At 33.0% G+C, this 144,179-nt stretch overlaps 7 protein-coding genes and 1 long non-coding RNA gene across 15 annotated transcripts; 5 read left to right on the forward strand and 3 right to left on the reverse strand.

The window, feature by feature from the left end:
* Positions 1-6,142: 6,142 nt before the first annotated feature.
* Positions 6,143-13,493, reverse strand: LOC107957236 (uncharacterized). Of its 5 annotated transcripts, none has more exons than XM_016892703.2 (8): positions 13,315-13,493; positions 13,133-13,206; positions 13,015-13,049; positions 12,813-12,907; positions 12,388-12,496; positions 9,294-9,307; positions 6,530-6,631; positions 6,143-6,460 (listed from the first exon to the last, which is right to left on the reverse strand). In XM_016892703.2, exons 1-8 carry the CDS (start codon positions 13,372-13,374, stop codon positions 6,329-6,331), a joined length of 621 nt encoding a protein of 206 aa, XP_016748192.1. In that variant the 5' UTR covers positions 13,375-13,493; the 3' UTR covers positions 6,143-6,328. The 5 variants fall into 5 exon arrangements, with proteins under 5 accessions (XP_016748192.1, XP_016748191.1, XP_016748190.1 ...); XM_016892702.2 differs by having other exon boundaries at positions 13,015-13,058; XM_016892701.2 differs by having other exon boundaries at positions 13,133-13,242.
* A 36,514-nt stretch (positions 13,494-50,007) lies between these two features.
* LOC107957235 (kinesin-like protein KIN-12B) lies at positions 50,008-56,388 on the forward strand. Its single transcript, XM_016892699.2, has 16 exons — positions 50,008-50,404; positions 50,490-50,627; positions 50,716-50,799; positions 50,903-51,028; positions 51,138-51,197; positions 51,304-51,357; positions 51,451-51,543; positions 51,788-51,883; positions 52,169-52,314; positions 52,529-52,678; positions 52,767-52,896; positions 52,990-53,970; positions 54,047-54,145; positions 54,236-54,388; positions 54,463-55,263; positions 55,861-56,388. The coding sequence occupies exons 1-16, from the start codon at positions 50,024-50,026 to the stop codon at positions 56,155-56,157; spliced, it is 3,789 nt and encodes a 1,262-aa protein (XP_016748188.2). The 5' UTR covers positions 50,008-50,023; the 3' UTR covers positions 56,158-56,388.
* Positions 56,389-61,219: 4,831 nt separating this feature from the next.
* Positions 61,220-62,066, forward strand: LOC107961178 (uncharacterized). The gene is made up of 2 exons (XR_001701208.2): positions 61,220-61,376; positions 61,701-62,066. It is a non-coding gene; the product is annotated as an uncharacterized lncRNA (long non-coding RNA).
* Positions 62,067-66,322: 4,256 nt separating this feature from the next.
* Positions 66,323-68,053, forward strand: LOC107957234 (transmembrane protein 266). The gene has a single exon (XM_016892698.2). The coding sequence runs from the start codon at positions 67,191-67,193 to the stop codon at positions 67,935-67,937; it is 747 nt and encodes a 248-aa protein (XP_016748187.2). The 5' UTR covers positions 66,323-67,190; the 3' UTR covers positions 67,938-68,053.
* Positions 68,054-73,473: 5,420 nt separating this feature from the next.
* LOC107960531 (uncharacterized) lies at positions 73,474-74,998 on the reverse strand. Its single transcript, XM_016896867.1, has 5 exons — positions 74,903-74,998; positions 74,725-74,820; positions 74,496-74,580; positions 73,911-74,092; positions 73,474-73,809 (listed from the first exon to the last, which is right to left on the reverse strand). Exons 1-5 carry the CDS (start codon positions 74,996-74,998, stop codon positions 73,474-73,476), a joined length of 795 nt encoding a protein of 264 aa, XP_016752356.1.
* A 1,048-nt stretch (positions 74,999-76,046) lies between these two features.
* Positions 76,047-77,625, reverse strand: LOC107960530 (uncharacterized). Its single transcript, XM_016896866.1, has 5 exons — positions 77,560-77,625; positions 77,221-77,478; positions 76,865-77,069; positions 76,600-76,675; positions 76,047-76,455 (listed from the first exon to the last, which is right to left on the reverse strand). Exons 1-5 carry the CDS (start codon positions 77,623-77,625, stop codon positions 76,047-76,049), a joined length of 1,014 nt encoding a protein of 337 aa, XP_016752355.1.
* A 12,343-nt stretch (positions 77,626-89,968) lies between these two features.
* On the forward strand, positions 89,969-100,372 carry LOC107957233 (ATPase family AAA domain-containing protein At1g05910). 4 transcript variants are annotated; one of them, XM_016892694.2, is made up of 11 exons: positions 89,969-90,171; positions 91,788-92,070; positions 93,176-93,277; positions 93,394-95,235; positions 95,320-95,508; positions 95,679-95,821; positions 96,069-96,314; positions 97,112-97,298; positions 98,614-98,679; positions 98,774-99,020; positions 99,893-100,372. In XM_016892694.2, the coding sequence occupies exons 2-11, from the start codon at positions 91,846-91,848 to the stop codon at positions 100,273-100,275; spliced, it is 3,630 nt and encodes a 1,209-aa protein (XP_016748183.2). In that variant the 5' UTR covers positions 89,969-90,171; positions 91,788-91,845; the 3' UTR covers positions 100,276-100,372. The 4 variants fall into 4 exon arrangements, with proteins under 4 accessions (XP_016748183.2, XP_016748186.2, XP_016748184.2 ...); XM_016892695.2 differs by having other exon boundaries at positions 89,972-90,171; positions 91,794-92,070; XM_016892696.2 differs by having other exon boundaries at positions 89,972-90,171; positions 91,856-92,070.
* Positions 100,373-102,875: 2,503 nt separating this feature from the next.
* On the forward strand, positions 102,876-105,465 carry LOC107961177 (calcium-dependent protein kinase 24). Its single transcript, XM_016897391.2, has 8 exons — positions 102,876-103,604; positions 103,683-103,806; positions 103,945-104,088; positions 104,162-104,314; positions 104,391-104,506; positions 104,586-104,753; positions 104,826-105,050; positions 105,125-105,465. The coding sequence occupies exons 1-8, from the start codon at positions 103,071-103,073 to the stop codon at positions 105,263-105,265; spliced, it is 1,605 nt and encodes a 534-aa protein (XP_016752880.1). The 5' UTR covers positions 102,876-103,070; the 3' UTR covers positions 105,266-105,465.
* The last annotated feature ends 38,714 nt before the right edge of the window (positions 105,466-144,179 follow it).

The following is a 144,179-nucleotide window of genomic DNA, read 5'->3' on the forward strand; positions in this document are numbered from 1 at the left end:
TGGATTTTGTCAATTTAATTAATAACAGTGATCAAATTAAAAAAAAATTAGAGTGACGAAAAATAGAAACAACTTAATTTTATATTGATTAATTGGCTAGTTTACCCTTTTTAAAATAATCATTCAAACAAATGTAAATGTTTTTAAAGCATACTTGCTTGTTTGAATGGTCATTTTCTATATATCTAAAGGTGGTTGCTATGGCAATGTTTGCACCATTCCATAACTTAGACCTGATAATCGGGTCGTGTAAAGGGTATTATATAACACTAAACAACATAAAATAAAATAAACTAGTAAATTTCATATGAACTAACCTGACCAAACCATCAAACAAATTGAATTTTCAAGGACTAATCGATAATTTTTATTTTTCTCTGATTATCTCCGATTTGATACAATTCTTGATTATACAATTATTTCATTCAATTCATCAATACCAAACATTTATACTCTATGTCATGACATGAATGAACCTACATAATTTCATTTTTCATTACCCCTACAGTTTTACATTTTATTTAATTGTGTCCCTAAAATCAAAATAGTCATAACTTTCAATTTTGAGCCTCTGTTTGAAAACTGATATCAATTACATTCATTATAGACCTTCTACTAACTATTATTACCAGAACTTCATATTAATTTCACATTTTATTCATTTTAGTCCTTCTGTCAAAAAAATTAAATATTACAATCTAGTAATTTTTCATATCTAAGCTTAAAATCTATCAATTTAACATCAATTTATTCAAGAAATCAACAATGACGACTTTCAAAAACTTTAACAACTTTACAAATTGGTACACGGGCTAGCTAAATCAAGCTCACTTGACCTCAAAAACATAAAAATATAAGAAAAGGATTTAATTGCACTAACCAAATCATTGTTGAAAGCTTGAAACCTAGGAAGCTTTTCTTTTTTCCTTCACTGGTGGTCGGTTTGATAGTGGAAGAAGAGAAATTATTCTCTTTCATTCCATCGAAACATGGTTTTTATACTATGATTAAATTTTAATTAATTCTAATTAAACATACTAATTATCTTACTAATCAAAATTTAATGCTTAAGCCACCAATATCCACCAACATATAATATAAAATGGTTTAATTGTCATTTTGGACTTTTGGCTAATTACAATTTAAGTTCCTAAGTTTTTGGCCAATTAAAAATCTATAGCGATAAAGACTTTTACATTTTACTCTTTAGACCTAAATTAAACAATTAATAGATAAAACTAAAGGACCAAACTTTAATATTCATTTATATCAACTCCGTAAATATTTATTTTTAATATTTACGGACCCGGTTTATGGAAATGGAATTCCGAAACCATCTTTTTTGGCACCATTAAAAATCGAGCTGTTATAAAGAAAACCAAGTGTTTGAGTAAATGCTTTCAAAGTATATTTAATAACTCTGAATGAAATGATTACAAATGAGGGGAAGGTTTTATTTATAGTTGAGCTTCCCCAGATCCAATGATATAGTTTGAGTTATATCGACAGTCAAGATTAAAGCCTATTTACAATATGAGAGTCATAAAAGATTTAAATTCTATACAATCTTATCCCTTAGGATTTACAATATTCATGAGGGTAACTTTAGTTTTATTAGAGTGTTTCAATAGGCTACCAAGGCTTCAAGTAAATAGATTTCTCTACGTGTTCCACGAATCAGGTCAACCAAACCTAATTTAATCGACTTCCATGAAAAATTCTGTGTGCATTTGTCACGAATTTTGATCCGCGGCCATGACATATGCACATGCTTCTTGAAAATTGAAGTTGAAAATGCTTTTGTGAACATATCAATTATATTATCACATAAGTGAATTTTGCAAATATCAACGTGGCCTTCAAAAGTTAATGTGTAGAATATGTTTAGTCCTATCCCATTTATATAGCCTTCTTTAATTTGTGAAATGCATGTGCCCTTATCTTCATGCAATATTATTGGCTTATGATTTTCAACAAACAATCCTAATGCTTTCCTGATATGTTGAATCATAGTCTGTAAGCACACACATTCATGACTTGTTTCGTAAAGAACTTAGGCCACGTTTGGTTGGAGGGAATGGAATAGTCATTCCCTCCTTATTCTTGGATGAGCATGGCTATTCCTCTCCTATTCATTTGATTTACAGAATCATCATTCGGTAAAGGGGGCAAAGAATAGCCTATTCAACAATGGACCTAATAGCAAAATTTCCCCCACACAATTTTACCTTGTATTTGTTCACCCATAGTCATCGTTGTTGTAAAAGTGGAGCCTCCGTCGATTTTGTCATTGAAAACCATTGATTCATCTCCTACTCGTTCCCCGCCTTCGCAAAGCTGTGTCCTTTCCCTTGTGAGAACCTCTGTAAGTTCCCATTTTTTCTTCATCTTTTTATTTTATAATTTCAACTATGTTTGTATTATTGGTTTTGTTTTTCCTCTTTTCTCTCGAATTTTTTTTCAATTATCATTGTTATAAGAATGACCCAGAAGAATATTGAGAAATCTAGTTCAAATTAAGTAATGATTTTCCATAATTTTCTTGAATTTTGAAGAAAAATGGAATTTTTTTAGTTGCAAAGATTGCAATTTGGGGATAGATTTAGAAATTGTAGATTTTGGTATTGGTACTTTTTTCATTAACCAACTGGTTAAATTCAGATGATAGAACTGGTATTTTTGTGATGGATATGATGTGTATGATCTGGTATTTTTGTTTCTTGTGTGTGAATATACTTCTGCCATCTCTTTTTCATTAATGTTCTTTTTCCCCTCTGGATAAATTTGTTACTTCTATATATTATTGACATCTTTATCCTTCTTGTTACTAATTTTCACGACGTTTTTAATCTGCATGTAGTTTAAATTGGATATAATAAGTTGCATTATGTGTTATTTAGGGAATGAGATTGCATACTCTTCTTATCCTAAAATTTTAGGTAAAAGTTTATAATAATTAATTTTATTATTTCAAAAAATATTGGTTGATAGAGTTGTTCATGCTGCTGTTGGCCGGTTTTTGCCTTCTGATTCTGGTTATGAAGAACACATGAACCCCATGCTAGTTGGGGATGATTTGTCTCATGCTATGCATGAGTTCCTTCTAGTTGCCATGGGTGACATAACTAAATCAGCTCTTGATGTTGGTCGCTCTGGTTAGGACAATGTTTGTGGTCTCAATGACATTCAGGCTTCTAAATTTCTTATGATTATTTTTAATCAATATTTGGATTAGCTTCTAATGTAATCCAAAATGTGAACTTATTTGTATCTATTGTCCCTAGCGTGCTTATCTTTTTTATTCATGTGAAGAGAATATGATAAATAAACATGTACCTTTTCTACTGTTAATATTTTATTCCAAAGGCATTGTATTACTTTCTTTTGATTGATTTAGTCTGGTTTGTAAAAAGATGTATGACAAGGTTCCCAGGTAGAATCTTGGTACGAGCTGATTTGAATGTTGTTATACTTTCTCAATATTGTTCCAGGTTCGAGATATTTTCTCTAAAACAGCTGCTGCTGCACCTTGCCTCCTCTTTTTTGATGAATTTGATTCCATTGCCCTAAAAGAGGACATGACAACACTGGAGTAACTAATCGAGTTGTCATACAAGTTAGTATCTTTTTGCTTGCTGCATTTTATTATTTTGCCTTAACTTTTGATGTCTTTCTCATTGTTATTTTGCTTTCAAATAGTTCCTAACTGAATTAGATGGTGTTGAAGTTTTGACTGGTGTATTTGTGTTTGCTGCAACAAGGTTAGTTCTCATGGAATCCAATTGTATTATTTTGCCAGTATCTATTCTTAATCTTCGGTTAATCCCCACAATGTTGAGTTTGGTTCATTATTATCTTCATGTGATCGATTTTGACATGAGATGCATACCCAAATAAGATAGCTTTTCAAGTAGCACAAAATTTTAACCACATTTATCAGCTTTGTTATTAAGATTAAGTGGTCAATGTTGGATTTTGAAGTACATCTGTCACTAATTTACTCAAAAATTTAAAAAAAATCGTATATTTGGAGAAATAACTTGTATATTCGTGTCCAAATATGTGTAGAACATAAATGAACAATCCAAGCAGCATAGTATAGCGTAATGTGATTTGCTATATATATCTAACTAGAAACTACAATGATCGAATGTTTTAGTGTTACTTTCCTTTGTAATACTTTGTTTTTGCACATATAATGTAGTTGCCATTGATCAGTGATGTTTATTTAGACGCCATAGCATATATGATAGAAGGATTTAGCGGAGCTAATCTCCAAGCTATTCTCTCAGATGCACAGCTCGCTTACGATTCATGAACATTTGAGTAGTGCGAATAGCAATAAGCCTGGAAAAATGCCGATCATAACTGATAGTGTTCTGAAGTCTATTGCTTCCAAGGCAAGACCATCAGTTTCAGAAGCGGAAAAATAGATATTGTATGGAATCTATAGTTAGTTTTTAGATTCAAAGTGATCTGCAGCCGCACAGGTCTTTGTCTCTTACATACTAAATTCCCTTATATTTGCAGCTTCTCACGTTAGTCACTCGTTGAACTGAATAAAATTGAAAATTTCCGTGTAATTAAGCGACGCAAAAGGCAAGAAGGCAACTCAGGTTCGAGATATTTTCTCTAAAGCAGCTGCTGCTGCACCTTACCTCCTCTTTTTTAATGAATTTGATTCCATGGAACTTAGGAAACAAGATGGGAAATCCAGTTTATATTCATAAATATACATATATTACATGGTAGAGATTAAGTAGCGTGAAAATCTAATCAGCTAACTAACAAACTAAATCATGAATTATTGCAGACTTCTACTTGGTGGGAAGAAGACGTTGAATTGGAGGTATCTTCCGCATGGCGTAGTTGAGTAGTCGAATGATAGCTAAACACAATGATACATCTCGCACATAAATGGCGAAATTCGATGATGCACAAAATAAATTTTCCTTATAGATTTCTTTTAAACCTTTTCGTTTACATTTCTCTGTAACCAAGACCCTTCTTTACACGAATCAAAGTAAGTAATATAGAATTTGTTTTTTGTTTTTGTTTTCTTGTTATCTCCTTGATTCAGATACTAATGAGGAAGAAAAGTAAAATTGAAGTTGTTCATATCGCTTGTTGATAAACGCTTGTTGATAAACGCTTGTAGATAAACTGCAATATATGTAATGTTAAATTTGAATTTTCTTTTCTAATGAAACAACATTTTATGTCATAAACTTGACCTCCTATTCTAGTAGGTGTAGTGCAAGTAATTGTGATTTGAAGGTTTAAATATTATAATAAACCATGCAAATGCACTACTCTAACCATGTGTTTGTTGTGTGCCAACTACAATGGAGATAACTTAAGAAGCCCTTCATTCAAATAATAGTGTATTATTTTAAAATGTAGTGAATAAAATATTTTAAATATTTTAATATAATTTAATATAAAAATGATTATATTAAGAATGTCATTAAATTATATATTATTTTTATTAAATTATATTTAATATTGATCTTATTAAAATTTAAAAAGAATAAGTATCTATCTAAAAAAAATGCTACTGAGGGTATCTTGGTCATTTTAATTTTTTTTTCTTATGCTATTAGAAGTCTATTACATTCAACCAAACACAAGATACTATTAGAGTTATATTCCATTATATTCAACCAAACAATTGAATTACTGATTACAACTCTATTCTATTACAGCTTTATTCCGTTACAGTTCTATTCTGTTCCAGTGAACCAAACATACGGTTATATTTTTGAATGATTTGATGAAATAACAGTGATTGTTTGTTTTACTATCATGAGATAGTAATATCACCATATGTGAAAATATAAATTGATTGTGGCTGAGCTTTATGAGGATCAGAAAGATACCATGCATCAGTATACCTCATCAATTTTGACATACCTATTAAATCTTAATAAATATACTTGAACATTAAAGATACATGATTTCAGTCGATGTACTAATGTTGGTGGTACTTTGGTTAATTTATGTGGTCATGAAGGCTACAAATTCTAACAGATTTGCCTTACATATTCAAGCTGTGAAGCAATTGAAGCATGTTTAGAATGACAGTTTTCTTTTGGTTGTCTAAGCTAACCTCGATTCCGAAATGGATTCATGACTGCTCAAATTAATGTGAATTATAATCTAAATAAATTTCTGGTACAAACTCCTTGTACCTAAAGAAAAATGTCTCCACCGGAACAAATGTAACCAGTAAGTACTTACATGGACATGATGATATTTGAAGCAGGGTTGAATTCCCTTTCCCCTAATAATAATAATAATAATAATAATAATGAGATGAGTTTTTAAGCTATGAATTTTCAGATTCTTCTAACTCCAGCACTGCATTAAACCAAAAATCCTTTCCAGGAGTAAATGAAACTTTGAGCTCTTCTGCTGATTGGCTTGTGCTAACTTTCTTGTCTTTGATATTCAAATTTTCCTGGTTTAGAAGAGGGGCTTTGAGATTTACAGAAACGTTGAAAAGTAGAATTTGGTGGAAATAACTTACCTCTTTTACATAATCAGCTACAGTGGAGGTAACTATTTCTTGTACGACAAACTTGGTAACACGCTCTTCACCAAGAATTTGTAATAGGAATTCCCTTGGAACCTGCTAAATTTATGTTGTTATAATAAACGTCGATAATGGTAATAGAACGATCGCAAATTAAAAATAAAAATAAAAACACACAACAGAAAAGAATTACAAGTAGAAAAGAAAAATTCACTAATATGGATTCTACTTGTGCGGCATAAAAATTCACTAATATGGATTCTACTTGTGCGGCATAGTTCGTACCAGATCAATTCTAACATATACAATAACTCTTGTTTACAATACAAAACCAAACTAAACCAGCCAAATTTCTATTCCATACTTAGTTCAATCACTTTACGAGATCTTATAAAAAAAATTTATTTTAGCCTTCCATTTAATTTTTCGTCTATTTTAGTCCTTAAACTTATATTGTTTGTCAAATCACCCCCAAAATGAATAGAGAAAATAATATTTGTTGATACACGTCGATTGTCACATGCATGTCACATTATTTTTTTAAGAATTAAAAATATTTAAATTTTTTTTAAGTTTCTATACTTTTTTACTAATTTTATTTTTTTAAAATAACTTTTTTTAATTAAAAATAATTAATTAATTGTTTACATGGCATTTAGGACAACTCATGAGTCAAACCACGCATCCAAGCCTGAAAGTCCGTTCGAAAATTGGGAGTGTTTAAATAAAAATACGATACCTGAAAATGAATTTGGGTAAAATTTAAGGCCCCTTTTTTATACAAGTTTGACCTTGGGCAAAAAATTTTCTCTTAGCCTAACCCAACCCGAATATATTATGTTATAAAAAAATATTTCTATTAATTATATATATTTATATTTATATTAAATCACTAACCGAATAATAATTAAACCCATTATGTAAAACCTAAAAAAAAACTCGCCCACATAAACAACCCAGCCCAAAATATAAAAATATTAAAATAATTTTTATATATAATAAAATATTTATTATATTTATTTGTGTTTTTTAATATAAGAAAACATTTATTATATTTAAAGTAGTATTTTTTAATATAAATATTTTTTAAAGTATTTTTAATGTGTTAGAAAACCTTTATTTTAACTTAGAAAACTTTTATTTTAACTTTTTTTAGTGCATTTAGTGTACCATATTTTTAAAAAATTATTTATAAATAAAAATTAATCTAAATGATCTCAAATGTAAGCAGACTCGATCAAGCTCTAATTTACCTTTCTTAAATTAGGCTAAGTTTGAATAAAAAATAAACCCATTTTTTAAATCAGACTAAGCTCGATATTGAAAAATTGGTTTAAATCTAACTTAACATCCACGTGATAATTCACATGTACACTACATTATCAAAATTAACCAATAATAATTTTTTTATCTATTTTAAAATGATTTGATAAATAATATAAATTTAAGAACTAAAAAATTAAAAACTAAAAAAAAACCACGATTTTATAAAATTCGACAACAAAATATATCATTATGCATTATTTTTAAGAGGTAGTATTGCATTGGATGGGACTTGAATCTCGATATTTGGATACATTCCCTTATCCATGTTGCGAATTGTAGCCAAAAATAAAAATCTATTAATAGGTTCACAAAGGTCTTGCATAATTTCACTGTTACCAAAATTCACCGTAATTTTCTTTTCTTATTTACTTCTTTTAGTGAAAACCAAATTTAATTAAAATAAAAAAAATTAAAATATATATTGATTTTCTTCTTTTATATAAGTGTAGCATAATGATTCTTAATTTTTTGTTTTTTGATACAATACCTAAACTATTCATAACTCTTCGTCAACCTTTAAATAAAAGAAACATATGCTTCAACACACTCAAACTTACGTCTTCTTACATTAACAATAATACTGATGCCAATTAAACTAACTCAATCAACTTATATATATATAACATGTATAAATCTATGGTTTAAAAAGACTCACTCTGATACATGGGCTGAAAGTATTTTAACTCTCATAGTTCTTATTACAAAAGTACTTATTATCGCACACCATTTAAAATAATGAAAATAAAAATGAGAAACAACTAATAATAAAATATTAGGTAATCAGATAAAATCATCTATTATTTGAATATGAATCAAAATCTAGAATCATTACTTTAAGTCTCTAAAAAAACCATTATTTTAATACTCTCTTGATTTTTTTCATAATATTTCAAAAACACCATGATAAAAGACATTCGCAATTGTGTAAGTATTACTAAAATAAATAATAATAAAAGTATCAAATATCAAATAAAAAATCTATTTTTAACATGATTTAATTATTATCATATTTATAGATAAAAATATAAATTTATTATTTTTAATTGATCCAATTATATTCAATGATTTTATAATTTAAAATTTTTATTAATTAATAATATATATTTTATTTTTTTAAGTAAAACTTTTAAAAGATTAACCAAACTAATTAACTTTACATCAATATACTATTACCTCAATTAATATTATTTATGTTATTATCATATAATAATTATTAATATAGTAATAAATTATTTTTAATAGTAACTTAATAATATAATTCAGTTCAAAAAATATTCTTTATATATTTTTGAAAGAATTTATATATATATATGGTAGATTATAGATTATTCAACCAAAAATGAGAATAAAGTAACTTACAAAATAAACATGATGACAGAAAGCAAGGCCAAATTAAAAATCTGAAAAAGTGTAATGGTAGAAAGCCTCGCACCTTTGTTGTTTTACCTGCATTAGCAGCAAATAAAATATAAAAGCCAGAATTAGAGGTTGGCTTTTTAAATTGCAAGATCACAAAATAAATGAACAAATTATGATAGAAAATTGACATCCTACAAATATACATGAATCTGTTGCAACAGCTAATCAACACTTAGCCATGACCAAAAAAAATAAGCAAAACAATAATTGAAAAAATACAAAACTAGAATATGAATAAATAAAAATTGTAATTATGATAATTAGGGATAATGTCATATTTGGTACTTGCACTTCCATAAATTGACTAATTTGATACCTGAACTATCATTATGTGTTTTGTTATGGTACATGTACTCTCATAAAATGTCCAATTTCAGTTTGTATTTTATTATGATACATAATGTTAACACCGTTAATAAATTGCTAAACCAGCTAATGAAGATTCAACACAGAACTTCTTTTCTTTCAAATCATCCAGTCAACATGAATAATATAACATTATATGAAAAACTAAATAAAACAAACAAATTAAATTAAAAAACAAATAACTAAACATATAGTTAATAAAAAAATAAATACTAAACTTACATGGATAATAAAACTATTATTTAAAATTCAGTTATAAATAAATTACGTATCGAATCTTCATTAACTAGTTTAGCAATTCATTAACGGTGTTAACATTAGATATCATTATAAAACATGTATTGATAATTCAAGTATCACATTAAACATTCTTAAAATACAAGTATCATATTAAACATTTTATAAAAGTATATGTACCAAATATATCATTATCTCTAATAATTATAAACTCTAAAACTATAAAAGCGGCCTAATGACTAAAAAAAAGAAAAAGACCTAAACGGGCTTACAATTGAAATGATAAAATTGGGCTCTGGACTTGGATCCGCTAGGTTTAATAGAATTAGGCTTTGGACAAATTTGATGCCTACTTGAACCCGTGTAAGTGTCATGGGTTGCGCATAGGAGCCCGCAACCATGACAAACTTGTACGATCTATCATATTCAAAAGAGGTCATTTGGCCCAATCGGACTGGTCCGTTGCTTGGATAAATTGAAAGCCCATCTCCAAAGCTTGACAAATATGGAATGTGATCTTTAAAGATATGTGATCCTAGACATTAAATATAATCTTTAGAAGATGCAATTTTGTAATCTTAGAGATTGGATATCTAGATAGCTTTAAATCTTAGCCATTGATGTACTTTCATCTGTACCGTTAATTTTGAGAGGCTCAGCTATAAATAAAGGTCTCTCCCTCTTAATGTAATTCATTCAGTTATTAATAGAATTTTGAGAGCATTCACTCAAACTTTTCTCTCAAATGTTCTTCCTTTTCTGTGGCTTTTGCTCATCTTTCAAGTTCGTTCTTACTTTGTTCTTCTACTGTTCTTCATTGGTGCCTTAGAGGAACTCTGTTGAATCCTCAATTATTGCGAGTTAGGCTGAATTAGGCGTTTTTTAGCAAGGAAACTGCCTAAGGCCGCACGGATCGCATAGGAAAAATTTAAGTCCGTGACAATTGGTATCCGAGCCAGCATTCGAAGGCATTGTTGAAAGATGTCGAAAGAAGTTGTTGAGAATGTTGAGGGAATGGAGACCCGTGGGAGGGCTAGGAAAGCTAGTCGTTCGAGGGACATACTGTCGACTTTGGAAGATCGAGTCGTCACTCTCGAGGAATCTGTGGGGGATGTCAAGGAGAGGATTTATGATATCAATGATAGGGTCCATGATGAGTTTCTATCCATGAAGGAGCAACTTAGAGATTATGCGTTGGACTCTATTTAAAAGCTGACTGGTAGGGATGATGCCATTGAAGTTATGATGGCAGCCTTGAAAGAGGAGATTGCGGAGCTCAGGGGTGAGCTCACAATCTATAAGACTGCTTTGGGCAATGGACGGTTAGTCGCTGTCACACCCAAACTTAGTGTGGATGTTCCCAAGCCCAAGGAGTTCAAGGGAACAAGGTCCGCAAGAGATGTGGACAATTTTCTATGGAGAATCAAGCAATACTTTCGTGCCAAAGGCATCAAGGACGATGCCACTAAGGTAATTACTGCTGCTATGTATCTTACTGACATTACTTTGTTATGGTGGCGTCGTAGGTCCACCAATGTGAGACGTGGTGGGACTGAAATTGAGACTTGGGAGGAGTTCCAAAGTGAGTTTAAAGCACAATTTTATCCAGAGTATGTTGAGGATGAAGCTCGAGCAAAGTTGCAAAGTTGCGCCGGCTAGCGCAACATAGCATTGTGAGGGAGTATGTGCAGGAGTTTAGCGAAAATATTTATTTTAATGGATGATAAAATTAAATAAAACAAACAGATTAAATTAAAAAACAAATAACTAAACATATAGTTAATAAAAAAGTAAATACTAAACTTACATGGATAATAAAATTATTATTTAAAATTCAGTTATAAATAAATTACGTATCGAATCTTCATTAACTAATTTAGCAATTCATTAACGTTGTTAACATCAAATATCTTTATAAAACATGTATTGATAATCTAAGTATCACATTGAACATTCTTAAAATACAAGTATCATATTAAATATTTTATAAAAATATAGGTACCAAATATATTATTATCTCTAATATTTATCAACTCTAAAACTATACAAGCGGCGGCTAGCCTACCCCTAATGACTAAAAAAAATGAAAAAGACCTAAACGGGCTTACAATTGAAATGATAAAATTCGGCTATGGACTTGGATCCGCTAGGTTTAATAGAATTAGGCTTTGGACAAATTTGGTGCCTACTTGAACCCGAGTAAGTAAAGGAAAGCATCAATGTCTATTCTGAATTTCAAAATGCCGATTGAATCTTAACTCAATTAGTATCGGTGTTGTAAGTGCAGAAACACGTGGAATTGAATGCGCTGAAACGCATTATTCTCTTATTAAAGATTGGGAAGGGGTTATGGCAACACCTAAGCCTATGAAACATTACTACTGGCAGTGGTCAGTAAAGTAACTAAGTTCCAAATCCATTTCTATTTCTTGCAAACACATTAAGCACAATAACTTAATCTAATCAATACTTGGAGTGAAAGCGTAATTGCGTCAATGCATTACCTCCTTTCTCTCTTCGAAAACCAGGAATTGGTGGCGCTTGACGAGCCAAATCCGTCAAAACCTTGTTAAATACCTTTTGTGTCTCAATTCCAGTAACATCCACTCGAAGCTGGCAGTACAATACCATGAGAGTTACTCCTCAAAAAAAAAAAAAGTTACATATACACAGAATGACCACCAAAATCAACTAATTCACATCATGGTATATATATTGTTCAAATATATTGACGAAAATTGAAGATACATCAGACTATAAGTTTTTCAAGTCTCATATAAAAGTAATAGAAAGTTCAGGAAGGATAAATAGACTCCAATTCTACACCAAATATTTGTTTATACTTGTGAAAAGAATATTATTCTAAAATTACTAATTATGCAATGTTGTATAAAAAAGATGAAAAAAATTTTAATGTTTAGGGCATCACCTGGATCTTGTTTTCGTCTTTAGATTCAACAACGATCTTAGCATCTTTCAAGGCTATCAATTTGTCATCTGCATCTGAAATAGATGCCTCCAAACCTAAAATATTAAAATTGAACACCAACACCACCGAATTATTTAAATTATTCAATTAATTACCCTAGAAAAAGAATGCTAGGGAAATTTATACAAAAGTTGAAATTCACCCGAGGCAAGTGCAGATATTGGCTTCCTCCTGTACCTAACAACTCTAAATTCAAAAAATCAGCCCCAAAAAAACCCAGTTAAAATTATTAGCAAAATAAAAGTAAAAATGGGACTCACTTGCGACTAAGAATTTGTTGATTTTTATGTAACTTGATTTTTCTGTTGAACCAGCAACAGCTACTGAAAGAGACCTGCTTCCATTTTATTAAAAAAAAGAGGAAAAAGAACTGAAAAATTAATGAAGTTAGTTAATATCGAATTGAATTAGAGAGAAAATATGGGCTTTTTTTTTCACTTACCCTATGATTTCGAAAATGCTGGAAATTTAAAGAAATTGACGCCATGCTCGTACACGCCATTTCTTCTGTTAAAGGAATTATTCAAAAAAAAATTAAAAGAGAAGAAGAAAAGAATTTAGTTTGAAGAGAACAGGGACGGACAGAAGAAGATAATATGGATAACGCTTTGAGAAGAGACGATGTCGTTTACCAGAGTCTATCTGGCGGGAAGATAAAGTGTAGCGTTTAGGGTGTGATTTTTGGGTTAATAGGAAGTTAACTCTTTAAATTTAACCAAAAATACTTAATAGATAACTTCTTTTTTATTTAGGATAACTTCTTTTTTATTTAGCTTAGGCTTAAATTTATATTCCGTCATATTTATTGTCTCAATTTGTTACCATAGTTAAATTTTTAAGGGTTAATATGTAGTTTGCCCTTGATACCTACTTTTTAAAATTAATTTTATTTTTTAAAAGATTTTAAATTTTTTTTAGTTTACGTCCATCATGTGTCATACTGAGAAGTTACTGTGTGTCACTACAAAATTGGTCATTAATGCCACATCAACATAAACTAACATGTTAGTGTAAAGGTATCAACCTAGGTGATGAAATACAAGTTGAAGTACCAATTAAGTACAAAAAAATTCAAGTACCAACTAGGTACTTTTGGATAAGTTCAGGGGGTAAGCTACATATTAACCTTTAATGTTTTGAGTAAAGTACAAAAATGGTCACTAAAGTATTACCCGTGTCCTATTTTGGTCACTAAACTTCTATTTTTTTCTATTTTTGATTATTAAACTATTCAAAATCTTTTTTTTGTCACCACAAAAGTATTTGCTAACTTGTCAGAATGCACATAAGCATAAGGTATACATGGCACACTACATGAAATTGTTTGGTTGCTCTTTTAGCCAAATCATCAGTTAACAATAGACATGTATCAAAATTTTAACAAAATGACCACAGTTCTCTTTAACTTAATTACAAGGATTAATTTTTCCATTTTTTTAGTAGAGAAGGAAAATGCAATTTGTCTCATAGTACAGGGGTCTCCATGTTACTTTTACATAATCCAACTCATCCTATAATTCCACATCAGTAGAATGGATAGAATTTTTAACAAAAGGTAAATTTGTATTTTTCTTTCTAATGCACATGAGCTAATTTGCACATGTTTTTAGTTATTAGGGCAAAATGCAATCTGAATCCTAGTAGAGAGGCCTCCATGATATGTTTATCATTTATTTTTATTTTTATTTTTTGAAATTGATTGATTTCCTAAATCTATTTATTCGATTATTTCGGTTGATTACTTAAATGAATTTGATTTCATCAATCAATCAATCATTTTATTTTTATTTTTAAATTCATTTATATAATATAACAAATATTGTTATATAATATTTTTAAATTATTTACAATATATAATGTAGGTTAAATTTTGTTACTAGTAATCTACACTAAGTGTAAGTTGTAAATTTAATCCATATACTCTAATTTGACTAATTTTACTTTTTATATTTTTTGAATTTTGAAATTTCAATTCCAACATAAATAATAGCAGGCAAGTTTATTAGATTAAATTCTGCAATTAGTCTCATACTTTTGCATAAGTTGTGAATTTAATCATTATTCTTTAATTTGATTTTTTTAATCTTCATATTTATTAAAATTTAAAATTAAATCTTGATTAAATGGTAGCCATTGATTCCATTAACTAAAATTACGTGTTTTTGTAACACCCCTATACTCGACCTGACTATCGAGTCAAATATAGTAATGTCACATTTGGTTCCAGAGTATTCCTGGCTAAGTCCGGACACTAATCCTATTTCTAACCATATTTTGGTCTTATTCGTATTTTTTTCTCATATTATAGTTGTACCGAACAAAATCGGGGAAAACTTTCGGTAAAAATTCATTTTGAAATCACAATTAATACAAAACAAGGCCCAGGTATCAGTACTTTCATTAAGGTACCAATATTTTTGCTTAAGTATCAATACCCCTGATAGCAAGATAAATTTGTGTTTTTAATGTATTTATTTTTGGCTAATTATCAAATAAGATGCTACTAAACTTGAGTTTTTCTTATTAGGAATGAAATTGGTGTGTGGAAATTCAAAATCATACAAAAAGGGCTAAATTGGAACAAAAAGCAAAAAGGAGGGCTAAATTGAAGGATTGAAGATTTAGTGGTTGGCTGGATAAAGATTAGATTATTTTTGATACTGTCAAAATCCTATAATTAGTTTGAATTTGATTTTTTAATTCAATTTTTAAAATTCGATTTTTAGTTGATTTTTTTTAGGATAAACATGCTAAATTTAGAATTCTGGATGTGTATAAATACCTAGTGTTTGTGACACTTGAATACAGAGGGTTTTTGGAATAAAATAGTTCCTTTCTTTTTCTTCATTTTTGCCTCACTAAGTTTTAGCATTCTACCATCCATTTTTTTTCCTCCATTTCAGCAAATTGGCTCATTTGCTTCCCAAGTCCCTTTCCCTTTTAATTGACCACCACTTCCACTAAAAGCCATTTCTATACATCAACCAGCATGATATATTACATGCTCAACTAAGTCCCTTTAGCCTTAGTTTGATTTTTGCTCCGACAAAATAATCGTGAGAGATGAACACACACTAAAGACTTTTCAATACGGTATTTGCTATTTTTTCGATATATGGGATAGTACAAATTTGTCCCTAAAAGTTGATTTGATTTCAATTCAAAAAGTGCGTATTGGGTTAGAATTGTTTGGCGTACAGTTGGGAAGCCGAATCGGTCGTGCTGTATTCGAATTTGTAACGCCTAAAAATATGAATATTTGGTTTTTTTTTATTATGTCATTAATAAGCATCTAGTTCAGTGGTTAAATGATTTGTGCATGTGTTTGAGGTCTTAGGTTCAAGTATTACTTTTGAAAATTTTGTTATTTTTGTTCCTAATCTTATCCTTAATTGTTTAGATTATATTATATTTTCGGTCAACTCATGTCAGAATGAGCTTGCTGGTTCATATGGTAAGGTGTTAGCTTGCCCTAAGGTGTTGTAATCGAATCCTCGTGTGAGTGAATGGCAATAATTTTTTCTTCTATATGTGCATGCCGGTTGTGTAGTAGAGGTTTGGTGGAATTGAAATTCTATGGTGGTTGGGATGAGGATTAGTGTGTTGAATTTTGTTGGATTTAGTTGTTAGTAAGGGTAGTGAGGAGTTTGGATCATTTTTTTAATTTTTATTTTTTCCCCAAAAGTCCCTTCTTTTCCCATCTTTTTTCGTTTGCAATTCCCTTCTGACGTCTTTCTTCTGATTCCTCCCTTTTTTTTTGCTTCTTTCTTTTATTTTCTCCACAAAATTGTTCGTTTGAATCGTTGCAATTTGGATTTCCCTTATTTTTTTGTTCGGCTTGGTAAGTAGGGCTTTGCTCTTCTTTAATTTTGTTGATTTTATAAGTTCGTTTGGTTTAGGGGTTTTTGGAGTGGCAAAGTTGTGGTGTGGTTTGGGAATTTGACTTCTGTAGATGTGTTGTTTAGGAGAAGATCGAGAATCATTAGGTTTCCCTCCAGCGGCTTAACTCATGTGTGTGGTTGCTGTTCATTTTGCGATAAGGAGTTATTACATTTCTGAATTTATTTAAGTGGTTCATTTGATTTTGTTCTAAGAAGTAATTGAGGGTGTGTATTTTTTATTCACTCATGTATGTCGTTAATTTGGATTTTAATGGATGTGTATAGGTTTGGAAAGTCTTGTGGCTGTTCGCCCGTATGACAGACCGTGCACTGGACCATGTGTGACACACAGTCTGGTCTATTTTGGGCCGTATAGACCACACAGGCATGTGTAGGCCGTGTGCCAGGCCATGTAGGCTACACAAGCTGGTGTATTTGGGTAGTGTGGGCCACACGGACGTGTAGGCCCAAAATTTAAAATTCTCCCATAGGGCTGTGCATGTCTTCCCAAACGACCGTGGGCCTTTCGTGGGGTCGATATGAGATTAAATCTACCATAAGACGTGAAATCTGGACTTCTGCTGATATAAATTCTGCTATCCATAAGAATAATGGAAATATCAAATGAGTAATAAATCTGAATACATATGATAAGTATGCAGTTCGTATCTGTTATGTTGTGCATGAAAAGCTATGTTACGTTTAATTTCTGCTCTAAATATGTATGATATTTTCTGTACTCTGTATCTGCATCTGGATTGGGTTGTCATAACATGTGAAAGAAGTGATTCTGTAAAAGGTAATAAATCACCTATTGATCCGGCAGCTCAACTGCTACTATTCTGTAAAGTGTCCTGTGGACACTAAGTGGTGTGTAAGGATGGATGGGTGTTTTATACCCATATAGTGTGTTGGGATGGATGGAGTAGGTGTGTAACAGCTAAAGGTAGGATTATGTGTTGTATCTGCTTTGCTCTGCTCTGCTCTACTATAAAACTGTTTCTAATAAATCTATCTAATATGTATTTTACTGTATTAAGTTTATCATTATACATTGAGTTTCAAAACTCACTCTTAGTTTAACTGATATTTTCAGGTAATCCTTAGACTTAGGTGGATCGGTGCAACGGGAGCTCGGTTATATTAGTATTTCGTTTCTTTAACTATTTTAAATTGGGTTAAGTGTTTTGTAAAATTTGGACTGTTTGGACATTTTAAAACTATTTTGGTTTGGATTTTATTTTCAATTTTTGCATGACATTAATAAAGCGAGTTATCGAAAATGACTATTTTCCTACAAACCATCAATTTCAATAAGCAAACTTGGTTTTCCAAAATATAATGATCTATGTAATGACCCAAAATCCATGGGCACCGAAAAAGTACATTATCGGGCCTCTGTCTTAGTGAAACGGGTTTGTAAATAATTATTAGGAATAATTATGAGTCTAGTTATATGTCTAATTAGGTTTTATTTAGGTGAAACTAGTTTAATTTAGAGTAATTAGTAAAATGGACTAGATTGAGTAAAGGTTAAAAGTTTAATTCTAAAACAATAGAAAGAAAAAGGGATTAAAATGGCAATTAAGCCATTTGTAATAATTGAGGCGGCAAAATGGAAGATTTTATTAATTATTATTGTTAATATTATTATTATTATTTGATTTAAAATTTTGTTATTAGATTATAAATAAATTAAAATTGTGCCAAATCTATGATGATAAAAGTGTACATGTGGTAATATATATATATTTGTATATTTTCTTAAACAATAAGTAAAAGATATTTATATATATTAATAATTATTAAATTGATATTATATTATGAAATAAGACAAGTGCATAATTATTATTGGTACATGTGTAATATATATAATTTCTTATATAATAAGTAAATGATAATAATTAAATTATAAGATTTTTTTTATAAACAAATTGAATAATGACAATTGTAATAAAAATATTGGTACATTTGTTATAAAATAATTTGTTTACTTAATATTAAAGTAATATAAAATAACTAAAAGAAATAAGTAAATAGAATAAAAAGAAAGTAAAAGAAAAAAGAACAGAAAAGAAGCAGAGAACAAAACGAAAACAGGGGAAGAAAAAGGAAAAGAAAAAAAAAGGGAAAATTGGTATTTTAAAGCTTCAAGTTTAATTGATAAGCTAAATTTAGCCATTTTCTCTTAATTTTGATATTTTAGAAGCTTTAAAACAAAGTTTTGTTGAAATTAAATTAAGGTTTTGGAAGTTCTTAGGTTTTTAAGCGTGGGTTATGTTGAACAAAAAGAAGAATTAGGGATTTAATTGAATGAATTTTAAGTTAGAATTGAAAAGGGATTAAATTGTAAAAGAAGCTATAAGTTTTGTGTTTTAGGAAATTAAATTGAAAGAAATTTTAAATTAGGGTTTTATAATGAACATTAGATTGTTGGGGTGAATATGGAAGGAAATTGAGTAGAAATGAAGTATAAATTAAGTTAAACAAATAAAAGAGTTAATTAGGATTAAATTGGAATTAGGGAATAAATTGAATAAAAATTTAATTAATTATTAAATTAATGTTGTAATTAATAATTTAAATTATTATTATTATTTTCATAGCTAACAAGGAAAACGAGAGGCATCGGTATCCAAAGGAAAAGAAAAGATCGTTGAGGAGTAAACGCGTATTTCGGGTTTGTATTACTATAACTCAAACTATTTATTAAATGTTATATTGAATTTGTAGTCATGGGACATCTAAGATAAGGTTCTAAGATAAGGTAAGTAATAATATTTGAAATTAAGTAAGAATATGTGTGAATATTGAATTATATGTGAATTGAGATAATAGATGTTTTGAATTGATTGAATATTTGAAATTGTTGTGGAAATGAATTCAGAATTAGAAAAGTAAAATAATACCCTATTAACTTGTCGGACTAGATTGGATACAAATAGCATGCCATAGGATTGTGATGTGATGAGGAGATTTGTAGCTCGATCAAGAAGATGATTATGTTATTATATGCTTCGGTTTAACCGAAGAGGCATTTAATGCCTTATTGGTGTGTTTGGGAGGATATGATATACCAGTGTGTTTGGGAGGCTGTATTATACTGGAGTGTTATGGAGGATTTATATTATTCCGGGTGTGTTTGGGTTGGATATTCTGGTGTGTTTGGGTGGAATCCGCGTATCTATCAGAGTCCGAGCCTTATTAATAGGAAAAATAATTGAAATGAAAATTTGAAAATGAGATTGATTGATTTGGCACTACTGAAAAGTACGAGAAAGAATGTATGAATTAAATTATGAATTGAATTAGTATGTGAAAAAAAATGAAATATGAATTTAAGATTTATGAAGTGATATATAATTATGTATAATTAGTTTAAATGATTTATTAAGCTTATAGTTGATGTTGTAATTTATTAATGTTAAATAGTTTGGTTTATAGTTGTGACAGCCCAAAATTGACCCTAGTCGGGAAGTGGTTTCGGGACCGCTAAACTGAGTCACCGAAATGTTTGAATGTGATATTTATTGTCTAGAATATGTAATATGAATGTGTGAAAATTTCAAGCTTCGATTTAGTCGATTGCATGTGAATTTAGTCAATAGGACTTATGTGCAACATTTTTGAAATGTGATAGGTCGAAGCATAAGGACCTATTAGAGCATGAAATAAAAAGGGGGGACTTGCATGTCAAATTCCCCCCCTAACTAGTAGTGGCCGGCCATGACAAGCATGGTAGACCAAGTGTGATGGGCAAGACATGTCATAGACATGTTGTGTTGGTGCATCATGGGTGGAAAAAAATAAAATAAGGAGCATGGGCATAAAATAATGAAAGGGAATATGATGAAAACAAAAAAAAAGTGTGTAGTTGTTTCCCCCCCCCCATTGCCGTGAGTTAAAGAAAAGAAAGAGAAAATTTTGTTCATCCTTTTTCATCTTCATTTGGCCGAAAATTCAAAGGAAGGAGGAAGGAGTTCTTGCTTCATGTTTGGTTTGGAAGAGGATTACGAGGAGGTTTGGCCATACTTGTATCTAGATCAAGGTATGTTTGAGGTTGTGCCTTGAGATTCATGCATGTTTTTAGTTGCTAGCTTGAGTTCTAATTAGCCCATGGTTCAAATCTTTGCTATGTCATGGGGATGATATTCGGCCTAGGTAGATTTTGTGTTAATGCCATTGCATGCTAAATATGAAGCTTGTTAATGATGCATGTGATGGTGGATTGATGATTCTTGAATCTTCTTTTTAGCATTTTTGAGTGAGCACATATGTGCATTGGTTGCTAGATGGAGAAGAATCGGCTAGCAAGTTGTGTGCTAAGGCCGAATATAATTTTTGTATATTAATGAGTAATGCATGTGTTAAATTGATGGAAAGGGAGAGGATGCTTTACTAGTGTATATATGTGTGTATTAGCCAAGTTTTGAACTTGAAACAAAAGGGTGTTTAGTCAATACAAGTGACCATACTTGTAGAATGTATTAAGTGTTGAAATCGGCCCCAACATAGACATGCATATTCGGCCATAGGAAGGAGATTGGTGTTGCATGAATTCGGTTAGAGGCAAGCATATTGATGCTTTTGTCTTGGCTTAGAAAATTCGGCCAAGGGGGAAAAATTAGCTAAAATGTTGAGTTTGATTCATGATTCCGTACATATGTGACTTTAATGTCTAATGTATAAAAATGGGCTAAGTGCCTTGTGTTCCTCTTTTCGATGCTCAAATGATTAAATCAATTTATTTGTTTAATTAAGCTCAAGAGCAAAGGGGAACTAAATCCGATAAAGGGAAGGAAAAAAGTGGTCGAATAGCTATCGGAATCGTTCGACAACACCCGAGGTAAGTTCTTGAGTAAAAGAGCTTAAATTATGATTTGATTAGATCATGTTTTAAGCAAACCAAAATCATGCTCTTTGTGTGGCTATTGAGCCGAAATTGCAAGAATGATAAATGTCTTGTGTTTGAGTTTTACTAACGAAAACGAAATACGAATGTGCCATGATTTATTGTTAAATGTGCATGGTTATTTGAATGATGTCCGGGCTAAGTCCCGAAGGCTTTGTGCTAAGTGACCATATTCGGACTAAGATCCGAAGGCATTTGTGCGAGATACTAATTCCGGGCTAAGCCCGAAGGCATTTGTGCGAGTTACTAAATCCGGGTTAAGTCCCGAAGGCAATTGTGCGAGTTACTATAACCGGGCTATGTCCCGAAGGCATTTGAACGAGTAGCTATATCCGGTTAAATTCCGAAGGTACGTGATTTGGGAATGAATGATCTTGCTGTAAAAATTTCAGTAAATACTCTAGAAACATCCCAACATTGAGGTATGTTTCGTATGTGCTTGAATTTAGTTGAGCCCTTACAAATAACTATTCGCTCAGTTGATAAACGAGCTACCGGCCTTTGGCTAAGTTGATCTTTTGTGTATGTACATAAGGGTTGGTAATGTGAAGCAAGTATGATATCGAAAATTTGTGCATATGAAATTATTCGTTTAGCTATATGAATGCTATACTTTTGCTGTGCTGGAATTCCTTGCTCAAAACTTACTAAGCATAAATTGCTTACTCCGTTTCTTTGATCCTCTATTTTATAGATTTTGGTTCTCCAGCTATCGGACTCGGGATTTTGAAGTCGAAGTCGCCCACACTATCAAAGCCCCCCTTTTGGTACAATTTTGGTTGAACTTCGAAATGGCATGTATAGGACTACCCGTTTGTTGTGGGTCATGGACCCTTTGGACTTGTATAATTTTGGATAGCCATGCGAAAATGGCTTATATATGTTTGAGTGTAATGTTATAATCATTTGGTATGGATATGGTTATTGAGAGGTGTGGATAGGCTTGACAAGGATTGGCCATGGGAATGGTTAATCACTATCATAAATTGTGCTACTTATGCAAAAAGGGCTAGTTGAATCATGGAAACTATGAAATAGGTAAAGTCTACCTTAAAGGCAGATGCTGACAGCAGCAGTGATGTAGATTTGGAAATTCACTAAAAATAGTAGGAATGGAATTAAATAGTGAATAAATTATGTAAACGAACCTTGATGAATCTATTTTCATAGGAAAGTAACGAAACAATCATATGGACAGTATGTTAGGAGATATTCAGGTTCTTGTGAGACAGGGCCAGAACGGTTTCTGGATTTCCTGTTCCGACTTTGGAAATTCATTATAAATTAACCAGAGACAATTAGGAGTCAAGCCATATATGTATAGATTCCTCACTGAGTCTATTTTCTATAGAAACAAACAACATCAGTATTGAAGCCCTGTACAGGGAGATATCCAAGTCGTAATGCGCAAAGGTCAGGGTAGTCGATCCCTGTAACATGGGAGACTTTGACTAATAAACTGTACTAAATGGCCTGACCAAAAATTCTAGAAAAAAATATGTATATGGACATATAAGTCTAGTTTCAGGGAAAATTTACGGAACTGGATTCCGAGTTTCTGAACTCAAGATATGATTTTTAAAGCGACTATTACGCAGATTGGCAGTGTCTGGAAAATTTTTAAAGTTTGTTAACACCTCGTGTTCGACTCCGGTGACGGTCTCGGGTTCGGGGTGTTACAATAGTAATATCACTGAGTATGAAATACTTAGCATACAGTTGTTTCTGTGCGTAGGTCATTAGAGTTCAAGATCCAGTTCAGCATCCAGAAAGATCCCGACTCCAACAAGAAAATTTTGGTGATATATTTCTTCTTTTTGTTTAAGTGGCATGTACTAGGTGGTACATAAGTCATGTATATATATATATAAATATATATAGGTTAATTGATCTTGTTGTAATTAGATAGTCATGAAATTTTGGATGATAAGTAAGTTTAAAGTTATAAATTAGTAAATTTGTTATTAAATTTTGAAATGAAATGAAAGATATGAATTAGTTCCTTATATGTTAACACTTTAAAATTTAAGTAATAAATCAATAGATTAAGCATGATCTAGTAGTGTTTAAGATGTAAAATTCTTTGGTTGAAACATTGGTATTGGTTTGTTTTTTGTTTGAATTTGCAGGGGGTTTTAGATAAAAATAAGCAGAAATACTTTCAAAATTTTGTAAAAAAAAATTACAAAAAAAATTTCAGAATACTCGAAAAAGTCTCGTTCTACTTTTAATACATGTTCTGGGCTTCGAGAGTCTAATATAGGGACTTAATTATTAAAGTATACTATGAATGTTATATTAATTGTGAATTATTCGTAAGTTGTCTGATATGTCCAGTAATGCCTCGTAACCCTGTTCCGGTGACGATTTGGGGTTAGGCGATGTTACAATCTAAGTTTTCTGCTGCAAAATATTCGTCTTATTCAATAAATGTAAATAAGCAACGTTTTCAATTAAATAGTTATGTCAAATATGTTTTCTAATGAAACAGGTTTTTAGGTAACAAAAGTTTTCGATGTTTTTAAAATATACTGGAACCGGATTTACAATTATTTTACATAGCATCTCCAGATCTAGCCATAATGTCCAAATCAGATTTGGGGTGTTACAGAATTCCCACGAACAAATTGGCATGTTCAATTGGGAAAAACTAGTTGGATTCTGTCAAGGGAGATAGTGATCAGATTTAAACGACTCACGTGATTGAGGCTATTAATTCGAGTTAGGCTTTCTAGATCGCAAAGTTGTCAAAATCTTAAATTACCGGTACATATCACGTGGTTAGAAGTTTAGCAAGGGTCGATTTGCAGGTCATACCAGAATCAACTACAAGAGGGAAAGTTGGCGGTTGAGGCGTCTTTAGTCACTACAACCAACTTATCGATTGGAAAGGAAGAACCATTTTTCAAGGATTGGTTCAAGTTTAAAGCATATCGAGGCTGAAGCTAAGTTTTAATATATTTAGTTCCCTGATTTAATTTAATCTACTTAATTTTATTTTGCAATCTCTAATATTTTTTTAATTTATTATATTATATTATTGTTTATTTTATTTTCTCTATCAACTAAATTCCCCCTTTTATTTATTTTATAGTTTTTCATGCACAGGTTAAAGGCACGACAGCTGTCTAGACTCAGAAATTTGGGTATGGAAACAAGAAAATTAGTAATCCAGTCCTTGTGGGATTGACTCTATTACTCTATACTACTATTTAATTAAGTTAGAGAGTAGGAATTTATATTTGGCGGTTTTGACTCCCATCAACCCCGGTGCTGTATTATATTATTTTTGTAATGCCCCAAAATTTGTGTTTTTGATTCTGTGGTATTTTAACACAAATATCTGTCTGCTTCAGTGGTTAAGTGTTCTAGGTGTATGTGGGAGGTTCCAAGTTCAAGCCATGCCTTTGGCAAATTTTGAAAATTTTTTAAGTTAAGCCTCACTCTTGTTTAGTAAGCTTTTATTTAATTGTTTGCAAAACCATATTAGAATGGGCCAGCTGGTCTAGTGGCTAAGTGGAGTGTTGGTGTGTTGGAGGGCTTGTGTTCAATTCTCTGCGATGGCATGGAGTAGTATTTTTGCTTAAAGTTCGGCCAGAGTTGTGCTGAATTGGGATTCTAAATGATGGATGTGTAGTGGGAGTTGAAAGAGGAAATTAAGGGATTGAGATAAGGTAGGTGGTAGGATTTGAGTAAAACAGTTTCCCCAAAATTCTCTTTGTAGAAAAAAAACTGATCTTCTTCTCCACTTCTTCTTTTTCATTTTTTCCTCTTCTTTCTTTCTCTTCTTCTCTGTTTTCTGCAGAATTCTTTCCCCATTCTTACTGTTGTTTTCTTTTTTGTTTTGTTTTCCCTACTCATCTCGTTCTTCGACACTTTTTCGTGCGTTTTCGGCAAGTGTGGTAAGTACTATTTTTCATTTGGGTTATGGATAATGGTTAATGGGATTCATTTTATGTTTGGAAAAGGTTAAAGGGCTGAAGTTATTCGATCGGTACCGTGGTGGTGAAGAGACTTTGTTGTTCGATCTAAGGTAATGGTTTTTCATTCGATAGATGAATACCCCGTTTCAAGTTTAGTTTAATTTGATTGTTTAAGTGATTAATAGAGTGAAATATTGATCAATTTTAGGTTAGGGATTGCTTGGAGTTGCTTTTAGGTTGAAAATGATATAGGTGTGTACTCAATTACGCAAAAAATGAGGTTTCAGCGAAAGTTAAAAACCCCACTGTCGACGTCACATGGGCGGTTGGTTGCCCGTGTGGTATGTCGTGTGCCCCAACATAGGTGTGTGTTCGACGAGGCCAGGCTGTGCACGAATGACACGGCCATGTGATGGACAGGCAGGCCGTGTGTAACACACGAGCTGGACTGATTTGGGTCGTGTGGGCTACATGGGCGTGTGGGTCCATACGAGTAAACCACACGAGTGTGTGGGATTTTAGGCCAGGCCGTGTAGATCAAGGTAAATTTGGGCCGTGTGGGCCACACAAGCTTGTGGCCACACACAGGTAGGCCGCATGGGCGTGTGAGCCCATTTTCACTGAATTGATTGCCAAGGTTGCACAGGTCACCCAAGTCGACTATGAACCTACTGTAGGGTCGGTAAGCATCACTTAGACCCCTAATCGTGTGAACTGACTGTTTGATTTATATATATTGAGAATGACGATAGTATGCATGTATACTGAACTGGTTATATGTACTGATATCATGAGATAGCATGTCATGATTTGTATGTTGCATTGCATGGGATTGGGTTGATTATATTTGGAGGAAGTGTACCGAAAGGCTCTTAAGACTAATATACTAGCAGCTCAGCTGCAAATTACTTTTTTGTGCCGCATTCGGTACTACCTGGAATGTAGGGATGGGTGGGTTAATTTTATCCCCACATGGAGTGTAAGGTTAGATGGAGATGGTGTGTAGAGGCTGGTTGGGTAGGACTTTGTTACTGAATACTACATGACTGTTACTGATACTGTGATGGACTAAGGCCCTACTGCATATTTGATACTATACTGAGATAAGCTAAGGCCCAAACCGTTACTGATACTGAAAGGGGCTTAGGCCCAAAACTATATTTGACTACGCACTGTGTCTACTATTGTTGTTTTCTGTGGAATTACACGCTGAGTTTACGTAAACTCACCCCTCTCTGTTTAATGTACACAGATAATCCTCAGACCTAGACGGATCGGTGAGGCGGAGGACTCGACGGTCACCATAATTTTTGGACCTTACATTTTTTTAATTAATGTTTTATGGTTTTATTATTATTGGGATGTAATTTGAGAACTCTTGAGAATTTTGCTTAAATTTGGTTTTTATTTATTTTTTTGAAATTATAATTGCTAGTCGTAGGAAGTTCGGTTTTTAAAAAGCTAACGTATTTTCTAAACTCACGATTACTTAACCTACTTTGTTTTAAAAGTTTCCGTAATGAGAAACGCTTTAAAGCAAATGTTTTAAATAAGTAAAATGATTTCCTTTAGAACTAATAAGAGATAAAGAAAAGTATCAAATAGAAAAGGGCTTTATCACATAAACATAATTTTCAAACACTCTATCATGTGACATTGTCAGATTCGACCATAACGTCAAGGCCTGGTTTGAGATGTTACAGTTTTGAGCTTTGATGTTGAAAATTTAGGAAAAAAACCTTAAGTACTGATACTTTACTCAAAGTATCTACACTTTGCTAAAAGCATCTATACTTTTTTCAAAGTATCAATACTTTACCCTTGGTCTCAATACCAAAATACCATTCTATTTTTTATTTTAAGCGAGGGTTAATTTTCTCAAATGACCTTTCATATTTTACCTATTTTACCCCCTGTACAATTTACATTTTGAATTAATCCAATTCACCTTCAATCTATGTATTTTCAAAACCCATTCCTTATTATCTTACACATAATATATATACATGTAATGTATTTCATATAATTTCAGTCAAGAGTCACAATTTATGATTTAGCCCCTTAAACACTTCAACCTTAAAACATACCTAGGTACATGCCACTTATGAAATAGAATAGAGAAAATACTTTACTCTTTTCTTGGGCTTGTTGATGTGATGTGATGAGATGCTATTGATCTTCAGAATCCTCTTCTCTTCTTTACTCTACCTACTAGTGTCATGGGTTGCACATAGGAGCCTGCAACCATGACAGATCTGTGCGATCCATCAAGAGGAAATGAGGTCATTTGGCCCAATCGGACTGGTCTATTGCTTGAAGAGATTGAAGGTCCATCTACAAGCTTGACAGATATGGAAACATGTTCTTCGAAGATATGCAATCTTAGATATGATATGTAATCTTAGAGGATATAATTTTGTAATCTTAAAGATTTGATTTGTAGATACCCTTTAATCGTAGCCGTTGATGTACTTGATCTGTACCATTGGATTTGGGGAGGCTCAACTATAAATAGAGGCCTCTCCCCTCATTGTAAATCACTTGAGTTTTTTAGCAATAAAAATTCTTGAGAGCATTCACTCAAAGTTCTCTCTCTCTCTTATGTTCTTATTTTTATGTGTCTTGTTCTTATTTCATTCTTCGTTCATCTTGTTTGGCTTCGAGTTGCTTTCATTTGAGTCACATTTTTGAGGAGGAATTCTATTGAATCCTTATATTGTGAGAGTTAGGATGACTTAGGCATTTTTGAAGCAAGAAACTACCTAAGGCTGCATGAATTGTAAGGCAAAAATCCTGAGTTCATGACAGTTGGTATCTGAGCCAGATTTTTGAAAGCACTGTTAAAAGATGTTGAAAGAAGTTGTTAATTAGAATGAGCTAACAGAGACCTGTGGGAGGCCTAAAAAGGCTAGTCGATTGAAGGATATGTTGTCGAGCTTGGAAAATTGAGTAGCCAATCTCGAGGAGTCCGTTGGTGACATGAAGAAGACACTCAAAGTGGTCTTGATCCGCATGGAGGAACTGAGGGAAGATAGCAAGGAATTTGTGTTGGACACTCTCAGATCCACTTCAGATATATTGACAGGGAGGGACGAAGCTCTTAAGGCCCTAGTGACTGCCATGAAAGAGGAGATTGTTGAGCTTAAGGGGGAGCTCATAATCTGTAGGGCTACTCAGGGAAGTGGGATGTTGGCTTCAGGACCGAATAAATGCCATGTGGATGTTCTAAAACTGGAAAAGTTCAAAAGGGCTAGGTCCACGAGAGAAGTGGACAACTTTCTGTGGGAATTGAAGTAATATTTTTGAGCAATGGTATTGAAGAAGACGCCATCAGGGTAAACACTGCTTCAATTTACTTTTTTGATGTTGTTCTCTTATGGTGGCGACATAAGTCCACAGATGAGAAACATGGAGGAATGACTATTAGGCCCTAGGAGGAGTTTCAAATAGAGTTGAAGAAGTAGTTTTATCCGTAACATGCTGAAAAAGAGGCTCGTGCTAAGTTGAGTTGGGTTACAAAACAAGGCACCGTTCGAGATTATGTTCGGAAATTTAGTGAGTTGATGCTTCAGATCTCAAACTTGAACGAGAAGGAAGCATTCTATTGGTTCAAGGATGGGCTAAAAATATGGGCTAAGCAAGAGTTGCGTCGCCTAGGTACCACTGAATTGACCGTAGCCATGGTTGAGCCAAAAAATATCTATGATGTTGGGGGAAAAAAGTTTGATAATAGTGAGTCTTCCAAGCCCAAGTTGAGACCCAAAGGCAATGGTGGCGGAGACAATGATCAAGGGGAAAAGAATGGCGAAGGCCCAGTGGCTAGTCGAGGTAAGCCTTAGGATAAGAAGGGACCATTGAAATGTTATCTTTGTCAAAACCCACATAGGATGAGTGTGTGTTTGAAGAAAGCCACTTTCCATGCCATTGAGGCGCACGAGGAAGCCAAAGACGACACCAAAAGCCTTAATTCAATATTGGGTGGTGTTGAAGAGAACACAAGTAATGGGTTGATGTTTGTGGACATTATCGTAGCTGGCAGAGGATTAAATGCACTTGTTGATAATGGTGCATCTGACTTATTCATGTCCGAAGAAATAACGAAGGAACTTAGCCTCAAAATTGAGGAAGATTCGAGACGAACCAAAATGGCGAACTCGGAATGCATTTCCATAACGGGTGTGGCAAAATGGGTGGAACTCAAACTTGGCGAGTGGACTGGCAAAGTAACTATTAAGGTAATCCCACTTAATGACTACAATTTTGTAGTTGGATTAAGCTTGCTTGACCGAGTTAATACGGATATTCATACTTCTGAGAATTACATAACAATCTCCGATACAAATCTTCGATATATGGTGCAAATAAAAAGAAAGGGAAGCATGGAGGGAAAAACATTGTCGGCGATCCAATTTGTCAAAGGAGTATGTAAAAATAAAGTCTTCTATCTAGCTACCTTGAGGGTCAATGCGGAGGAGAAATCCGAGGGACAAATTCCAAAGGAAGTGAAACACTTGTTGAAGTCATTTTAAGATGTAATGCCCATGGAGTTGCCAAAAAAGTTGCCACCTAAGAAGGAGATAGACCACAAGATTGAGTTGTTGCCTAATACTGAACCACCAGCAGGCACCATATTGGATGGCTCTACCCAAGTTGGAGGAATTGTCGAAGCAATTGATGGAGCTGTTAGATGTTAGTTCATTAGACCATCTAAAACCCCATTCGGTGCACCTGTGCTATTCCAAAAGAAGCATGATGGGTCCTTGAGATTGCACATCGACTATAGAGCCTTAAACAAGATCACTGTGAGAAATAGGTATCCCATTCCTCTTATTGCAGATTTGCTCAATCAACTTGTTAGCGCGAGATGGTTTACAAAGTTGGATTTGCGATCGGGGTACCATCAAGTGAGAGTAACTGAAGGGGATGAGCACAAGACAGCTTGTGTGACTCGATATGGGTCTTTTGAGTTTCTTATGATACTATTCGGGTTGACAAATGCTCCGGCCATGTTTTGCACCCTAATGAATAAGGTATTACAACCATTTTTAGATCGTTTTGTAGTTGTTTATCTTGACAATATTGTGGTGTATAGTAAGACATTTAAGGAGCATGTGAGACATTTCAGGGAGGTGCTTCAAACCCTACGAGAAAATGAGCTATATGTCAAAGAGGAGACATGCTCATTTGCTCAACGGGATGTGCCATTTCTAGGTTATATTGTGGGAGGTGGCACGATTCGAATGGATGCAAGTAAAGTTCGAGCAATTGCCTATTGGGAGCCACCAACCAAGATGACGGAGTTGTGGTCTTTCCTTAGATTAGCAAATTATTACTGTCGCTTTATTGAAGGCTATTCCAAGATCGCTGCAACCTTGATGGACTTGTTGAAAAAGGGTAAGGTGTGGGATTGGGACCTTCGGTGCGAGAAAGCCTTCAACCAAGTGAAGCAAGCAATGATGAGTGAGCTTGTACTTGTGTTGCCAGACTTTTCAAAGGCGTATGAGGTATGCATGGATGCTTCGAATTATGCGATTGAGGGAGTGCTGATGCAAGATGGGCATCCAATTGCTTTCGAGAGTCGAAAGCTTAATAAGACGGAACGAAGATACACGGTCCAAGAAAAAGAGATGATTGCAATGGTGCATTGTTTGCACACATGGAGACACTATTTGCTGGGTTCCAGGTTCGTGGTATTCACTGATAATGTTGCAAATAGTTATTTCTTAACCCAGAAAAAGTTGTCCCCTAAGTAGGCTCGTTGGCAGGTTTTCCTAGCGGAGTTTGATTTTATCATGGAATACAAGCTGGAGAGTGCCAACATTGTGGCTGATGCGCTTAGCCAAAAAATAGAGTTTGCAATGATAAGGCAACCCGACAGTCCCCTATTGGCGCACATTCAAGAAGGATTGTCCCATGATCCCATAGCCAAGAATCTGATTGAGCTTGCCAAAGATGGAAAAACAAAGAGGTTTTGGCTTGAGGGAGAATTATTATACACTTAGGGGTAACGTCTATATATACCTCAATATGGGAATTTGCGAAAGGAAGTAATGTAGGAATGTCATGATTCCAAATGGGCTGGCCATCCAGGTATACACTGTACTTTGGCTCTCTTGGAAGATCGATTTTATTGGCCTCACATGAGTGATAATGTGGAGACCTATGTGAAAACTTGTTTGGTGTGCCAACAAGATAAGGTTGAGTTGAAGGCTCCTGCTGGTTTGTTACAACCCTTGGCCATTCTGAAGCACCCATGGGAAATTTTATCCATGGACTTTATTTTGGGTTTGCCTAAGTCTGATGGATTTGTAAGTATTTTTGTTGTGATGGATAGGTTTTTGAAGTATGCAACTTTTATCCCCACAACCAAGGAGTGTCCCGCTGAGGAGGCAGCTCGTTTGTTCCTTAGATATGTGGTGAAGTATTGAGGAGTACCACAGTCTATCGTTAGTGATCGAGATGAGCAATTCACGAACCGGTTTTGGACAGAGTTGTTCAAGTTAATGGGCTCAGACTTAAACTTTTCCTCTAGCATGCATCCCTAAACCGATGGGCAAACCGAACGAGTGAATGCATTGTTGGAGATGTATCTTTGGTACTATGTAAGTGCGACACAAAAGGATTGGCCGAAGTTGTTGAATGTGGCACAATTTTCGTACAACTTACAATGAAGTGAGGCGACGAACCAGAGTCCGTTCGAGATAGAGATGGGGTAGCAGCCGCTTACACCCAATGCTGTTGCAACTCATTATGTGGGACCGAATCCAGTAGCTTATCGATTTGCGAGAGATTGGTAATAGCAAAATGATCTAGCTAAAGCTTGTCTACATAAGGCAAGTAAGTGCAACAAGAAGTGGGTGGATCAGAATCGAAGGGATGTGCAATTTCAGGTTGGTGACCCAGTCCTTACTAAACTACACCTAATTTTGGGACATGATGGTTTGCACAAGGGACTTGTGAGACAATTTGAGGGCCATTTTGAGTTGTGAAGCAGGTAGGCAAGGTGGCCTACAAGCTTGAGTTGCCTAAAAAGCTCAAAGTCCATCCAGTATTCCATGTAAGTATGCTTAAGCCATTCCATAAAGATGGAGAAGACCCAAAATGAAACAAGTCTAAACGAGCACCGATGGGGGTAAAAGTCGCCTATGATTGAGAGGTCAAAAACATCGAGGCGAATCGTGTGGTCAGACAGAAGAACTATTGACCGCGGCATGAATGCCTAGTCTGATGAAAAGGATTTCCCGATAATGAGACAAGTTGGGAACCCGCTGAAGCCTTGTGGCAATTCCAAGACAAGATAGATTAGTACCATGCGGAGAACGCGACGAGGGCATCGCTAGATTCAGTGGGGGAGAATGTCATGGGTTGCGCATGGGAACCCGCAACTATGACACATTTGTGCGATCCATCAAGAAGGAAAGAGGTCATTTGGCCCAATCGGACTGGCCCGTTGCTTGAAGAGATTGAAGGTCCATCTACAATCTTGATAGATATGGAAACATGATCTTCGAAGACATGCAATCTTAGATATGATATGTAATCTTAAAAGATATGATTTTGTAATCTTGGAGATTTGATTTGTAGATACCCTTTAATTGTAGCCGTTGATGTACTTGATCTGTACCGTTGGATCTGGGAAGGCTCAACTATAAATAGAGGCCTCTCCCCTCATTGTAAATCACTTGAGTTTTTGAGCAATAAGAATTCTTGAGAGCATTCACTCAAAGTTCTTTCTCTCTTGTATTCTTATTTTTCTGTGGCTTGTTCTTGTTTCGTTCTTCGTTCATCTTGTTTGGCTTCGAGTTGCTTTCTTTTGAGTTTCATTTTTTAGGAGGAATTCTATTGAATCCTCATATTGTGGGAGTTAGGCTGACTTAGACATATTTGGAGCAAGAAACTGCCTAAGGTCTCACGGATTGTGAGGCAAAAATCCTAAGTCCGTGACACTAGTATAAAACACACATTAAACCTTTGCAAGCTTAGCAATTACAACTAGAAATAAATTATGTTTTTATCTATCATAGAATTTAATTAGTGTTAAAATTACACAAAATTATTTAATGATCTGTAATTCCCATTATCTTATAATTCACCATTTCATTATCCTATCTTCTTATTTGTCGTCAACATCCAATTTTAACACATTTAATCATTTTACTATTTCATTTAACAGGTACGATATCTCTGTAACACTCCTGTACCCGGTTCGACCCAAGGAACATGTATAGGAATATTACATTTGGTGCCAAAGTAATTTTGGCTAATCACTTATATATTTGAACATTAAAAAAAATAAAGTTTTCATAACTTATATTTTAGTCCCTACTACTTGGAACACACTTGATCTTCCTAAGTACATGCCATTCCATTCCAAATTATTAAAAATACCCTCTTGACACTTGGAGATGTGATAAGATGGATGTCCACGACCTCAACTACAACTCTTCAAAATCACTTTACCTACGCGTTGAAAATAAACACGTTAAACTGGTGAAGAGTTAGTAAGTACCCATTATATTTAAATTCTATTAAATTTCTTAATTTCTAATATCTCCTTTCTCTGTTTATTTATCATATTCATTTGTAACTTTTTACTTATTTCACAATTTAGTCCTTAAGTCCTCAAATCAACTTATAAAAATTACTACTCTTTTTATACATGTATAATATTTCATCATTTAGTGTAAATTTTCATGATTTTCTGACTATTTCTTTCACAATTTTTTTTTAATTCAATATTTCAAACATAAATCAGAGATAAACCTTTACCTTGTAACGAAAATTGTTTACCTTTTTAGCAGAGGCCCAGTAGACTAAACAGAACACTTTGGATATACAGAATTGATACTGTAATGACCGAAATTTTACGGTTATCAGAAAAGTGTATTTTTGGGTCTCCGTTTCTGAAATGTTTACGAAGTTAATTGTGAGGTTAATTAGATTGTGGATAGGTGAATAAAGGTTAATTAGGTATAAGAATTAAATTCAATAAAGGGTAAAAGTCTAATTATAGATTAAAAGAAAGTAAAAAGGACTAAAATAGAATTAGGCCATTTAGCATAAATGAGGTGGCAAAGCAATGTAAAAATCTAAAGGTTTTTTATGATTTAATTTAGATTATTATTATTATTATTATTATTATTATTATTATTATTATTATTATTAAATAAGTTAAATAAAGACAAATGTATGGTAGTAATTTAATACAAGTGTATTAATAGAAATATATATATTTGTGATATTTTATTTAATTAGTAAAAGATATTTATTAGATAAAATAATTAAATTGTGAGATTTTTTTGTATAATGAACAAATTAGATAGTGACATTTGTAACAATGTGAATATATACATTTGTATTATATTTATTTATTTACTTAAAAATTAAGAAAAAGATAATTACTAATTAAATAATTATATTAGGAGATTTTTATTAGTAAATAAATTGAATCTATGACAATTGTATGGTATTGATATTGTACAAATGTATGGTATTAATATTGTTCAAATGTACAAAAATAGAAGTGTACCATTGTAGTATTTATACTTGTTATTAAAATAAATTATAATTTATATTAATTATATTATAAGATTTTTGTATGATAAATAAATAAAAGAAAGACGAATGGATGGTCATGATAACATACAAATGTAAAAATATTTATAAGTGTACATTTGTAATATATGTATTTATGTATTAAATAGATATTTATTAAATTATTATTATTATTATTATTATTATCAAATAAAGTGAATTATGACAAATGTAGGGTGGAGATCAAATACATTTGTAATAATATGTATAATATAATTGTAATACATGTGTTGTTTATTAAAATAGATATTTATTATTTATTTATTGTTATTAAGTAAAAGTTATTAATAATTATTATATAAGATTTTTATATGACAAACTAATTAAAAGGTGACAAATATAATATAAATATTTGTTAATAAAAAGATATTTATTATAATAATAATTATTATTATTATTATTAATTAGTATATATATATACATATATATATACATATATATATACATATATATATATAAAAGAAACAAAACAAAACAAAAAGAAACAGAGAATAGAAACGAAAAACAGGGGAGAAAGAAAGAAAGGAAAAAGAGAAAGAAAGAAAAGGGAGAAATAGGGATTTTAAACCTTGGAATTTAAATAGGTAAGTAAATTAAATCTTTTTTTTTTATTTTGATGTTTTAGAAGATTTAGAACAAAGTTTTGTTGAAATTAAGTTGAGCTTTTGGAAGTTCATAGGTTTATAAGTATGGTTCATGTTGAATGAAATGATGAATTAAGGGTTTAATTGAATGAATTTTATGTTAGAATTGATTAAGGGATTAAATTGTAAAAGAAGCTATAAGTTTTATGTTAGAGGGACTAAATTGAAAGAAACTTGAGATTATGGTTTTATGATGAAATTTAGATAGTTATGTCTAAGTTTGGTTGAAAATTGAGTAGAAATAAAGTATGAATTAAGATAGAAAAATAAGTGAAATTAGTTAAGATCAAAATTGAAATTAAAGTAGAAATTGAATAAGAAATTTAAATATCAAATGTAAATTAGTATTGTATTAATGATTATGAAAATTGTTTTAATTTTCGTAGTTAATGTTGTGCCGGAAAACCTCGGCTAAGAAAGGAAAAGACAAAGTCAACGAGGGTTAGCTCGAAAATTACGGTTTGTATTTCTATAATCCGAACTTAATATTTAATTGTTGAAATTATTATTTAATATTTATGGTAAGTGCATTGAGATGATTATTTGAATTGGAGTGAATATTGGTTGAAATTGAAAAGTGAGTTTAATTATTAATTGTTGTATTTCGGTTAAATATTATGGTAAGTAATTTAGGTGAGAATTATTTGTATTGTATTTTACAATTGAAATGGATTGATTTCGTATGTGATAAATTTATTGAATTTATATGGATATATATGATTGATGTGGAAATTGAATATCGAATGTATGTTATATTGAAAATTAAATTGATTGGGAATGTGATGAAATAAATATGAATATGTGATTAATGTGGAATTTGGAATATTTGTTACTGAAAAGTGAATTGAATTGTATTGAATTATGAATTTATGTGATTAATTAAAATGTAAATTGATTGGAAAATTTGAAAGTGAATTGAATACCCTATTAACAGTATCGGGCTAGTGGATATAATTGGCATGCTATAGGATTGGAAGTGTTCAGGGATACTTCGACCTTAAGTCGATGAGGCACTATAAGTGTCGTACTGTTACTTCGACTTCGAGTAGATGAGGCACCTTGCGTGTCGTACTACTACTGTTACATCGGTTTAATCTGATGAGGTACTGAGTATCGTATTGTTACTGTTTACTTCGGCAAAGCCGATGAGGCACTGAGTGCCATACTAGTATGTTGGTTGGATCTGTGTATCCATCAATATCCGAGTCATGTTAATTGGGGTGAATAAAGATACTGAGCGACTAACTGTTACTGAATAACTGATTACTTCTGAAAATTGATTGTTATTGAATAATATTGATAAACTGATTGATATTGAAAAATATTGACTGATATTGCGCTTGGAATAAAACGGAATTACTGATTGAAATGTGAATTGTTGAATATTATTAATTGATATTGAACAGTGAACTGAAACATGATTGAAACACATGAATTATGTAACTCTAAATGGGATATAAGTGAATAATATTATTGTTCAAGTGAATTGCGAACATATTGTGGAAAATTTTACGAGTTAGTAGATGAAAGAATTGATTGAGTTATAAAGGATTTATCTATGAATTGAACAATTATATAATTGTGATTGTCATATGATTTTTAAGTAAATGTTATATTTTCATATTATTAAGTGTTCGGATTATAGAAATACCACTGAGTTCATACTCAGCGTATGGTTTGTTTCTGTGCGCAGGATAGGTTAAAGTCAGACCGTTGAATCAACATCCTAGGCCGATCCCGAACTCAACGTGATGAAGTATATTAATTATTGGTAATGGCATGTACCTAAAATGTCTATGTGTGTCATTTTGGATTGTCAATGTAAGGATGAAATAAGTAAATTTAGATTTAGTAATAGTATAGTAATAGTATATAGTAGGAACTGGCTTATTTGGTAAGAATTTGAACTATTTGATCATGTATGTGAAATACTTAAAAAGATTCATCATTAAGCACGTAAAATGTCTACTTTGACATGGTTTGAGTAGGTTTGAACGTGATTTAAAGTGATTGAACTGAATTGACTGGTAATGCCCCGTAATCCTGTTCTGGGGACGGATAAGGGTTAGGGTTGCATTACTATGCACTATTAAACAGAGAGCACTAAAGTGTCATACAGAGAGCACAAATGTGCTAAACGGAAAGCATTGTTATACAGAGAGCACAAATGTGCTAAACAGAGAGCATTAATGTGCCAATAATCGAAGAGCGTGCTAGGGTCCCTTAATGACATGCAACTAATATCCTAGTAGTTCTAATCTCCTTTACTTGGGCAAATTATATCATGCACACATATCACTTTTACACTTTTCGCATAATACTTTTACATACTTTACAATTTAATCCTTGTACCAATAATCCGTATACTTATATCTTCACTATCTTTAATACATGTAATATATTTCTAAATTCATTATTCATCCATAATTCACTAATAATCCTTATCATCTATTTCACATATCACTTTTATATATTTTTTAATTTAGTCATTAGCACAATATTTTGTGTAGCAATATATTTTATTTTTAATAACACATATAACATAATTCAATACTTATTAATATTCCAAAATTCACTACAACATCAATTTTTCTCATTCTAAGTATTATGCATTTCACTTTTTTATTTCTAATATAAATTTTCTCAAATTCACGATTTAACCCTTAATTTCTACAACTTAGGAAATAATTGTAGTTTGGATTACAAAATCCATATATTCTTTTATTTTTCACTAAGTGCTTTATTATCAATATTTCTTTGTAAACTTTCATAACTTTCCAATTTAATCACCCTTTTTTCATAAAAGTTCTCTATTCATTATTACACAATTTTTCTTTGACATCTCACTTAATTCACATAATTAATTCCACTATCTCATTTTCCACATCAAATTTCTATGTATTTCACTTGTATTATTTCCACCTCATATATTTCTCAAGTCATTCAATTTAGTCATTGTTTCCATAAAATTTTACATTTTTCCATAATTTCACTTATCTAATACTTTGTATATTTTTGCTAACACATAGCCCAACTCTTATATTTTTATTATAATTTCCTCCTTCACTTAAGAAATTATTTCACACTATATATATTACTTAATTACCATTTACTTTACAAAAATCACATTTTAATCCTTAAATAACAAGAAAGTTCATGGGTACTTACTAGACCTGTTCATGGGTAGGGCCACCTGGCCTGGCCCAAAAGCCCGCCTAAAATGTGGGAGGGTTTGGGTAAAAATATAGGCCTGAAAAATGAGCTTGGAAAAAAAATAAAGCCTATTTAAAAAATGGGTCGGGCTTTGGGTAAGGCATTTTTTGCTCGGGCCCGACCCGACTCGAATTCACTAAAGGACAAAAAAATCTATTTTTTTAAATATTGTTTTCTTATTGTTTTCTCCCTATTTTGCTACCATTTTACTATTATGTTACTACTATTCTGTTGTTATTTTTTGGATATTGTATAAAACTTATTTTATTGTTAATTTTGTTATTATTTTAGAGGCATTTGCTCGTTAAGTTGCATCTACCTTAGTGTTATTTAAGTATACATATTTTTTAAAATTTATTTTCAATTGGTTGGGAAATATTTTTTTGATGTTTTTAGTATTTTTGATGTATTATATATTTTTTAAATTTATATAAAAATAATATATAGGTGGGCCGGGTTGGGCCCAGGTTTTAACATTTTTATTCGGGTCAGGTGTAACATCCCGAAATAGGGCCTAGTCAGAATAGTAGTTTCGGGACCATAAATCTGACATCAAAATATTTATTTTATGATTATTATGAGGCCTAGGATATGAGTATATATGTGTGTTAAAGTTTCACGAAGAAATTCTAAGTATAAGGTGTCCAATTGGAAATTAGGGACTAAATTCAATAAATTGCAAAACTTGGATTCTAGAATCAATTTGTATGAAATTGGTTTAGATTATGAATTAGAAGGTCTTGGAGAGAAATTTTCCCAAATTCTAAATTTTTGGACAAAAATGGGCTTGCATGGATGAAATTTTAAAGAAAGGGCATGAGGGCATTTTGGTCATTAGGCATTTTAATGAAATAAAAAGGGAAAAACAGAGCAAAAATATGCTCATCATCTTCCCATAGCTGCCGAAATTTGGAAGACACCATAGCTAGGGTTTCTTCAATTTTCAAGCTCAATAGTAAGTGCTCCCAAGCCCTGTTTTTCATGTTCTTTGTATTTTTGAAATCCCGGTAGCTTGCTCTTTCCATTTCTACCCATATTTCATGCTAGAGTTCAAGTTCAAAAATTTAACCGTGCATGAGTTATTGGTATTTTGATGGATTATGGAGGAATATGAAAGATAAATGTGTGTTAAACATATTTTCCAAGTTGTTTTTCATAAGAAACCCTTATAGGGACCATTTTGCAAAAGATGTAAATGTGTGGTAGAAATAAGAAAATAATGGAAAATGTGGGTTTCCATAAGAGAGAAAAATGTTCGGTTAGGCTTGGGTAAGATAGAAATTGTAGGTGTTTCATTATACGAGCTTAGGGACTAAATCGTAAAAATGTCAAAGGTTAGGGGCAAAATGGTCATTTGGACCGGGGTAGATATTAAACTTGAAACGTATAATGTGGGGTATTAATGAGTTAATTTTGCAGTTATAGACCCCGAGGAACAAATTTCGGAGGTCGATCGTGGTAAACGCAAGGTTTCGGAATAACAGAAACACAATCTCGAAAAGAATACCAGGTAAATTCGGATAACTTAAAGTAAACCCCTAATATGCATAATTGAATGATTTATGAATGCATGATGATTGCATTTATTATTAGTATGAAACATCATTGAAATGCATATTTGATGGTAACATGTGAAAGATGTATCGGTTGAGGTTGATAAAGGAGATTTGATGGATAAACCCTGATTGATATGTGTAACGAGATCTTGCATGTGTTGTAGTAAGGATTTAGCCCGAACGAGTAATCCGTTGATCTCAATTATGAAAAGGATCTAGCCTGGACGGGTGTTCCTTGAATGATCGAGCCTCCCGAAGAATATATGTGCATTACGGATTTAGCCCGGAGGGGTAATCTGAATTGGGTCTGAATTTAGTCTGGACTGGTACTTCAGATCCAAGCTCATTAAGGGTGTTTGTCGCAATAAGGGATTTAGCCTGGACTGGTAATCCCGACATCACCTTACGAGTTCATATAATAGGGGATTTAGCCTGGACTGGTAATCCCACCATATGATGTGAGGTTCGCAGGAGTGCATATATGGAATGATCATTCGTATGAATTGACGGATAATGGGTATTCCATTGGGATTTCCTAGAAACTCAACGAGATTAACATGGGATATACATATATGAATGAAATGTTGAATGATGAGCTCATCTAGTTAAATTACATGATACATGATTATGTGACTAACTCATTGATTGAGTGCATGTGATAGGAAATCATTTCATAATGGATGATTTCATGGGTTAAGTATAGATGTATGCTAATTACTCGGTAAGTTTACTTTCTGGTTATTCGAGCTTACTAAGCATGAAAATGCTTACTCCCTCTCTTTTCCCTATTTTAGAGAGCTCAATGACTCATAAGGATTGGAAGACGATTGAAGAGTCAACACACTATCAACTAGTCAAGCTTTGGTATAAAGACACTTCTATTTTGTTAATGGCATGTATAGGGCTTTGAGTATTTTTTCATATGTGTCATTTGAATTGCCAAATGAAGGCATGTAAAGATGCATTCATCTTTTTGTATAAGGCCATGGAAATTGGCATATTTGAAAGTAGGCTATGACCTACCTTTATATGCATGTTTTCGCTCCATTATGATGGGTTGCTACAAGTGGCAATAAGTTCAAAAACAAGCCAAATTTTGAATGTGCTACAATAACATAAGAACCCATAAATACTAGATGGGAAATAACCTCTTTGCATGAAACCAATGATATGAGGTTTCCATACAACTAACTTCATCATGATCATTTACAAGTGTATAATCATGTTTTACCTTGAATTTGGTATCTTTTAATAAAAAGAAGTAGAAATGGGTGACTAAAGACTTGGTAAATAGCCTATTAAAGTCCACATGGTTAGACACACAGGCGTATGTCTAGGTCGTGTGTCCACCCCCATGGGCGTGTGGTATGGTTGTGTGTCCCCTGCACCTAAAACTTTAAGTCAAATTAGTACACGGGTAGGACACACGGGCGTGTGTCTGGGCCGTGTTAATTTAACAGAATGCTCAAGTTTTGGACACGGGCGTGTGCCTTGGCCGTGTCTAAAAGTCAATGTTGCCCATGGGTTAAAGGCATGAACGTGCCCTAGACCACACGGGCGTGGGTGATCACATGGCCCTTCATACATTGGCGTGTGACACTTCTAAATAAGGAAATTTTCTAAAGTTATGGAATGTTCCCAGTCCTATCCCGAATCATCTCTATGTATATTTAGTGCCTTGAAGGCCCATTTAAGGGACGAGATGTGAATGCTTGTAAGTTTCAGTTTTGAGCTAAACCTGATGAGTTGATTCAGTATGTTTTAAATGAAAAGTTCTGATAATGCCTCGAACCCTATCCCGGCTCCTGATACGGGTGAGGGGTGTTACATCGGGCTTGGGCAAAATTTTATACCCATTTTTCGGGTCGCGTCGAGCCCGAGCCTAGCAAACAGGCATAAATTTTTAGTTGAGCCAGGCCCGGCCCATTCACACCTCTAGTACTTACCTCTTTTTTTATTATCAAAATCTCTTATTTTTTTCTTCTCCTACTACTTGATTTACTTACTCAACTTCTCTCTTCATCAACATGTCAAAAACATAATATTTCCTCATGAGAAATCTTTACTTTAACACCATTTTTATGCTTTTCTATCAAAACTAAGCTTAAAAATAATATAAAAACTTAACATCCATATCTTATTCTCTTGAAACAAAACTTTAACTTGACTTTCTCTCCCTTCCAACTTCTATTTTCTCGAATCTAACTTGATATTCTAGCTCCCCATAGTCTCCTTAATATTTTTCTCTCTTGATGGCTATGGAAATTTTTTTGATTTCTAAGTGAAAATGATGGATTTTTGGTAAAGTGACCAAATTGTAAAGAAAAGAAAATTTCTTTCTTTCTTTTCTTCTTTTCATGTTAGTAGCATGGAAAGATGAAGAGAATTCTTCATTTTTCTTTCCTTATATACTAAATAAAAATTAATAAAATATAAATAAATGTCAAATTAAAATATTAATAAACTAATAATTAATTAATTAATTTAAAATATCACCAATATCATCATTACTTTTCAAAATTATCTTCCTTGCTAAATGACCATTTTGTCCCTTATGATCACCAAAGTGCATAAAAAATACGGTAGTCATGCTAAATATTCCTTCATAGCATACCATATATATCCCACTAGTTCTTAGCTCGTCTACTTGGGTATTCTCATCAATATCAATTGCATTTTCTCAATTCAGAACAGAACATATATACTTTATATTTATTTCAATTTAGTCCTTATTACCACAATCCATGTGAAAAAAATTTCCACTTTCAATAATATATGTAGCATATTTCAATACTTAACAATATTCTCATAATTCACTATAATTTCTTACTATCTCATTTCACATGTCACTTTTACACATATTGCAATTTTGTCCTTAGGATATTAATAGAACTTTCAGCACTTTTTAATACATATAACATATTTCATTACTAAATATAATTTCCATAATTTTTCACTAATCCTTATCATATATATTTCATGTCACTTTTACATTTGTTTTTAACAATATAGTTCTTATAACAATAATAAAATTTTTAAAATTTCAATTTCTTTAATACACATAGCACTTTACATTACTTAGCAAAATCTTCACAATTCACTATTAATTCTTATCATACTTATCACACATCACTTTTACATACTTTTCAACTTAATAGATTCTTATTCATACTTCATTAGTATTATTCATAACCTTACTATAGCATTTCTCATATCAATCTTTTACATATTCTACGTCATGTATACACTTATTTTTAACAATAATATTCCTATCAATTTTTCCATCTTTTACAAATTAATCATTTTTTACATCTTTAGTCGTTTCCTCACTTTTCTTTCTATTTCTTCATTTTAATTTATTTAGTAAAGACATTCAATTAATCATTCTTAATACTTAATTATCATCATGTCTAATTCTTCATTCATGTAACATGTAAACTTATACTTAAAATATTATATTCAAGCATTTATACCCTTAATTCAACCTAACTATTAACAACACAATTAAAATAAATAATACACTAGTTGTACGTACAACTTGAAATTGAGTTTTCTTTTTCCTTAAGCTCCTCATTTCTTTATTTCTCACTTTTCTTCAATTTCTCTCAATTACTTGTATTCTCTACTAATCTTTACTTTCTCTCTCCTCTAAAACAACTATGGTTGGGGTTCTCATGAAATTTAAGTAATTATTACACTTCTCTATTGATTTCACTCACTAATCATCAAGGAAATTGGAAGGTTTGAGCTTAATTGGCTTATTAAAGGTGGAAAGTACCTATTTGTAATAAAATGAAAAGTTGAAATGGCAAACATTATGGTGATGTGAATAGCTATATAAAGATAGATGGATTTCTCCATCTTGTTCTATATTTTTCTACATATTTTCGTGTAATTATCTATCAAAAAAATCTATTAAATGCTAATTACCATTTTGCTCCACCAATCATACTGTTACACATATTCATCCTTCATCATTATATTTTTCGTTGTGCAAGAAAATTTGGAACAAGATTTTATCTAACAGGGTCAAATCACAACATTGAAGAATGTATGTCGAGACACTAAAGACAGTTAACTTCTAGGGTCACAACCTAACTAAGGAATGTCTTGACTTTGGAAATAATATCTTGATGTCACAACTTCAGCAAGGAAATATCGCAACTTTGAGGATAGCGGATTGATGTCGCGACTTCAACAGGGTATTGTCACAAAGATAGTTTACTAAAACAAGTTTTGTTTCTTACAAGATTACTAAACACCAATCCCATTTGGTCAAAGATGACCCCAAACAACATCTTAATTAAAACCATAACTTATAGGACTCAAAGATCATATTTAAAACATTATACATACTCATTTCAATACATACATTCACCATAATCACTCGCATACTTGATAGATACTAAACTTTCTCGCCAACTAACTAACTTGACAAGTAAGAAACTAATCATCTAATTAACTAGGTACCACATTTCAACTTCATACCAAAACATGTAAACCTAAGCACAAGAGAATCATAGGGCCTATAAAAGCAAAAGTATTTTATCAACAACATATAATAAAGAATTGGACATTCTTTAGTTCCATCATAACAAGATTTCACTTAACACTTATATAATACATATAAGTTTGACCATTACCTACAAAAGACACCCTATGTACATGCCGTACAAAATTAAGCATACTCTTATCACCTTATTGATAGTGTGGCATCCACCCCTAGCAGGCTTCGAAACTTATAAAGAAACAATGGCAGGTACGCACTCAATGCTTAGTAAATTCAAATGGTATTCACTATACTTATCTTGATCATAGGTATGCATATTAAATGCTAAGTGAACTAACCACAATGTAGCTAAACGAAGCATATAACATTACAAGGCAAGGTAACCATATGTGTGTGTGTCTATATATATATATTCAAGTGTCAAAAATCATAATCACAATCATAAGCATTAAGGAACCATACCATTTCTTATGTTATTATATAATTCTCAACTCTTTCCATTGAATTACTCTTCTATACCATAATAATTACATTTATTGAAGTTCCTAGCATAGCAAATCAAGTCATTTTTCATTATTTGATTTCATTTTCAATTTAACATTTGCCTAATGTAACCTTAGTAAAAACAAATTTAGACACATGGGTGAACTACACCACACTAAGATAGCTAAAAAAAGCATGAACTACACCACACCAAAGCACTTGAGTGCAAAGCCCATAGCCAACAAATGCATATACATATGCAAGCACATCCCTCCACCATACCAAGGTCTCCATATAGGCAATACATATTCGACAATCTACAACAAATGTTAAATTCTACAATGGCATAACATATTCTTCGCACTACTATCAAAACCCATAAAAAATGCGCATATGACCTTATTGACATGCCAATTGTATCCTAGCCTTTCTACTAAGTTTACATGGGCATTTAACACTCATAAACATATACAAGTTTTGAAAATTATGTGTCTTATCCCATAATTCATAGATTACAAGTCATAGCTTAATACAAAATACACATTTCTCATGTAACTCTTAATAAATCATTAGTCATTTATTTTTGGCTCATTATAATAAGTATATAACTTTGCATATAAACATGATTTCCCTTTCACAAATCAAACGATATTCACTCCACTTATCTCATTCATTAGTATCTTCCTGCCAAGAATATTAAGCCCATTGAATAACAAACATGTTAAAGAGCTAGTAACATTATAAACATAATGGTACATACAAGTACACATAGCTAATAAGGAAGAATGGTGAGTTCCATGAGAACTTACCTTTCAAAACACAAAATGAGTAGATTTCTTTGAAGGCTTAATCAACAACTTTGTCCTGTCCTCTACTTGCTCAAATAACCTCCCATACTTTCTCTAATAATTCATACAAATCTATAATCAATATCATGAATTTATGATAATGTCATGGAATGCAAAGTCTTCTAATAATCCTTTGGACCTTAATATCCGAAACTCCCATATCTTTCAATTCTCTCAATCAAGTTGAAATCCGATTCCATAATTTTTTTTCTTGGGGTCTCAAACTATCATTGTATACTAATTAGTTCTATAATTTTCATCTGTTACAATTAAGTCCCTAGTAATACAGCAGAAGTTTCTTTAACAATTATCCAAATTAACTTAATCTACACTTCTAACATGATTTTCACTTAACTTAAATTCAATCAACTAAGTAATTCATAATTTTAACTTAATCCTTCTACTCCTTTTAATGGTAACTTGAATCACTTTTAACAATTGAACAATCTAGCTTATAGATCAACTTTACTAAGCTAAATAGATTAGAAATCCATGAAATTTTTAAAATATAAGTTTATATACCTTGATCATTTTTGGCCAACTACGGAGGATGAGCTTAACCTTTTTCTTGTACTCAACTTCGGCTATGGGAGAAAGATGATAGAAAATGCTATTATCTTTCCATTATCTCATATATTGTTCCTTGTTAATATAATATAATAATAACGCCATTAATCAATAACCATTATCTCCATAGTCTTAAGATAGTGGAGAATGATGTCTTTGATTTATTTAAGCCATTAACCATATTTAAATATGAGTAAATTACCCTTTTGATCCTTGGTTTAATTGCACATTAAGAGCTTGATAAGATTCCTAATCTAATTTTATTAGTTGAAGTCACTTACAACTTAGTCCCCATATTATTCTAATTAATGTGTTTAATTAATTACAAACTAATTATATTCTTAATTATGCAATTAAAATTTTTTTGAACTAACTTGACTTAGGTTGTTTCGCCTCTAAACCGAAGTTTTCGACATTTCTAAAAAATGATTCATTACAAAAAGATTTAATAAGTTGTCGGTAAAAAATACAAAAAGTCAAAAGTAAATACTAATTGAGACAAAAAGTGATCAACAAAGAACATGACATAATTAAAAAATAGCTAAAAGAAGTAAAAAAAAATACCAATTATTAGCGTGATTCTGTTTTAGTCACCAAAGTTTCAAATTTTCTATTTTAATCACTAATGTTATTGAAAATTAATATTTTGGTCACTCATCCGTTGAATTACTAACGAAGTGTTGATGTGGTTGTTTTTCATTGTCATAATAACAAGTTTAGTCCTCTTATGTTCGCAGATTCTATCAGTTTTAATTCTAAAAAATTCAATATATTTAACCTTCAATTTTACACATTATGTCAATTTAGCCTTCATTCTTAAAAATTCAAAAATAAAAATGGAACAAACTTAATAAAATAAAAATATGTTTAAAAGTCCTTTTTTTCGATAAAAATACATTCAAAATTATAAATAAATGAATATCCATTTCTCTATTTTTCTAACATGAAATTTTTTATTAAAATAATGATTTTACAAATAAAATATTTTTAAAAAATCCACAAACAAGATTTAAATCATATTCAAACTTTTCTTTTTTTTTAATTTAATTTTATAAATAATAATTTATTTTAAAACCCACAAACAAGACTTAAACCATATTTAAACTTTTCTCTCTCTCTCTTTTAGTTTTATTTTATAAATAATAATTTATTTATTTTACATTTGGCCTTATTACTTAGTCCTCATTAAATTTGTCGAGCGCTTGACATCGTCTTTGCCCACAACCATCATCACCAATAACCCTTACTTTGAACTCCTTGATTTCCATATACTCTGTCATTGTGCTATTAAGCTAGAAATCAATTGTGGAGTTGCCGACATGGCCTTCCACCTGTTGGGTCTCCCATATCTCATCTTCACCTATATATCCCCAATAATATGCGCGCCCTCAAACACAATTTCAAATGTAACAAACTCATTTTGGGTGAACCTAAAGACATCAATTCTTATCGCATTTGACATCAGGCTGTAGTTTTTGACAAAATCTAAACATGATAGTTGTTAATGTTGAAAAATGAAAAAGTTAAATATGCTTAAGTCTTTTTCATGATTTCCCCCTTTAGATTATCTTACTTATAGAATTATTATTTTAATAAATAAATGTCATGTTAGAAAAATGAGAAAAATTTGTATTCATTTATTTATAAATATTTTTATAATTTTGTATTTATGTTTTATCGAAAAATGAACGTTTAAATAATTTTGTTAATTTTTTTATTTTTAATTTTAAAATTTTAAGAATCAAGACTATGACATAATGTGTAATGTTAAATAAGGTTATATTCGTTGAATTTTTTAGAATTAGGACCAAGCTGATATAATCTGTAAATATTATAGGCTAAATTTGTTATTATACCACCAATAAAAAGGCCGCGTCAACAATCTATTTGTGATTTAACAAATAGTGACCGAAATGTTAAATTTTGATAATGTTAGTGACTAAAATAGAAAACTTTAAACCTAAATGATCAAAACAAAAGTAATCTAATAGTTGGCAACTATTTATAAAGTTTACCCAACAAGAAATTGAGGCAGTTGCCTGTGGACAAGTCACTCTAAGCAAATAAAAATTTACGGTTTATAACATTTGGTATCTAAACTTGACATTTTTTATTAATTCGGTACTTAAACCTTTTTGGCCTAGTTCAGTACCTAACCTTGATTTTTTTTTCTAATTTGGTACCTAAGCTTTTTTAGGTCCAATTTGGTATTTGAACTTAAAATTTCTTTTTCTAATTTGGTATCTAAGCTTTTTTTAGGTTCAATTTGGTACCTAAACTTATTAAATGTTATATAAATTACATTTGATATCTAAGCTTTTTTTATATACAAATTGGTACTTAAGTTAAATGTTATACAAATTACTCAAAACACAAAACGGTGTTAAAAAATTTGTGTTATGCTACAAAAATATCATGTGTTAGATGAAATTTATGTTAAAAAAAGGTATGCATTGAGCTATGCTTAATGAATTGATTGTGAATAAGAAAAAAGAATTTTGAAAACCCAAAACAAAAGAAATTTATTCTTTTAAATTAATAAAATGAAATAAATAAATAAAACAAAAATTAATTGAACATTTAAAATATAAAAAAGAAAAACCATTTCTTTTGTCACATGTCGATCATACCTTATTTATTTTTGCTACCTCATAAAAAAATAACATTGTTAATATAGTAGAGTAATTTGTATAATGTTTGACAAGCTCATATACCAAATCAGAAAAAAAAAAAAGAGATCAGTTACCAAATTAGACTAAAAAAAAGATTAAGTACCAAATTAAGAAAAAGTTTCAACTTCATGTATCAAATTAGGGAAAAAATGTTAAGTTCAAGTACCAAATTAGAAAAACGTATGAAGTTCAGGTACCAAATAAAATATTCAACCAAAATTTAAAAGAGAAAGAAAAAGAAAAATTAAAAGAAAAGTTTGGGCCAACCCGACTCGCCAGTCTTGTAAACAGAGCCACGCTCCAGATCCAACATGTAATTTCAAATCCCCAATTCAAATTCTCTCTTTTATGAACGGCTATTTTTCCCTCACTGCATCACCTTTCTCTTTCTCTTTTTTCTTTTCAAGCCATAACAACAGAAAGAAAATAGCAAAAATGAAGCATTTCATGTTACCAAGAAACACAAACTTGAGAGATCCGATGGAGAATTCTTCTTCCCCAAATCCTACCCCTCCCAAATCCAAGCGAAAACATAAAAAATCTTCCAAAGAGAACACTCCGCCTCAAGATCCCAACTCCCAACTTTCCCCCGCCTCCGCCGTCTCAATGACTAAGAGCAAGTGTCCACTGCCCCCCCGTCCCCCCTCCTCCAACCCTCTCAAACGCAAACTTTTCACTGAAACCCTCTCCGAAAACTCCGCCTCGGGAGCTTCCGATTCCGGTGTCAAGGTATTTCCTTTTCATAATTTTGAATTATTTGATTATTAGGTTCAAAAAATCTAAAAAAAAAAAACTTAACTAATTTTCTTTCAAGGTGATTATACGGATGCGACCACCTATTAAAGAAGAGGAAGAAGGGGAAACGATTGTCCAGAAAATTACCGGTGATTCTTTGAGCATCAGTGGACAGACCTTCACGTTTGACTCAGTCGCCAACTCGGATGCAACTCAGGCACTAATAAGCTTATATTATTAATTTCCGTATGTTCAATTGTTTCTGAAATGGCCTAATTTTTGGAATTTTTAAAATTTTACTGCAGCTAGATATCTTCCAGCTCGTAGGAGCGCCTGTTGTCGAAAATTGTCTTGCAGGGTTCAACAGCTCCGTGTTTGCTTATGGTCAGGTACTTGCTTCTTCATTTTCTTTGATTTTTATGTTTGAATTACTTTATTATTTGCTTTATAACCTTTCTCAATTTCTGGATCTGAATGATATGATTTCATTAGACTGGAAGTGGAAAGACTTATACGATTTGGGGTCCAGCCAATGCCTTGTTAGAAGAAAATTTATCAAGTGATCAACAGGGCTTAACTCCTCGTGTGTTTCAGCGACTGTTTGCTCGCATCAATGAGGTAAAATTTTTGAATTTATGTTCATCAGTGAATTTGCTGGTTTTTTTATTATTATTTTAAGATGGAACCATTTTCAATAGTTTGTGTTTTGACCTTTTTTATTCTATAGGAGCAAATTAAGCATGCTGATAAACAGCTTAAGTATCAGTGTCGCTGTTCTTTTCTTGAGGTACAGTTAAATGACTTATTGTGATTCCTAGTTTTGACATAATTGAACTGCTTAGAGTTGTATTATTCTTGTTCCTTATCACTTGATTCCCAATTTCCTTTTGCAGATATATAATGAGCAAATAACAGATTTATTGGATCCAAATCAAGGAAACCTGCAGGTAGAATGGATAGTTATTTAACTTTTCAATTGCCATTTTCTTACCAGGCGAAAAGATTGGGTTTTCTTATAATGTTCTATCATTTTCATCCAGATCAGAGAAGATGTAAAATCTGGCGTCTATGTTGAGAATTTGACAGAAGAGTATGTAAATTCGATGAGGGATGTGACTAAGCTATTGCTAAAGGTTTTTTTTTTTTCTGTTTCAGATTCTTATTTTTCATTGCTTTCTTGCTTGTAGACGCTCATGAAGAAAATCTTCAATTTTTATGTTTAGAATGCCAATGTTCAACTTTTTCTTTTTATGTATGATTTAATTTTCCAATCAGCTTGATCGATTTATTCCAGTAGATAAAAGTGAATTGGAAGCATGACTATTTGAATAGGCCAATTTTTAAGGTGTTAAAATTACAAGCTGCTCTTGAATGTAGGGATTATCGAATAGAAGAACAGGTGCGACTAGTATCAATGCTGAAAGTTCTCGTTCACATAGTGTTTTTACTTGTGTTGTTGAATCTCGGTGCAAGGTAATAATGCTTTGAATTTCATGTGGTTAATTTTGTGTTTCTAATGCTTGTTTGATCAAATATAACTCTTCCAGTCACGAATTGGTGGCATCAAATTACTAATTTTGCAGCTCTACAAAGAGAAATTTTCTCAAGTACAATGGCATTGTTTATTTTCTAATTTCTGTAAATAATAAACATACAAGGATCTAATGATCTGCACAACAATTGAAAAATATATCCTATTTTTGGGTTTCCTCTCTCAATTATACTTGAGGGATTCAGAAGTACTATTTATTGTTACAGAGTGTGGCTGACGGTGTAAGTAGTTTTAAAACAAGCCGGATAAATTTTGTTGATCTAGCTGGCTCAGAGCGACAAAAGTTAACCGGTGCCGCAGGGGAGCGCTTAAAGGAGGCAGGCAATATTAACCGTTCACTCTCACAGCTTGGGTATGCTTTTTTCATCCTTTCCTTCCTAGCGTCCTTACTTGAAACTCTAGTCTCTGGATCAATTCTTATTTGACAGAGTTGGCAAAACATAGTACTGAACATGTCATCTTTACTGATGTAGGTTTCCAGTTACACTGAAAAGCATACAACAGTTATTTTAATTGTGTTACAAGCTAGCACCTTTTGCTAATTTTACATAATATTTGGAGTTCAGGAACTTGATAAACATTCTTGCTGAAGTTTCCCAAACTGGAAAACAAAGGCATATCCCCTACAGAGACTCCAAGTTGACATTTTTATTGCAGGAATCTCTTGGTGGAAATGCAAAATTAGCAATGGTCTGTGCAATTTCTCCAGCTCAAAGGTAAATAAGAAGACATCCTATTTTACTTAAGTTCCCCCCTTAGTCTTTTTACTTTTTGGAAGGGAAGTTTACGCAAGTAATAATGCAGCGGTAAAAGTGAAACATTCAGCACACTACGGTTTGCTCAGCGTGCAAAGGCAATCAAGAACAAGGCAGTTGTTAATGAAGTAATGCAGGATGATGTAAAATTTCTACGTGAGGTGATTCGAGAGCTCAAGGTATATTCTCATAATCCTCCCCCCCCCCCCCAAAAAAAAAAAAAAGGTTATGCAATAAATGTGAATCTAACAAATGGTGATGGAACCATACAGGATGAACTCCATCGAATGAAAGCTAACGGTAACAATCAAGCTGATCCAAATGCAGGTTACTCAACTGGATGGAATGCCCGCAGAAGCTTGAATTTGTTAAAATTTAGCCTCAATCATCCAAGGGTATTACCTCATGTTGATGAAGATGGCGACGAGGAGATGGAAATAGATGAGGAAGCTGTTGAGAATCTTTGTGCTCAAATAGATTTGCGATCATCTGATATATATAACCATTCAAATGAAGTGACCAAACTAGAGATAATTGAATCAGATTCCAGAAATCCCACGTCCGAGATAGGATGTGCTAGTGATCGAGGGCCTAATGCATCTGAATATGGCAAAGCACGAAATGTTGAGGATACTGATGCTCACATTGAAGAAGAAATATCTGAAGAGCCTAAAACCTCTGAAATTATGACTGTTGATTGTGTTGAACCTGCTACAACACCCCCAAACATTATTCCTGCTCATGAAAGTGTCCAAGAGAATCCAGACTGTCTAACTATTGAAACAGCTGATGGAAATTCCCCTGGGATTCTTAAATCCCCAACATCAAGTGTCTCACCTAAAGTTAACCAGAGTACAAAGAGTTTGAGGACATCATCAGTGATCACTGCTTCGCAGAAAGGTCTTAAGAATGATGGCTCAGAGGCTATCACACCAACAGAACACTTGGCAGCTAGCCTTCATCGAGGTCTTGAGATTATTGGTCGGAGTTTAGCATTGAGGAGATCATATCATTTTTCATTAAAACCTGCTGATTCCCAGCCAACCATTGCTGCTTTCAAAGTTGATGTTGGAATTCAAACTTTCCCTCAAGGTTACGAGATTCTAGGAGAAGAACCACTAGTATTTCTTTGTACTAATTGTAAAGAGAGAACAAATCTGGAGGGCAAAGAGAACAATGAAAGCTCAAACTTGCAGTTAGTCGCTGTTGATGAATCAGAGTCTTCTGAGAAAACCAAGAAGCAAGTTCCAAAGGTAAGAGGTCCAGGTTATGGCATTGCAGATTCAGATCTTCAGCATAATTGACATTTCTTACTTTTCTGTTGCACAGGCTGTGGAGAAGGTTTTGGCTGGATCTATCAGGAGAGAAATGGCTCTTGAAGAGTTCTGTGCCAAACAAGCTTCCGAGATAATGCAGTTAAACCGTTTGGTAGGTTCCTTTGTAATTGTACTAGCAGCTAACTGTGGCCATCTTCATTGTCAACTATTGATGTTATATTTACTGGGCTATTATTTACAGGTGCAACAGTACAAACATGAAAGGGAATGCAATGCTATTATTGGGCAGACAAGAGAAGATAAAATTCTTCGCCTTGAGAGCCTTATGGATGGTGTTTTACCTACTGAGGAATTCTTGGGAGCAGAGCTAGCTTCCCTCGCACATGAGCACAAGGTATATGCTTGGGCTTTAAGCGTTTCTTAGTTAAACATCTTTTATGCATCTATGACTTACCTATTTGCCTTCAGCTCTTGAAGGAGAAATATGATAATCATCCTGAGGTTTTAAGAACGAAGATTGAGTTAAAAAGAGTTCAGGATGAGTTGGAGCAGTTTCGAAATTTTCATGATTTGGGTGAGAGGGAAGTACTATTAGAGGAAATTCAGGATTTAAGAAACCAGCTACGGTATTATATAGACTCTTCTTCCACATTAGCTCGAAGACAAAATTCTCTACTGCAGTTGACTTATTCATGTGATCCAAATGTGCAACCACCTCTTAGTGCAATATCAGGGACAAGTGAGGTTAGTGCTGAAGCAAAATTTGAACAAGAGAGAATTCGGTGGACTGAGGCAGAAAGCAAATGGATTTCTCTTGCAGAAGAATTGAGGACTGAACTTGATGCAGCCAGGTTGCTGGCTGAAAGAAGGAAGCAGGAATTAGATATGGAGAAAAATTGTGCAGAAGAATTAAAGGAAGCAATGCAGATGGCTATGGAGGGACATGCAAGAATGCTTGAACAGTATGCAGATCTTGAGGAAAAACATATTCAATTGCTTGCAAGGCATAGACGAATTCGAGAGGGAATAGATGACGTTAAAAAGGCAGCTGCTAGGGCAGGAGTCAGGGGTGCTGAATCTAAGTTCATAAATGCACTTGCTGCTGAAATTTCTGCATTGAAAGAGCAAACGGAAAAGGAGAGACTATATCTTAGGGATGAAAATAAAGGACTCCAGGCTCAACTGAGGGATACTGCTGAAGCAGTCCAGGCTGCAGGCGAATTGCTTGTACGGCTAAAAGAAGCAGAGGAAGCTGTAGCAGCTGCTCAAGTAAGCTAACTTATTGATATGTTTTCATGCACTTTAACTTCACTGCTTGCTTATGATTGTTGTTACATATTCAGTTTTGAGCTTAAGGCCATAACTGGTAACTAAGATAGCTTTCATATTTGATTTTAGATGTTGTAGTGTCTGTTCAGTCTTCTAATTTATTGATTTTAAATGCTTTTTTGCTGGAAGAGTAACAAGTAACATTGTCTTTCAATTTATTGATTTTCCAAGTAAATGTGGATGATATATAAGATACTTTCCAGATGGAATGCTTGTACTTTGAAATCAGAGAATATTAAATAACACTGCAGTTAGACTTGTTAGACCTAGTAAGTAGTAAGCTTCTTCTGTATTTTATATTCTCCTTTCTCCTAAAAAAATTTCCTTTAGTATGCTTGCCCAAGAAGTCTTTAGGGCTTCTGGTTAAAATTTTCCCATTTGTTGACCTTTACTAGCAAAGCTCATAAATTTTAATTTTTTTGCTTTGGGATGAGCTTGGAATCTATATGATTTCCCAGCGGGCAGTGAAAGTAATCTTTGATGGTATTCGAAGCCTTTAGACTGTTCTCATTTCCTTCTGTTCTAAAATAATTGCAGAAGCGAGCAATGGAAGCAGAACAAGAAACTGATAAGGCTCACAAAAAGATTGATAAATTAAAGCGAAAACATGAATATGAGATTAGCACTCTTAAAGAACTGCTAGCAGAATCGCGTCTACCTAAAGAAGCCAAACGACCTTCTTATGACAAGATTGATATTGCCAAATATGATGCAGGTGACCAGCTATGGCGAGAAGAATTTGAACCATTCTATAACGGTGAGGATGGTGAGTTATCATCAAAACTTGCAGAAAACTCATCATGGTTCTTTGGATATGATCGATGCAATATATAGATCACCTTTAACTGCAGCAACAGTGTATGTATGTATTTATGTATGTATGTATACGCACGTACTATTTCATATAGAAGTTGTGTCATGTAGGTCCAAAGTCGTAGCTTTCTTTTGTTGTTAATCTGGATACAACAGTTCTTGCCAATCAAGGGGGACCACTGTATCTTGGTTGGTTTTTGTAATCAAATTCTGATTCTTTGAATGAATGATTTATATATCTTCCCCTTCTCATCCAGATCACAGGTATTTTTTTCTTGTTATTTTCACTTTGCTTTTAGATTTTAGATGGAGCAATCCATTTATAGGCACTACATAATTCTCATCTAGCTTTGTCTTGGGTTATTTGGCTAAATTAAAGAGTAAAACTTTAAATGTTACAATATAATCAAAGTTATTTTGCTTTTCCTATATTTGAAATTTAATTCATATTTTTATTTTTAAAAATTTAATTTTACTTTTCGAATTTAGCCCCTCTAGCTTTCATTTTGTCCCTCTAACTCCGTAAAAACCCCTACTAAAATTTGAGGAGATGATGGTGGAAAACTAGCATGGAGGTTGTTTTCTAAGACATTTTAGCAAAGAGAAAGAAGAGGGAAGCCATGGAAGTGGGGGGAAACGGCAGCAGCAAGGGCAGGAGGGGCTGGCTTCATCCATTCTTCCTCTTTAAAATTACACAAGTGGGTCCAAAGGCCCAATTCCAACAAATTCCAAGCCCATAGTTTTGAATATTGTGACCCATTAGCATCATTCAAATATTAAGTATCCAAATTTATTACTTAAACTAAATACAGCAATATACCAATAAAGGTTCATTTCTGGAATTATTTACATAAATGGACTATTTCTAAAAATAATTATAGGTATAGACCAAAAACTCAAAAATGCATTGACATAGACTCGTTTTCAAGGGATAAATCAGAAAAACGCTTCCATATCAACCTTTTTTGCCTTGTGTCAGGCAGAAGCTTGTGATGACATGGATGTACTTTTGCCCGTACTTGAACTAAATTTTCAAAAAAGGTCATTTTTTAAAACATTGTAAAAATAGACCAATTTTTTGAAAATTTACAAGAATAAACTTTTATATAGACCCAAAATGGCAGACTAATTATTTTTTTGGTGCCACCAATTAATGTGAAAACAAATCTTACAAAACAGATCTTTATATAAACTAAAATTCTTATTTCTCTTATTTCTGAACCAATGTGGGATGTGAGATATGTGTATATATAGATTTATGAATAGGTTTGCAGTTTGTTCCTAGACAATGTGGGATTCCTTCCTCTTTTAACTAACAACATAAGATTAAAGGCTACACTATATTTTATAATTTTTGTACAAAACAATTTCTATTTTTTATATTTTGTTAATATTTTCTCATATTATAAAATTATGTTTTGAGATATTTAATTTTGTTGCATTTTAGAATTGTTAACATATACAAAAGGACCATTAAAAAAATAGAACAAATTGCACATATGTAACTTGTACATACAGTAATCTTCTATTCAATTTTAAATGTTTGAAGTTAATATCCTTGCAATTCTAATTTTTAAAATAATTTTCCATTATTTCAATTTAGAAGTTATACTTTTAATATTTTTATTATTTATTTTATTTTATATTATGAATGTTTGATTAATAAAAAATGGTGAGTATTTGGTACTCAGATAATATTTTTTTTTGTAATTTTAAAAAATTGATATCTCTTTTTTTAAATATTTTACTATACTCATTAATTTTTTAATCCTAATTTTAATTTAATTTTCATCACCTAATGAATGCTAATGAATTTATTTCAGATACATTTTGACTAGATAGATAATCTATTTAAACATAGTATACAGTTATGTTAAATAAGTTCTTTTTTATAGAAATATATAATATACATAAAATATAATAATTATTTTTCATATTTTTATATCTAGATTAAATTACATTAATAGTCATTTAACTATGATTTTTTGGCTATCAAATTATAAAAATTTACGAAATGATCACTCAACTATTAGTAATTTTTTTGGGGTCACCCAATTATCTTAAATTTTAAGGTATGTAACAAAAAAGAAGAATAAGACAAATTTGAATAGCTGAATGACAATTTTGTAACTTTTCATAAACAAATGGTTCAAAAAAAATAATTAAATGACTATTTTATAACCTTTTATAATTAAGTGATAAAAAAAATTACCTTAAATACATAAGAATAGACAACTTCATAATCAATTTTTATATTACATATGTATAAAGTTCTTTATACGTGTATGATTTTTGTTTCAATATAACTTTCATTCATTTGAAAAGAAAACAAACATATATGAATTGATTTGTTAATAGTTTCATACCTACACATTATATTGATTGTTTGCATCAAATTTTAGTGTTCAGTAAATAAATCTATATAATCTTTTTTAGCGGATATCTAATAATATTGATATTATAGTATATAAAATGAAATTGCTTTTAAAAAAACAATTGCAACAAAACAAGATTGCATTAATGGCAAATACTATATAATTTTCCACACATCCTCCAAACACCTTTATTTCAAACCCATTTGGTCATCTTCAAACAAGACGAAACCAAATCCCGCATCATTTTATATTTTATAATTTTTGTACTTATAGAGTTTAAAAATTTTATTTATAATGTAACAAATGTTAACTTTTTGTAAAAAAATTTAAACTCTATAAGTAAATAAAATATATAAAATATAGTGTAGCCTCTAATCTTATGTTGTTAGTTAAAAGAAGAAGGAATCTCACATTGTCTAGGAACAAGCTACAAACCTATTCATGAGTCTATATATACACATATCTCACATCTCATATTGTTTAACAAAACAAAGGAAATGAGACTTTGGGTATATATAAAGATCTGTTTTATAAGTTTTATTTTCATATTAATTGGTGGCATCAAAAAAAAAATAGTGTTGCCACTTTGGGTCTTTATAAAGGCTTATTCTCGTAAATTTTTAAAAAATTAGTCTATTTTTTGTAATATTAAAAAAAATGACATTTTTTTATTAGTCCGATCACGGGCAAAAGTGTATCCACGTTAGCACACTTTTGCTTGACACAAGGAAAAAAGTGCTAATGTGGAACCATTTTTCTGGTTTATCCCCTGAAAATGCGTCCACGCCAGCGCGTTTTTGGGTTTTTGGTCCATACTCGTAATTATTTTTAGAAACGACCTATTTTCGTAAATAATTTTGGAAAGGTATTGTCGAAACCATTTTTTTGAAAAAAAACGATATCGACTTTGATTTTGAAAACGAAAAGTGGGAGTCGCCACAAATCCTTTTTATTTAAGTGTGATTGGATCACCTGGTAATTCAGTCGTTTTAACAAAAATTTAAATTTATTAAAACGATGATTTTTGGTCTTCAAAATCCAGAAAATAGGTTCGGGAGTCGGTTACGCACGAGGAAAGGTTAGCACCCTCGATATGCCCAAAATTGGTACCTAGTTGATTAATTAATGTCTTAATGTCGAAAATTTGAGAACTTTGAAGATTTTAAAAGTACGATCCTTTGTTAAAATATTATTTAAATTTTTTTGAGAAAATGGCGTTTTTCACGTTAATCGAGGAAAAGAATTATGTCCCGTAAGTTAGGACACAATATCTTAAATCCCCGAAACGAGGACAAACACCAAAAATTATTTATTTTGGAAGATGTTAGATTATCTCGGTTTTAGAAAGAGATCATATCCCGTAAGTTAGAAGACGATATTTTCTTAATTCCCGAGATTATTTAAAAAAACTTATGTTTAAAAAAGGGGATCGTGTATTCGGATTTATTGAGAAAATCGAAACTCCATAAGTTAGGGAACGACTTTTTTGAATTTCGAAACACGGAATATTGATTATTTTAAAAACAAAATTTAATGTGTCGGATAAGATGTAACACAATTTGGTGGTAAAATGTAAAAATAAATTACGGTGCTAACATGCATAACATGATAAATGCGTTAATATAAATGACAATATATAAGATCGAAAATAAAATAAACAAACAAGCCGAAAATAAAAAGGAAAAATGATAAGTCAACTTAAAACTTGAAACTAAAAAAAATATTAAACGAATGAGCAAATAGATATTGTGTAAAATAAATAAATAAAAATTGTGTTAATAATGATATTAATAATAAAAGAAATTATGAACAATCTAAAGTTTATAATTATAAAAGTGTATGGATAAATAAATAACAAAATGATGAGATAAAATGAAATAAATGTATTTAAAGATATTAGATAAATAGATATAAAAAGAAATAATAGAAATGATAATGTAAAATTAATTAATTTAATAATAATAATGTATAAGTAAAAACAAAAAAATATAATAATAATAATAATAATAGTAGTAGTAGTAGTTTAAAAAAAATAGTAATAGTAATTACAAAAATGATAATAGTAATAAAATAAGATGATAATAATAATATTAATAATAATAAAAGTAAATAAAAATAGTAATAATAGTAAAAATAATAATAGCAATAATAAGAATATTAATAATAGTAATGATAACAATAATATAAATAATATATATATGAAAAATAATAATAGTAAAAAATAATAGAAGTAGTAATAATAATGGTATTAAAATAAAATAAATATAAATACAAGTATAATAAAAATAGTAATAATATAATAAAACAACAAAAGTAACGAAAAGGACTAAATTGAATTTAAAAACAAAGTTTTGGGGAAAATCCAAAATAAACAAAGAGGAAATGGGCCAATTTGAACGCGCGAATAATAAGGAGGGTCCAAAAGGGCAATAATCCATACCCTCCAAAACGGCGTTGTTTAAATATGGACCATAATGAAAACCGAAATAAATTTACGGGGTAAAATTAAAATAAAAAAACTTTATTACAAAACTAAAAAAAAGCGGAAGGGCCAAATGCGCTAATAGCCCATTGTTAAAAAACACGCGGATCCTCCCTTTGGAGCGGGTCGGCCTCCCCAAAACGACGTCGTTTTGGCGTCTGGGGAGGCAAACCAAAACGGCGTCGTTTTGGTCTTCTATAAAAGCCGAAATTTTTTTTTTAAAATCATTTTTACCAAAGTTTAAAAAAAAACAGAAGAGAACTCCTCTCTTCTCTCTGGGTTAGCCCAGATTTTGCCCAAGAAGTCGGCCGACCACCGCCACAACCAAGCCGTCGGTCCGCCGTTGCCGGCCACAGCGCACAGTGGTTAGAATTCCAAAAAAGGTATATTTTTTATTTTTTTATTTTCTTTTATATATTTATATATATAACTGTTTTTTAAAGAAAAATAGAGAATATCTATGTATTCATGTAAGTAGATAAAAAAGAAAATAAATAAAAAAGAAAGACAAAGAAAAAAAGTACCCTTGTATAACTTGGTTTTTTTCTCTAAATCTGTTTGTAGATTTTTTTTTATATTTGAATCTTTTTTTATTGTATTCAATATATTCCCACCTTACAATATATTTTGTTGGCTTTTTATAGCCATTTACAAAGTTTAAATCTTATTATTTTGTATGCTGTCATTTCTGCTTTCTATCTTTGCAGGTGCAAGTGGCGAGGGTGGTGGCGACGCGACAGTGGCGGTGGCAGCAGCGGCGCTTTGCAGTGGCTAGGGTGGCGATGGCGGCTGATAAGAAAACCTAGGGGCTAGGGTTTCTTTTTTTTCTATTATTGGGCCGGTGGTTTTTAATTGGGTTTGGGTTTGATTTTGATTTGAGGTTTGTTGGGTTTTGTTTGGTTTGGACTGATAGGTTTTGGGTTTTAGTTTAGTTAGGTTGGGTCTGTTGAGTTTAGCTGATTTGGTTTAAGTTTGGGTTTTAATGGGCCCGGGTAGAAAATTGGGTTGTACAGGTATATTTTCCAACCAAATATTTCATATAAATAATAATTTTATCATAAAATTTTTGAAAATTGATCAAAATATCATTTCGGGGTAAAATAATTTTTTTGTCCCTTTATGCCTTTAAACTTAATTTCTTCACAACAAATATTTATTAAACAACCCAAATTATAAGTTTCATTTAATACTTAATACGCATCCTTGATTACTAAATATTATATTTTTTCTCCCTCTCGTAAAAAATGAGAAATTTATAATTTAGTCACTATACTTTTAAATTTCTTTTAATTTAGTCCAAAGGTGATTTTCATCACTAAAAAAACTAATCTAATATGTTTCCATGCCAAGTAATCAATAATAATTCATTTTTCCTATTTCGGTTAAATTTGCATTTTAGTCTTTGAACTTTTTAAAATTTACAGTTTGGTCATTTCATCACATTTTCACTTCTAAAAATCTTTCCATTAATTCTCATATCCAAAATCACTTATTTTCATAAAAATTCTCCTTTACATATATTTTCTCGAAAGTTCACTAGATTTATTACTAGAAAAGTATCACGTGTCTAATTGGAAATTTGGGAGGTTACAATTTCTTAATTTCTTTATTTATGGTAAGAAGGGTTTGAATATGCTTCCTAGCTTTCTTTACCTTCTTTCACTTCTTAGTCTTTCTCCTTATTAACATAATTAAGACACTTTCATGCATTACTAATTGAAATAAACATGATGGTGAAATCCGTACATTGTCTCCATCGTGTCTCATGCTAATTTCATCTTCTCTCATTTCTACCAATAAACCAAGCTTGCTAGGTTGCTAGAAGTTTAATTTTACTAAGGATTTTAATGAAAATTCAAAGGTTTTTGGCTAGGATTTGACATTAATGGAGGAAATGGATGAAATTGTAAGAAAAATAAAACTTCTCTTCTTTCTTTCTATAGTTCGAGTATGAATGAAGCATGTTGGAGAGTTTCTCTATCTTTCCATAAAAATATCTAATTAGTTTAATAATAATATAATATAATTTATATAAAAATCTAGTTATAATAATTTAAATCCAATGGCTAGGATTTAATCTCAATTTCTCGACAAATCCATTAGCTAAAAATCATGCCAACATATTCCTAATTTTCTTATTTTAATAATTCCATAATTATCCATTTTCGAAAGGATTTTTTTTTTGGCCCTTTAAAAATCTTTACAATCCACCCTTTGAATACTATTCACTTTAGATAAAATTATACTTCTAATCCTTTTACTTTTTCTTATTAATTTAATATCATTTCATATTTTAAATTTCACACTTTGACCCTACACTGTTCATAACTTTACAATTTAGTCTATACCCTAAATTAATATTTCTCAACATATCATTATTTTCAACTTCCTCCAATATCCAACTATCTATCACTAATAAATCACATTTTATTTACTCTAAAAACCCTACTCGCATATTTCTGAAATAACACTACCTATGACTTGGGAAATTTTAGAGATGTTACATAGCTTGGAACCAATATCTTGCATAGCATCATTGTAGGTGAACAAATCATTGTCTTTTTATTCAACAGTTTTTGTGTTATAAGCACTACCATTATACATGAAGAAATTCGATTTCCTGGAAACTCTCCCACTACGACGACAATCCCTATGTTGTTGATTATTTGCAGGTCTATTATAAAAGAATCATTTGTTTCCTTCTTTGATTCACATTACTCAAAATACTTAGTCTAATACAAAAGTGACTTTGAAATAAATTTATCAATAGTTCATAAGAATTCTAATCGTTGTCGCTTGGTTGATATATTAGAAGTCAGAGCAAAGTTGTTGCAGCTACGATTAGACTTTCCTTACGAAGCTCCAATTAACACGATTTTTTGTCTATGCAAATCAACCAAAGATATATTTCAAACCTTCCTTTTCCCAAATCCGTTATATTGCACATGGGTCCATGCTGCAGGTTCATTAGATCTTATTTTTCAATTACGTTTGTGATCTGTCGTAATTAATTGTAGAATATTAAACTACTTTTTGTACTTACTGAGCTAGTAGGAAAGCAAATTTTCTTTTTATGTTTTCATTTACTTTTTACCGATAACACTTAGGCAATAAAATGATCAAATTCGGTGATTCATATGACCTTGTGGGCCAATGTAGGCCTACAGGTCGACTAATATGTTCGGTGAGTGTGCAGGACATTATTTGTAGGCACAAAGACAGTGTACTCTCATCAATGTTGCAACATAGCAAATAGAGTACTAGTGGAGCAATCTACCATTAGTGTCACTACATAGCCCTGAACATACGCCCTTAGGAGTAAACTGTCATTAGTGTCACGACATAGGCCATAGGGTGTCACGACACCGACTTGACATGGTTACTTTAATGGTTACAAAGACAAACGACCCATGGCCAAATTTAATTTTCATCTATCATGTAATGTCGATGAGAGAATATCAATTTACCCATTAGTTGGGCTATGAATTCCACTATGTTGATAGGCGATATATTAGTCTTTCAATTGACTTGTTCATTTCCGATTAGACTAAAGACATGTTTAAGTTCATGTACTACTAAAAGTTGTCTTTCTCTATTATGATCTGACTACATAATATCGCTTAGTATTAGCTAAACGTTAGATAACAAGCTGATGCGAGCTCGGCCAAGGAGTTAAATGTCGAACCTATGGAGTTGGCATTGGGACCAATCACTCGAGCTGGTGCCAAGAGGTTTCAAGAAGCTTTGTCAAGTTACATTGCTCGATTTGGGATAGAAGGAATGGCCGAACATCAAGTGACCAGCTCAAGTAGCTCAATTTGCAATATTGTGCAAGATGATTTAGCTCGTTTCAGCTCCAAGGAGCTCATGGCGTCTTGATGCTAGCTCAATTAGCTTTGTTTCATTTTTATTTAATTTTATACATTAATGTTGTTGGAATAAATTTATTAACTTATTAAAATATTTAAGATCATATAAATGTGTCAAAATCTGGACATAATAAATTAAAGTATTAAATGTGCCTTAGTTCATGCATCAATTTAATGTGTCTTAGTTGGGACAAATTTATTACCTGTAGCTATTTAATTTTTCCAGCCAAATCTAAGTATTTAATTTGTCTTAGTTGCTGCATATTTAAGTTTTCTTAGTTCAGCTGAATTAAAGATGTCCTAAACTAATCAATTTGTTCCATTTAATTTGTCTAGGAACATGCATAGGACAACATGAATTTGGGCAGCTCATAAGTGCTCATTTTTCAGCACCTCTTCGTGGACACCAAGGGCCAAGTGAGCTGATGTTTCCTCTCTTCAAGGCTGGCCGTCCAGCTCTCCAAAGCAGCATCTTGGAGCTTTCACATTGCTGCAGCATCTTTTCACATGGAATGGCCATTCATTTTCGTGCATTCACACCAAAGGACCACTCATATTCGGGTTTCACACTTGCATGGCCATTGGAGTGCCCCAAAATGCTCATTAAAGTCAAGACTTTTTAGCTCAACTAAGCAGCACATTAAAGAAGCCTCCAAGCAGCCTTAAATCACCTTGGCCGAATCTGCCCATGTTATTCAGCCCATTAAATTGTTCTAATTATTTTCAGCTGATTGAGATCTCCCAAGTGTATCCATTGACGTCCCCAAGTCCAAGGAAGCTTCATGGAAAGTGTTAGGAAGCCTCAAGGAAGTTTCCACTTCCTTAAGTGTTAAGTTGTTGTCCATTTAAGTCCCTTAAGTGCCTATTCGGCTAGCTCCTATTTTAGACTATAAATATGTAGTTCATTTTACTTGAAAAGGCTAATGAAAATTTTATTAATTTTGCTTACTTTGTGAGTTTGTTTTCAACTCTCATTGTTCTCCAAAGACTTGTCTGACTTATTAAGTAACCCTTGTGGCGTCAACCCGTCTTTGTTCGAACTTATCACTTTGGGAATAAAGTGTGGCGTTCAAATTATACCGAGGTTCCTATCATCTTTGATAGCAGATCGAGGTCTTCATTAACTATCCAATATCCTTTCATCGCATTTCCGACTTAGGTGTTCTCATAAGTTACGGGTTAACACACCAATATTGTGTTAGTTCATACTTGAACCCTTAGCCGAACCCCATCCACCATTTCAAACTATCCAATAACCACATTGAACCATTTTGAGCCTAGTTCTTCCTTTTCTATACAACCATTCTTGAAAGAACCTTAACTTACTTGATTTACGATCGGGCAAACGTTACGACTCAAATTTCAACCAAGGCGAGTGCGTATCACCAGCGAGTCAATATTTGCTTCGATTTTACTTTGCATGCAAAACATTGAAGACAATACACAAAAAGTATTCATGTAATTATTAAATATTTTTATTAAATCGATTTATTCGAAAAATATAAATAAACAAAAACGAATACTAGATCCAAGAAACCCAAATCCCACTCTTTTCCATCCGCACTTGTCAACATTTGCACCCCAGCAATCTCCCATTAAAAGATAAAGCCGACCAATCAATATCACTTGAGTCCCACTATCATCCCAAATCCCCACATTCGCCTTATCTCCAATTTTTCAATAGAAGTCTGGCGTCAACCTCCTTATAGCCATACGCAAACTCATCCAAATCAACGACGGTTTGTTAAGTGTCTTCGGCCAAGTTAAATAGTTTGATGTCTTGGAAGCCAAAGTCCTCCCATGCATTTTTGGCTTGCGCATAATCTCCCATGCAAGAATAACCCACCCTCAATCCTCACTTCTGCCAGCCCATCAAAACCCGCGCTTGACACTCCGAGTACTATAAATTATAGAATTTTACATTTAGAAAAAAAAAGAAAAAAAAATAAAGCTTCCCACCGCATAAGTTTATAACTGAAATGCTGGAAAGTGTAGCTTTATAATGCTTGACGCATCATTTTATCGAGATTTTGGGTGCGATTTGGACTTCCATAGAGCATAAGGAGCCGCCATAGTTTAAGTCGCTTGGCAGTCTGATTTTACTTGAAGCTTTAACTTCAATGACCACATGTATATATATATATATAAACAATTAAGTGGCTATCGACGTGACTCCAAAGCAAACAATACCGAAAAACCTAACTTGCCTTGTGATTCAAGCCAAACATCTATGGCAATTGTCATCTTCCTCCCACCAAATTATATAATAATCATTGATTTTATAATGTATCCTATAAACCCATTTCCGCTGCTTAAAAATTCCTGCTAATGAACCCAAATAATTGCACCAATGGCCCCTCTCATCAATCAATCGCCATTGAATCCGTTGAAATATCAGTTCAAAATCTCATTAAAAACTGGTACAAAAGGCAGCAATGGCAACACATTTTCAACCCAAGATCATCATCACCATCAAGCAAAGCACCCTGGAGAAATCACTTAGCCAAATTCCTTGAATCGGTTCAAATCCGGATTCTCGCAATATCATTGCTTCTTTTCGACCTCATTGTCACTACTCTTGAACTATCATCAACATTAGTTTCCTGTAGTAAAACCATAGAGAAATCTTGGTTTCATTGGGTGGGGATTTCGATCCTGACGTTGCTTTCAACTAAGATTGCGGCTCTAGCGGTGGCGCTTGGCATCGGTGGGTTCTTAAGAAGGCCAGGCTATGTTGTTGACGGCGTGGTTGTCATCGGGGCGTTGGTTCTGGAAACAGTTTGGGAGGCGAAAGGCGGAGGGTTGCTTGTGGTAGTGAGTTTATGGAGGGTAGTGAGGGTGGTGGAAAGTGCTTTGGAGTTGAGTGATGAAGCCATTGAAGCACAGATTGAAGCAATCGTTTGCCAGTTTGAAGCACTCCGAGTTGAGAATTCAGGGCTTTTGGACACCATTGCTGGACAGAATCAGATAATTGAGACGCTTGAGAAAGAAGTTGATCAAAATAGGCATGCTTCTGATCCTAATGGAGTGGTCGGTGCTGTACGCCTGTACCCATATCAACCCCACTCTAAATAAAAACAAGTCAAGGCAGAAGGGAAACCGAGCAGGCAGGTGCTTTTGCTCTTTTCAATTTTCGTAATTCAACTACTTTAAATCATCAAATAAAAATAACCTAAAATTATGTTTCATCATTTTAACACTTAGAAATATTTTACATTATCATAACATTAATCCTTACTTTTTCATTTCGGTTTGATTATAACAAATTTTTCCTTTCTTTTAAAAATTACATAATAGTCACTAACATTATTAAATTGTTACATTTTTGTCACCCTACTATTAACTTTGATTAAAAAAAAAAGTAAACTTACGCCTTATTTCAAAGGGTTAATAGTTAATTTGGTCCTAGAGCTATAGTTTAAAAATTATTTTCATATTTTTAAAGTTTTCTCAGCAATAATTGTAAAAATAATTTAAAAATTTTAGGCTAAAAGTTATTTAAAAAATCTATAAAAATAATTAAAAATTCACAATTTTTTAAAAAATATAATTTTATTTAAATATGTATAAATATAAAAAATCTTAAAATTAAAAATAAAAATCTTTTAAACTAACATTTATTGCAATTTTTTATTATATAAATAATTATACTTTTAGCTATAAATAAAACAAATATATAAAATTTCAAACTTTCAGCTATAAATAAAACATATATATTATTTTTAATTATTTGGGAAGAGTGGAGTCACTGTCAATACGCATGAAAAAGGAGGACAAAAAATGCAAAGAAAGATGAAAATAAAGAGAGTGTAAAACAACAAAGCAAATGAAAAAACAAATAGGATCAAAGTGAATTGGTATTTAATGTTTTCTATTTTTAATTTTTTATGAAAATTCAAAGACTGGTTTTTTATGAGATTGGATGTGGAAAAATTAACTGCAAAATTTACAATTATTTATTTATTATTTTTATATAATTTATTTATTTATTTTCCATATTTTTTATAAAAAAATTACAATTATTATTAAGAAAATTTTAAAAAAATCAAAATGATTTTTTAACTATAGCTTAGGGGCCAAATTAATTATTAACCCTTTGAATTAAGGTACAATGTTAACATAAGATTTTTTTTGTTTGGGCCAAATATATTATATTATAAAAAATAATTATATTAATTATATATATTTATAACAATTAAACCTATTACCCAAAACTTACCAATACCATTAAACAACATATACATTGCCATAAATTGTGAAGTAAAAAATATATATATCCAATAATACACAACATCTATACTTAATTTATGCATTTTGCATTCTATCAAATCTTTTTTGGTGGCATCTTGTGGCTTGTGAACTTCCTAAAACTGAAAATTGTCTAATTTGGGCTCAAACCTTGCTATAATATATATACTAGTTTTTTATCCTGTAATGCTTTAATTGTTGGTCTGTTTTATAAAATTTTTATTATTTAAATATTTAATTTAATAGCCACAATCATAAAAAAAAATGTTTTAAACTTATGTAAATTTTTTAATTTTAATTTTAAAATATTTATTAGAAAATTGTATAAACAATATTTGGAACTTTAAAAGCTTTCTAAATTATTTTAAAAAGTAGTGTTTCAAATTTGAAACTTTAAAATGCAATTTTTTATAAAATATTTCTTATATGATATTTAATTATTTTTTTAAATAGTTTAATAATTTTAAAATCATTTTTAAATGAATGTAGAAATTTTATTTTAAAACATTTAAAAAAACAATTTAGTTTTAATATTATTAATAAAGTGATATTTCAATTTTATTTTTTTAAAATTAGTTTTCAACATTTTAGATTAAAAAAATATTATATGGTTGCGAATATATTTTAAAAAGTAAGTAAAGGAAAACCTAAAACTTGTTTGAAATAATGAATATTGGAAAAAAAAAAGAAAAAAGAAAAGAAGAAGCTAAATTTCAAATTTTATAATAACTGTGGAGACAGAAGGACTTATTAGCAAACAATCAAGCCATGATTTCAAATTTCTAAAGCTTTTAAAACCTTGCAGGACTAAACTTATAAATTTACAAACGAAAACTCTTGAAAATTATCTTCAAAAACAGAAGGGTCAAATGCTGCAATTAATTATGCTGAAATTTCAAAGTTTCAAATAAATATAAAACAGGAAGGACCTAGGTTGTAATTAAAATAGGCAGAAGGCCTTACGATAATAATAGGAAAACACCGAGAGACTTGTCTTGCAATTTCTCCATTAACTCTAAATATAAAAGCTAAACTTTCACTCCTTTGTTAATTTTGTCATGAGAGCCAACTAGACTTGTCCATGTTCTCCCACACGAAGTCCCACTCGAAAAGTAGGAAGTTTGAGTAAAAATATAGACCCAAAAAATAAACTTAGACAAAAAAATAAGAGTCGCTTAAAAATAGGTTGAGTTTTGGGTAACGCATTTTTCATCCGGGCCCGGCCCGAATATGCAAAAATAACTGTTGTTTTTCCTTGCTATTTTTTTTAAAGTTTTTTACTATTTTCTTGTTATTTTTTACTATTTTGCAAGCATTTCACTATTATGTTACTATTATTTTGTCGTGATTATTTGGATATTATATAGCTTTTGTTTTATTATTAATTTTGTTACTATTTTAGAGGTATTTACTTGTTAAGTTGCACTTATCTTAGTGTTATTTAAGTATACATATTTATTTTTTAATTTATTTTTGTTACGAATATTTTATTAAGTGGATGCTCATCAAGATCAAAATAAATTTTGATGTACTTTAAATTTTTTTCCCACTAAGTTTCTATCTTAGTACAGTTTTAATGATGTACATTATCTACTAATGAACATCAAAGGGGGAGTGTTATGAATATCTTATTAAGTTGATGTCCTTCAAGATCAAGATAAGTTTTGATGTACTTTAAATTCTAATAGTCATTAGAAGTAGATCTCTACTTCATTTATACTTCTTATGCTTATAAATAGAGACTTTGGAAAAGTTTTGTAATTATTCCCATTGATCAATAAAATACACTCTCTCTTTTGATTTCCTATTTTCTTTGTTCTTTATTTTCTGTATTTTTATTTTATAACACGTTATCAGCACAATTCTCTTTTATTTTATAATACAGTCACTCCAAATTCGCTGCTTAAGTTATTGTCGATTGCCTTTTAGAGCTATTGCAATTTCAGTCTTCAATTGAGGCTTGCGCATTATAGGTATCACTAAAGCTTTCAACCACTCAGATCTTCAGGTATATTTTACTATAATTTATTTATTATATCATGTTTATTATAACTGGAGATTACTCATGACAACATGAATAGATAGATTTTGATTTGAAATCTACGCATGTTTGCAATGGTGATTATGAAATAAAAAATCTATTAAGACGTTTATAAGATCAATCTAGTAAATCTATTGCATTCCCTGAAGTGAACTCAAGCACAAAAGAAAAAAAAATCAATATTATTCTAATATTTGGTAGTACAAAATTAGTTGAAAGCTCTAGAAGAGCTAATATATCAATATCTAAAAAGTATAAAATTTGTGATGGTTAATACATTAGTTTTAAAAGATATTCATTATAATAGATATTATATTGGGATTGTGAATGAAGAAATGATTATATTTCATATGAATCACTATTGTTATAAATATCTATTTTGAAAAGATGAAAAAAAAGGAGGATTAAATTATTGATTACTCTTGTTATTAAATTGAATTGATTGTGACTATCTTTGTGATATTCTTTTGTCATCATCTCTATTAAGGGATTGAAAATAAAATATTTGACTGTGAAAGATCTACTTATGAGCAATAAAATATGATAATTACATCTCAAGCTCGTTATGATTGGATGCATATGAAGTAGCAAGTTTTTTTTAAAAAAAAACTGTGAGTATAATTCTATAGTATTTAGAATAAGTTCTCAATTAAAACTACGTGAAAAAATATTACTAATGAGAACTTGCAAGAGAGAAAACTTATGTATGAAAAGTCATTGGTTATGTACCTATTGTACACCTAGAAAATAAGATTCACTCTCAAAGTTAGCTATTAATACTTTTTTTTATATTTGAAGATTTTGGTTTATTCCCTGTAACACACCAAACCCGGCCTAGACGTTATGACCAAATCTAGAGATGTCACAAAGAAGGGTTTTAAAAATAGAGTTATTTCGATAAAGCTTTGTAACCTTTATTTGTTAAAAACTATTATTGAAAAACGTTATTTAAGCAATTCATTGTCAAAACATAATTTATGGCAGAATCTTAGAAATCGTTATAATTAATAATCTCGTTCGTATTTTTAGAAAACCATTATTTTAGTTAAAACCATGTTTTTAGCTTACCGATGCAAATAAAAGTCAAGTCCAAATCCAAATCCCAAAATAAAATCAAACAGTCCGGAGAGTCCATAAGTTACAAAACTCCCAGAAAATATTCCTTAATTAAATAAGTAAATATCATGATCTTAAGCAGTACGAACTCGTGGTTACCATGAGGCTCCGTCTCACCGATCCGCTTAAGTTTGTGGATTACCTGAACAGAACGGATAAACATATGTGAGTTTTCGTAAACTTAGTGTGTAACCCAATAGAAATAGACATGCAATATATATAGAAATCTCATATACAATCATGTACAGATTCGGACTTATGTCCATTTTAAATGCAGATAACAGAATCAAATAAATAGTACAGATATACAGAATCCTACCCCCATCCTCTACACACCATCTCTGACTATCCCATCACACCATATGGGGTTAAAAACACCCACCCATCCCTACACATCATATAGTGTCGATGCGACACATTACAGATAATATGCAGTCAAGCTGCCAGAATATAGGCGAAGTGTCGCTGTACAAATCACTTCCTTCACATATACAAAACCCACCCCAGTTACAAATACAGAAATAGCAGTTACAGTAATATTATGCATAACATGCTTATAAACAGATATCATATACATGCATAATCAGAACAAATATACTCATCAATATCCTACACAAGACAGATTACCAGAATATCAGATCTTATAGTTTAGTATTTGGTTAGCCCTTACCGACGCTACAATAGGCCCACAGTCGATAGGAACGAGCTGTGCGACCCTAGGGAAAATTTCAGAATTTTGGCCATACATGCCTGTGTGGCTTGCTTGTGTGGGCCCACACGCCTAGATTGGCCTTACTCGTGTGGACCACACGGCCTGGCCCAAAACCCACATGCTCGTGTGGCCCACACGCCTAACTTAACCTAGTCCGTGTGGCCCATACGGCCACACCCACACCATCACAAGACTGTGTCTTGCGCATGGTCATGCCCTCGTCAAACACACGGCTCACAGCCAGGCACACGCCCGTGTGGCATCGACAGTGTTGTTTTTCAGCTTTCGCCAAAGCTTGATTTTCTGTGTTTTGGGAACACACACCCAGAACACTTAACCATTAAAGCAGATACATATTTGTGTCAGATATTTACAGAAATAGAAATAAATAAGTCAGGGCGTTACAACTCTACCTCCTAAAAAAAATTTCAACCTTGAAATTTAGCTGATCCGAACAGATGAGGATACTGCTGACACATCGAGTTCTCAGGTTCTCACGTGGCTTCCTCAGTTCCATGATTCTGCCATAGAACCTTCATTAATAGTATGGATTTCCTCATCAGAACCTTAACATCACAATCCAAAATCTGAACCAGCTCTTCCTCAAAAGTCAAGTTCGACCTAACATCGATCTCTTTAATAGAGATAACGTAAGATGGATCAAGCCGGTACCACCTCAACATCAAAACGTGGAACATATCATGGATACAGTCCAACTCTAAACGTAATTCTAACTGATAAGTAACCGGTCCCACACGCTTTAGAATCTGATACGACTCAATAAACCTAAGGCTCAACTTGCCCTTACGACTGAATCTCAGAACTTTCTTCTACGGAGAAACACAAAATGTTTAATATCTCTCCTCTTCAGATCTGTATAAGACTTCTGTTTATCAGAAGTCGCCTTCAAACGATCCTAAATCAGTCTAACCTTATCTTCAGTCTCGGAAACCAACTCAAGACCTAAAACCCGATGCTCACCCAACTCAGTCCAACATAGCGGAGCACGTGACTTACGACCATACAAAGCCTCGTAAGGTTCCATTTGGATACTAGACTGGAAATTGTTATTATAGGCGAACTCAGCTAGTGGCAGGAAATCTTCCCAACTACCTCAGAAATCAATTACACAACTCCAAAGCATATCCTCCAGTATCTAAATCATCCTCTTAGATTGACCATCAGTCTGAGGACAGAACGTAGTACTGAAATCCAATCTCGAACCTAGAGCCTCGTGCAATTTCTTTTAGAACTAAGAAGTGAAGCGAAGATCTCTAACAGAAATTATCGAAACAGGAACCCCATGTAGTCTTATAATCTCGGAGATATAGAGCTTTGCTAACTTTTGTAGAGAGTAGTCTGTACGAACCGGAATAAAATGAGCCGACTTGGTCAATCGATCCATGATGACCCAAATAGAATCCTTCTTAATGAATGTTAAAGGCAACCCACTAACGAAGTCCATTGTCACTCATTCCCATTTTCTATAAGAGAATCTTAACGGGTTGTAGCAAACCTGAAGGCAACTGGTTCTCAGCCTTAACTTGCTGACACGTCAAACAACGAGCAACAAAATCTATAAGCCTATGTTTCAAACCCGACTACCAGTACAATTCACGGAGATCCCAATACATCTTATTTCCACTTGGATGCATAGCATAAGGGCTATTATGTGCCTCTCTTAGAATCGACTGCCTTAGATCAGAGTCATTCGGCACACAAATCTGACTTCAAAAACACAGGACCCCATCTTTATTCATCCCAAAATCAGAAGTACTGCCACTCTCAATTTGACGAAACCATAAACTCAAAGACTCATCCCCTAACTGTTTATCCCGAATCTGATCAATCCAAGTTAGCTCAACTTACAACTCAGCTAACAAACCTCCATCATCAAACAGACTAAGACGTGAAAAACATCACTCTCAAATCAGTCATCGCTCTACGTTTGAGAGCGTCGGCCACCACATTGACTTTACCAGAATGATACTCAAACGTGTAGTCATAATCTTTGAGCATCTCAATCCATCGACACTATCTAAGATTCAACTCCTTCTGAGTAAGAAGGTACTTGAGGCTTTTATGATCAGTGTAGATAATACACCTCTCACGATATAGATAATGCCTCCAGATCTTCAACGTAAAAATGACAATAGCCAACTTTAGATCATGGATTAGATAATTCCCTTCGTGAGTCTTAAGTTGTCGAAACGCATAAGCAACGACCTTACCGTCTTGCATCAATACACATCCCAAACTGACGTGTGATGCATCACTATAGACCACAAACTTTTTACCAGATTCAGGCTATATCAGAACATGAGCCTAAGTCAGAACAGACTTGAGCTTTTCAAAGCTCGATTGTTGCGCATCAGACCAAAAAAAAGGAACACCCTTGAGCAAAAGCTTAGTCAAATGAGTTGCAATTAGAGAAAACCTCTAAACAAACTGCCCATAGTATCCCCCAAGACCCAGAAAACTACTGATCTCAAATACGTTCTTAGGCTATTTCCAATTAAGAACAACCTCAATCTTTCTAAGATCAACTCAAATCCTCCCATCAGAAACCACGTTACCCAGAAAAGTTACCTTTCACAACCACAACTCACACTTGCTCAACTTAGTGTAGAGTTACTTCTCTCGGAGTATCTGAAGCACTACTCTAAGATGCTCATCATGCTCGTTCTCAGTCTTAGAGTAAGCCAGAATATCATCGATGAAGACTATGATGAACTGATCTAGATACGGCTGAAAGACTCAGTTATCAATTCATGAATGCAGCCGAGGCATTCGTCAGACCAAAGTGCATAACTAGGAACTCGTAGTACCCGTAATGAGTTCTAAACATTGTTTTATGAATATCAACTTCCTTAACTCTAAGCTGATGATACCCAGATTGGAGATCTATTTTTGAGACCATTGAAGCCCCTTAGAACTGATCAAACAAATCGTCGATCCTCAGAAATGGATACTATTTATTCTTCACCGTCAGTTTATTCAACTGCCGATAGTCAATACATATCCCCATGGTACCATCCTTTTTCTTTATGAACAAAACCGGTGCCCCCTACAGAGACACACTAAGGCGAATGAAGCCATGATCCAAAAGTTCTTGAAGTTGACCCTTGAGCTCTGTAAGCTCATTCAGTGCTATACAGTAGGGAACGATGGACACTGGAGCTGTACCCGGTAGAAGCTCAATGCCGAACTCAAATTCCCGATTCGGAAGTAAACCCGGTAGCTCCTCAAGAAAAATATCTAAAAAATCTCTCATTGTTCTGATACCCTCGATAGAAGAGTTCCGAGAAATAGAAACACTGACGTAAGTCAAATACGTCTCACATCTTTTATGAACTAATTTCTCAACCACAAGAGCGGAGATTATATTGGACAGATAATCTTGACACTCACCGATCACAACCATCTCTTTATCATCTTTGGTCCTCAGAATGACCCTCTTAGTCGCGCAATCCAAACTAACTCAGTGCTCAACCAACCAGTCCATACCCAGAATTAAATTGAACTCTCCAAACAGAAGCTCTATCAAATTTGCCAGAAATACGACCCCTTGTACTTCTAATAGAACATTCTTATAAAGTTTATTAACCTGAACAGACTACCCCAACGGACTCAGTGCAGTAATATCACTAGAAGTGCTCTCAACAGAAATCTCTGGGTTTTCAAAAACAGTATTAGCTACATAGGAGTGTATAAAACCTATGTCTATTAGAGTAGTATAAGGTACATAAAAAATAAAGACTGTACCCGTGATAACATCATGAGCATTTCTATCCTCTCGGAGTCGAGCAGTATAAACCAACGTAGGCTACCTCGCTTCAGTCTGACTAGCACCTCTGCTTGGTGCTCTCTGTCCTCAACCCATACCATTACCACCCTTAGCCGGTTTATAGCCTCTAGGTGGCTGCTGAACTGCCCTCTGAGGCTGTATAGAACCCAATCTTGAAGCATGCATCTGATCAACCCATTGCAGACATTCTCTGATACGACGCTCCAAAGATCTACACCTCAGACAAGCCTCTGACCTCCTCCAACACTCACCCGATTGACTCCTACTACAATCCTCACAAGGCTAAATCCTTGTAGGAGCAACAGGAAACCCCACTCTAATAGGTCAATTAGGTCCGGCCCATTTCTTAGGTCTCTAGACAGAACTAGAGGACTCTGAATCCCTCTTATTATTGCTTCTCTTAGTCCCTATTTTGGCGCTCTACGTGCTTAACCTCTTCGGCGACCTTCGCATTATCCACAAGAATAAAAAACTCACGCTCCCTCTGCGGAGTAATCAGAACCCTCAAACTGTCTCTCAAATCATCCTCAAAGTGAACACGTTTCTCATACTTAGACTCTACTATGCCTCGAGCGTAGCGACTCAACCTCAGAAACTCGGCCTCATACTCGACCACAGATCTATCACCTTGTGTGAGATTCATAAACTCACGCCTACGAGCATCTACATAGCCCGTGCCCACATACTTCCTCTGGAAAGCAGTCTTAAAGAAATCCTAGTTCAGACGATCCAGTTGAGTACCCTCCCTAACCTATAACCACCACTGATATGCCTCATCGCGAAGCAAGGAAACTGAACCCTTAAGTTTCTGCTCAGGAGTACAGTCTATATCGTTCATAATCCTTTCGGTGGCCTCCAACCAATACTCGGACACAGTAGGGGCAACTCTAATGACACCCTCTATTAGACCGGAGTGGTTCAGTTACCAACTCACGGCCCATAGATCTAGAATAGGGTCCAGCGACCCTCTCCAACACCCTCAACATGGCTTGGTATAGTGTGTCGTCCCTAGCTGAACGGCTTTGAGACCTAGTCTCAGTAGCAGGTGAAACTGATGTCTCACTCGTGTCTAAGTTGGCATACTGCCCAAAGATAAAGACTCAGCGCGAGCCCCCTACGGCCTCTACTGTGCCCACGAATACGACAAAAGTGAGTTTTACGAGCGCTCATCGTATATTTCAAATTTTTATCTACATTATAAAATTTTCTGCATCAGTTCATGTATTTATTAGCAGGTATTTTATTAGTTAAGTTATCAAAAGTTCAGAAATATTTTCAGAGGTTTCAGTTTCTAACCAACTCAGTATAGTTTCAGAAATTACTAACTACAATGTTTCCAGAATATTCTATCTAAGTTCAGAAATACTTACACTATCAGCGCCGGAGACTCGGTGTAGTACATACTTTCTGAAAATTATCCAAATTATTTGGAAATCAGTTCTTTTTGAAACAGAATTTTGGAACCCAAAATTTCACAGCTCGAGTTTTGTAACCTGACTCTGATACCACTAAATGTAACACCCCAAACTCGGTTTAGACATAATGGTCGAATCTAGAGATGTCACAAAGAAGGTTTTAAAAATAGAGTTATTTTGATAAATCTTTATAACCTTTATTTGTTAAAAACTATTATTGAAAAAAGCCATTTAAGTAATTCATTGTCAAAACATAATTTATGGAAGAAGTCTTAGAAATCCTTATAATTAATAATCCCATTCGTATTTTCAGAAAATCATTGTTTTGTAAAAACCATGTTTTTCGCCTACCGACACAAATAAAAAGTCAAGTCTAAATTCAAATCCCAAAATAAAATCAAATAGTTCGGAGAGTCAATAAATTACAAAACTCCCAAAAAAATATTCCTTAATTAAATAAGTAAATATCATGATCTTAAGCAGTGCGAACTCGTGGTTACCGTGAGGCTCTGTCTCACTGATCCCCTTAAGTCTGTGGATTACCTGAGCAGAACGAACAAATAAATATGAGTTTTCAAAAACTCAGTGTGTAACCCAACAGAAATAGACATGCAATACATACAAAAATCTCATATACAGTCCGATACATATTCGAACTTATGTCCATTTTAGATGTAGATAACAGAATCAGATAAGCAGTACATATATGCAGAATCCTACCCCCATCCTCTACACACCATCTCTGACTATCCCATCACACCATGTGGGGTTAAAAACACGCACCCATCCCTACACACAATATAGTATGGATGCGACAGATTACAGATAATATGCAGTCAAGCTGCCAGAATATAGGCGAAGTGTCACCGTACAAATCACTTCCTTCACATATACGAAACCCACCCTAGTCATATATATAGAAATAACAGTTATAGTAATATCATGCATAACATGCTCATAAACAGAGATAATATATATACATAATCAGAACAGATATACTCATAAATATCCTACACAAGGCATATTATCAGAATATGAGATCTCATAGTTTAGGGTTTGGTTAACCCTTATTGACCCTACAGTAGGCTTAATCGAACAAACCGTGTAATCTAGGGAAATTTTCAAAATTTTGGGCCTACATGCCTGTGTGGGCCCACATGCCCAGATTGGCCTTATCCGTGTGGCCACATGGCAGGGCCCAAAACCTACACGCCCAACTTGGCCTAGCCTGTGTGGCCCACACGACCACACCCACACCATCACACGGCTATGTTCTCGCCAAACACGCAGTAGTGTCTTACACACGGCCAACCATAGGACCAGGCACACGCTCGTGTGGCATCGACAGTGTAGTTTTTCAGCTTTCGTTGAAGCTCAATTTTCTGCATTTCAGGAACACACACCCATAACACTTAACCGCTGAAGCAGATACATATTTGTGTCAGATATTTACAGAAACAAAAATAAATAAGTCAGAGCGTTATATTCCCTGAAGCGAATATTGCATATAATTTTTTAGAAATTATATTTATTTTGTTGACTTAGTAGTATTATAAACTTCACATTGATTTAGACATTTTCAGTAGTATATATCATTATAGCACTTATATGTAAAAGGAATAGCAGTAAAATTTTGAATTTGTCACAATTTGTATTGACATTATTAGTACAATTGAAATGTATGTTAAAGTAAACCAAAAGTTTACTGATACAAATGCATTTACTACTTGGCATGACAGTTAGACCATTCTGGATCATATATGATGCGAAAATTAATTGAGAATTCATATGGACATTCATTAAAAAACCAAAAGATTCTTTAATTTAGAGAATTCTCATTTGTTTCTTGTTCTCAATGAAATTTGCTTATTAGAAACTCATTAGCTAAAGTTGAGATATAATGTCTTGCATTTTTAAAATGAATATGGGCCAATTCATCCACCATGTGGATGGTTTTGATATTATTTGATTTTGGTAGATGCATTTATAAAATAATCACATATGCATTATCAACTTGCAACATGTCATTTGCAAGATTTCTTGTTTAAATAATTAATTTTAGATTATGCAATTAAAACAATTCATCTTGCTAATACTAATGAGTTTATATCTCAGTCTTTTATTGATTGAGTTTGAAAAACTTTTATAAAAGTTGTTATTTATGCATATAATGGTTTAGAGAAATTATTGATTGAACACACTTGATTAATGTCTAAACCATTACTTATGAGAACTAAAATTCCTATTTCAACATGAGATTATGTTGATTTACGTTTTGTATGCATTAAGCCAATAAGTTATAAATACTCTCTATTATAATTGGTTTTTAGTCAATAACTAAATATTTCTCATCTTTGAATTTTTGTATGTTCGTATCTATTCCGATTGCTCCACCACAACACACAAAAGGATTGTTGGTGCTAACCCTACCGTCGTACCTGCCAACTCTACACTTGTTAATTGAGGATTGCCACTTGAAGGTCTGCAGGTGTTGGGTGTTAAGGAGTTTATTGGAGTGAAGGGACCGATCCAAATTTAGCTGAGTACTGGCTTGAAGGAGTTGAAAGGATCCTCGAGCAAATATCATGTTCTAACGAGGAGAAATTGGGTTGTATTGTGTCCCTACCTGACGGTGAGGCTCATCGTTCGTGGAATACTGTGAAGTGAGGTACTAATACAGACTGGTTGACTTGAGATTACTTTCTTGAGGTTTTTAAGAGGAAGTTTATAGGTGAGCAGTTTACGGAAGCTCGTAAACGAGAGTTTTTGGACCTAGTTCAAGGTAATTTGACCATGGCTGAGTATGAGTCGGAGTTCGCACGACTTAGTCGGTATGTTTCTTATATAATTCTTACTAAGAGGGACCTTTGTACAAGGTTTCGTTTGGGATCTAATCTGAGATTCGGGTTTACTTGGTAGCTTAGAACACGGAGTTGTTTGCTGAGTTCGTCGAGAAAGTCAAAGTTGTGAAGGAAAATTTGGTTGAGCCATCGTGCTCTGTGGTGATTAAATCGGGAAAGATAATTTCTACTAGTTTTGATGTATCTGGATGATCGTCTAAGAGAAGGTGTGATACTAAGGTTCTGATAGAAGTGCATGATATGAGTTTTGAACAAGTCAATCTAGCCAGTAGAACAGTGTTGTAGTTGTACTGGTGGATCATTGGGTGGTTTTTGATGGCCGCTTTATGGAAACTGTGAGCGTAGGCATCCTGGAAAGTGTCAAAAACTAACAAGTTGATGTTTCAAGTGTGGCTCTACGGAACACTTGTTGAGGGATTGTTCAAACAGAGTTTAGGTTTTACAGACCCAGAGTTTTACACCTGCACCTGTGCCTACTAAAGGTCGTGGCTAAGGTAGAGGTGGTAATTAGAGACAAGTTGGGCAGTGAGTTGTTGCTCATACTGTTTCTACTCAGGATTGAGTCAGGAAGTCTAGCTCAGGTATATGCTGTTAGGGAGCAGCAAAATCAAAATTTGACTATCGAGATTGCAGGTATTTTTGTCTTGTAATAAATCATTTATTCTCGCTAGTAAACTTAGGTTCTACGCCTTCGTAAATTTTAAGCGATTTAGGTAATAAGTGAAAAATCCTAATAAAGACTATTCGATTAGGGAAAACAGTTATGAGTTCTTTAGATGAAAATGTCGTAGTGAATATGTAACAGTCCGGTTTAGACCCTAGTCGGAATAGTGGTTTTGGGACCACAAATCTGAGTCAAAAAAATATTTTTATATTATTTTCCATGCTTATAATATGTGAATTGATATGTGTGAAAATTCTGTGATTTAATTTTATCGTTTGTGTGATGGATTTGATAAAATGACTTAATCACGTAAAATGCAAAAGTAGCATGCTGTTTGTTAAAGTGCCTAATTGTTATGGCTTATTAATGTAAAGTCCTTATGATGTGAATATGCCATGATTAATGTTAATGGACTTTCATGGACATGAATTATTATGTGTTAAAGGTTATTAATCAAGGACACTTTTGTAATTGTGTTAATAAAGGTTAATAAAATAAAACAAAATCAAATTTTAGTCATATTATCATCTTGTTTGCCAAAAATACAAAAGAAAGAAAGCCATGGATGTGTTTTTAGGGCTCGACAACTTAGAAGCTTGATTAAGGTACGGTTTTGACTCAGTTTTTTATTATTTCTATGTTTTTGTTATTGTTGCTTAGTTCTCTAGCTAGCCCATGCTTGAATTTTTGAAATTGATGAAGATTTTGAGTTGATCCATTGATGAAATTATGAGCTTTGTGATGTTAATTGATGAAAAATGAAGACATGTGTTAGATTAATGTGTTTTGTATTCGAATTTTTGATGAATTTGAGTAATTTAGGCTAAATTGTGAAAATGATATTTTGAGGGACTAAAATGTAAAAAAATAAAATATATGGGCTTATATGGGCTAGAGGAAAATTTGGCCTAGATGTGTAATATGAAATTATGTGTATTTTTTGATTTTATGAATTAGGGACTAAAGTGGTAAAATGTGAAAATATGAGGGCTAATTTGTAAAATGCCTTAAATATGTGCATATGGATTGAATTGAATGATTTGTTGAATAAAAAAGTTAAATTTGAATGTGTATAGATCAAGAACCAAAGAAAACAGAATTAGATTGGGGAAAGTCGAAAGTAGTTGAATAACCGTTCGTTTCCGTTCATTCCTATACGAGGTAAGTCGATATACAAATAAATGTGTTTTGAATTGAATTATTATTGCTTATATGCTATTGAATAATGATGAATGGCTATTTGAGTTGAATATTAAGGTGACGACGTCCGAAAAGTCCTGTACAAACCATAGGAATAGTTAGGATACATATGTCATGGCATAGGATTCAGAGGTGTGTTATTGTGTGAGACCATGTCTGGAACATTGGCATCGATTTGAGATTTAGGTGTAAGACCATGTATGGGACATCGGTATCGTATTTGATTTCGTGTAAGACCTTATCTGGAATAGTGGCAGCGATATTTGATTACATGTAAGACCATGTCTGGGACATTGGCATTATACGGGTTTTTCGAGTTATCCGCATATCCTATTTGATTCTATACGGTTCAACGGGTATTCCGAGGAACGAATGACTATGTGAATGTATATCCAATTCAGATACATTTGAAATGTATATCTTGTTTAAGAATGAAAGGTAAATATATGTACATTTGTGGACATATGTTATATGTGAGTGAATTATGATCAAATGAGCTATATAAGACATGGATATGTGATTGTATTTTTCCATGAGCTATATGAATGAATTGGTTTAGAATTGTGTTATGTGATAAGTTAATTTGTAAATGGCTTACTAAGTTTTTGAAAGCTTACTTTACGTGTTTTTCAATTGTTTTACAGATTATCGAAGCTACCGGAAGCTCGGGGATCATCGAGGATCATCACCACACTATCGAGCTCTATTTTGGTACCTTTTGAAAATGTGAATATCGAAATATAGCATGTATAGGCTAGAAGTATTTGATTATGATTTGTGAAGTGTATATCATGCCATGTGATATGGCTAGATTAAAGTTGCTATTTGGTTTGGTTTTTGTTATAAAAGTTGTGTTAAGAAATAGTACGTTTTGATGTGCATAAATAGCCTAGTGAGAAATGGTCAATTTGGTAAGTTAGTTATGTGAATTAGTTATGGAAATGGTATGATTTTGATATGAGAATGAATGTGAAAAATTGGGATAATGACATGTATGAATGAATGAGTTTAGTATGTGACTTTGGTATGTTTTGGTTTGGATAATAAGGATGAAATTGGTTGGTGATTATATGACATGAATGATGAATGTTTTGTGATTGAAATTGGTTGAAATTATGGTGCAATTGATGCTTAATTGATGCTTATAGGGAGGTCCCAAAATGGGTGGCATATTGGCCTTGTAAATGGCTTATTTTTGCTCACACGAGCAGGGACATGGGTGTGTGTCTCTGCCATGTCGCTCGAGGGCCACTTCGAAGTGAGCCTGGGCAGACCACATGGTCGCACACACGAGCATGTGCTAGGCCGTGTGGCCAAGTTAGTAGCCTCCCTAATTTTCACACGGCCTAGCACACGAGCGTGTCTTGTGGCCTTGTGGAGAAGTCAGAATGTAGACCCTGTTTCGCCACGGCCTAGACACACGGGCGTGTGACATTTATAACTTTGAAAATTTGTTTAGTTTTGAGAAATTTTGTATGTGCTTGGATTAGCCCCAACCCCTTCCTAATGCATGTTTAAGGTCTCGTTGACCTAAGAAAGGGACTTTGTGATGATGTTTGACTATGATGCCATGATGTGTGGATGATATTTGTGAATTGATTATAAAATGTTTTGATATGTTCAGTAATGCCTCATAACCCTAGTCAGGCGATGGATACGGGTTAGGGGTGTTACAGAATAGAGGAAATTGTTAGAGAAGTTACCGTAGAATAGTCTGTGGTACTGAATAGGATCTTTAAGAGAAGCTGTAGGAAGTTAAAGAGAATAGGAATTAGAGTTGCGTAACGAAAGTGTAGTGGTTGGTTTAAAGGTTGGTTTAAGAGTAGAAATAACATATTTTGTAATTAAGCAAGTGACTTGTCAGCAGGGAATTTCGAGGACGAAATGCTTTTTAGAGGGGAAGAGTTGTCACAACCCAAAATTGGGCCTAGAAGTTTTGAGGGTAATTTATAGATCTTAGATCAAAATAATGTTCAGAAATTTGAATCATGGTAAACTGGAAATGTCTACGACTATGGCTTTTAGAAAATTAAATCAATTTATGAAAATAATGTGGAAAAGAAATCCAATTTTAAAAAGAGGATTGTTTTGTAAAAGGGTTAATTTAAGAGTAGTTTTATTTGAAGTCCTACGTTATGACACGAAAGTCCCTGAGTCGCGACACGACCATCATCCTTTGCATTCTTGGGCATGAATTGGCACCCTACACACTCAAATAGCTCATTAGTCATTCCCGAGGCCCAAGTTGGCCTTACGGGTCATTAAAATATTTAAAAAATGCATAAAAACGCTTATTTTGCAAATAATTAAATTTAAACTATGAAAGTTAAAAATGCAATAAATAATTATAAAATGGTTAGAAAATAAGCTTGTTAAGTGCCGAAATGTACTAAAACTACCACCATAATTGGCGGCAGGTCAATAACCATTGTATGCTTACAACTACATATCATCCTTTCAAGCATAGCACTAAGAAGTCTATGACAAACTGAGTACCTTGTGTTTCCTAATTCACTTTTTTGCACAAGCCTTCAGTGTATATAAAACTCCATCTGCAACTACCACCTTCAACTAATATTGCTTCCAAACTGGACACCCCAAAGTTCAAGCTAGTGCTCCATCAACAAAGTTATGAGTGCTCATTGAATCCACCAACACGAACACCTAATTGGAACCAATTTTGGTTGTAAGTCCCACTGTGTCATTGCCATGGGACACTTGCATCGCATATGAATAAAGAATAGGTAACTCATCTTCCCCATTATCTTATTGACTACCATCCAAATGTTCATCACATTCTTGCAACTCCCCCCTTACCCCCTTCATGATGGGTCTCAATTAAAATCTGATACAATTGAGAGTTACTTCATTTATTATGCCTTGGAACAAACTTGGCTCTATACCAAAAACATAAGCCCTTCTTCTTCCTCTCTTCAATGTCAAAATGTGAAGGTAATTTGGTATTAGCTTTATGCCCACCAAACCTAAATTTAAAGGATATTGAACCTAGATTAGCAGTAAAGCACTAAAACCATTAGAGCACTTTTGAGTAGATGGAGAATTAGAAAATAAAGTACCAGTTCTAGCATAGGAAGAAGAAATATAAGGGAAAATTCTTCTCTAGTTACTAATCAAGATACTTTCCACTTGTCTAGCCATAAGAAAACCCTTAATCAATATCTTAGGCTTAAATAAACACAAATATTAAAAAATCTCTTCAAATTGCTAGAAAATATGCTAAGAGCATATGACTCTAATAGTTGCAACTGATAAAGAATACTAACAAACTCATCACTGTAGTGCTCAACTGACCCCCTCTATTGAGAAAAGTTAGATCTAAATCATTCATTCAATTGCTGCAGGTATGAATCTCACTCCAACATGTGAAATCCGCCCCTCTATTGTGTGTAAAAATGATACCGATCCAACATCTTCCTCTCTTGCTTAAGCATCATTATTTGAACCTTAGCAATATCAGGCATTGCTTCCCCTTCAAAATATTGCTCCATCTTAGACCATCAAATCCAAAAACCATGCCTATCAAACTTAGGACATTTTTGGTTATAGGATCTATTACTCCCATCTCCAAAGCCATCATTGCTCGACACTGATACAACATCATCCACCATAACCAAATCAGCCCCATTATCCTTTAATGTTCAATTCTGAGCCCGACCCTTATTTTAAATAGGCCTTATTTTTTACCTAAGCCCATTTTTCAAATCTAATATTTTTATCCAAACCCTCTCAAATTACGAGCGAGCCTTTAGACCTGGGTAGGTAGTTTGACCCATGAATAGGTCTAGTTATTACAAATGTTGTTAAAATAAACCCTTAAAATGATCCATTTCATTAATATGTCAAACGCCTAATTTTATTTAAAAAAAAACTATTAAGACTTTGCTTGGAAGAGTGAAAAAAATTAGAAAGATGAAAATTTTGAAGGATTGAAATATAAAAATATAGAAAATAATTCTTTTTATTTCTTTCCATAGATGTGTTTGATATAAAAGATGAAAAAACTAAAAGAAAAAAAAAATTCTTTTTCAATTGCTTGGTAAAGTTAAAACTAGAAATTTTAAAAATTTATATTAGTTTGAACATATCCCGCTCATTTTTTTTCTTCACTTTTCTTTCCTACCATGCAGAATCGCTCAATTTATTTTCTTTCCATTTTTCCATCCTTCCATTTTTCCTCTGAGCCAAATACATCCTAATGGGATGTTTGGTTCATTGAATATAATATTACATTCCGTAGTAAGATTAAGGGAATATAACATTATGAGTGGAATGTGAGATTATTTTACTTGGTTCATTTGGTTAGCATGTAAGATTTAGGTGTTTAGTTGACAGAACATAATATTATCTAGAAGCACATTTCACTAGAGGTGTCCACAAGTCGGACTGGGTTCAGGCCAGGCCAACCAAAATTTTAGGCCCGTTTATTAAGCCCGATCTAGCCCGGATAAAAATGTTGAAACCTAGGCCAGACCCGTATTGATTTTTTTTTATTTACGTTTTTTTAAAACATATAGAATACATAAAAAAAATACTAAAAAAATTAAAATAAATATTTCCCAACAAATTAAAAAACAATATGTATACTTAAATAATACTAAGATAAGTGCAACTTAATAAGCAAATGCATCTAAAATAGTAACAAAATTATCAATAAAACAAAAGTTATAAAATATCCAAACAATAACAATAAAATAGTAGCAATATTGTAGTAAAATTGTAGCAAAATAGTGAAATAATAAAAAACAAAAAAAGCAAGAACAATAAAAAAAAAGCAATTTTTTGTATATTTGGGCCGAGCTCGGGCCAAAAAAATTTTACCCAAGGCCTAGCCCATTTTCTAAATAGGCCTTTTTTTTTACCTTAACTTATTTTTCAGACTTATATTTTTACCCAAACCCTCTCACTTTTCGAATAAGTCTTCGAGCCAAGTCGGGTAACCTAACCCATAGGCATAGGCAGGTCTACATTTCACTTAATTTTCCTTGTTATAATAATAAAAAAAAGTTTTAAACAAAATTATTACAATTATTTCTTATTATTAAAATTTATATATTATTTAAATAAATTAATTGTAAGAATTTTTGAAAAGTGATTACTACTATAAATATAGTTATAATTAACGAATATATAAATTATTAAATAAAATACCATGATTATAAATATAATGTAGGAGTTCACTGATAAGGAAAAAATATTTTTTTGTTTTTAATTAATCTAAACTTTAATTAAGGAAAAAAATAGTCCAAAATTTAAGATTACACCAGTAATAAAAAATTATTTAATGAATAGATTATTCCCTCTATTATATGATCAAAATGTTAAAAATGTTTAATCTAATATTATAGGCCGAAATGTAATAATACAGACGAAACAAGCCTAGCCATGAACACCTACATTAGTATGTAAAAGCTAAACAAATAGTGAAGACCATACAAAATATGCCACAAAGGCAATATACAGAATACGCCACAAAGGCTATCAGAGTACGCTACAAAAGCAACATATTGAATATGCCACTAAGGCTATCAGAGTACGCCACAAAGGAAATATACATAATACGTAGCTAAGGCTATCAGAGTATACCACAAAAGCAACAAACAAAATATGCCACTAAGGCTATCAGAGTACGCCACAAAGGCAACATACAAAATATGCCACTTAGGTTATCAGGGTATGCCATAAAGGCAACATACAAAATATGCCACAAAGCCAATAGAATGCCACCCAAGCACCCCAAGTGATCTGCCTTGTTTGTGATATGGATTTGCTTAAACTCACAATCTCGTGAGGTTTGCCCATCATGGCCCCAGGTCATTATAGGTAATAAATTTCTCAAATCTATATTGATCAGGCACATTTTAGATGCCCTAAGTCTTGATAAAATCTTTCATTTAAAAGTACCAATAAAGCCAAAAGTATCTCTATTCTAAATTCTAAACTCAGATATTGGTTGATGATTGTCCTATGAAGCACTAACCAAGTCTTTAAAAGTCTCATGCAACTTCCACCCTTGGAAAAACGTAAAAGGCCTATTGGAATCCCGATTTACCACTTTATCAATAATCAACTACGTGGTCTATGATTTGATTTCATGTGATGCATATAGAAGACGATCAAATCTTATAAATAATCATCGTATGTAGTTCAATCAATCCTTTCATACACCTCATTACGATTCCAAGTCAACCTTCAACTCTTGTAACCCAAATATTTTTAAATTTTGAAAGGCTAAGTTGATCACCAAGCACTATAATGAGAAAATTGAAACATTGAAAATGTTTTTTCTTTTTTTTATTAAAAAAATTAAAACCTAAAATCTTCTCGTTATGGTAACTTTACCCAAATTTCTCAGTTGCTGTTAGTGGTTCTCTTCCCATCAAATATAACCACCATTTACGGATATCATTCTCTCCCTTTCGTTCACCCTTCAATTTTATTGTACGATACGAAGTAGAAGTTCTGGCCAAGATTCACCATAAGTAATTCTCTTTTGGATAAAATTTAAGATTTAATCCCTGTATTTTAAAAAGTTAAAAATCAATTATTCCAATTATTTTGATTTAAAAATTCCAATTTTATTATTTAAATTATAAGTATTATTTTTGTCAAAATTTATCATATATAATTGAGGGAAAACAAATATATTAGGTTGTCAGATTTTTTCAAAAATTACCAACTGAATTAAAATATATAAATTGAAAAAATAAGAAGTCTTTTTATTCTGGGCATGCCGGAGGTGAACAATTGAGACAATTGTTCTGATTTTTACATCACAGGGGTGGTAGATACTTTCCCAAGTGCAAAACTAATTATTATTATTAGCCAAACTCCACAGAATAAAACCACCGTCTTAGCGACGTCGTAAGAAGAAACGGAACACTTTTGCCTACGTGGCCAATTTTAATTGGCTGTTTGACTTTGTAACAGAAAAATTTCATAAACAAATTTTTTATCCGTGTCAGACAGGGACCTACTTTTTAAACTAATGGGTCCCGTTTAGGGGAAATAAGAAGTTGGGCAGGAGACTCACTGAGTCGAAACGAACATGGAGTGAACTCGTTTTCCCTTTCTAGGTTTTTGTTTATATACTTTGGAGTTTAAGGTTTGAGCTCTCATTCAAAGTCCTCGAGGTTTTTAATCCCTTGTTTTTCTCACACTTTCTTTCGTTTTCTCTTCTATGTTCGAGCCTTTCATCAGCTCTTCCTAGCTAGATCTCTGATTCGGTAATCCCTTTTCCGCCTTTAATTTCCTTTTCTCTCTGTTGTTAAAAACTAAATTATTTTTATGCTTCAACTTAAATAGAAAATGTCGAAAGTAATTCGTTTTTATTAGTAAATTTGAAGATTCTTTTTTTTCCTTGTTTTATGTTTGTTTTATTTAGGATTTTGCATTTCGCATTTACTTGCATTTTCTCAATATTTTCCGCGGTTCTGTATGTGTGTGTGTGTGTGTCTATATATCGTACATATATCATGCAACTGCATGTGCAAGTTGCTTTGTTTACTTTTGATCAATTTGTTAGTTTGTTGGTTCAATGTGAATATTTTCGAAGCAACAACTCTAATAATTTGGAATTACCTGAGATATTTGCTTTGTTTGGTATGATCCTTTTCTCCTTGTTCTAATTAGTGTTGGGTTTCAATTTGTTATAACTGAAAGATTTCTGTTTCTCTAGGTTAGTTTTGACCTTTTTCTGGGAAAGTGAACACTGAAGATTTTATTTAGGCCTTGTTTGCAACTTAATTGACTGTGGATAAAATTGTTCATGTGCTGTACCTTGAGCTGTTCACGAAAATTTTGCATCTTAAACATGGAAATTGGATTTCATTATGTTAATTGGAGCATGTTATTGTTGAAGTTTCTAAAAACAAATGGAGCAGGAAAACTTTCAAAAATAAGATCTTGAAGGATTGAAACCCGTTTCTTTATTCTGCATTACAGCCACGCTGATCTCTGTGTGGAGAAAGAATTGGATTTGTTTTAGTCAAACCTATCTTCTTTGTTTAGACTTTGAATGTATTTTGAAAGGAGAGAAGTGTTAAATGCGCTCAAGCATATAAGGTCAGAAAGTGACAATAAGCCATTTTTCTCTTTCTATTAAAGATGCCTTTATGAAAGTCTGGTTCTTTGCACTGTCTGTATACTGTTCTTCTAATCTTTAGTTCCTTGTCTAAGAAGTTCCTTTGCCTCTAGTAAATATCATTGGTCCCCAAACTCAATATGCTCCAAAGCAAATGTGTAACTACTAACAGGAAGTAGTATGAGTTGAGTTCTAGAAGAGATGCTTTTACCATCCCATGATCTTTTTCATCAGACTTTTAGATTTTCTTTCTTAACATTTAAAACAAAGATGTTGATGGATAATTTCATTGAATTTTCTTGTTACTCTGTTTATATAGCATCTGAAAGTCTTCTTAATGTGCAGTGTCTACCACGAATCTGCATTGTCAGCATGCTTGATTGATAAACATATACTGAGAACTAAGAATGTTCTTCAAAATGGAATGATGATCTCGTCCATACAGAGCATTTTTGCTTGCATTTAGCTTAAAAAGATGGCATATTAACTTTAAAATATTCTGGTCTTGTAATCTACTATGTAACAAAGGTTCCTGTTTCTAGGTAGGTAGGGACATCAAAATTGCTCATGTTTATTGAGATTATTCTTGGAAAAGTATATTATTTATTGATAGTTGTCTAGAATCATGTGCTATTAACAATTCAATTTAAGTTGGATAAATGAAAAGTTATACATGCATGAAAATTTAGGTAAAGCAATTTGGAATCTCTTTTTCTTATCATGGCTATTGCTTTTTTTTATTTTTTTTTTCTCTTCAAGGTATAGCTACTTTTGAATATTTATGGAAGAATACAGTCATCAAAGCTAGTGTTTGCCAATGTATTCAGAAAGATCTGGTCAAGGAGATGGGCCAGTTTCTGGGCCTGTGCGCTCTAGTGATAGGCTCAGGAGAAGGCCAAAAGTGTATGGCCGCACATATTTGTATTACACTCCAACCATCATTCGGACTAAGAAAAGCAAGACAAAGACAAGGACAGCAGCTTCTCGCATCGCTAAAATGTTGAGCTCGGGGGATCGGTCTGTTCGGACTTCAAAAAACAAGGCAACTCTCAGACTCTTATCTACTATATATACCATTTTGACAGTCTTTTACACAGTTTGAGGGAGAATTCTTACCTGATGCCGTTTGAATCTTTTTCGCCCATGTGATTATAGCATTTTTTTGAAGTATATTGCATATATTAAAGCTTTGATGTGTTTGTGGCTTTTGCCATACTTCCTTTTGCTCTTTGCTTCTTGAAAAGCTGCTGCGAAGAAAATGTAAAAATTAACAAGTTGAATCATAATTTTAACATGACAACTTATTAAAAGTAGACACCAAGATAACATAATTTGTCTATAAGAAAGTAAGATCTTGCATTTTGTTATCTAAAGAAATAAAAAAAAAAATCATTTATTTTTCTTGAAAATTATTGTTTAATTTCATATCCAAATATGCCTTTTGCTTTAGAAAGAATAAGAAGCCGCCAAAAAGAGTATTTGGTGATTTTCTGCTGCCATTATTAAAGCTAAGGAATGTATTAGCGGATGCTTTTATTTAGTACTGAAAACGGGTTCATTTGTTTCCTAATACTGTATTTGCAAAAGACTATCAACAAGCACTTATTTGAAATGCTTAGGGTTGCAGCTTGTTGAGAGACTATTTAAAATTGGAATGACGTATTTCATCTTTGTGCCATATATATATAACCTACTGCTGTTATCTCAACCTTTGACTGCTTTCAAGGTGTGTACTTCTCTTGAACCTAGGATGGTCAGTGCATTGTTGAGGTGAACATAGTAAACTTTTTACTGGTGCTCCAACTATATTCCTAACCTGGCATAGAGCTTTTTATGTTATTAGTATGAATGCATGCATTCATTCTTTTTTGACACTTGTACATTAATTTTGTGAGGGGTATCATGTTACACTCATTACAAGTTCGTTGTTCTGCAGTTTTTTAGATCAAGTTATAGGCTCCGTTTTCTCGGTTATCTCGGGCATTCCTATTTGAGATTATGTTTCATGTTGGTTTTCTTGAATAAGTTGCATCTTTGTATGCTTCTTGTAATACCGCCTCTTCTTTTGAAGCTAATTGTATCAAATGATTCATTTTGTTAGTGATGTCTTGTGTTCCGAATCTGATTAATTTTTTATCTTGTTGCAGTCAGGCGCACCCAATCTTCGGCGTTCATCTAGAAAGAGGAGAGTTTCTGTGAGCCTTAACAATTTTACTGATAGTTCTGGTTCAGGGGATGAAGACATGATGGTACCTTCCAAGCATGCAAATTTTTTGGAATTCAATTACTTTTCTCGGATTTGATGCCATCGTATTCACATCACAGAAATGTATTCTGTTTCAATTTCTTGCTATTTTTTTTTCAGAGATCTTCATATCAGCCTTTGAGTAACCGTGTTGGTAACACTGTAAGTCAAGATGAGTCTCCTTCTCCCAAACGCAAAAAGACCATGGAGACTACAGAAACTCCTCGGCGTGAAGGATTGCGCCCTCGTCGTTCAAAAGCAGTTGCAGTTAAGCGGATAAATTTGGATTATCATGCTGAGCAAGAGACTTCGGAGGAGAAAGTTGGTGAAGATGAAACTGAAAATGGGAATGATTTAGATGATGATGCTGCAGATGATGGTCAAAATGAGAGTGAGGGTGATGCTGAAGATGAGGGTGATGGAGAGGCTGAGGGTGAGGGTGAAAATGAAGGAGAGGATGATGATGATGATGAAGAGGGTGAAGAACAGCAGGAAGGAAGGAGGCGGTATGATCTTCGAAATCGTGCTGATGTACGCAGGCTTTCCATGAATGAGAGCAAGCAAAGAGCCAGATCTCCACGGAGGGTTTTACATCAAGGAATGGGAACTAAGGTCAGTAGGGATGTTAGGAAGGGTGGTTCACGAGTTCATAAGCGTCATCGTCTAACAAGAACAGAGGACTCTGATGATTCTCTTCTTGTGGATGAGCTGGATCAGGGCCCTGCTATTCCTTGGGGCCGAGGTGGAAGCAAATCAGGACCACCTTGGCTTTTTGGAGGTCTAGACATGCATGGGACAGCAGCATGGGGATTAAATGTTGCTGCATCTGGTTGGGGTCATCAAAGTGATGCTTTTGCTACATTGACTTCTGGGATTCAGACTGCTGGACCAAGCTCTAAAGGAGGGGCAGATATTCAACCCTTACAGATTGATGAAAGTGTAAGCTTTGATGAAATAGGTGGGCTTTCTGAATATATTGATGCTTTGAAGGAAATGGTTTTCTTCCCCTTGTTGTATCCAGATTTCTTTGCAAGTTATCACATCACCCCACCTAGGGGTGTCCTGTTGTGTGGTCCTCCTGGCACTGGTAAGACACTAATCGCCAGAGCATTAGCATGTGCTGCTTCAAAGGCAGGGCAGAAAGTCAGTTTTTACATGCGAAAGGGTGCTGATGTGCTTAGCAAGTGGGTTGGTGAGGCTGAAAGACAATTGAAACTTCTTTTTGAAGAGGCACAAAGGAATCAACCTTCCATCATTTTCTTTGATGAGATAGATGGGCTTGCTCCTGTAAGGTCTAGTAAACAAGAGCAGATTCACAATTCTATTGTGTCCACTTTGCTTGCTCTCATGGATGGTCTTGATTCCCGTGGGCAAGTTGTTTTGATTGGAGCAACCAACAGGATTGATGCTATTGATGGTGCCTTAAGACGCCCTGGGCGATTTGATCGTGAATTCAACTTTCCTTTGCCTGGTTGTGAAGCACGCGCTGAAATATTAGATATTCACACTCGGAAGTGGAAGCAACCTCCTTCTAAGGAACTTAAAATGGAACTTGCAGCTAGCTGTGTGGGATATTGTGGTGCAGATTTGAAAGCCCTATGCACTGAAGCTGCCATTTGTGCTTTCCGTGAAAAATACCCTCAAGTGTACACAAGTGATGACAAATTTCTGATAGATGTTGACTCAGTAAAGGTTGAAAAGTATCACTTTATAGGGGCCATGTCGACAATTACTCCTGCTGCTCACAGAGCTTCCATTGTGCAATCTAGACCGTTGTCTTTGGTGGTTGCACCATGCCTGCAAAGACATCTCCAAAATGTCATGAATTATATATCTGACATATTTCCTCCCCTAACAGTGTCATCTGAGTTGACCAAGCTATCTATGCTCTCATATGGATCTGCAATTCCTCTTGTTTATAGGCCTCGGCTTCTGCTTTGTGGTGGTGATGGTTTTGGCCTGGTAAATATTTTGCATCCACTTGATTTTAGTAACTGTAAATATCGAAGCTAAAAACTGAATATACTTACTGATCTAGTTCTACAGGATCATCTTGGACCTGCAGTTTTGCATGAGCTTGAGAAATTTCCTGTACATTCTCTTGGTCTTCCATCTCTGCTTTCGGATCCTAGTGCAAAGACTCCAGAGGAAGCATTGGTGCATATATTTGGTGAAGCAAGAAGGGCAACACCATCTATACTCTATATACCTCAGTTTAATCTATGGTGGGATACTGTGAGTGCTTCCTTTCATTGAATGACTTTTCATATCTGATACTAATTAAATATTAATTCAAGTGGGTGCACTTATTCAAAGGTTTATTTTTTGTTTTTGGATACTTCTGATTTACTTTGTTAGTATATTTCTGTAAAACACTTCTGAATTCAATGTATTTGGTGTTGCAGGCACATGAACAGCTAAGGGCTGTTTTGCTCACTCTTTTAGAAGAGTTGCCTTCAGACTTACCTATATTGTTGCTTGGAACATCCTCCATTTCACTTGCCGAATTTGATGGGAATCCATATTCAATATTTCCTCAGCGTAGTGTGTATGTCTAATTAGCCCTTAGAGTAACCTCTTATGCATTTGTACCATTTTTTTTCTGATTTTTGGGTATAACTTTTACCATTGGGAATTAGCCATTAAAGTAACCTCTTATGCATCAACTCCTCTGGTGATATTACTGTATTGCCTTTACTTTATCCCATAGCTAAATCAGCATACGTGTTTATTTACTTATATTTTTATTGATTAAAACTTAGTTGAACAGTCCTGTATTTAATTTTTATTGCCAGCTATCAAGTGGACAAACCATCAACTGAAGACAGATCTTTGTTTTTTGACCATTTAATTGAAGCTGCTATGTCAGTATCGTTGGAGTTTGTGACCAAAAGGCCCAAGGAATCAGTATCTCTTCCTGAACTTCCCAAAGTGCCAAAAGTGGCAAGTGGACCAAAGGTCTCAGAATTGAAGGCCAAAGTAGAAGCTGAGCAACATGCTCTTCGCCGGTTACGGATGTGCCTTAGAGATGTTTGCAATCGGTAAGGTTACATGGTCCTATCAGAAACTATTACATTTCACATTATACTCTATAACTTAGGCCTAAAGTCTTTTTTTTTCCCTCTACCCTTTCAGCTTCCTTTCTATCACTTTCCCTTGTTAAGCATATTTCAATTGATTTGTTGGGAGTTTAGGACATTAGCTGAGGGAACTGGAACTCTGGTTTTAATGTTGAGTTAGAATTTCTCAAATGGAAAAGCTATAACTGGAAGAAGATCTAAAGGTTCCAAAGAAATATTCGATGTAATTCTGTAGAATTGTTCTGTTGGGTGACCTTGAGAGAAATTGTGTTTTAAAGAAAATAAAAGAATTGTGAAACAATTCGAAACCATGAGAATAGAAGAAAAGAGAGAATTGACATGCAATAAATTTGGTTTTTGTATCACTCCATTCAGTGTGGTTTTTGGCTCCTTCATATATCTTTGTTAGATCTTTCTAAGATGATTCAGAAATTTGTTTTGGCTCATAAGATCTCCTTATTTGCTTGTGATTTTATATTAACTTACACTTGTTTGCCCCCCCCTCTCTTCCCCTTTATTTTTTCCTGCTTTATCTCACAAGTTGATAGAGTTGAGAAAACCTCAGTATTTCGAAGATGACTTCTAGCAGGGGCTTGTATGTTTTAATTTGTTGTTGACTGTTCTTATTGTTATAAGCCTATGTAACCAATATATTTAGGCCTTGATCATGAACGAAAATGGGGTTATTTGGTTTTTGATTTTTTGCTTCTTATTAAATAGTTATTAAGCCTTTTAGATAATGGTTGATCATGTTGCAGGATATTGTATGATAAAAGATTTAGTGCCTTTCATTATCCAGTCACTGACGAGGATGCCCCAAACTACCACTCAATAATCCAGAACCCTATGGACATTGCTACATTATTGCAGCGGGTTGACTCTGGGCAATATCTTACTTGTTCATCTTTTCTGCAAGATGTTGACCTGGTTGTAGCCAATGCAAAGGTGTGGGTCTGTCAAATTCTAGATGCGATCTATTCCAAGTTCCATTCTTTTTAAACTTAGTTGAGCATTTACCTTGCTACTAATGGATGGTGCATTGGGCATTGTTTGGAGGGAAACATTTTCACATGTATCATAGGAAAGAATAGGGGAAATTTGCTCGCTTAGTTTTTATGATATACTAGATAGATGCCTAGGGCTAAAAATTGTAGGATTTTAGAGTTTATTGTTATATTTAGGGGTCAAGTTGATTGGAACTTAAGGGAAAAAAGAGTGGCTGGCTGCAAGTAAAGAGATTTGGAAGAATTTTTTGCAGCAGCAAGTTTGTGGGTTTGGAACTGGTTTTAGTGCCCAATCCAATGAGAGTAATAAATTTGTGGATTGAGGGTATCTGAAGTAGTTAATAGAATGGGTAGGATCTAGGATTGAGTAGCGACACTTGACAGTGAAAATGGAGCTCCTACTCTCAAGAAGGAAGAAAGAAGAAAGGGAGCATGAGATATTTGTTGACATCAAAGCCTGAAGAACCCAACCTATACAACCCCAATAGGTTTACAATTTGTTACATGACAGTGTCTACTAATTATGTAAAACAACCAATTCAGACACCAAGAAAATAAACTTTAACCCCTCTAAAATGCTATAATAATCTAAACTTGCCTCTGAGTAACATGACTAAGCAAAGGATAGAGGAATTGAGAAGTGTTCTTCTGACCATTGACAAAATGAGTCTGAATCCTAAAATATAAAATCCTAATTTCTAAGTAAAATATTGACTGTTGTATTCTTGTAGTCATCTTTCACGTTTACTTGAATATTAGATATTATTTTCATGCTACTTCAAGAGATAACTTGGAAGTTCTGTTTTATTGCTGGATATAGACCATAAATGAATCTTCTACTGATGCCAGGGCTGGAATTTTTTGACTATTCTTCCTGTATATAACATGAACTACTGTGAGCTTCAGTAGTATATTTTTCCACTTGATGGGTGTGTGTGGAAGGCAACATACTTGAAAAATATTCATTAATAGGCTATATGTTTGTGTTGAATGCTTTGGTTTTTAGCACTGTGTTTTTTTTTTTTGTGTGTGTGCGTGTGTGTGTTTCCTCCATTGTTCTCTTTTCATTTAATCATCACAAATTTACCAAAAAAACTTGATTATCTGAATGGAAACTAATGTTTTAGCAATCTAAAGTCCAAGTCTGAAAATGTGTCAAAAGACTAATGGACATCATGTGTGTTATCTTGTTCTTCTCTTGTTCCTGCCTTTCCACCTTTCCGATGCCTGATTTGCTTTGCTTTCTTTAATTGCAGGCTTATAACGGAGATGATTATAATGGTTCTAGAATTGTTAGTAGAGCTTATGAACTACGGGATTCAGTACGTCTACTCGTTCATTTGCTCTTGAATTTTATTCTCATTATTGGGGCTCATCTTTTTCATTCTTTGCATAACATTTAAAATAATTTTTCAGGTACATGGTATGCTGTCTCAGATGGACCCTTCACTGGTTGCTTATTGTGACAAAATTGCTGCCCAAGGGGGTCCAGCAAATATGCCGGATGGCATATGTGTGTCTACTCTCCCCTCAGTACCTGTAGTGCAGCAAGGAACCATCACTCGAGCAAGTGCCCGACTTCGAAATGTCCAGCCAGAGGCCAATCTTCAAAGTTATGAGGCTTTGAAAAGGCCAAAAAAGAACGCTGATACTGCCCTTTCAGGTATTTTGATGTCTGTTATGTGTGTATACATAGATTAGCTTTGCCAGCTCTAACGTGGTGTTATGATGAGGTGGGTTTTAGGCTTTAGTTCATAACGTAAATCTATTACTAGGAATCAGATGGCATCCGATACCTGGATAGGCATATGCATTTTTATTTGAAGGGGCTTTTCCCTCCGAAAAGTTCTACTCAACCTTAATTCTCATTATTTTTGAAGTCACATCTTGGAATCAGTTAGGAGTGGGAGTGTACCCATCGACTGGCTCTCAAAGCAGCTGTGTCAAGGACATATTATTAGTATTGTTTTAGTTGGTGATTTCGTTCTTTTAGTGGGAATTTTGCTTGCTGATTAATGTATTGTAAAAGTTGAAGGTTTTGATTTATCCTATCATGGAAAGCAGCTAGCAGTATTTTAGAAATCTAAACTCATTATCCCATTCCATACTCTAATTCTATGAAGTGTTGAATATGTTATTTTCACTCTTAGAATTCCTCCATCCAAAAGAGTATGATTTGTGTAAACTTATGTTACCTCGACTCTTTTATGTTCTTTTATCATATGCGGTATATATTTTGGACATGAGTATAAGAGTATGATCATCTGAACATATTGAAGCAATTTTTTTGAGCATACTCGTGTTGGACATATCAATTTTTTACGCATGTCCTTGTTCAGTGAACATAAATGAAAACCATCCTTTTAAACAGACATCAGCATTGATAAAGAAAATTATTATCAAATTGTAGTTTCTTCGATCATCCTAGATTTTCTGCAGCATCTGTCACATTTGTATCACTGTTGATTCATTTCAATTTTTCATCGGAAGTGTTGCGATTGCTTGACTTGACTTGTCATTTAATTTGTCCTGCAGAAGACAAATTACGGAACGCGGATTCAATACAAACAAAGCTGGCATCTCAAACCCTAGAGGCAAATGAGAAATGCGGGAGGCTGGAGTCTAGTTTCAGAGATGGAAACCAGCAAGAAACTTGTACAGAATGGTGTGATGTAATTGATGGGAGTGGATCTAAGGAGGCTAGAATGTTGGGTGGCGAGTTTTCTAAGCAAGTAGAAACTGTAAAGCAACTGTTTGTGGAGCGTACGGAAAACTACGGGATTCCGGAGCTTGAGAGATTGTACAGTTTTATTATGAAAGGCATTTTTGAAAGTAGGGAGAAAGGAGTCGGAGATGATCCCAAGCCTTCAATTTTGAAGTTTTTAATACAATTTGCAGAGGACGAGGCAAATTTCTGATCTCATTTGTCCTCTTCACATGTTTTTATTTTTAATAGGTAGGCTGTTGTCAAGTCGGAATTTTCTCTTTTCAATTCATATTAGTGAGTGGAAGCAATCTCTCTGTCGCAAGCCTGATATAAAATATATATGAATATCCTCATCATACTCTGCAGTTAAGCAAAATAATGCGATATATGGTTAAATTGTTAAATATTAATCGTATAAAAAATTTACATAATGATATAAAGTTAATTTTTAAGTGGATTCCCCTTTAAATATATACATTCTTGAATACATCCATATTTGGGGGTGTTTGAAGTTGAATTTTGGGCATCCTGGATAGTTTAGGTATTTTAATTGATCGGGTCTATGATCACTTGAGAATCTAGATTGATAGTCTTGAGGCTACTAAGGTTATTCGGAAGAGTAATAGGGAAGGATTTAACTGGACCTTTATAAGGAGGGTTTTTCACTTAGTATCACAGTTTGATCATTGGAGTATTTTAGGGGGCAATCAAGAAATTAATAGTCTGGTCAAGCTGGCACATGGGGAAGCCATGAATTACGAATTTATGAAGTTTCCCCACTCGAGAAACGGACTATCTTTTGTAATTTGTATTTGTTTTAATTTTTATTATCACAAAAAAAAAGTATTAAATTATATTTTAATTATTAAAATGGGGAGCTGGCTATTTGTTGTAATCTGTGTTTGTTTTAAATTTTTATTATAAAAAAAGGAAAAATATAGTAAATTTTAAAAAAGTTAAAAGATATGGTTATTAATATTATCATAATCATTAAAACATCAATTGTTGGTAATGATATAATAGAAAGATATTGTGAGATGTAATATAATAATTTGAAACAAAATTGAAGTCCCTAATCTAGTTCTTTAACAACTAATGTGGGAAACATTCTACCAAGCCTTGGAGGAGGCGCTTCAAAGATACAAAATCCGTAAGCAGTTGATGTCAAACTTCATTTCGCCAACTAACCTGCAGCAGAATTCTTGTTTATTTTCTTTTCTTTTTCTCTTTCATAACGCTAGACATTACTAGTAAAATAAATCGATAATAAACTGATCGCTGCTTCTTTTTAAAGTGCTGAAAATAACTTAATTTTTGGATTAGATGAACATAAGTAAGGGTTATATATCAGAGCCAAGTCTGAGTAAGAAATAAAATTATAGTATTAATCTCAGATTTTAAAAACCCACACAACACATATATATAATTTTAGCTAAAGCTACTTAAATTTAGCAACTTGTACCTACTTGTTATTATTATTATTATTATTTTTATTTTTTGGATCTAGTTAGTACATAAACTTAAAAATTGTAAGTCAAGTTGGTACTTTTTATTGGTACCTGACTAATATCGTAGGAGCGAAGTCAGGAATATTTTTAGGAAGGGTCGAAATTAAATTGTAATTTTTATGATGGTATTTGTAATTTCATAATTTTAATAGCTTATATCTTTATAATATTTAAAAGATTAAATCAAATTTTTATCATTTTTAGGGGGTCAACGTGTAATTTTATCTTTACTAATTTAAAATTTTAAAAATCTTAAAGGGTGAGCCCTACCAATCCCCCTAGATTCGTCCTTGAATACTATTAGATTTTAGGTTGGAAGCCAATAGAATGTTGACACATGTCATAAAAAAAATAAAAAATTCTTGAAAATTTTAAAGAATTAAAAATAAGAATTATTATTTTTATATATTTTGCATGCATAAATCATAATCAACCTGAACATAATGTTGTCTGAATTCATTTGAACTTGGACAATTGTTTATCCAAATTCATTCTGAATGTTCTTTTAGTAATTTTTATTTTTTATAATTTTTTAAAAAATAATACAATTTTTAAAAAATAAACTCATATATTTTATAAAATTTTATAAAATATTTTTAGAATTTCTTTTAAATAAAAAACAACCTTTAGAAAACAAATTCATTATTGAAGTCAGAACAAACTAAATTAATATACAAAATCAATACAAATCACACATTCATGATACAAGTGAAAAACAAAATGATGTAATAAATATATTTATAAAAATTGAGATAAGAATTAAATGAGATTTTAGTAAAAAAAGGTAATATTATTAAAAGTCATGGTGTCTTAAATTCTAATCTATAATGTGGTTGTATTCTTATTTTTTTTATATAAAAAGATAAAAATATTTTTAAAATAATGTACAATGATATTTTAATTATTATTTAATTGAGTTGGTGCTTAATTTATTAGTTTACTCGTTACACTATCTCAATAGTATAGATACTTAAAAACTAATTTTTTTAATACAATAATTACTTCTCTTTCAAAAAGAAAATGTTTACCAAAATTTGGAAATGGTTATAGACATATAATGAGTGGATATGTATGACAGCAAACAGCACATGCATTGAATTTGTTGCTACAAGTAGTAGAGACTAACATCTAAAAAAGGAAAAGAATTCCAAAATTTGGATGTATTGAAAACCAAATCCACCATCTTTTAAACTGTCCTAAGAAAATGTCGGGGACAAATCTAACAAAAGCCATTAACTTTCTTCTCAATTTCTTTCTACTTCTCTAATCATTTTAATTTTTTTAAAAAAAAAAACCCAAATTTAGTGGGTTTTTTTTTCTTTGCAATTTGTTAGGGTTTACAATTTTCCTTCTAAAATATTTAAAAAAAAAAAAATTATATTTCTTTCCCGGGATGTTTATGATTCAAAGATGAAACCAAACCAAACATAATAAAAACGATTGCCACGGTTCTCATTGCCGTCGTCGCCGCCATCACTGCAGCCGCCGTCTTCGTCCAATGGGAAGTTGCATATCGGCACCAAGAAAGCTAGTAGGTATAATATCAAAGAGATGCGAGTATAGATACAAAGCGAAAGGGAAGGCGAAAGCAAAAGCTGCACGGTTTTGTCAGGATGGTAATACGGGGAAATGTATAAACCTACGCACTAGGGTTTTGAAGGAATCATCGGGATACAACATCTTGGGAAGATACAAGATGGGAAAAGAGTTGGGCAGAGGCGAGTTTGGGATCACCAACGAATGTTTCGACATAAGAACGGGAGAAGCTTACGCTTGCAAGAAGATATCCAAAGCCAAGCTGCGGACGGAGATCGACGTGGAAGACGTTCGGAGAGAAGTTGAGATCATGAAACATTTGCCTAAGCACCCAAATATTGTGGCCTTTAGGGAAGCTTTTGAAGATAAAGAAGCTGTTTATCTTGTAATGGAGCTTTGCCATGGCGGTGAACTTTTTGATAGAATCGTCGCTAAAGGTCATTATACGGAACGAGCCGCCGCTAAAGTTGTAAAAACCATTTTGGAGATTATAAAGGTAATGATTTAATATATAATTTCATGAAAAATAGGAAATTATCTTAGAAACATGAGATTAACTTATAAATATATGCAGGTCTGCCATGACCACGGAGTCATACATAGGGATTTGAAGCCAGAGAATTTCTTGCTAGCAGATGGAGGTGAAACTGCCCCAATTAAAGCAATTGACTTTGGCCTATCTACATTCTATAAACCCGGTGAGCTTATGTGAACCTAAAAGGGATAATTTCATGAATGCCCCCTGTATCTTGGGGGTTGTTCTATTGTTGACCTTTGACCACCTATGAGTAATTTTCCCCTTTTAACAAAATTAAGAAAATGAATGGAATTGGCAGGTCAGCTATTCAGTGACATTGTTGGGAGTCCTTATTATATGGCTCCCGAGGTTTTAAGAAGAAACTATGGGAAAGAAGTTGATATTTGGAGTGCTGGTGTTATCCTCTATATCATGCTTTGTGGAGTTCCTCCCTTCTGGGCTGGTCGGTAAATTTTAATTCTAGGATACTGTATTTGACATGGTATTGTTGCTAAGAGTTTGAAAGGGAATTGCAGACACTGAGGAAGGCATAGCGCAAGCAATAATAAGAGGAAAGATAGACTTTGGAAGGGATCCTTGGCCTAAAGTTTCTACTGAAGCACAGGATATTGTTAAGAGAATGCTTGATCCCAATCCTCAATGCCGGATGGCCGTTCACCAGGTCCTCGGTACGTTGTCTTATGTTACATCCATTTAATTATCTGTAAATAAAAATGTAAAATGGGCATGTTTTGTTATATGAAGAACATCCATGGATTCAAAACTTGGAAAATGGTCGAAATGTTGATCTTGGAGAAAACGTGTGTACAAGGATTAAGCAATTCTCGTTGATGAATAAGTTCAAGAAGGAAGTTCTTAGGGTAAGACCCTCCCTACCTCTATGTTTTAATATGCTGCTCTCTTGATGCAAAAATTGTGTTTAGAGGTAAAAACTTGCAGGTGGTAGCAGACAACTTGCCGAATGAACAAATCGATTCAATTACAGAGATGTTCCATATGATGGACAAGGATGAAGATGGACAATTATCGTTGGAGGAGCTTAAAGATGGACTTCAAAAGCTTGGACATTCTGTTGATCATCCTGAGGTTCAAATGTTGATGCAAGCAGTAAGTTCTTTTTTAATGGATAATAATAATAATAATATTGGAATATTATTTACATTAAAATGGTGTACGTAGGCGGACATGGATGGAAATGGAACACTGAGCTGTGATGAGTTTATAATAATGGCGGTTCACCTGAAAAGGATCGGCAACGACGAGCATTTGCGTGAAGCATTTAATGTGTTCGACAAGAACCAAAGTGGTTACATCGAATTTGAAGAACTGGAACAAGCTTTGCTCCATGACAACCTTCATCCTCACCTTATCCAGAACATCATGGTCGAAATCGACAAAGATAAGGTACCTTTTCCCTTCCACTCATCGCCACCTTTACTCACTTTCTCATTAACAACAATTAATGTTTGATTTTGTAGGATGGCAAAATCAGTTACGCGGAGTTTAAGACAATGATGCTAACAGGGATGGACTGGAAAATGGCTTCTCGACAATATTCCAGAGCTTTGCTAAATGCTGTCAGCACCAAAATTTTAAGACAATCAGGCCAATTAAAATGATAAATACAAGTGGATTTTTTCTTCATGCATTCCTCCCGCTCCAACACAATTAATCTCAAACTCTATTCTGTAATTATACATAAGATTTTACTACAATTTTTTATTTTCTTTTTAAATTTTTCCACAAAATGATAAGAGGAATATTGTACATCCGAAAATTGTAAGAAATTATATATATATATATATATTATATTCTATTATATTACAAGCTACAACAATATTTAAGAAAACATTCCAACGTCACACGTTTATATTTGTGACAAGTGAGTATCCCATTTGAATGATACTTCAACATTTTTATATTAAAATAATTGTGTTGCATCTAATGAATTAGGTTGGACTTAATCAAAATTTTAGATCCATTTGTTAGGTCCGAGCTTAGTTCAGCCCAAAAAATGGGTTTAAACTTTTGTTCAAGTTTGGTCCGGATAAAATGTTAAAATTCGGGCCTGGTTTGCCTATATTAATTTTTTATAAAATATATATAATACATCAAAATTGCTAAAAACATTAAAATAAATATTTCCCAACAAATTGAAAATAAATTAAAAAATATATATATATATATTTAAATAACACTAAGATGCAACTTAACAAGCAAATGCCTCTAAAATAGTAACAAAATTAACAATAAAACAAGAATTATACAATAACAACATAATAGTAAAATGGTAGCAAAACAGTGAAAGAGAGAGTAAAAAACAACAATTTTTTTACATATTCGTGCTGGACCAGGCTCGGAGTAAAAAAAACCTTCCTCAAGGCCCGACTCATTTTCTAAACCGGCTTTATCTTTTTATCCAAACCCATTTTTCGGGTGGACCGAGTAACTTGACCAAAGAGCAAGTCTAGTTGCACCATGTATATTGTTTAATTTTTAATTGAATTGTAAAGTGAGAATAATATTAAAAATGGAGAAAATTATGCAATGATATATGAAACATAAAAAGGAAGGTGTTAAATGTATGAAAAAGCATACAAGTAATAAAATATTTAAAAAGTTTGATGTTGTTCAACATTTGTAATGGTAATGCAGGAATAAATAAATTTGCTTTTCAGGTACATGGAAATCATCTTAACATATTAACTTCCCATATGAGAAACTGTATAAATTAACTGTCAACTGTTAAGGAACAATAACTTCGTTTTGAATGGTTATTTTCACCCTGATAAAAAAATATATTTTATATTTAAAATCATTAAAAATAAAAATTATATACAAATATTTTTAAAATTACAAAAATCAGAAAATACGGAAAAAAAGTATAAAATTATTATAAATGGAAAAAATAATATAAATTATAAAATAAATAAAAATTGCAAACTATTAAAAATAAAAAATTATTTAAATTATAAAAAAATTATATAAATTTAAAAAAATTTAAAATTTTTAAAAATATAGAAAATTATTTAAAAAATAATAAAATTTTAAAAAATACTATAAAATGTTATAAAAATCATAAAAAATATAAAACAATTAGAAATATAGTTCATTTGTACACTAACCATTGTTATAACACTACAACATCTATTAAAAATTATAAAATATTTATTTGATCATTGAAGTTATCTATTGTGCTCGTCTACTATGGATCACCCTAGAGTTTGCACCCCTAATCTATCGTTGATGACAAGAGACTGTTTTGAGACGTAAATTAAATTAAGGGAAAGGGGTTGTGAAGGTAAGTGGCAATTGTGGCTTTGTATAAAATTGTACATATTTTTTTTTATATTTTATAAATTTTATAATGTGAAAATAAAATAAAATAAAATAAAATGAAGAACACATAATTTTTTATGTGGAAACCTTTTCGGGAAAAAATTACGGGCAGAGGAGAAGAAAATTCACTATGTCAAATTCAAATTTTACAAGAGGAATAGACTATGCCTATTTATAGGCTTGTGAAACCATATTCTAATCAATATCAAATAGATATAATTTAATAGATTTAAAAAACCTTATTTTAAAATAAAATAAAAGAAGTGTAATTCTATATGGATTCTTCTTTTATTTTATTTTACCACTGTATTTTATTTAAATAAGGATTCGGGTCACTTAATACTAACATATAATTATTTTATAATTTTCTATTATTTTTAGAATAATTTAGAATAATTTTTTAATTTTATATATTTTTATTAAGTTTTTGTACTTTCTATTTTTTAAAATATTTTCATAAATTTTTTTATTTTTTCATAATTTTAAATTTTTTATTTTAATAAATTTGGGCTATTTTTAATATATATGACGTAAATGACCTATTTTATTGGCACGAGGATTACCTAATTTGATAAAATGTGGGTTTTTATTTTTAAAAAAAAATTAAAGTCTATAACTTTCATTCAAATTTAAATAATTTCATTAGATTAACGTAAATACTTTGAAATTAGGCAAAAATGCTGAAATAAAAAAAACTTAGGGAATTAAGTCGGAGTTTTCCAATTTAGTGAAATATGTTGATTTTGAAGATAGAAATATAAAACGCGTCTTGGGAAAAGCGCTTTTCGAAAAATATTTTCTACAAAACGTGTTTTCTTTTTAAAATATATATTTTTATTATAAAATTATTATTTTATTTATATAAATAAAAGATTTATTAATTAAAAATTAAAAATTAAAATAACAGAGTTAAAAATTCAAAATTTTTATGATTGTTGATATTGAGTTGAGTTTGTGTTCAAAAATTTTGGACTCTATTTATGTACCATATAAAATTGTTAATTAAGAATAATTAATTTTGTTGATTTCATATGTATTTTTAGCTATTAAATTTAATTTTAATAAATAAATTAATAGAATTTTATTTCATTATAATACATTATAGTCACTTTTATAAATACGATATATATATATAAACTAAATTTACATAATTTAGTAAATTTAATATATTACTTAATTGAATAAATTATTATTTTTTAAAGGATTAAAATTATATATTATTATGTTTTAATTTCATAATAAAATTATTAGTAAAACATTATAAAATTTTAAAAAATAAAAAATAATTAAATGTAACTTAATTAATACATACAACAAATTCGTGCATTGCACTGGTAAAAAAACCCAGTTTTATATATTTTTTATTTTAAATATAATATCACTTTTCACCATATGATACGATCTTTACGTATCACATCACGAAAAACACCATGTGATAAAAATAAACCAAAAAAAATTGATGATTGACCATTAATTTTAACAGTGAAATGATTTATTTATTAAAAAGATTTAAGGAGTATAAAGTCTAAAAATGATAAATCCTTATTAACACATTTTTTTTCTTGTTTATGTTATTAATTTTAGTATATGTAGAAAAGGTTATTAAATATTTTAAATTTAAAAAGTGTATTTAATTTTTTTAACTGATGAAAAAAGTGGTCATTTATTTTAATTTTTAAATATATTTTTGTTAAACAAATTAAATTAGTATAATTTATTTTAATATTAAAAATAGTAAATGGTTGTAAAACAAAATTATAATATCGGTTGTACCAAATAATAATAAGTACTATTAACTAATATATAATGAGTTTTGGCGTTGAAATAGTTTGGCATCAAACTTTCTAAATTTTCTTTTCAATATTGTATGATAAAAAATGCATAATATTGATTTCTTATTTGTATTGAAAATATGCACTCATATTGTAAATGCTGATAGATATTTAAGAATTTTATCGAGTTGATGTCACTCTTTTATTAATCGGATTTTAATTCAATTATGAAATTATAAAAAAAAATTATTTTTACAAGGTAATAAATATTATTTAAAGGTGTTTTTGTCTTTTTATAGAAAACCTAGAAAAATACAAATCTAATTTACCATATCCAAAAGTTTGACAAAGTTGGTGTCACCCATCCAACGAGTTCTAGCTCAGTTATGAAATTAACAAAAATTCAATTTTAACAAATTTATTATACTTTTATCCTAGCTTGGGCAAGTGGCAGCACAGAAGGTGCCCAGGGATGGCCCTCCATCTTATTCCGTCAATAATGGTCTCGCATACCTCATGCCACTTGTAGGTGGGGGCGCTCGGACAATTGTTATACCTCTATCCTAGCTTGGATGCATGACAACACAAAAGGCTCTCAGAGACGACTCTCCATCTTATTCCATCAATAATGATTGTTCGACTAGTCATGAATCTGGTTGGTCATTCATGACTAGCCACACACATACCTCATTCCAAGAGCACCCAATTTTGGCCACTCAGTACAAGATGTCCATGTTCATTACATGGTACCCTGCTTGATGACAACTGACATATAATGAACATGCCACCTGGCCAACAAATTGATACCTAAACTATATTTTTTTTCCCTATTTTGGTACCTAAACATTTTTTTGTCACAAGTAGTATCTAAACTACCTTTTCTTAACCTTTGTTAGTTTAATCATTAGTTAATCATTTAAGTTTATTTATAAAAAAGATAAATAATTAAAATTCGACATATGCAAAAAGGATAAAAATATAATTTTCTCTTACATATATATCCTTTTTATTTATTTTTCTTTATAACCGAACTGATGGTTGAACCGATTATGTTATCGACTTTTCGTTTGCTCAATTCATCTGATTTTATCAAATAAATTATTAAAAACTTATAAGAATAAAAATATTTTAAAATAGAGAAAATCGGTTCAACTGATCTGTATCGGTTCAATTCTTATCTCCGCACTAGTCCCCTGACTAGTTCTCGGTCCAACCGACTGATTTAATCTGGTTTTGAGAACACACATTTGATTGATGAAAACAACTTTTTCAATCCTGTTAGGTCGAACAAGTAAACACTGAAGTTCAAAATTATAATTAATCACCAACATCTTGACCTCGGAAAGGCGAATTTCGAGCATTGCTGGTATCACCAAACATTATAGGGTAAACTATACAAACACCCAACGATACTCATGTTCTTGTTTTGGTCACCCAAATTTTAAAATTTTCAATTTAGGCTCTAACATTTGAATTCATTCCTGTTTTGGTCAATAGCTGTTAAATTGTTAACAAAAAGCCTTTGTCTAACCTATATAATAACACATTTAGTCCTCAATCTTACCTATTCTATTAATTCGATCCTAATGCCAAAAAATTCAATAATTTTAACCCTTCACATTTGCAAATTTTATCAACTTGATCCTCAAACTTCTAACCAAAGCTTTCAGCTTTTAAAACAGAGGCATTCCACGTCTATAAATTTCTAAAGCCAAAAAAGAAAAAAAATTCTCACAATTAACGAGTCATTTTTTGAGTCAATTCTTGATACCAATGAGTTTATCTTGAAATTTTATTTCTTTTTCTTTTTCATTAGTTTTCCTCTAAATATAATATTTTATATCCCTTTGATTGATAAAATTTTGGCTAAAGAAAATGGAAAAACCTTAAAAAAAAACTTTAGATTTATTCTTGTTGTTAACAGTATGATATTTCCTTCAAGGTACATAAAAATAGTCCTCGAAGTTGGCCCTTGAAATTGAAAATTAAACCCAGAGTTAAAAAAAATATGGGTTAAAAATTTCAATTGTTCAATCAATAATTATATAAGAAAAAATTATAAACATTTAATTTTTCATAAGAAAAAAATGTGAAAGAATTAATTGAATTTTCTTTTGTTACATTAATAATGAAATGTTTAATTTTATAAATTGATTAAGAGATTATCATGTGTTTTATTTATTTTTAATTTTTAAATCCACAATAAGCAGTAGGTATCACTAATAATCTAATTTAGTGTCAATCATTTATAAAATTAATTAAAAACTAAAATTATGCTAGTTAGAGTGAAAATTTATTTTTATCAAATATTAACTTATTTATATAATTTTATTATATATATTATATTTTTAAAATTTGTTTTTTATTTTTATTTTAATGGTGTTTAGTTAATTTCAACCATAAACAAAACAATTAATAGATTTGGAATGCCTCTTTTAAAAAGCTGAAAGCTTTGGTTAGGGAGTTGAAGGATCAAATTGATAGAATTTGTAAATGTAAAAGGTTAAATTGATTGAATTATCTAGAATTAGGATCAAATTGATAGAATATGTAAGTGTCGAGGGCTAAAAGTGTTATTATACTAGTTAGAAAAAGGTTTTCTGTTAACAAATTAATGGCGGGTGACCAAAACAGGAACAATTTCAAATGTTAGTGCCTAAATTGAAAATTTTTAAAGTTAAGTGACCAAAACAGGAACATGAGCATAGTTAAGTGACCATTTGTATAGTTTAACCAACATTATAAAGGAAGAAGAAAGGGAAAATAAAAGGAAAAAATTAGAAAAAAAACTAAAGAGAGAAATAATGTAAAAGAAAAAGAATGAAAATAAAAAATTAAATCTTATTTTAAGTTTAAATGAGGTGGAAAAATATTATTGACTGTAATTTTTTAATTGATATAACATTTTAGTGTAAAATGGGTAACAGAAGAATAGTTTTTAGGTATCACTTGTGACAAAAAATATTTAGGTACCAAAATGAGAAAAAAAATCATAATTTAAGTACCAATTTGTGTATTAAGCCTTTTTTGAAATAAATTTAAAGGTTTGGCTAATGAAAGTACCAATTTGGGGAAAAAAAGTAGTTTAGGTACCACTTGTTACCAAAAAAAATTTGGTACCCTTATCTTGGGTATCAAAGTAGCTTACTCTCAGAAGATAGAGATATAGATGTGATTGGTTAGATTGACAATACATCAAACAAGAACCAAGTAGAATAGATCCGAGATTCGTATATGGATTTATTCACTTATGACGTTCATAGTGTGTCATACTTTAATACTGAGTGGATGATAGACTATATATGTGTGACTTGTATACTTTTATGTAAATGAAAGCCTAAGTTCAAATAGATTAGGAACTAAAAGCTAGTACGTTGGGTATACGACTTCTACAGTATGTAGTATCATTTTTACAACAGTGGAATTCATAGCCCAATTAAAGGGAAAATGATTTCCTCTTATCAAAATTACATGATAGATGAAAAGTAAACATGACCATGGGTAATTTATCTTTGTGATAAACGATTTAATTAATATTTGATAATAAATGACTTTTCATGAATGAAGATGTAATAGTAACAACTTAAGACAAGGGCACTTATCTTTGTGATAAAGGATATCCTATGAGGGTAACACACTTACAACAAGGTCATTATACAAGAGCTTTGAGTAGCTTTTGTAATGGTATATAACAAAGGAGAGCTCAATTACGATACTTTAGTGGAATGACTTCATGACTAAATAATATTGTAATTAATAGGCGCAAAGCTAAAACTTAATAAAAAATTATTTGAGCCCTACTTATATATGTCCAATCGGTCCCTCCGCTATCTCAAGAAAATCTAATAACCCTATTTTCAGTGGTGTCGAAAAAGGTGGTTTCAGAACCACATTTTCTTAAACTGGGTTTGTAAATATTAAATATGAATGTTTATGAAGTTGGTATAATAGAATATTAAATTTTGGTCCTTCCATTTTGTCTACTAGTTGCATAATTAGGGTATAGGGACTAAATTGTAAAAGTCTTACTACTATAGGTTTTTAATTGGCCAAAGACTTAGGGACTTAAGTTGCAATTTACCAAAGGTCCAAAATGGCAATTAAACCATTTTGTATTATGAGTTAGTGCTTAATGATGGAATAATGCACGATTTTCTTTTCCTAATGATGATTAAATTTTAATTAAATAAGGTTTAATTAATTAATTAAGGTTAATTAAGGTTCAATCCAAGTATATAAGACAAATTTAAATGGAGCATATCATCTTCATTATTCTCTCCTAGCCAGCCAAGCTTCATAACCTAAAGAAAAAGCCATTTTTTGAAGTCTTTACTTTTGGTCATCAATTTTAAGACAATACCAAGTCCTATTCTTGTAATTTTTATGTTTTTGAGGTCATGAGAGCTTGATTAAGCTAGCTCATGTACCAATTTGAAAAATTGTTTGAGGTCATGAGAGCTTGATTAAGTTAGCCCATGTACCAATTTGCAAAATTGTTAAACTTTTTGAAAGTTTCCATTGTTGAGTTCTTGAATAAATTGGTGTTAAATTGATAGATTTTAATCTTAGTTATGAAAAAAGGATTAGATTGTAATGTTTAATTGTTAGTTTTGTACAGAAGGACTAAAGAGAATAAAATGTGATATTGATATGAAATTTCTGTAAAAATAGATAATAGAGGGTCTATAATAAATGTAATTTAGGTTGGTTTTCAAACCAAATCTCAATATTTGAGAGTTATGGCTATTTCAGTTTTAGGGACTAAATTGAATAAAAACTTAGCTCGGTCGAGCAACTGGTGTGATGTAGATACTTGTGTATCCAAGTTTGTTTACTAGAGTTCATCAAGTGGTATAGTTCATATGAAATGAGAAATTGAAACGAGATATAATGATCTTGATGTTCTTTTAGAGAAATATTGAATTGAGCTTGAATAATGTATTGGAATAATGTCATGAACAAGTATATGATTACAGTAACCCTTGATTGAATGAAATTGAAAATTTGTTGTACAAAATGACATGAATTGGTATGATAAGTGATTGAATTGTTATATGATTTGATTACATGTTAAAGCTCACCTTATTGATGCTTGGCTTTGCCATGTCTATCCAAATCATGTCAAGTTAGGGTTACTTATTGTATATAGATAAAAGATGATGTAAATTTTGTTCAATACATATGAACTTACTAAGCACCTTATATGTTTACCCTGTTTGTTTTTCCTTTTCCTTGTAGATTGTCACCTTGAGAAATACATGAAGTCGGATCGTCTTAAAGCTCTCACCATCCTCAATTCTATATCTATTTGGTCATTCTTGAGTTAAGGATTGTGGCATGTATATAAGTGTTTTGGTATATACCTTAATGTATAAGATGTTTTGATAAGTTTGGTAACTTGTGATGACTTGGTGTTTTGATTCATATATGAAGATGAACATATATGCATTTCATGCTTAATGATGTGATAATCTATAGTTATATGAATGAAATATGGAATGTTATGATATGGTTAAGTTGAAGTATGCATTATAATGGTATGTTTGAGGTATATGTTGATGAATGGTTGATTTGATTCGTGGTTAATGTCTTAAAAGTGTTGATGAATGAATGGTGTATGTATTGAAAGTGAAATGTCAATGTTTTGATAGATTTGGTATAGGTAAGTTTAGGCATTTAAATGATTTGGTTGATATGCCTTAATCATATTAAAATTCTTAGGTTTAAATGATGCATAAGTGGTGAATCTCTTGATTAGAAGTTGAATATGAATGTTGAGCTAGTGTAGCATATATTTGGTATGTTTTGAACTAATTGAAATTGATACTTGGAGTAAGGTTTGGTTGGAACTTTGGCATAGGTACCAAATTGTGGTTTTTTTCAAAATAGGGGCATTGTCTCGACGACCAAACTTTGGCGATGTCGAGTGGCTTAAGGTCACGACGTGGAAGTGCTGACATCACGATGTCCGCCCTGAAATTTTTAAACTTTGCAATTTGGTCCTGTTTTATCCTTGGGTTGACAAAAGAACTTTCGTAAGCTTGATTAAGAATAAAAATAGATTGATTAATATTAATTGAATATGATTGTCATTGCATTACATGTATAAATGATTGTATGATTTGATTGACTGTAGATGCTCCAGCAACGAATGTAACATCTTGACGCTTGGGCCCTATGATCAGCTCAGTCGAGGGGTATTACAGATGACCAAAAACTAATTGCATGTAGAACCAATAATATGAAATGAATGAAAACGATAAAGTAGGAGAAATAAACTACATACATCACTATCTGCAGTGAATGCATTTTCTTGCTAAGTACAAGAAATGACGTAAGAATTAATTTAAGGTTCTTTGAATTATTATTTAATTAATTATAATTAAATAATTAAAGTTTGAATGTGGAAATAAATAATTAGTCATTTTGGATATGATAAATAATTAGTCATTTTGGATATGCTAAATAAGGAAATTAAATATATTTCCTCATAGATTCTATTACGACAAAGTTGCTATGAATTTAACAAAATTAGAATTGGGTTAAGAAAATTATTTAATTGAGATACTAATTTAGTTAATTAATTAATTGATTAAATAAATTATATTTTGGGTAATATAAAATAAATATTGGGTTAGATAAATTATGAGTGTTGGACAAAAGTCTAGGAAATACATATAATTTTGGACCCAATACATGAAAGACACAACTAGGCCTTATGAAATACATAGGGGCAAGAAAACCTAGTATATAAGGCATGTCGTCGCCCTTACTCTTACAATTCAAGTAGAAGTTGTATTTTCTATTAAAATTGTAACAGCTTGGTTATCAATGTTGTTGAAAAATGTGATTTCAAAATCCCATTTCTATAAATCGGGCCAGTAAATATTAAAAATGAATATCTACGGAGTTGGTATAAAATTATATTAAAGTTTGGTTTAGTAATTTTATTGACCTAATAGTTAATTTAGGTGCAGAGACTAAATTGTAAAAGTCCAATCACTATAAGTTTTTATTTTGCCAAAGACTTAAGGATTTAAATTAAAATTAGCCAAGGGTTCAAAATGGTAATTAAACCATTTTGTAACATGAATTAGTGGCTTATGATGACATCTTCCACTTTTTTTTATAATTAAGATTAGTTTAATGTCAATTACAACTTGATTAGTTTATTTAATTAAGTTAATTAGTCCCAAATCTAATTGTCGAAGACAAAATAATGTCATCTTTTCTTCATCTTCTTCATCTTTCCAAAAATTTAAAGGAATAAAACCCTTTTTAAAGCTTCAAACATTCAACCAACATTAAACCAACATTAGGTAAGCTCGATTAAGTCTTTTTCTTGTAATTTTTATGTTTTTGAGGTCATGAGAGCTTGATTTAGCTAGCCCAAGTACCAATTTATAAAAATTTTAACTTTTTTTTTTAGTTTCCATTGTTGATTTCTTGAAGAAATTGGTGTTAAATTGATATATTCTAAGCTTAGATTATGAAAAAGGACTAAATTGTATTGTTTAATTGATAGTTTTGTACATAGGGACTAAAGTGAATAAAATAAGAAATTAAGATGGAATTTCAATATAAATAAATAGTAGAGGGTCAATAATGGATGTAATTGAAGTTAGATTTTAAACTGAGGTTGAAAATTGAAAGTTATGACTATTTCTGTTTTAATGACTAAATTGAATAAAATGTAAAACTTTAATGTATAAAAAAATGAGATTTCATAGGTTTATTCATGTCATGACATAATATATGAATCTCTGGTATTGATGGATTGACTGAAATAATTGTATAGATCAAGAATTGGATCAAACCGGAAGTAATCGAGGAAAAACTGAGATTGTTGATTAGTCCATGAAGATTCAACTTGCTTGCTGTATTGGCCAGGTAAGTTCATATGGTATTGATTTATATATATATTTGATTGTGAATGAATTGACTGTGGATTGGATTCAAAGGCTAGAATTGGACTAGATTGAAAAGAAATGTTTATATGTGTAAAAGATGCCCATGTGAACTTAGTAAATGTTAGGATACAATTGGCATGCCAATAGGGTCTTGTGCATATTTGTACAAGATTGATTACAGATGTTGCCGAGATCCAACATTTGTTGTGGATTCTCAATTACATCTGACACAAGTTTAGCTCGGACGATTAGCCTAATATTTCGTTTTAAAGGTTTACCTCAGACAAGTAACCTGACATGTATATATATTCAGCTTGGATAAGTGTAACAGTCCGATTTTGACCCTAATTGGAACGGTGGTTTTGGGACCACGAATCCGAGTCAGAAAAATATTTTTAAATTATTTTTCGTGTTTATTTTGTGTGAATTTATGTTTGTGAAATTTTCGTGATTTAATTTCGTCGTTTAGGTGTTTGGTTAAATAAAAAGACTTAATCATGTAAAATGAAAATTTAGTGGTTTTTCTAAAAAGGGCTAAATTGTACTTGGCTTTTTAAATGGAAGCCTTAAATTTGGAATTAGCCCATTTCTAGTGAAGTGGACGGTAGTGGCCATAATATAATGGTTATATAATGTGATAAATAAGGTTAAAAATGTAAAACATGAAATAATAATAAGTTGGTTTATATATTATTTTATATGATAACTTTAATCACCTTTTATTTCTTCATCTCTTAGCTAAATACAAGCTAAAATAAAAAGAAAGAACAAAAGGCTAGGGTTTGGCCAATTTGAAGCTTAATTAAGGTATGTGTTCAACCCAGTTTTTGATAATTTCAACGTTTTTGAGATCGTTGCTTCGAGTATTACAAAACCCAAGCTTTAATTTTTAATTTTGATGAATATTTTGAGTTGTGAAATTGTTGATAGCTTGTGATTTTTGTTGTTTGATGATGAAAAATGAAAGATATGTTTTAGATTAACATATTTTGTATTAGAGTTTTTGATGATTTTGAGTAATTACGACTTAATTGCAAAAAAATAATAATTTGAGGGACTAAAATGTGAAACAAATTAAATATATGGACTTGTATAGTAATGGGTAAGATTCAGCCAAACATGGGTATTTGGAAATTTAGTGTATTTTGTGTTTTGTGTAATAGGGACTAAATTGTAAAAATTGTAAATGTCAAGGGTAAAATGGTAATTTATCCATTTGTGTTTTTGGACTATATTGAATAAAAATATGTTTGAATGAGCTTAATTTGAATCTGTTTAGATCAAGAACCAAAGAAATCAGATTTGGACTGGGGAAAAAAGAAAGTTGTCGACTAGCAACCCCGTCTTGTTTTACGACGTCCGAGGTAAGTTTATGAGCAAATATACGTGTTTAATTGTAGTTAAATATTAAATATACATGCTATTATGAAATGTTAGAATTTATATTTGATATAGCCAATTATGGAAAGGCTTGGTTACTACGTTTCTGAATTCGTTCTGATCGAGTTGCGACGTCCGAAAGCCTCGTATGAGGCTTAGGAATAGATAGGATACATATGTCATGACATAGGATTCCTATATATGTATGCAAGTAAGTCCATGGCATCGATTTTTGATTCCGATATGTGTCTACGAGTAAGACCCTGACAGTGGCATCGATATGTGGCTACATGTAAGACCACGTCTGGGACGTTGGCATTGTATGATTTACGTGATTATCCAAGTGTCCTAACTAATTCTGAATGGTTCATCGGGCAAAGGTAATCATGTACGAATTGAATAATACGAGCTAAATGGTCAGGAATGAGTTAACTTGATTTCTATTTAAGATAAGGTAATAAAGTATTACTATTATGTGTTGTAAATCACGTACAATGCAAGTGAAGAATTCATGGGAATTGATATGTGTATTCGGCATGTGAATGAATAATTTGCATAACATTGGAATATTAATTAATATGTTTATATAAGATTTGTATATTCGGCAACTTAAATATTAAGTATACATGAGATGTTATTAGTTGATTCTTAAGTTGCATAAAAGACTAAATGGATGTGTGGTTTTTATGACTATTAGGTTTGGAAGTTGATTTATGTTGCATTAAATGATTACATATGTGTTCGGCATAGGTGGTAAATAATGTTAATGCAATTCGTTTAGTCTATTTGAAACAAATATGTTATTGAGTTGTTTAATGCTTATGACTTACTAAGCTATGGTAGCTTACTCGATGTATTATGTTACTCTGTTTTATAGATTTTGAAGTCAAGCTGCAAGCTCGGGGACTGTCAGCCAAGCTCATCACACTATCTACTGTTTTGGTATCGTATTAGCTAAATTTAAATTATGGCATGTATAGGCTGCTTTATGTTTTGAAAGGTTGGATTTATTTTAGTTGGGTATAAAGCCATGTGAAAATGGCTTAATCTTTATGTTTAAAGTTGGTCATATTTTCTTATGGTTTGAGTTTGTTTTAGCTATAGTATTATATGCTATAAATAAGTAATATTTGTGATATGTGCTTGGTTGTGTATTTAAGTTGATTAATGACTTGGATGTGGTATGAATGTTTGACCGTAACATGCGTACCTAGGTATATTTAAGGATTTTGAATATGATTCTTGTTAAGTTTAAGTAAATGATCATTCGGTTGGTGTGCTCCAATAAGGTATAATATTGTAGATTCACATTAAAGATTAAATAGTTAGATTCAAATGTGAGATAAATATACTTTGATATGTTATTATATAGTGTGTAAGATTCATGTATGGAATGGGTATAAATGAGATGGATTTGTGATTCGGTCATATGTTTAAATTTGCTGTTAATTGTGCTAGGGTTGCTATATGTTTAATAGGTAAAAATTATGACAAATGTTTGCAATTAATTGTTGAACATTATAATTTTTACTATAGCATGTGTATATGTGATATTCGGCCACATTGTTTTGGTTAAATTTTTATTTATACTTTACTTGCATATAAGGTGATTATATTATAGATGCTATGCATATATGTAAAAGAAAAATGCATGAGGCTATAATTATAAATTGGTAAATTGTCTATAAGATTGTCGATAGGTACTAATGATCCATGCTAGTCGAAAGGGCTAGATTAATTCCATGTATGGTATTTAATTTAATTAACATGATATCTTAGACATATTGGGCCATAGGTTATTATGAAAATTTGGAAATGAAAAAAGTATGAGTGCTTAAATATTCTGCCATGACATGTGGATAAGCTTTTATATGACTTTATATATATATACTTTCACCATATAGTTGATAAGTATAAACGCCACATGATTAAGTAAAAGGGTAGGTAATGACATTGTTTAATTGTTATAAAGTTTGTGCATTTGTATGATTTTCAATAAATAAGTTAAATACCCCATGATTAAATTATTGATACAACTATGTCCCTTAAATACATAAAATGTTACATAAATGTATAAACATATGATTTAGGTTATGTTTTATCTAAGCTGAGTGGTACATGTTAACCTCTTTTAAGATTTAAAATTGGACTGAGTTATAAGCATGTATGTGATTTGAATCTTGAATTGCAAATTGATAATGAATATTTGTATGATTAATAAAATGATCGCTAATACCTCGTAACCCTAGTCCGGTGATGGATGTGGGTTTAGGGTGTTACAATGAGAAACTGGTGTGGTGTAGATACTTGTGTATCTAAGTCCATTTATTAGGGTTCATTAGGTGAAACAATTTATATGAAATGAGAAATTGAAATGGAACGAAATGAACTTGACTATCAAATGGTGAGTTATTGAATGAATGGTGCAAGAAATATTGATTTGAGTAAGGCCATTGAATGAGTATGAATTTGAAATTGTTATCTATCGTGTCATGAATTTGCATATTATGCATTTGTAATATTATATGTGGTTTGATTATAAGCTAATGCTCACCTTATTAATGTTGTGATTTGCCATGTCTAGCCAAACTATGCCAACTTATGGTAGCTTATTATATATAGTTGAAAGATAAGGTAAGTTTTTTTTAATGTTTATAAAATTTCTAAGCATTTTATATGTTTACTTAGTTTGTTTTCCATTTTCCTTATAGATTTTCACCTTGCAAAACTCGTCAAGCTGGATCAACTTGAAGCTCACATTATCCTGTCACCGAATTGGTAGCTATTTGATCCTTTTGAGTTTAGGATTGTGACATGTATATAAGTGTTTTGGTGTAAACTTTAATGTATAAAAGTCTTTATGAGTATGGTATGTGATAAGCTTGAATGTCGATCATGTTATGTGAGTTAGAAATGCATGGTTTGACAATGGTTGATTCTTAGTTGAAATAGTATATTTTGCTTTCAAATTAGGTTCATGTCTAAAGCACATAAGCTATTAAATTATAAAATAAACATATGTGTATGAAGTTAAGGTGAAATGGTATGTGTCAATATGGTATGGTATAAGCAAAGATAGGTGTTTGAGTGATTTGATTGGTATGCCTTAATGGCACTGAAGTGTTTAGGTTTAATTGATGAATAAGTGTTGATTGTTTCATTAAGAAGTTGAAGTTGAAGTTTGAGCTTGCTTAGCATGATTTGGTGAGTTTTGAATCAAGTAAAAATGGTGATTGTTGAGCATATTGAATGGTTTTTGTTTGAAACATTGAAATAGGTACCAAATTGTTCATTTTTACCAAAAATAGGTCCACATTTTGACGACCAATCTTCCTTGTTGCAATGTCAGCAGAAGTAAGTGACATCGTGGTGTCGAGTGGCCTGAGGTCGTGACGTGATAAATTATTTTGCTACATCATGACATTGAAGAGATGATGTCACGACATCGACACTGAACTTTTAAAGCTTTGCAATTCTGTCTTGTTTCGTACCAAAATTGACAAAAGAGCATTCGTGAACTCGATTAAGACTAAGAATTGATTTTTTAACTTGAAATGAATGTATTTCACATTGAATTGCATGTGTGAATGATTATTTTACTTTGAATTTCATTGTTACTCTAACAATGAATGTAGCATTCCGCAACTTGGACCCGACGATCAAGTCGGGTGAGAGGTGCTACAAAAATATTGTTATTTAATCAAGCATTATTTGAACATAACTCTTGTACTTTTATTCATAAATAGGAACCACCATTAAGTTATTTACACATCTTTCATACACCACTAATCTACCATAAAGTGGCATAAATTTATTTTTATGAATAAATTCTATTTTCTAGGAAAAACAAACAATTATTGATTATAGAGAGATATTTACTTTCCTATTGAAAGTAAATAAAAAGATTTCATTTTGTGATTTGGTTTGTGTTGCTTAAGCACACACTTGAGGCAATTTATGGCTTAAGGATAGCGAAGAAGACTATTCAGTTGAAAGTCGAGATCGAGTTTAGTCCCCTTCGCACAGAGCACTTTCTTTTGGCCACCCATGTCCAGCCACTTGCTTTTGGCCACCCACTTTTGGGTCTCCATAGTCAGCCACCCGTTTTTGGCCACCCATTTTGATCCTCCAAATTGGGAATACGAAAGGATCACCAAGGCATAACAACCTCATGCAACCTTGGTAAGGGGATTGTTAGAGCAAGAACTCATAGTATTAAACTTGACAACAACTGAAAATGTAATGGACTTGCCACTTAGCGGACTATTCAAGTAATTCCATATTGTCAGTGACATGCCACTGCATGACAAGGGGACCTCCCCTATATATATATCCCAACACATGAGACATGAATGATCTCCTTCTTCCCCAAGTGTTCCATTTGATAACATAGTCCTTTCCTCTTCGTTCTCTCCTCTATTCCCTCATTAGTTCTTAACTCCGGCTCTCCACCTATCACAAGTGAACTGGCCTCCAAACAACCATCACCTTCTCTCCTTTGTCTCCTCCTTATTAATTCTTTGTATCAATAATTCTATTTTAGTGAATCAAATGCATCATTAGTGTTTGAGTTAAAAGAATTTAGAGATTATAATAGTGTGAATGATGATTTCAAGCAATTTAAAAATTTCAAGTGATATTAGAGTATGAGGCTAAAAAACTTAGGAGTTTGTTGCTAAAAAAGAAACACTTAGGAAACAAGAAAATTCTATATATTTTTCATTGAACACCAATTTTATTAAATGACAAAAGTTGAATTCATACAACATATTGTAATAAAAAGATAGCAACAAAATTTTAAAAAAATAGAAAATCAAATTTAAATTTGAAAAAAACTCTTGCTACAACTACACATCTTTGATTGATTCCTAGAAAATTCATGTTGTGAAAAGATGTTTTTTCTAGAGCACTACATTACTCTCATGTGAAATGACAACTCACTCATCTTTCACAATATTCAAGGCAAAACCTTTTCTTTTCTTTTTTAATATGAACACCTCTTTTCCTTCAGCATCTCTTGTAACACCTTTCACCCATATTTAAAGTCAGAATAAGGTTACAGAGCGTTAACAGACTTATAAAACAATTAAACCACTACTTAGCATGCGTTTCCACAATTCAAGCCGTAACACCACAAACCCAGCCTGGACGTTATGGCTAAATTTTTAACGATGTCACATAAGAGTGTTTTAAACAAATCGTACCGTTTCATAAAACCATTTCAATTGTAATCCTTCACTTAGTCGGAAAACGTGTGATAGCCGAATTGTTTTGAAAACATTTCTTTATCGCTGAAGCTTTTGAAACCCATTCATTTCTATTATTTTAAGAAACTGTTTCTATTTATGAAAACTCTTAGTTTATTTAAGGAAACCGTATTTCGACGTTGCAGTTTATAACCCAAGTTCACAACTCAAAAACCCAAATTAAAAACTGGAAGTCCAAGTCCAAAGTACATCAAAATTCCTCAAAAAATAAAGAGTAAGCAAAAGTAGAAAGTTTATAAACCAAAATGTTTGTGGTCGTGGTCACCATTGAGTCCTCCACTACACCGATCTGCCTACTGCTGGTGATTACCCGAACAGATAAACAAATAAGGGGTGAGTTTTTGCAAACTCAGTGTGTACATCCCCACAGTCTCGCATGCATAATCAAAAACCAGAATACAATCATAATTCAGACCTGAGCCTTTTATAGAATTAGTGTGGGCCTTGGCCCACTCGAAAACAGAATCGGATACAACTTAGGGCCTTAGCCCTTTTCAGACATAACATGCATATCAGATCAGAATATTAGAAATATGCCCACCAACCCTACATACCATCTCCGTCCAACCCAACACACCATGTAATGATAAAATCAACCCACCCATCCCTACACACCAAATATGGGGATAAAATCAACCCATCCAACCCTACACACCATAGAGTACTGTAACAAGGCACATATCATAAATTCGCAGCTTAGCTGCCAGATAACGGGCTTACAAAGCCCTTCAATTCTTCCTCCACTTCATCAATCCTACCCCAATGCAATACGTCATGTGAGAATGGTATACTGTAATGCAAATTAATAGATATGTACTCATAATCAGATCAGAACATGAATATATACTTGTAACACAATATCATATCACAAAACAAGGGTCTAAGTATTTCTTACCGACCCTACAACAGGTCACAGTCGTCTTGGGCGACCCGTGCAACCTTTCAGAACAATTCAGAAAAATGGGCTTACATGCCCATGTGGCCTACCCGTGTGGGCCCATATGGCCCAAATTAACCTTGGCCGTGTGGATCGCACAGCCTGACCCAAATTCCCACACACTCGTATGGATCACCCGTGTGAGCCCACATGCCCTTGTGGCCCACACGGCCCAACTGACCGAGCCCGTGTCTCACACACGGCCTATCAGCCTTCGTATGGCCATGTTTGTCGACCACATGCTCGTGTACTTCCACACGGCCTACCACACGGGTGACTACACGCCCATGTGGTGTCGACAGAACGCTTTTCGGCTTTCGCTGAATCTCATTTTCTGTGCAATCAGAGTACACACCTGGTATTGTTTCGAAGCTAACGCAACCACAAGCACTCTAGAACCTAACCTCGAACAATACGTCACTTGGTTAGTCACTTAAACCGAGTTACTAAAGACAAGCAATTCCCGAAAGTTAACGATGACTTTACCTCTAACGATCAACGACAATTCCTCACTGACCTAAGCGCTGTTTTAGCAATCTACAACACCTTGGTTATCTCCTAAATAGAAAATAGTCTCTTAACATCCCAATAATAAAAAACGAGACCAAAAGCACCCCTTTACTTACCGAGTTCACCCAAACGCAGAGATGGGTAGTGATGAAGGAAAATGACCCAAAAACTAGTATTAAAGAGAAGTAAAAGCAGCAAGGGATTTTCAGCTGGGGGATAAAAAGAAAAGAGAGTGGAGAGGGAGAATTTTGCAGAGGAAAAATGGTAGAAGCACAACTTTTGGGAAAAAGAACTGAAATCTGATAACTTTCCTATCCCAGTGTCCTTAATTTTCTCTATCAACCTCTTCACTATCAGTATTAGAGTCCATCTTAAACTCTCATACGGTACAAGCAACAAAATAAATCCCTTGCTCGCGCAGGGATTCGAACTCCAGAGCTCCAGGCACTTAACACTCCATTTAACCACTAAACTAGTAGGCCCATTTTGATATAGTCTTACTAGCATTTAAACCTAAGCCTATTGAACAAGTGTAAGGATTTATTCATCAAAATACCAAAATTTTCCAAGATTAAGGCTTGAACTTGGAACCTCTCACACACCCAGAACACATAACCACTGAAGCAGATACTCAATTCAAATAATTATAGAAACAATTCTATAAAATGTAGGGTGTTACAATTCTACCCCCTAAAAGAAAATTTTGTCCTCGAAATTTACCTGATCAGAATAGGTGAGGATATTGTTGTCGCATCAAATCCTCCGGCTCCCAAGTGGCCTCCTCAGTGCTATGATTCCGCCACAGCACCTTCACCAAAGGAATAGATTTCCTACGCAGAATCTTAACGTCGCGATATAGGATCTGAACCGACTCCTCCTCGAAAGTTAGATCTTGTCTAACCTCAATCTCATCTATAAGCATAATGTGCGTGGGATCAGAGCGATAGCGTCTCAACATTGAAATGTAGAACACATCTTGAATGCGATCTAACTCTAGAGGTAGCTTCAACTGATATGCAACCGGCCCTGCTCGCTTCAGAATCCGATACGGCTCAATGAACCGAGGGCTCAACTTGCCCTTGTGATCGAACCTCAGAACTTTCTTCCACGGCGAGGCTTTAAGGAAAGCCATCTCCCCCACAGAATACTCGATGTCTTTTCTCTTCAAATCTGCATAGGACTTTTGTCTATCAGAAGCTGCTTTCAGTCAAACCTGAACCAAGCGAACTTTATCTTCAGTTTCTGATACCAACTCCTGACCCAAAACTCGTCGCTCACCGAACTCAGTCCAGCATAAGAGAGTGCGACACTTACGATCGTACAGTGCCTCGTAAGGTGCCATTTCTATACTAGACTGATAGCTGTTGTTGTAAGCAAACTCTGCCAAAGGCAAGTACTCCTCCCAACTACCTCAGAAGTCGATTATACAACCCCTTAACATGTCTTCCGATATCTGAATCACCTTTTCCGATTGACCATCTGTCTGAGGATGGAAAGTAGTACTGAAGTCTAACCTTGACCCCAGAGCCTCATGAAGCTTCTGCCAGACCGAGACGTAAAATTAGGATCCTTATCAGAAATGATCGATACAGGTACCCCATGTAGCCTTACAATCTTTGAGATGTACAGCTTGGCCAACTTCTGTAGGGAAAAGTCTGTCCTCACAGGAAGGAAATACACAGTCTTAGTCAATCGGTCCACGATGACCCAAACAGAATCCTTCTTAGTGGGTGTTAGGGGTAACCCACTGACAAAGTCCATCGTTACTCGCTCTCATTTCCACATCGGTATCTTAACCGACTCAGCAAAATCGAAGGGAACTGATGCTCAGCCTTAACCTGCTGACAAGTCAAACAATGAGCAACAATGTCGGTAACCTCACGCTTCAATCCTGGCCACCTGTACAACTCTCAAAGATCTCGGTACATCTTGTTCTCACCGGGACGCATAGCATAAGGACTACTATGCGCCTCCCTCAGAATCGATAGTCTCAAATCTTCATCATTCGGCACACAGATCTGTCATCGGAAACATTAGACCCCATCACTATTAACTCCAAAATCAGTCGTAACACCGTCCTCTATCTGATGGAAACGCAACTCCAGAGACTTTTCCCCATTCTGCTTATCTCTAATTTGATCAATCCATGTCAGTCTAACCTTTGCCAACAAACTTCCATCATCAAAAAGACTCAGTTAAGCGAACATCACTCTCAGATCGATCATAGACCTATGGCTTAACGCATCAGCCACCACATTGGCCTTACCAAGATGGTACTCAATACTGCAGTCATAATCCTTAAGCAGTTCAACCCATCGACACTGCCTAGGGTTTAACTTCTTCTGGGTGAGGAGATACTTGAGGCTCTTGTGATCAGTGTAGATGGTACACTTCTCACCGTATAGATAATGCCTCTAGATCTTAAGAGCGAAGACCACTGCAGCCAACTCCAAATCATGAGTTGGATAATTAGCCTCATGAGTCTTGAGCTAACGTGATGCATACATAACAACCTTATAGTCTTGCATTAGGACACAACCCAGACCCACATGGGACACATCACTGTAAACCACGAAGTTCTTTCCAGGCTTAGGCTGTATCAAAACGGGAGCTTGAGTTGACACAGTCTTGAGCTTCTCAAAGCTCTCCTGCTATGCATCAGTCCACACAAAAAGAACTCCCATACGCAGTAACTTAGTCATCAGTGCAGCAATAAAAAAGAATCCCTCTACGAAGCGACGATAATATCCCACTAGCCCTAGAAAACTACGAATTTTTAGCACATTCTTCGGCTGTTTCCAACTCAGCACAACCTCAATCTTACAAGGATCCACACGAATCCCCTCAGCAGAAATTACGTGACCCAGAAATGTCACTTCACGAAGCCAGAATTCACACTTGCTGAACTTCGCATACAATTATTTCTCATGAAGAATCTGTAGAACCACTCTTAGATGCTCATCATGCTGATCCTCTGTCTTAGAGTAGAACAGAATGTCATCGATGAAAACCACTTCGAACTGATCCAAGTAGGGCTGAAACACATTGTTCATCAAGTCCATAAATGCCGCTGGTGCATTAGTCAACCCAAAGGGCATAACTAGGAACTTGTAATGTCCATAACGAGTTTTAAATGCCGTCTTATACACAATAGCCTCCTTTACTCTCAACTAATGGTAACCTGATCGCAGATCGATATTAGAAAACACTGAGGCCCCTCTAAACTGGTCGAACAAGTCGTCTATCCTTGAAAATGGGTATTTATTCTTGATCGTCAACTTATTCAACTGATGGTAGTCGATACACATCCTCATTGTACTGTCCTTCTTCTGCACGAATAGAACAAGTGCTCCCCACGGAGACACACTGGGACGAATGAACCCATGATCCAACAATTCTTACATCTGAGCCTTAAGTTCAGTCAGCTCCTTCGGTGCCATTTTGTAAGGGGCGATAGACACTAGAGCTGTACCCGACAACAACTCAATCCCAAATTCTACCTTACAATTCAGAGGTAATCCTGGTAGCTCCTCTGGGAAAACATCTAGAAAGTCCTTCACCATTCGGATGTCCTTAATTGAAGAGTCCCCAGATCAGTAACACTGATATAAGCCAGGTATGCCTCGCACCCCTTCCTTACTAACTTCTCTGCCACTAATGCGGATATCATATTAGTCAGATAATCTCGTCGTTCCCCAATCACGACCACCTCAATATCTTCCTCAGTTTTTAGAACAATCCTCTTTGTAGCGCAATCCAGACTCACTCGGTATTTGACTAACTAGTCCATACCCAAAATCAGGTCGAACTCCCCAAGTGGAAGCTCCACTAGATTAGCCAGAAATACAGTCCTTTGGACCTCTAATGGTACGTCTCTAAATAGTTTATTAACTCCAATAGACTACCCTAACAGACTTACCACTGTTATCTCATTAGAAGTACTATCACATGGTAACCCTAAGGTCTCAGACACCATACTAGCTATGTAAGAATAAGTAGAGCTTATAATTTGTCAATGCAAAATAAGGTACATTAAAAATTAAGAACGTACCCGTGATGACGCCCGAAGTATCTTGGTCCTCACGACGACATGTAGCATAAACCAATGCGGGCTACCTCGCTTCAATTGGTATAGTACCTCTGTCCGGTGCTCTCTATCTTCGACCCCTAAGTGGCTGCTGAACTACCCTCGGCAGAGGTGTAGTCTCAGTAGTCAGAGCTTGCACCTGATAAGTTCTCAATGGACAATCCTTAACACGATGCTTGTGACATCCCTAAAGTGGCCCTAGTCGAAAAGTGGTTTCGGGACCACAAAACCGAGTCTTATAAATAATTAAAGGTTATATTCTGTGTTTATGATGTGAGTAAATGCTTGTGTGATAGTTTCATACTTCAATTTGGTCAGTGTATGTGAAAATTATTAGTAGGGACTTATGTGAGACAATTTAGAAATATGCTGGGCAAGTGCTAAAGTGGCCTATTAGTATATGTGGGAAAGTTCTTGTCCTTGCATGTCAAATTAGCCAAACTATAGGTAGTGGCCGGCCATGCTACAAATTGTATAATCAAGTGTGAATTTTATATTAACTTTAATTAACTAGGTGCCATATTAGTATGGAGGATGGAATAAAATAAAAGGTTAGAAATAAAGTAAAGAAAAGAAGGAAAGGGGTGAAAGAAACAAGTCTTTATTCTTGTTTCTTCTTGGCCGATTCTAAGAGGGAGAGAGGGAGTAACCATTCGGCAATTCTAAGTCATGAATAAGGTGAGAAATTCATGTTAGCTTATGGATTTTTTTTAGCATATTTTGAGTTAGGTATTAAGTTCATTACATAGCCCATGACAAAATTTTTAGTTTCATGGTGTCTTGAGCATTTGGCCATGGGGGAAATTGGTTAGTGGGAGGAGAAACCAAAGTAATTCATCTTGTTCCTCCATTGTCGAAACTTGAAAGGAAAAAGAATAAAATTTTTTGTTTGAGTTTCGGCTATGGTGATTGCTAGAAGAAGGTATGTTTAATGCCACCTTTAGAAATGTATGCATAATTTGGATGATTTGTTTGAATTCTACCTATTCCATGGATTAAATTTAGGCTATTTGGAAGTTTGAAATTTGGCTAAGAAGCTTGAAATTTTAGTTGAAGCTTTGATGTCATTAGCTTGGAAAATTATGTTGGATGTGTTAAGTTACTTGTTATTTTAACTTAAACGTTGAGGTTAGCATTTGGGTTGTTGAATATGCCGAACTTGGATAGGTTAGCATTTGGGTTGTTCAATATGCCGAATTTGGATTTAGGGAGAGAAATAGGTAATCGGTCATGCTATTTTATTGATAAAATAATTGTTAAATGTTTCATATGTTATATAAATGAGCTTGTAAGTGAATTTGAAGACTTGGAAAATTTTGGAAGAGAAGTGCCGAATGTGATTTTTGGGTGTGACTTAAGGGGTAAAAATATGGTGGCTTGAGTTTAGTAATATTCGGCCATATGTGATGATATATTGAGCCTTATATATTCGGTCTTATAGATATGTACCTATGTAATGATATAATGAATTTGGTATATCCGGTTATATAGGTAAATATTTATGGAGTGTTCCAATTGAACTTGTAATTTCGACCACATATGTATATATAAATAAATATATATTTGTAAAGATATGTTTGATCTTGCATATTCTACTAAATAAATGATGATGATATATGAAGTTAAATGTGGTTTTGTAAACTTGTATAGATGTGTGAAAGTATATTTTAATTTATAATGATATTTGGCTCTGGAAGTGATGTGAAAACTTGCAAAATGCTAATCTTATAAGTATTCGGCCAAATTGGTAGATATGATAATCATGTGTGGTTATGAAATTGTTAAGTTAAAATTTATTATTCATTGATTTAGTAAATTAGTTTATTAAATTCAAATATGCAAGGTAATAAGTTAGTAAAATGTTCCTTGATAGTTTTAATCTATTATATGGGGATAAATGTAATTGTTGAGTGTAGCCTAGTAATATATTCGATTTTGTATGAGTAGGGCATATGTATGATGTTTAAATAGCTAGTTAGTAAGGTCATTTGTACCTTAAATATATGATATATATGTATTAAATTAAATTGCTTAATTGATAAGTAATTGAATAAATCTATTTGTTTTAAATCAAGCTCAAGAGCAGAAAGTGTCGAAATCAGATAGGGGAAAAGAGAAAGCAATGGAGTAGTCTATCCATAACTATTCAAAATATCCGAGGTAAGTTTTAAGTATTAAAGCCTATAATGTGATTGAGTATGATATGTTAAGCACATATTAAAAGAATCATAACTCTATTGTAAATCTTTATGCATATAGCCTAATGGTTATTATGAAGTATAGGTAAGTTATTGATATGATATGTTGCCAAATGGATATGATATTATGAAGTGCTGAAAGGATATGTCAGAAGAGTAAAATTGTGATAAACCTGCTCAGGACAGCAGCAGTAACATGAATTTAGAAAATCACCATAAATTCATGGATTTGAATTAGAGGCTGAATGAGACATGAAATTAAAGCTTAATGAGTCTAGTTTCTTATAAAAGAAACCGTGTAAGCAAAGGAATTTCTGATAATGAGAAATTTGATTCGTAGTGAAGAGTGGTCAGATTAGTCAAGCAGTGAAACAGGGGAAACTTTAAGAAAAATCTGGTATTGATTGGCCAAACCTAAAATTCTGGAAATTTTATGGATGGAAGACATACGAGTCTATATTCAGGAAAAATTTACGGAAAGTGATTTGGAGTTTTGTAGCTCCAGTTATAAATAATTTAGTGACTATTGCTCAGGAAAAACAGCTTGTGCTGAATTTGAGATTGTGTTGTAAACCTTGATAAACTTGTTTTAGTTGCTTATAAGCTATTGATTAAACCCATATGTGAAAGTGTATATATGTGATAAGGCCTAATAGCCGATGTGATGAATGTGAAAGTGTATATATGTGATAAGGCCTAATGGCCGATGTGATGAATGTGAAAGTGTATATGTGTGATAAGGCCTAATAGCCGATGTGATGAATGTGAAAGTGTATATATATGTGATAAGGCTTAATGGCCGATGTGATGAATGTGAAAGTGTATATGCGTGATAAGGCTTAATGGCCGATGTGATGAATGTGAAAGTGTATATATGTGACAGGGCCGAGTGGCCAATGTGATGGATGTGAAAGTGCATAAATGTGATAAGTCCCGAAGGGCATTTGTGTCAGTACTATATCCGGGTTAAAACCCCGCAGGCTTTATGCGAGAATATTATCACTGATTAATGTCCCTAAGCTTCGTGCTCGTACTATATCCGAGTTCTAAGGACCCGATGACTACGTGTGGGGATTTTGTCCGGGTAAGACCCGATAACTTCGTGTGGAGATTATGTCCGGGTAAGATTTCGTAATAAGAATTGCTTATAAATATATTCAATGCGAAAGGTTAAACAGGTATGTACTCCAAGTTTATATGTGAGCTTGATTTGCACTAAATCATAAGGTAGTTATGTGATGCATACGAGAGCAATCTATGAGACTATTCTTATGCTTATGTGACATCGGATCAGTGTGAGGGGTGATGTGAAATCATACGATATATCTATGTCACATGAGCTCACTTTTATGTGAAAGTTTATCTGCCTATTGTATATGATGAGATGTGCGTATTCGGAAAAGGGATGGTATGCCCGAAGGAAGAGTGAAATAAAAATACGAACAACTATGTTATAATTTGATTGTTATCTATTGCCACTGCTTAAAACTTACTAAGCATTGTAATGCTTACTCCGTTTACTCTGTTTCCTCTGTTTTATAGATCTCATTGCGAAGCTACAGGCTCGGGGATCGTCAGCAACTAGTCACACTATCACTATCCACTATTGGTACTGCTATGTTTTGGATTATCTTATGGCATGTATAAAATAGACTAGTGGCGGAGGAATATTTTGGTTAATGTATATAGCCATGCGAAAATGGCTTATATATGTTTGAGCATAATGTTATAATCATTTGGTATGGAATGGTTAATCACCATCATAATTTGTGCTATTTATGCTGAAAGGGCTAGTTGAATCATGGAAACTATGAAGTAGGTAAAGTCTACCTTAAAGGCAGATGCTGGCAGCAGCAGTGAAGTAGATTTGGAAAATCACTAAAAATAGTAGGATTGGAATTAAATAATTAATAAATTATGTAAACGAACCTTAATGAATCTATTTTCATAGGAAAGTAACGAATCGATCATATGGACAGTATGTTAAGAGTTATTGAGGTTCTCGTGAGACAGGGCCAGAACGGTTTCCGGATTCCCTGTTCCGACTTTGGAGATTTATTATAAATTAACCAGAGATAATTAGGAGTCATGCCATATATGTACAGATTCCTCTCTGAGTCTAGTTTCTATAGAAACAAACGACATCAGTATTGAAGCTCTGTGAAGGGAGATATCCAATTCGTAATGCGCAAGGGTCAGTGTAGTCGATCCCTGTAACATGGGAGACTTTGACTAATAAACTGTACCAATTGGCCCGACCAAAAATTCTAGAAAAAAATTTTGGAGATAGGCATATGAGTCTAGTTTCAGGGAAAAATCACGAAACTGATTTTCGAGTTGTGAAACTCAAGATATGATTTTTAAAGCGACTAGTACGCAGATTGGCAGCTTGTCTGGGAAATGTCGAATAAGTGGTTTGAAGTCTGTTAACACCTCGTGTTCGACTCCGGCGACGGTATCGGGTTCGGGGCGTTACAATTTTATTGGTATCAGAGCTACGGTTTAGTCGATTCTAGGACTAACGTAGCACGCGTGAGTCTATTTATACATGCCATAAAGTGATAAAATGATAGTGTGATGATTTTTGGCTATTAAAATGTGTTTGCTGTATTGTAATGAATCTTGATCCCGATCGAGCTGTAGCAAGCTTCTGACTATGAGAATTTGCGATATAACTTCACTTAGATATGCCTAAATTATTAAGTTGATCAGGTACGTATCATGTACTCGTATTTGAATTTCGATTTGGATTGAATTATAAGGGTATAAGTGATGCAATTTTGAAAGAGTGTTATGACTATAAATGTGATTTTTGTATGTGGCTATGGAACTGGAAGTTGAATGGTCAATAAGCGTGTTTTGTTTGTATTCGAGTAATGTAAATGATATACTAAGGTGTATTGCTATATGTGTATATGTATGTAGAGACGAAATTGTCGAATGTAAAAAGGCAGTGAAGCGTATAGAGTGGTTGGTTTTCAGCACTAAGTGTGCGAGTAATAAGCGTTCACGGTTGTGAGATTGGCACTAAGTGTGCGGGCAATAAGTGTTCACGGTTGTGAGATTGGCACTAAGTGTGCGGGCAAAAGTGTTCACGGTTGTGAGATTGGCACTAAGTGTGCGGGCTTGAAATGCATGGCACTAAGTGTGCGAGTTTAAAGTACATGGCACTAAGTGTGCGTGGTTGATTATTAAGCACTATGTGTGCGAACCCACTATATATATATTCTCTATCAATTATTTATATTAAGGGTGCGACCTTACCGAGTCGATTTCGGATAGTGGAAAGGGGTAAGTCTTCGAGTAATGACCCTACTATGTTATAAAGCCAATTGAAATCATGCTCTTTGTGTGTGGCTGTTGAGCTGAAATTGGAAAGGTTTAATAAATGCTTTGTGTTTGAGCCTTAGTAACGAAAGTGAAATATGGATGTGTCATGATTGTTGATATATGTGTGCGTGAGCATTTGAATGATATCCGGGCTAAGTCCCGAAGGCAATTGAGCTAGTGATTATATCTGGGCTAAGACCCGAAGGCATTTGTGCGAATTGATATATCCGGGCTAAGACCCGAAGGCAATTGTGCAAGTTGATATATCCGGGCTAAGACCCGAAGGCATTGGTGCGAGTTACTAAATCTGGGCTAAATTCCGAAGAGCATTCGTGCTAGTGAGGTATCCGGACTAAGTTCCGAAGAGCATTCGTGCTGGTGTTATATCCGGGCTAGGTCCCGAAGAGCAATCATGCTGGTGACATGTATTCGGGCCTTCGTGTCTAGTAGGCTTCGTGCCGGTAATTTGAGCAAAGTTTAAGTATTCATTACTATACGAATTCAAATTTCAATGAGATGATATGTTTAAAAGTGCACATACATGATGTTTATAGACTTGGTTAAGTCATATCAATGTGTATTAACGAATGCATAAGAGCACTATGTATGTGAATAATTAGAGGCACTATGTGTGTGCGAATTTCCTTTAACCGAGCACTATGAGTGCGAGATCGGTCAGTGGGCACTAAGTGTGTGAAGTGGAATTCATGTAAGACCTCGTTTGGGACGAAGGCATTGATTTGAGATAGTGTGTAAGACCATGTCTGGGACATGGCATTGACTCGATATGTGAGAATATGTAAGACCATATCTAGGATATGGCATTGTAAGAGTTATATGTGCTATTGCTGAATGGACACTATTTTGTTAATCTTGTTCAAGAAATTATTTTGATTAAGTTTCGACATTCGAAAGTTTGAAAGAATTTTTGATGAATGTTGATAATTTTGGATATACGAGTTATGCGCTAGAATAAATCTCAAGCTAGTGTATTACATTAGGCTTTATGCCTATTCGACTGTATACGGGTAATGTTAACTATGATTGAATGTGCTAAATGAACTAAATGTTCAGGTACGTGGAAGTTGACTTTTCTTTTGGAAATGAGTTAAGTCGAATGTTGAGTATATGTGTACTTTCGGTTGGGTTACAGCTTATACATGAATGAAAATGTGGGTTACAATTATGTGGGTTGACGATGTGAATTATACATGTTAATATGTGCCTAATATGTGTTTGAAATGCATTTGTGAATTAAATTAAGTGATTATTGTTTATGAAATCAAGAAATGAGATATATGTGCATACTTGTAGAAATGTTTATGTATTTGTTTTAAGATAAGAAAATGATTCTATAGATCGATGCGAAATCAGTAATGAATTACAATTGCTATCGATGAGCTAATGTGTTATGGATATAATTCAATAAGAGGACGTTATCCTAAACAATGCATCGGTAGAAATTTTCGGGGACGAAAATCCCTAAAGGGGGGGAGAGTTGTGACATCCCTAAAGTGACCCTAGTCGGAAAGTGGTTTCGGGACCACGAAACCGAGTCTTATAAATAATTAAAGGTTATATTCTGTGTTTATGATGTGAGTAAATGCTTGTGTGATAGTTTCATACTTCAATTTGGTCAGTGTATGTGAAAATTATTAGTAGGGACTTATGTGAGACAATTTAGAAATATGCTAGGCAAGTGCTAAAGTGGCCTATTAGTATATGTGGGAAAGTTCTTGTCCTTGCATGTCAAATTAGCCAAACTATAGGTAGTGGCCGGCCATGCTACAAATTGTATAATCAAGTGTGAATTTTATATTAACTTTAATTAACTAGGTGCCATATTAGTATGGAGGATGGAATAAAATAAAAGGTTAGAAATAAAGTAAAGAAAAGAAGGAAAGGGGTGAAAGAAACAAGTCTTTATTCTTGTTTCTTCTTGGCCGATTCTAAGAGGGAGAGAGGGAGCAACCATTCGGCAATTCTAAGTCATGAATAAGGTGAGAAATTCATGTTAGCTTATGGATTTTTTTTTAGCATATTTTGAGTTAGGTATTAAGTTCATTACATAGCCCATGACAAAATTTTTAGTTTCATGGTGTCTTGAGCATTTGGCCATGGGGGAAATTGGTTAGTGGGAGGAGAAACCAAAGTAATTCATCTTGTTCCTCCATTGTCGAAACTTGAAAGGAAAAAGAATAAAATTTTTTGTTTGAGTTTCGGCTATGGTGATTGCTAGAAGAAGGTATGTTTAATGCCACCTTTAGAAATGTATGCATAATTTGGATGATTTGTTTGAATTCTACCTATTCCATGGATTAAATTTAGGCTATTTGGAAGTTTGAAATTTGGCTAAGAAGCTTGAAATTTTAGTTGAAGCTTTGATGTCATTAGCTTGGAAAATTATGTTGGATGTGTTAAGTTACTTGTTATTTTAACTTAAACGTTGAGGTTAGCATTTGGGTTGTTGAATATGCCGAACTTGGATAGGTTAGCATTTGGGTTGTTCAATATGCCGAATTTGGATTTAGGGAGAGAAATAGGTAATCGGTCATGCTATTTTATTGATAAAATAATTGTTAAATGTTTCATATGTTATATAAATGAGCTTGTAAGTGAATTTGAAGACTTGGAAAATTTTGGAAGAGAAGTGCCGAATGTGATTTTTGGGTGTGACTTAAGGGGTAAAAATATGGTGGCTTGAGTTTAGTAATATTCGGCCATATGTGATGATATATTGAGCCTTATATATTCGGTCTTATAGATATGTACCTATGTAATGATATAATGAATTTGGTATATCCGGTTATATAGGTAAATATTTATGGAGTGTTCCAATTGAACTTGTAATTTCGACCACATATGTATATATAAATAAATATATATTTGTAAAGATATGTTTGATCTTGCATATTCTACTAAATAAATGATGATGATATATGAAGTTAAATGTGGTTTTGTAAACTTGTATAGATGTGTGAAAGTATATTTTAATTTATAATGATATTTGGCTCTGGAAGTGATGTGAAAACTTGCAAAATGCTAATCTTATAAGTATTCGGCCAAATTGGTAGATATGATAATCATGTGTGGTTATGAAATTGTTAAGTTAAAATTTATTATTCATTGATTTAGTAAATTAGTTTATTAAATTCAAATATGCAAGGTAATAAGTTAGTAAAATGTTCCTTGATAGTTTTAATCTATTATATGGGGATAAATGTAATTGTTGAGTGTAGCCTAGTATATATTCGATTTTGTATGAGTAGGGCATATGTATGATGTTTAAATAGCTAGTTAGTAAGGTCATTTGTACCTTAAATATATGATATATATGTATTAAATTAAATTGCTTAATTGATAAGTAATTGAATAAATCTATTTGTTTTAAATCAAGCTCAAGAGCAGAAAGTGTCGAAATCAGATAGGGGAAAAGAGAAAGCAATGGAGTAGTCTATCCATAACTATTCAAAATATCCGAGGTAAGTTTTAAGTATTAAAGCCTATAATGTGATTGAGTATGATATGTTAAGCACATATTAAAAGAATCATAACTCTATTGTAAATCTTTATGCATATAGCCTAATGGTTATTATGAAGTATAGGTAAGTTATTGATATGATATGTTGCCAAATGGATATGATATTATGAAGTGCTGAAAGGATATGTCAGAAGAGTAAAATTGTGATAAACCTGCTCAGGACAGCAGCAGTAACATGAATTTAGAAAATCACCATAAATTCATGGATTTGAATTAGAGGCTGAATGAGACATGAAATTAAAGCTTAATGAGTCTAGTTTCTTATAAAAGAAACCGTGTAAGCAAAGGAATTTCTGATAATGAGAAATTTGATTCGTAGTGAAGAGTGGTCAGATTAGTCAAGCAGTGAAACAGGGGAAACTTTAAGAAAAATCTGGTATTGATTGGCCAAACCTAAAATTCTGGAAATTTTATGGATGGAAGACATACGAGTCTATATTCAGGAAAAATTTACGGAAAGTGATTTGGAGTTTTGTAGCTCCAGTTATAAATAATTTAGTGACTATTGCTCAGGAAAAACAGCTTGTGCTGAATTTGAGATTGTGTTGTAAACCTTGATAAACTTGTTTTAGTTGCTTATAAGCTATTGATTAAACCCATATGTGAAAGTGTATATATGTGATAAGGCCTAATAGCCGATGTGATGAATGTGAAAGTGTATATATGTGATAAGGCCTAATGGCCGATGTGATGAATGTGAAAGTGTATATGTGTGATAAGGCCTAATAGCCGATGTGATGAATGTGAAAGTGTATATATATGTGATAAGGCTTAATGGCCGATGTGATGAATGTGAAAGTGTATATGCGTGATAAGGCTTAATGGCCGATGTGATGAATGTGAAAGTGTATATGCGTGATAAGGCTTAATGGCCGATGTGATGAATGTGAAAGTGTATATGCGTGATAAGGCTTAATGGCCGATGTGATGAATGTGAAAGTGTATATATGTGACAGGGCCGAGTGGCCAATGTGATGGATGTGAAAGTGCATAAATGTGATAAGTCCCGAAGGGCATTTGTGTCAGTACTATATCCGGGTTAAAACCCCGCAGGCTTTATGCGAGAATATTATCACTGATTAATGTCCCTAAGCTTCGTGCTCGTACTATATCCGAGTTCTAAGGACCCGATGACTACGTGTGGGGATTTTGTCCGGGTAAGACCCGATAACTTCGTGTGGAGATTATGTCCGGGTAAGATTTCGTAATAAGAATTGCTTATAAATATATTCAATGCGAAAGGTTAAACAGGTATGTACTCCAAGTTTATATGTGAGCTTGATTTGCACTAAATCATAAGGTAGTTATGTGATGCATACGAGAGCAATCTATGAGACTATTCTTATGCTTATGTGACATCGGATCAGTGTGAGGGGTGATGTGAAATCATACGATATATCTATGTCACATGAGCTCACTTTTATGTGAAAGTTTATCTGCCTATTGTATATGATGAGATGTGCGTATTCGGAAAAGGGATGGTATGCCCGAAGGAAGAGTGAAATAAAAATACGAACAACTATGTTATAATTTGATTGTTATCTATTGCCACTGCTTAAAACTTACTAAGCATTGTAATGCTTACTCCGTTTACTCTGTTTCCTCTGTTTTATAGATCTCATTGCGAAGCTACAGGCTCGGGGATCGTCAGCAACTAGTCACACTATCACTATCCACTATTGGTACTGCTATGTTTTGGATTATCTTATGGCATGTATAAATAGACTAGTGGCGGAGGAATATTTTGGTTAATGTATATAGCCATGCGAAAATGGCTTATATATGTTTGAGCATAATGTTATAATCATTTGGTATGGAATGGTTAATCACCATCATAATTTGTGCTATTTATGCTGAAAGGGCTAGTTGAATCATGGAAACTATGAAGTAGGTAAAGTCTACCTTAAAGGCAGATGCTGGCAGCAGCAGTGAAGTAGATTTGGAAAATCACTAAAAATAGTAGGATTGGAATTAAATAATTAATAAATTATGTAAACGAACCTTAATGAATCTATTTTCATAGGAAAGTAACGAATCGATCATATGGACAGTATGTTAAGAGTTATTGAGGTTCTCGTGAGACAGGGCCAGAACGGTTTCCGGATTCCCTGTTCCGACTTTGGAGATTTATTATAAATTAACCAGAGATAATTAGGAGTCATGCCATATATGTACAGATTCCTCTCTGAGTCTAGTTTCTATAGAAACAAACGACATCAGTATTGAAGCTCTGTGAAGGGAGATATCCAATTCGTAATGCGCAAGGGTCAGTGTAGTCGATCCCTGTAACATGGGAGACTTTGACTAATAAACTGTACCAATTGGCCCGACCAAAAATTCTAGAAAAAAATTTTGGAGATAGGCATATGAGTCTAGTTTCAGGGAAAAATCACGAAACTGATTTTCGAGTTGTGAAACTCAAGATATGATTTTTAAAGCGACTAGTACGCAGATTGGCAGCTTGTCTGGGAAATGTCGAATAAGTGGTTTGAAGTCTGTTAACACCTCGTGTTCGACTCCGGCGACGGTATCGGGTTCGGGGCGTTACAATTTTATTGGTATCAGAGCTACGGTTTAGTCGATTCTAGGACTAACGTAGCACGCGTGAGTCTATTTATACATGCCATAAAGTGATAAAATGATAGTGTGATGATTTTTGGCTATTAAAATGTGTTTGCTGTATTGTAATGAATCTTGATCCCGATCGAGCTGTAGCAAGCTTCTGACTATGAGAATTTGCGATATAACTTCACTTAGATATGCCTAAATTATTAAGTTGATCAGGTACGTATCATGTACTCGTATTTGAATTTCGATTTGGATTGAATTATAAGGGTATAAGTGATGCAATTTTGAAAGAGTGTTATGACTATAAATGTGATTTTTGTATGTGGCTATGGAACTGGAAGTTGAATGGTCAATAAGCGTGTTTTGTTTGTATTCGAGTAATGTAAATGATATACTAAGGTGTATTGCTATATGTGTATATGTATGTAGAGACGAAATTGTCGAATGTAAAAAGGCAGTGAAGCGTATAGAGTGGTTGGTTTTCAGCACTAAGTGTGCGAGTAATAAGTGTTCACGGTTGTGAGATTGGCACTAAGTGTGCGGGCAATAAGTGTTCACGGTTGTGAGATTGGCACTAAGTGTGCGGGCAAAAGTGTTCACGGTTGTGAGATTGGCACTAAGTGTGCGGGCTTGAAATGCATGGCACTAAGTGTGCGAGTTTAAAGTACATGGCACTAAGTGTGCGTGGTTGATTATTAAGCACTATGTGTGCGAACCCACTATATATATATATTCTCTATCAATTATTTATATTAAGGGTGCGACCTTACCGAGTCGATTTCGGATAGTGGAAAGGGGTAAGTCTTCGAGTAATGACCCTACTATGTTATAAAGCCAATTGAAATCATGCTCTTTGTGTGTGGCTGTTGAGCTGAAATTGGAAAGGTTTAATAAATGCTTTGTGTTTGAGCCTTAGTAACGAAAGTGAAATATGGATGTGTCATGATTGTTGATATATGTGTGCGTGAGCATTTGAATGATATCCGGGCTAAGTCCCGAAGGCAATTGAGCTAGTGATTATATCTGGGCTAAGACCCGAAGGCATTTGTGCGAATTGATATATCCGGGCTAAGACCCGAAGGCAATTGTGCAAGTTGATATATCCGGGCTAAGACCCGAAGGCATTGGTGCGAGTTACTAAATCTGGGCTAAATTCCGAAGAGCATTCGTGCTAGTGAGGTATCCGGACTAAGTTCCGAAGAGCATTCGTGCTGGTGTTATATCCGGGCTAGGTCCCGAAGAGCAATCATGCTGGTGACATGTATTCGGGCCTTCGTGTCTAGTAGGCTTCGTGCCGGTAATTTGAGCAAAGTTTAAGTATTCATTACTATACGAATTCAAATTTCAATGAGATGATATGTTTAAAAGTGCACATACATGATGTTTATAGACTTGGTTAAGTCATATCAATGTGTATTAACGAATGCATAAGAGCACTATGTATGTGAATAATTAGAGGCACTATGTGTGTGCGAATTTCCTTTAACCGAGCACTATGAGTGCGAGATCGGTCAGTGGGCACTAAGTGTGTGAAGTGGAATTCATGTAAGACCTCGTTTGGGACGAAGGCATTGATTTGAGATAGTGTGTAAGACCATGTCTGGGACATGGCATTGACTCGATATGTGAGAATATGTAAGACCATATCTAGGATATGGCATTGTAAGAGTTATATGTGCTATTGCTGAATGGACACTATTTTGTTAATCTTGTTCAAGAAATTATTTTGATTAAGTTTCGACATTCGAAAGTTTGAAAGAATTTTTGATGAATGTTGATAATTTTGGATATACGAGTTATGCGCTAGAATAAATCTCAAGCTAGTGTATTACATTAGGCTTTATGCCTATTCGACTGTATACGGGTAATGTTAACTATGATTGAATGTGCTAAATGAACTAAATGTTCAGGTACGTGGAAGTTGACTTTTCTTTTGGAAATGAGTTAAGTCGAATGTTGAGTATATGTGTACTTTCGGTTGGGTTACAGCTTATACATGAATGAAAATGTGGGTTACAATTATGTGGGTTGACGATGTGAATTATACATGTTAATATGTGCCTAATATGTGTTTGAAATGCATTTGTGAATTAAATTAAGTGATTATTGTTTATGAAATCAAGAAAATGAGATATATGTGCATACTTGTAGAAATGTTTATGTATTTGTTTTAAGATAAGAAAATGATTCTATAGATCGATGCGAAATCAGTAATGAATTACAATTGCTATCGATGAGCTAATGTGTTATGGATATAATTCAATAAGAGGACGTTATCCTAAACAATGCATCGGTAGAAATTTTCGGGGACGAAAATCCCTAAAGGGGGGGAGAGTTGTGACATCCCTAAAGTGACCCTAGTCGGAAAGTGGTTTCGGGACCACGAAACCGAGTCTTATAAATAATTAAAGGTTATATTCTGTGTTTATGATGTGAGTAAATGCTTGTGTGATAGTTTCATACTTCAATTGGTCAGTGTATGTGAAATTATTAGTAGGGACTTATGTGAGACAATTTAGAAATATGCTAGGCAAGTGCTAAAGTGGCCTATTAGTATATGTGGGAAAGTTCTTGTCCTTGCATGTCAAATTAGCCAAACTATAGGTAGTGGCCGGCCATGCTACAAATTGTATAATCAAGTGTGAATTTTATATTAACTTTAATTAACTAGGTGCCATATAGTATGGAGGATGGAATAAATAAAAGGTTAGAAATAAAGTAAAGAAAAGAAGGAAAGGGGTGAAAGAAACAAGTCTTTATTCTTGTTTCTTCTTGGCCGATTCTAAGAGGGAGAGAGGGAGCAACCATTCGGCAATTCTAAGTCATGAATAAGGTGAGAAATTCATGTTAGCTTATGGATTTTTTTTTAGCATATTTTGAGTTAGGTATTAAGTTCATTACATAGCCCATGACAAAATTTTTAGTTTCATGGTGTCTTGAGCATTTGGCCATGGGGAAATTGGTTAGTGGGAGGAGAAACCAAAGTAATTCATCTTGTTCCTCCATTGTCGAAACTTGAAAGGAAAAAGAATAAAATTTTTTGTTTGAGTTTCGGCTATGGTGATTGCTAGAAGAAGGTATGTTTAATGCCACCTTTAGAAATGTATGCATAATTTGGATGATTGTTTGAATTCTACCTATTCCATGGATTAAATTTAGGCTATTTGGAAGTTTGAAATTTGGCTAAGAAGCTTGAAATTTTAGTTGAAGCTTTGATGTCATTAGCTTGGAAAATTATGTTGGATGTGTTAAGTTACTTGTTATTTTAACTTAAACGTTGAGGTTAGCATTTGGGTTGTTGAATATGCCGAACTTAGATAGGTTAGCATTTGGGTTGTTCAATATGCCGAATTTGGATTTAGGGAGAGAAATAGGTAATCGGTCATGCTATTTTATTGATAAAATAATTGTTAAATGTTTCATATGTTATATAAATGAGCTTGTAAGTGAATTTGAAGACTTGGAAAATTTTGGAAGAGAAGTGCCGAATGTGATTTTTGGGTGTGACTTAAGGGGTAAAAATATGGTGGCTTGAGTTTAGTAATATTCGGCCATATGTGATGATATATTGAGCCTTATATATTCGGTCTTATAGATATGTACCTATGTAATGATATAATGAATTTGGTATATCCGGTTATATAGGTAAATATTTATGGAGTGTTCCAATTGAACTTGTAATTTCGACCACATA

The sequence above is a fragment of the Gossypium hirsutum genome, chromosome A05, assembly GCF_007990345.1.
Source record: "Gossypium hirsutum isolate 1008001.06 chromosome A05, Gossypium_hirsutum_v2.1, whole genome shotgun sequence".
NCBI classification, from domain to species: domain Eukaryota; kingdom Viridiplantae; phylum Streptophyta; class Magnoliopsida; order Malvales; family Malvaceae; genus Gossypium; species Gossypium hirsutum.

What these genes read in the sequence shown, in the direction of transcription:
- LOC107960530 (XM_016896866.1), bottom strand. Translation starts at nt 77,625, where the DNA reads ATGAACGATATAGACTGTACTCCTGAGCAGAAACTTAAGGGTTCAGTT. An exon ending in TTTCCTTGCTTCGCGATGAG is followed by an intron (nt 77,479 to 77,559) that starts GCATATCAGTGG and finishes ACTGCTTTCCAG; the next exon opens with AGGAAGTATGTGGGCACGGG. An exon ending in ACTGCACTGAGTCCGTTGGG is followed by an intron (nt 76,456 to 76,599) that starts GTAGTCTGTTCA and finishes GCACTGAGTTAG; the next exon opens with TTTGGATTGCGCGACTAAGA.
- LOC107957236 (XM_016892700.2), bottom strand. Translation starts at nt 13,374, where the DNA reads ATGGCGTGTACGAGCATGGCGTCAATTTCTTTAAATTTCCAGCATTTT. An exon ending in CAACAAATTCTTAGTCGCAA is followed by an intron (nt 13,059 to 13,132) that starts GTGAGTCCCATT and finishes TTTTGAATTTAG; the next exon opens with AGTTGTTAGGTACAGGAGGA. An exon ending in AATATCTGCACTTGCCTCGG is followed by an intron (nt 12,908 to 13,014) that starts GTGAATTTCAAC and finishes TTAATATTTTAG; the next exon opens with GTTTGGAGGCATCTATTTCA.
- LOC107960531 (XM_016896867.1), bottom strand. Translation starts at nt 74,998, where the DNA reads ATGCTCAAAGATTATGACTACACGTTTGAGTATCATTCTGGTAAAGTC. An exon ending in TGAGAACCAGTTGCCTTCAG is followed by an intron (nt 74,093 to 74,495) that starts GTTTGCTACAAC and finishes TTGATTTCTGAG; the next exon opens with GTAGTTGGGAAGATTTCCTG. An exon ending in TTTCCGAGACTGAAGATAAG is followed by an intron (nt 73,810 to 73,910) that starts GTTAGACTGATT and finishes GTTTCTCCGTAG; the next exon opens with AAGAAAGTTCTGAGATTCAG.
- LOC107961177 (XM_016897391.2), top strand. Translation starts at nt 103,071, where the DNA reads ATGGGAAGTTGCATATCGGCACCAAGAAAGCTAGTAGGTATAATATCA. An exon ending in ATCTACATTCTATAAACCCG is followed by an intron (nt 103,807 to 103,944) that starts GTGAGCTTATGT and finishes TGGAATTGGCAG; the next exon opens with GTCAGCTATTCAGTGACATT. An exon ending in TCAAGAAGGAAGTTCTTAGG is followed by an intron (nt 104,507 to 104,585) that starts GTAAGACCCTCC and finishes AAAAACTTGCAG; the next exon opens with GTGGTAGCAGACAACTTGCC.
- LOC107957233 (XM_016892694.2), top strand. Translation starts at nt 91,846, where the DNA reads ATGTATTCAGAAAGATCTGGTCAAGGAGATGGGCCAGTTTCTGGGCCT. An exon ending in TTCGGACTTCAAAAAACAAG is followed by an intron (nt 92,071 to 93,175) that starts GCAACTCTCAGA and finishes ATCTTGTTGCAG; the next exon opens with TCAGGCGCACCCAATCTTCG. An exon ending in ATATTTCCTCAGCGTAGTGT is followed by an intron (nt 95,822 to 96,068) that starts GTATGTCTAATT and finishes TTTTATTGCCAG; the next exon opens with CTATCAAGTGGACAAACCAT.
- LOC107957234 (XM_016892698.2), top strand. Translation starts at nt 67,191, where the DNA reads ATGAACCCAAATAATTGCACCAATGGCCCCTCTCATCAATCAATCGCC.
- LOC107957235 (XM_016892699.2), top strand. Translation starts at nt 50,024, where the DNA reads ATGAACGGCTATTTTTCCCTCACTGCATCACCTTTCTCTTTCTCTTTT. An exon ending in CCAACTCGGATGCAACTCAG is followed by an intron (nt 50,628 to 50,715) that starts GCACTAATAAGC and finishes ATTTTACTGCAG; the next exon opens with CTAGATATCTTCCAGCTCGT. An exon ending in TAATGCAGTTAAACCGTTTG is followed by an intron (nt 54,146 to 54,235) that starts GTAGGTTCCTTT and finishes TATTATTTACAG; the next exon opens with GTGCAACAGTACAAACATGA.